Below are 141,996 nucleotides of genomic sequence, written 5' to 3' on the forward strand. Positions count from 1 at the left end.
GCAATAGCAAGGAAGGAAGGAAGGAAGGAAGAGGGAAGGAAGGAAGACTGGGGGAAAGACTGACTGACAGAAAGAGAGAGAGAGAGAAAGGAAGAAAGACAGAAAAAAACTGACTGACAGAAGGAGAGAGAGAGAGAAGGAAGAAAGACATGGGAAAGGACGAAAGAAAGAAAGAAAGAAAGAAAGAAAGAAAGAAAGAAAGAAAGAAAGAAAGAAAGAAAGAAAGAAAGAAAGAAAGAAAGAAAGAAAGAAAGAAAGAAAAAGAGGGAGGGAGGGAGGGGGAGAGCTGGGAACAATTATAGAAAAAAAGAAAAAAGAAAGAGAAAGGAAATAGGAAGGAAAAGGGAGGGAAAGAGTTAAAGAAAAGAGGGACAAAAGGAAGAAAGAGAAAAGAAAGGAAAAGAGATGGGAGCAACTCACCTTTAAAACTGCTCACTCTTGGATTGCGTGCCTCCACGCCTCCTTCTCCCTCCTTTCCCCACCTCTGGCAGGTCATTTTCATGCTGCACAAAGCCCTTTCTCCCCCCCCCCCCCACAATCGTCCGATCGCTCAGAAATCACCGCAGACCTCTTTCCATGCTGGGGCAAGCCGATGGCAACTCAAACAGACAGCAGTTGAAAAGGGTGCGTGGCTCCTCCCTCCTCGACACTTCCTGGGTGGGAAGGAAGTGCCGGGGAGGGGGAAGCCACGCACCCTTTTTGGCTGCGGTCTGTTTGAGCTGCCGCCGGCTTGTCCCAGTGTGGAATGAGCTCTGTGCCAATTTCCAAGCGATGGGGGGTGGGGAGGAAAGGCTTCGTGCAGCATGAAAATGACCTGTCAGAGGTGGGGAAGGGAGGGAGAAGGCGGTTCAGAGGCGCGTGACCCAGGGGAGAGAGGAGGCGCAATGCGGGGGAAGGTGGGGGGAGGGGCGGCCAGGGGACTGAAGACCCCGCGGACCAACGTTGGGGGCTCCGTGGACCGGTGCAGGGTCGTGACCCTGCCTTTGGGAAATACCAATATAACCAATCCAGAATACTCTTAAGATGTATTTTTAAGACTTTTAATACTTACGGTCATTGTTTTCAACTATATTTTTACTAGATTGATGTTTTCTTCTCTTTTATATGTATATTATACAATGCAGTTATGTAACAGCTTACCTTTCTTTTCCCTTCCACTTACCTCTTCTCCCCAACTTTTCTAAACTCTCTCTCTCGGCTTGACTTCGCGAACGAAGATTTAAGAAGGGTGCAATAGTCCACGTCTGCTGCAGGCTCGCTGGTGGCTGACAAGACCAATGCGGGACAGGCAGATCTGGCCACAGTGGCTGCAGGGAAAAGTCTGATTTGGGGTTGGTGCTGTAGCAGTGCGATTCTTCCTCAATCTCCTTTTGTCCTCAAGACCAGCTATGCGTGCGTTCTCAAAGGAAGAGACAGCCTGGTGGATGGTATGCCTCCATGCTTTGCGATCTGAGGAAAGGTCAGACCACTGGTGATGGTTGATGCGACAGGTGCCAAGGGATTTCTTCAAGGAGTCCTTGTACCTCTTCTTTGGTGCCCCTCTATTTCGGTGGCCGGTGGAAAGTTCGCCATGCAGAGCAATCTTGGGAAGGCGGTGGTTTTCCATCCTAGAAATATGCCCAGCCCAGCGCAGCTGCGTCTTCAACAGCAGTGCCTCGATGCTTGTAATCTCCGCCCTCATGAGGACTTCAGTGTTGGTCACAAAATCACCCCAGTGGATGTCGGTGGTGCTCCTGTTAGCTCTGAAGCCGCACTGGCTCTCTGGGAGGAGTTCTTCTGCAATGGTGGGCACCAGTCTGTTCAGGAGTATTCTGGCAAGGATTTTGCCTGCAATGGAGAGCAGGGTTATCCCCCGGTAGTTGGAGCAGTCTGACTTTTCCCCTTTGTTCTTGTGTAGAGTGATGATGATTGCATCACAAAAGTCCTGTGGTAGTTTGCCTTGTTCCCAGCAGGTGACAAGTACTTTGTGAAGTGTGCTATGTAGTACTGTGCCCCCATGCTTCCAGATCTCTGGTGGTATTCCATCAACTCCTGCTTCCTTCCCACTTTTCAGTTGCTTGATGGCTTTAACAGTCTCTTCTAGGGTGGGGATCTCATCCAACTCTGTTTTCACTGGTTGAAGTGGGGTGAGGTGGATTGCTGATACTTGAACTACGCGGTTGGCACTAAAGAGAACCTGAAAATACTCCGACCACTGGTTCAGTATGCATGCCTTGTCTGTGAGGAGCACTTGGCCGTCTGCACTACGCAAGGGACTCTGAGCCTGATATGATGGGCCATATACTGCCTTCAGGGCTTCGTAGAACCCTCTTAAATCACCAGTGTCTGCACACAGCTGGGTTCTCTCTGCAAGCTTGGTCCACCACTCGTTCTGAATGTCTCGAAGCTTGCGCTGGAGGTTGCTACGTGCAGCACGAAAGATTGCTTTTTTCACGGGACAGGAGGGCTGAGCAAGATGTGCTTGGTAGGCAGATCTCTTTTTCGCTAGTAATTCTTGCATCTCTTGATTGTTCTCGTCAAACCAGTCCTTGTTCTTCCTTGTGGAGAACCCGAGGACTTCTTCAGAGATCTGCAGGACGGTAGTTTTTAGGTGTTCCCAGAGTGCTTCTGGAGAAGGGTCTGTGGGGCAACTGGGGTCCTCAATTCTTGACTGGAGTTTTTCCTGGAAGGCAGCTTTAACTTTGGCTGACTGAAGGCTGCCAACCTGAAGCTTCCTCCGAGGGATACCTCCTCTCCTGGGTGTGGATTTAAAGTGAAGACAGAGATTGCAGTGTACAAGACAATGATCCGTATGACATTCCGCACTGGGCATTATTCGGGTGTGTAAGACATCTCGAAGGTCTCTCTGGCGCACCAGAATGTAGTCGATAAGGTGCCAGTGCTTGGACCGTGGGTGCATCCAGGTTGTCTTCAGGCTGTTCTTCTGCTGAAAGATAGTGTTGGTGATGGTGAGCTGGTGCTCCGTGCAGAATTCTAGCAGGAGGCGCCCGTTATCATTGCAGTTGCCAATGCAGTGTTTGCCAAGTACTCCTTTCCAGGCTTCCGAGTCTTTACCTACTCTGGCATTGAAGTCGCCAAGGATGATCACCTTGTCCTCTGTAGGGGTCTTCCGTACGAGGTTGCGTAGATCAGCATAGAACTTGTTCTTTTCTGCAGGATGTGCTTGAAGGGTTGGGGCATACACACTGAAGAGTGTTGCATGCTGCTTGTTTTGAAGTGGGAGGCGCATGGACATGATGCGATCTGAGTGATCTGTTGGCAGGTTTTTGAGTTTGGAGGCAATGGAGTTCCTGACCGTGAAGCCAACGCCAGAAAGGCAGCTCTCAGCCTTTGACTTACCCGACCAGTAGAGGTTATAGCCAGCACCATGTTCTTGAAGACTACCTTCCTCAGGGAAACGGACCTCACTGAGAGCTGCTATGTTAATATTCAACCTGAGAAGTTCGTGGGCAACTAGAGCAGAGCGTCGCTCAGGGCGACCACTGTCTACTGTGTCAAGTATGGTATTGATGTTCCAACACGCAAGCTTTAGTCTTTGCACACTTTGTGAGGCAGGTGCATGCTTTTTCTTTGTTGTTATTTTTCGACCGCAAGTAAGGATGCCCGTTGACCGTGGCTAGCTAACTGGGGTGAGGGAGACGAGCTTTGTTTAGGCCACCTTTTCTAGGCCCCTCTCCATGTGGAGCAAGCAGTGCTGTCCCTAGATAAGGCTGCTTGGTCGGTCAGGGTGCTGCCGAAAAATGCTTTTGTCTCCGGGTCAGCATCAGGCGATCAATACCCTGAACCACCTACATGCAGGATCGGGACTGCGGCTTCCAGTGGCATCTTCCACCTGCCGTTTCACCCCTTGCCCATCGCTGCAGGACTTGGTGTGTTGTGGGTTGTGGATGTGGATATGCCCTTCAGGCCTGCGCAGAGGAATTTTAAGGTGAAGCACAGTGTGCGCAGTACTGGCTCCACCCTTTCACCTTGGGGTCATCTGCCATGGCCCAGTTAGCCGGGACGCCGGCAGCGAGTCCTCCAGGTGGTAGGTGTTACATTAATGAGCTCTATCTGCCCGGGTTTGATGTTAGAGTTTTCCTTCTCTTGGCTGGCGAGGTTGGTGAGCCCAGCCTGCCCATCCGGTTATACCGCCGGACATTCGGTCGCACAATGACGTGGCAAACTCTGTGAAAACGGGGGGGGGGGGGGACCAGCGGGAAGGTGTTACCACGGATGCAGTAATGCAGGAGAGGCCATTGCAGTGACCATCTACCAGGCATAGCCAGACAGTGACCACGCGGCGTTCACTACACCGGGAAAGGAGAGGCTATGTACTGCGCATACACTTTCTCTGGGGGGGCAGGATACCCAAGAAGGAGCCCACCCCCCCCTTTCTAAACTAATACAAATATTTAAACACACACACAAATCTTCTGCATAGGCAGAATGATTAAATACATTTCTTAATGAAGAATGATTCAGCTATAGCGCCGAAAGTAACCACTTTCTATTCAGTATTATTGAATTTCCTTTCTTACTACACCCTCTGTCCCACATGATTTTTACATACATCAATTCCACTTTCTCTTTTATTCTGCAATCATCAGTCACTTATCTTTAAATTGTATTTATTCATCAAAAATATCAATGTAAAAATATCAAAAGGAAACATTTAAACAGACATGAGTGCCTACATCATTTAAGCATCATGTTCAAAATGCACAACTTATATCAATTTATATCTTCTTGACACTTGTGGTTTTTTTGTAGCAGGAACCCCTTTGCATATTAGGCTACACCCTCTGATGTAGCCAATCCTTCAAGAGCTTACAGGGCTCTTCTTATAGGACCTACTGTAAGCTGTTTGAGGACTGGCTACATTAGGCAGGTGTAGTCTAATATGCAAAAGAGTTCCTGCTACAAAAAAGCCCTGTTGACATTGTATGTTTGGCTTTATTGTCATAGTGAATTGTGGGGTAAATGATGAACAAGGCTGAAGCATGAAGAACTGTGTCATTTTTTAACTTGATGAATTGGAAAACAAGTGAAAATATGAACTTATTAATGATTTCTGTATTATACTGTACAGATTGCATCCCATTCAAGGACCCAGATGCATGGCTTTCATTCTACCTAAGGTATTTACCTGCCATGATGGTTGACTGAAGAAGTTACATTTCTTTCTCTCTATCATCTTTCTGTGTCCATTACAGAATAAATGCAGGGCATGCAAAGCATGTGCAACAGCATAGACAGCATTGTAGATACTGTAGCTGGGGCCTGTCATTCTCATTTCAAAAATGTCTTCAGGAAGGATCTCCAGCTTCTCCTCTCCAGTGCAGTTTTTACCAAATTCCTCCCCCAATAGTGATCCTGAGAAATGACAAAGGAATGCTTGTTCCCAGAAATCTCTGATGAAGCCATCTCCTTCAGTCCAAAGAGGCTTCCTGCTCTGAAGAAATTGCTGAAACCCTGGAAGTTGATTGGTGTGAACGGTGAAGGATATAGTACCATGAAGGATCTCTTTGTCCCAATTTCTTTGATAATAATAGGACACAAAATCCATCTGAATGGTCATAATATATACTTTCCCTCTAAGCTTTGCTGTTGTGAATTCTGTCTCTGAAAATTTTATAGACCATCTCATATATGAGATAGATTCACTATCTCCATAAAGGATAACTACATTGGCTCTACTCTCCATTACAACATCAAATTTTTTCAATCCATCTTGCATCATGGTAAAATAATAATCTATGGTTGTGACCTGTAGGATTTTTTCTATGAAGGCCACACAGATGCTATTCTGAGAAAACAGAGGAAACAGGGCTTGATGAAATCTTTCTCCACGTTCATCATTCACAACAACTAGTCCAATCCACGTCCACCTGAAATGCAGAATTAAGTAGAGAATCCCCTTGTATTGTGTGACTTCATTTGGTACCATCCGATAGACAGGAAGACTTGTTAATTTGTCAATCATTACTGAAGCAGAACCATAGGTGAGCTAAAGGAAATGAACATTAGGAGGGGAACATAAATTATTTATTTATTTATTATTAATTTCTATTCTGCCCAATCCCTCAGGCAGACTCAGGGCAGTTAACAATAAATTTTAACTAGTAACAATGGACAATTAGAAATTAACTATTTATTTAGACAATTAAAACAAAAAAAATAAAACTGAATGAGATTCATATGGATTTCAAAATACTTCTCTGGTTGGGGAAGAATCCATAATTTGCAGAGAAGTGAACACTTTCCAGTTGGGTAACTAGTAAAAAAAAGTTCTATGTGGCTCTTTATGGAGAATAAATGAAAATGGTTTCATTTCCTTGGAATATGAAAGGCATGATAAGGGTAGATGGATACATATGATGTAAAATATTATTTAAAAAAAATTATATAGAGGATCATTCAATCACGTAAGTATACAAAACAAGATGTAGAAGTTCATATTCTGCATACTCAGCCTACCTGTGGGATATTGTAGACAGCTAACACACTTGCTATGTAGAGGGAGGTTTCAGCTTCAAGTCCTCCAATGACTGCTATAGGATTGTTCTTGCTGTCACACTTGTAGTTGGGGAGAAATCTGCTCTTTGCTGAGAAAAGTTCTACTATGGCACGATAGGTCTCTCTTGCATTGAAGTAGCTGTTCCAGATGTGGAAACCCAAAGTGACATTGGGTAAGATCTGGAGGTTTTCATTGATTTCCTTCACAGCAAATGCCATGGCCAAGACATGTTGATAATGATTAGTCAGGACACTACAACAAGAATAAGATGTAGAAGTTCATATTCTGCATACTCAGCCTACCTGTGGGATATTGTAGACAGCTAACACACTTGCTATGTAGAGGGAGGTTTCAGCTTCAAGTCCAAGACATGTTGATAATGATTAGTCAGGACACTACAACAAGAATAAGCAAGGAACTAAGCAAAACTGATATAATATTAATTTTTTTGTGCTGCTCAATTATTCATGTTGGTAGAAATATTGTCTATGGAATTAGTGCAATAAATTGTTTCAAGCGATATTCAGAATCTAGCAGCTTCATCCCATTTCAAATTCAATCACTCTCTAATCTAGGGATTGTTTATGCATATCTCAGGTGTTTCTCTAATATTTTCATATCACTCAAGAGGGCCAGTGTTCTGAGATCTTGTAATGCAATTAAGCCTGTATGGCCCACTGAATCTGAACATTTAAAATAGGTGTGATGTCACAACCACTGCCCTTGAACTCTGAATTTGAATTATCAAGGATGTCTGGCCTATACAACAAGCCATCTAGCACTATGGAGAATGGGGATATGTATATCTAAATTCAAGCACTATATAGGATCTACTCAAATTCCATTATCATTCCCTCCTGCACAGTGGCTCTCTTTTGATAACTAGCAAGTTTTCTATTACAAAAGAACCTGAACACTATTAAGTTAGTGTTTTCCATACAGGGTAACAGTGTACAATCGTCAGTGTCCCTCACTTCCTAAAGAAGCCTGAAATGACCATAGGGCAGCTAGCAAATTAGAAGAGAAATCCAAATTAATCTACACTGCATTCCTTGAATTCAATGCAATATGAACAACTTGTCAGCTACTATCATGACATACACAGATGATATGTATAAGATGAAACATTCTCTCCTTACAAAGGCATGTTATATGCCATATAGTTGAACACTTTGCTAAAATCCATCATTTCTGAGATGACATAGATAAGAGAAGTAATTCCCCCAATGATGAGATCTCCTTCTTGATAATATTGGTGAAGACTTGAGAAAGGTTCGCTGATAGTGCATTTAGCATCATGGACTTTACACGTTGATGGATTCATCAGCGCTAGAACCGAGACCACGAGTGATATCATTCTGCAATCTGTTCATCCCAATAAAGATTTCTGTCCTCTCATGTGAATATTGACGCAATTGCAATTTGAAACAATCTGACTTGCATGAATATGATTCGACATGCCATATATCAAACTGAGAGAATCCTGTCTCTAGCCTTTCCACCAACATGGAATGTGAAAGGTTGTATTTCTAGTATAATCTGCAGGTCTCTCCACCCCCCACCCATGACAATTTAAATACCATGGGGATTCTGAGAACAAGTAATCATAAAAATATTGATAATTACAGAGAAGGTTTTGCGGGGTTTTTTGTAGAACTGCTGGGGGAAATAAACGTTTGTCAAAACACAAGTTGTGTCCCCAGAATCCAACTGGAATGAAATTCCAGAGATTTGTATTTCCTGTGGTGTGGGCTCATTTGGAGTACTGTGTACAATTCTGGTCACCACACATCAAGAAAGTACTTCTTCACCTGAAGGGTGGTTGACACATGGAATTCACTGCCACAGGAAGTGGTGGCAGCTACAAGCACAGACAGCTTCAAGGGAGGATTGGATCAACATATGGAACAGAGGTTCTTCAGTGACTATTAGCCACAGTGTATTCATGGAACTTTCTGTCTGGGGCAGTGATGCTCTGTATTCTTAGTGCTTGGGGGGGGAGGGGTCAACAGTGGGAGGGCTTCTAGTGTCCTGGCCCCAATGATGGACTTCCTGATGGCACTTGGTTTTTTTGGCCACTGTGTTTGTTTGTTTTTTGGGCCACTGTGTGACAGCGTGTTGAACTGGATGGACCATTGGCCTGATCCAACATGGCTTCTCTTATGTTCTTATGTTTTTGAGGCCTGCATTAACCCCAAACTAGATATATTTATTTCATGATTGGTTTTTCTAACCTATACTTATTTTAATGAATTTCCTCACATGTATTATAAAAAATGGTCAGGTTGCCTGGAGAATAATTAAAAGTTCACAATACCTCTAAGCAGATTAAGCCAGGATGGCTTTGAATATCTTTCTTGTATCAATTGGAACTATGATGTGTGTAGGTGCTGACCTGACCGGACCTTGATCGTAGAGAGAAATTGATTTCTCTGTTTCACCAGGGAAAAAGTAGCAGAATGAAACCCATCTTCCAGAGCTATCCAGATTGTACTCAAGCTGGGCTGCAAACAGTAGGAACAGAATGAGCTGCTGCCTGGCTGTACTTGAATGAAGTGCTGGTGATAGAATATGTGTATTTGCCTAGCAATCATATTCATCATGAAGTTCTCAGCACCCAAGTTCCATTAAGACATTTCCCCAGTAAGGATAGCACATGTTATGTGTTATCTCCAGCAATGTGATTGAAGAATGTCAGGATGCTGTATGGCAGGGGTGGCCAACGGTAGCTCTCCAGATGTTTTTTGCCTACAACTCCCATCAGCCCCAGCCAGCATCTTAATCTCTGGGAACTGTTACTCACCTGATGTGAGATGTAACTATCATTGCACCTAATCAGTGTCCCATATATAATTTCGAGTGGTGTTAAACAAAACTGTGCCCTAGCCCAAGATGGGTGAAATGGATTTTAATTTCAGCTCTCCCGGGGCAGAAAAGGAAAGTTAAATGAGAGAATGAATTACCATATATGAACCTGGCTGCAAGTCAAGCAACCCATGCAACCATTCCATCTCTAAACCATGCCATACTGCAGGGATGGCCAACGGTAGCTCTCCAAATGTTTTTTGCCTACAACTCCCATCAGCCCCAGCCATGCCTTTATCATTCTTATAAAGTTTTCCCCCAACTTTATTTTTTCCATTACTGCAAACATAAAGTCCCAGTTCAAATTATCAGAAGCTTTCTCTGCACCCGCAAAGAATAATGCTGTCAGGCAATAAGGTTTCAAAGCAACCAGACCTTGAAATGATACAAAGTTAGGCTTTATTTGATACTCCATATGCACCAGAATGAAGAAATTGGGACTGATACCATGTAACAGTGCAACGCATACTTAAGAGGGCTACATCAAAGATTTCTAAACAAAAGCCACAATTCTAAACATTGCTGAGCTGAGGTGTGAAGGTTCACACAGTCCCTCTCTCTTAGCTTATTCCTACGGTTTGTCTTCCTGGGATGGCCAAGAGGCTCGTCCCTGGAGGCACTTTATCTTTAAAGGGGAATTCTTGCTTTTGTTAGTATTAGAGGGAGAGAGGTTCACATCAAGCACTGGCAACAACCTACAACATTCTACTTTGATATGCAAGGTCTTTCTCTTGGTTAGTAACAGCGGTTCAATATGGCAGCTATTAAGCTAAGCATTTTATTTCAGGAAAAGTTACATTGCCTGACAAATGCAACCTCCTTTTCTGGATGTCTTTCATAATATTCTACAATATTTACAACAGTTCTAATATTGTCTCTTATTTGCCTTTTGGGGAGAAAAACCGCTTGGTCTTCCTTTAAGAAATTTATTAAATATTGTTTAAGCCATTGTGCCAGGATTCTTGTATAAATCACATTCGTGACATCTCTATCTTCCTTTGGAATCAACGAAATTACAGCTTCTTTCCATGTATTAGGTATTTTCCCATTTAATCTTATTGTATTCATTAGTTTTTGAAGTTTTGGTACTAATTCTTCTTTAAGAATTTTTAAAAATTTTGCCATATATCCATCTGGTCCAGGTGCCTTTCTGACTTTCATCGCATTAATTGCTGCTTCAATTTCCATTAATTCAATTGGATCATTCAAAACTTTCTCCATATATTCAGTTAAAAGTGCTATTTTGATCTTTTGCAAACACGCTTCAATCTCTTCTTTCCTTACTTTAACACCCTTAAATAATTTAGCATTATACTTTAAAAATTCTCTCTTTATTCCATCTTGATCTACCATTTCTTTTCCATCAGCCACAATTTTATTAATAATTTTACTTTCTCTCTTTTTATTCAATTGCCAGGCCAAATATTTCCCAGGTTTCTTTGCTCCCACAAAAGATTTCTGTTGTAATTTTTTCACATTCCATACCATTTACTTATTTAACAAGTGTCTCATTTGTGTTTGTAATATTCTAATCTCCCTTATAATTTTCTTTTTTCCTGGCCTTTTTCTTAATTCACCTTTTTTCTTATTTTCATTTTGAATTTCCAACATCTGTTTATCTTTTGCTCTCTTATCTTTGTTATTCAATGTTATTAATATTCCTCTCATTACTGCCTTGTAGGCATCCCATACCGTCTGAAATTCTATATCTTCTGTATCATTGAGTTGGAAGGAAGCTTTAGTTTCCTTTTCTAGAGATGACACTATTTCTTTATTTGTAGTAAATCTTCATTTAATCTCCATATTCTTGACTTTTTTAGACAATTTTGTAATCCACATTATTGTGTTATGATCAGCTCCTATTTTGGGTAAAATCTCTATCTTCTTTGTTATAAGTCCCAAATCTTTGGTACCCCACAACAAGTTTGAGAGGAGTGAAAAAATGAAATGAACTGAAACAGAAGGAACCAAATGTAATGTCTTAGTGATTGTTAAGGTGCAAGGAGCGGAACCAGGTACAAACATTTAGTAACCATAGCACAGGTGTAGTAGCCATTGTTAAAACACAGAAGCAGAAAAGAAATGACACGGTTGAACAAGCCATGGCAACAGTAAAGATTAATAGCAATAGAGACTAATAAGTAGCAAGTACACAGGCGTAATCAAGTAATAAATATTAACTGACACACCCCACCTCGGGGAAAGGTAAATTTAAATGCACATGCAATGCATGTAACGGGAGGGGTACATGTCAAGGAGGGGGTGAAGTAGGCGTGCCGGGTAGCCTGTACCCTCTAAGTACCTCAGCCTATGGGGAAAAGAGGAGGGACTCATCGGCCGGGAGTAAAGGATAAAAGGGCATATATGGAACTGATCAGGGAGCTCGTTGAAAAGCGACTCCCCTCTTTCTTGATATCAATAAAGATGTATAATTTAAAGGAGACTCCTGACTGACAGCTCTTTTTCTTTGCATCTCCTGGAGGGGCCAGGGGAGGCGGACAGATTGTCTCTAACAATTGGGGGCTCGTCCGGGATCACGTGACCTGTCGCCAGCCCACTGAGCGAACTCCAACTGGGAAGGTGCACCTCATGAGTATTTCATGACCCATTTGGTCTCTGTTGGCTGGGATTGGAGACAGCTCAAGACCCGTGACACTGTAGATCGCAGTCAGTTGGTGACACTCCAAGCAGGAGGGGCCTGCCAGAAAGATGAGCTCGCACAAACTTGGAGATCGGGACATCCCGTCTAGTTAAGGTAAGACTGCGGCAAATGGGGAATAGAAGTTCTCAGTTTAAAGAGGGTAACAGATCTGGGGAGGCTTAGGGAATCCCCCAGATACAGGCAGACAGACAGCTGTCTCGCTTTTTTTGTGTGGTCAGGGTATTATTCGGCCTCCCTTTGGTAGCTATGATGAAACAGTGAGACAGCTGTTAAACATTTATATTAATGAAAGGAGGCCTTGAAATGAGGAATCCAGTTATGTGGGGGCATGGATGCCTCAACCAGGATCACTGGTCTGCATGATGAAATTTAAAAGGGAAACCCAAAAAGAAATGGTTGCTTTTAGTGTGGCCACACCAAAGAGAACTCTCTTGGCTAAAGTCTGGATACCAGTCTCCAGGTGTAGCCAGGAGACATCCTGCGATTTCTCTAGATTGCAGCTGCATTCTTAAAGTATTCCAGGAACTTCAACCTGGACATGGTTATTGGGTGATCTTTGTCAGATAATCCTCTTGTAGTAAAGAAAGTATTTATAGTAATGAGTGTTGGGAAACAGAGAGGGGAGAGAACTGGTCAAACCCCTCCCCCCCACTCTGTTGGAATATTTTTTTTCCTTTTCCTTTCCTTTCTTTTCTCTTCTTTTGTTCTTGTTAGTATTTGGTATTTGTAAAGAAGTGACATATCTTTACACTTAGTGAAAAGTGTAAATTCTGCGTTGCATAAGTAAACTAATTTGGAAATGTTGTTGGAACATTATAAAGAAATACATTATAAAGAGAGTGTTGTCTATATAGTCAGAGATTAAAAGTGTTTGGAAGGTAGCAAAGTGTTAAAATAAAGTTTGCTTTCATGGTAGGAGTTTAGCAGGATAACTGTGGCATAGAAGGTTAAAATAGCTGAAAGTGTTAGGAAGGATTTCTTTCTTTTAAAGTGGTGATAAGAGTTAAGAGTGTATTTTGGTGTACATATTTTGAGTAGCTAAAACAGATTCAGTTGCTTTCCTTGTAAATTGTTTGGCAAAACCTTTTATAGACCGAACTTTGAGCCTTTCTCCTGCCAGGAGACTGGAATCCTCCAAGTCCTAGCCCCTCCTTTTGGAATGTTAGGAAACAATACAATATGTAGCTAAGATGGAGAAAGCAGGTTCTTTCTCCAAGGATTTTTTTCTTGCTGAACAGAGGTTTGCCTTAAAACAAAGCAGAGTTAAGTATTCAGAATGAATGTAAGATGAAAGTTTTTTTTAAGTTTTTATAAAGTAAAAGGACAGTTGTAGATAAATTATTTTTCCCCTAATGTTACTCTTTCAGAAGCCAGTTGTTTCCAGTTTTGTTAAGTTTTTAATTTTAAGCATTTACGGCTTTTAAACCTGGTTTTAATCAATGTTCTGTAAATAAACAAGGAAGTTGTTGAAGCACAATTAGTGGGAGAAGAAAGTGCAATGTTTATGTCATTGGTTATAAAGAACATAATGCTTTAACCCTAAAAGGGTGAGGGCCAATGTTCCCTTTAAGATGAGTTGGCATGGGCAGGCTCATGGATTTCTAGCCTTCAGCTCACACTTTTTGTAAAAGTAGTCCCAGAGTACAACTGCCAGTAGTTCACACATTTCATACAAGACTCGGCAGCTTAAAAGAAACATTGGTAGGGTTAAAATTATGCACTATTTAAAAATGCACTATTATATCAGAAGTTGTGGAATAAAAAGTGAGATATCTGAATTGGACCCCCAGAGGAAATAACATTCTCTTAAGCAGACTCAAAGTTTTAATGATGTGAATTTAGAGATTTCTAATCCAAAGGTAGGCAGGACAGATCTCTCCAGTCTTCTAGATGCAGTGGGGTGAGAATGGCAACCTTGTGTGCTGCCTAGAGAAATAACTTTTGCTGAGAAATACTTTTAATAGTAGTTTATAAGCAATAAAACAGAATAATTCTAGTTATGACAAAGTCCAGATTTCTAAAATGTAAAACTATATTGTTAAAACCATAGAATAAACATTGAGTTTAACTTTATGTTTGGAATCTGGAGACTTTTAAAGGACAAGGAAAGGAGGAACATGATAATGTAAAATTTACAAAACCTCCAGATCAAAAAGCTAACCAAATCTAAAAGATGTTCCTCTACTCCAGGGAAGTGCTGGTTCTTTCCAAGCAGTAGAGGAGAAAAGGTGCAACGATATAAAGGGAACAAGGGGGAACAAAAGGCAAGAATAATTAATTTGGGATGGTCTGGCCAAACCTGTACTTTATGTTTTCAAATATAAACTCTATTAAAGAGAAGGGGTAGTTTATTTAGGTTAATAAAACTCTTAAACATTCTGAGGGGAAAAAGAAAATGAAAATGCTAACCAGTAAAGGTGGGTGGGTGGGGAATTCAGATCCTGAATTTAGCAGGAGCTCACAGGAGAGCAGCTCCTGAACTTTTCTGATGGCACCACTTCTTCCTCCCCATCTAGCTACCTTGTCTATTGAAAAATAGGTGCAACTGCATAACAATCCCTGGATGAAATCCACCAAGTATTTTTTTTTTTTACAATACCCCTGATAAAATTAATATCAGAAGAATTAAGGATTGGTGAAGCAAAGGGAACAGTACAGTTAGTTATTATGTGTGTGCAGGTATTAGATTTAATTTTTGGATAAGGTTATAGAGAATAAGCTAACTAATGTGGCCGTTAAAAAAAAAAGCTAAAGAAGAAACAATAACAGGGTTTTGGGAAAAGTGGCATTATAAAGTTTAGTTAAACTTAAAGTATAATTTGTGTAGGAGACTGTAAAAGGAAAAACAGTGGCTCTCCAAGCCATTAATTAAATAAAGTGGTTGTATGAAGGGAAGTATCAGGGAGTTCAAGCCAAGATGGATGTAGGAAATTTGTGTGTTTAGGAAATTTTGAAATAAAACCTATATTGTGTGTGCGGTCTATAAAAGTGGATTGTACTGCCTTGAGGAGGAAGGCTATCAGTTACTCTACCTTGATATACCTACTTCTATTTATCAAAATGCTGCTAAAAAGTTTGCCTCAGTCAGGAATAACTGGCTGAGTTATTATGTGGATCAGCTACTGTCCGTGCTGTTTTCTTTCTTCAACAGAAAAGCCTTGTTGATGCGAACGCTGTCCCTACACCAACATGGACTGGGTGACTGGATTTTAGTCAAGACTGGAAAGGAAAGGCCGTTGTCTCAGCAATGGTTAGAACCTTGTCAGGTGACACTAACAACGTAAACAGCAGTTGGCACAGCAGAGAGTGGCTGGATGTATTACATGTGGTGAAAGAGGCTCCAGCAGCAGTGAATTACATGGCTGATAAATAAAATTGTTGAACGGTAGCATAAAATCACAAACAAATAACTTTTTAATTTAAGTTTTCTAAGTGTTAAATGGACTCTAAAAAGATTGCTTTATATAATTCATATTGTTTGATACATTATTAGAACCTTGGAGTAGGAGTAGGTTGCAAAAGGGAGATTGTGTAACACATATAAGGTTAAGGTTTACCAGAATGACAGGTGGCTGGATCCTATAATAATAATAATAATAATAATAATAATAATAATAATAATAATAATAATAATAATAATAATAATAATAATAATAATAAATTTTATTTGTACCCCGCCCTCCCCTGCCGAAGCAGGCTCAGGGCGGCTAACAATACGGTGCCCAATGGTGCACCAACAATAAAACAGTTACATTGGAAACATTAGATTAAACATTAAATTAACCTTAAAAGCCTGAATTAAAACAATTAACTAAAACATATTATAACGCTATCCTTGACACTCTTCTAGTTGATGCTGATGTCGAAGATTGTATCTGGTTTTACAAAAACTTCTGTTAATAATACTGATCTCTAAGGTCCAATGTCCTGGAACTGGAGAAAACACCTGGATCCGCCACGCCCATTATATGTTTCAGCAACATGGGAAAAGCTCTAGATTAATTTATGAGCAACCCACATCAGTAGCAATGCTGAATCTGCTACCTGGACTAATAAGTGAGCCCCCATTAGTAGTAGGGTCCTTACAAGAATTATCTCAACAATCAGAACGCGAAATATTGTTTGTCTCCCCCTCAAATATAGGAAAAACCAGATTAAGGTGGTTTAGATACAGCAAGTTGACCCCAGGCTTATGTTTCTGTTGCATTCATAGTGGATATGGAACTCTATAGTGCCAGGCTTCAACCAGGCACGAGAAAGAATGAGCAAGCTGAGTAACTACAGTGCTTGCACAGACTACTTCTGGTTGTCAAAACCAAGAAATCATACATGGGGGAACAAAACTCTCCTGTGGGGCAAGACAACTCTGTGAGATATTTTTTCTGACATACCAATGTTCCAGGCTGATTATTCAGGTAAAGGTAGTATATGTTCAGGGATGAAAATAAAAGATCCCAACCTGTGGTTTTTCTTTGATAAATGGGCCACTAATTATCACCCTGGGTAGAAGAGAGGGGCATGTGTTGGGATAGGATTCTTAACATTCCTGGTGCAGGTGTTGCCCAAGCATTCCCGGGTAAAAAGGGAAGATCACCTCGGTCCCCAAGGGGGACAGTTAGGAACAAATTGTAAAGATGCCATGGTCACCTCGAGGTTGGACTACTGCAATGCTCTCTACATGGGGCTGCCTTTGTGCCGAACCCGAAAGCTGCAGCTAGTGCAGAATGCCGCGGCCCGGCTGTTGTTAGGGCTCCCAAGAAGGGAGCACATCCGGCCGGGGCTCCGGGACCTGCACTGGCTGCCGATAGCTTACCGAGTCCGGTACAAGGTGCTGGTTATTACCTTTAAAGCCCTATATGGCCTAGGACCTGCCTACCTGAAGGACCGTCTCTCCCTGCATGTTCCCCAGAGAGTACTGAGATCGGGAACTCAAAATCTCCTAGATATCCCCGGGCCAAAGAAAGCCTGCTTAAAATCCACAAGGGACCGGGCCTTTTCTATTATGGCCCCCTCCTGGTGGAACCAGCTGCCGGAAGAGGTGAGGGCCCTGCGGGACCTCGCCCAGTTCCGCAGGGCCTGTAAGACAACCCTCTTCCGGCTGGCCTATGACTAGCTGGTACAAGAAACTGAGCATAGTTATACTGGATGTCTGCTGCACCCAATGTTTTAAATGTTTAAAATGGTTCAATGTTTTAAATGGTTTAATGTTTAAATTTAATGCTCTATGTTTAACGCCTATTTATGTCAGATTCCTGTGTTGTAAGCCACCCTGAGCCACTTGTTGGGAAGGGTGGGATAGAAGTCATTAAATAAATAAATAAATAAATAAATATGAAGTAATTGTGGGCCATCAGCTCTCAGATGATGCAGGCAGCCGCATAGGGGAAGGATTAATAACAGGTCTTTTAACATTAGGAGCCTATCCAGGAATAGCGGCACAAGAAAATCGTAGAAGCATAATAGGCCTGACCTGTAGACTAGAGAAAATGGTGAATGCGACAGGGAAGGTCATCAGGGAATTGCAAACTGAGATAGAAGAATTAAGTCAAATCCAGCTACAACATCGGATGGCCCTAGACTATTTGTTAGCACAGCAAGGAGTATTTTGTAAGGTAATAGGAACACAATGTCATGTACAGTTTCATGATTTAAACATAAGCATAGAAAGGCACCTACAAGAAATGCAAACTACTTTAAAGGAAAATTATGAAGGAATACAAAATCCCTCGAACTGGCTTACCTCCTGTTTACCAGGCTGGGGATGGCTCAAGAGCATATTGCAAATCGGTATAATCATAGTAGTAATCAGCATCATCTGATTGTTGTCGTCTACACTACTTACCTGTGTGCAGCAGTGCTTGCAAGTCAGCAATGACGCATACCAAGAAGGGACAAGCTCAGCTGATGGTTGCAAAGTCTGAGAATGTTTCAGCTCAGGTAAAAATAAAAGAGTAGGGATTGAGAGGAGTGAAATAATGAAATGAGCTGAAACAGAAGGAACCAAATGTAATGTCTTAGTGATTGTTAAGGTGCAAGGAGCGGAACCAGGTACAAACATTTAGTAACCATAGCACAGGTGTAGTAGCCATTGTTAAAACGCAGAAGCAGAAAAGAAATGAGACGGTTGAACAAGCCATGACAACAGTAAAGATTAATAGCAATAGAGACTAATAAGTAGCAAGTACACAGGCGTAATCAAGTAATAAATATTAACTGACACACCCCACCTCGGGGAAAGGTAAATTTAAATGCACATGAAATGCATGTAACGGGAGGGGTACATGTCAAGGAGGGGGTGAAGTAGGCGTGCCGGGTAGCCTGTACCCTCTAAGTACCTCAGCCTATGGGGAAAGGAGGAGGGACTCATCGGCCGGGAGTAAAGGATAAAAGGGCATGTATGGAACTGATCAGCGAGCTCGTTGAAAAGCGACTCCCCTCTTTCTTGATATCAATAAAGTTGTATACTTTAAAGGAGACTCCTGACTGACAGCTCTTTTTCTTTGCATCTCCTGGAGGGGCCAGGGGAGGCAGACAGATTGTCTCTAACAAGTTAATTCTAGAAAAAGAGTTCTATCTAGCTGAAAAAAAGGTATAGTCCCATACTTCCATTGACATGTACTTTTTCTGTCAGTTTTTTGTATGCACTCCTGTCAGTTAACATTTCAAATTGAATCACTCTTTAATCCAGAAATTCCCCCCTTGCATATTTCAGGTTATTCTCTAATATTTTAATATCCACCAAGAGAGTCAGTGCTCTGAGACTCTGTAATGTAGTTAACCCTCTATGTCCCATAGAAACCCAACAATTCTTTGGAGTAGGCATGGAATCACAACCAATACCCTTGAAATCCACAATGGAATTATCAAGGATTTCTCATTCATCCAATGTGCCATCTAGGAGTGTGGGGATGTGCATATCAGTGTTCCCTCTAAGCTGAGTTAGCGTGATCTAGTTTACAGATTTTTAGCTTTCAGCTCACACATTTCTTTCTTAGCTCAGGAAGAATGACCCCAGAGCACATTAATTTATGCAGTAGCTCACACCATTAATGCCAGTTGCTCACAACTTTACTGCCAGAAGCTCACAAAGCAGAATTTTTGCTCTCAAGACTCTGCAGCTTAGAGGGAACATTGGTGTATATCTAGTTTCAAGCACTATATTGGACCTACTCAAATTCCATTATCATTCTCAGCTGCACAGAAACTCTCTTTTAATAAGTAATAAGTTTTCTATTTTGAAAGAACCTGAACACCATTAAGTTAGTGTTTTCCATATAGGGTGACAATGGATAATGGTCAGGGTCCTTCTCTTCCCCAAAGAAGCATGGAATGGAAATAGGGCGGCTGGCAAACTAGGAGAGAAATCCAAATTAATCTACATTCCTATAATTCGATGCAGTATGAACAACTTGGCAGCTACTATCATGACATACACAGATAATATGTAGAAGGTGAAACAAACTCTCCTTACAAGGGCATGTTATATGCCATATAGTTGAACAGTTTGCTGAAATCTATCATTTCTGAAATGACATAGATAAGAGAAGTAATTCCCCCAATGATGAGATCTCCTTCTTGGTAATATTGGTGAAGACTTGAGAGGGGTTCACTGATGGTGCATTTAGTATCATGGACTTTACACGTTGATGGATTCATCAGCGCTAGAACCGAGACCACGAGTGATATCATTCTGCAATCAGTTCATCCCAATAAAGATCTCTGTCCTCTCATGCGAATAATGATGCAATTGCAATTTGAAATAATCTGACTTGCATGATCTCCTGAATATGATTGACATACCATAGATGTAACTGAGAGAATCCTGTTCGTCACTAGCCCTTCCATCAACATGGAATGTGAAAGGTTGTATTTCTAGAATAATCTGCAGGTTTTTTTCTCCCCTGATGACCATTTTAATATCATTGGGATTCTGACAATAAGTAATCACAAGAATATTGATATTTACAGAGACGTTTTCTGTAGAACTGCTGGGAAAAAATAAACGTCTGTCAAAACTTTTCTATTAATTGGACTTCTGGGTACAAGAGATATCCCCGGAATCCAAATGGAATGAAATGGAATGAAATTCCAGGGAATTGTAATTCTTGTTGTCTGCATGTACCCCAAACTAGATTAATTTTTTGCATGATTGTTTTTCTAGCCTAGACTTATTTTACTGGGTCTTCTTACATACATGCCTGGAGAATAATAAAGGTCATACCATCATACCAAACCTTTAATGGCATAATAGATTCAAATAAAAATACACAGAATATAAAAATTTAAAGGTTAATACTGCTAAGCAAGTTATACCAGGATGACTTCAAATATCTCTGTTGTATCAGTTGCAAACATGATGTGAGCAAGTTAATGTGCTGACCTGACCTTGACCATAAAGAGAAATTGCTTTCCCTGTTTCACCAGAGGGAAAGCAGCAGAATGAAACTCACCTTCCAGTGCTCTGCAGATTGTATGCAAGCTGGGCTGCAAACAGCAGGAATGGAATGAGCTGTTGCCTGGCTCTACTTGAATGAAGTGTTGGCGATGGAATATGTGTATTTGCCTAGCAATCATATTATGGACACAAGGTAAAGATGCCCTGGACAAATTCCCCCACACATTCAATGAGTTTTATTCTACCATCAACCTTACAATGAACGAATCTATGCAAGAAATTTTCTGGACACTACTGTGAGAATACAAAATGGACACATAGACACAACTTTATACCAGAAACCTACTGACTGACAAACATACATGTATGGCTCCAGCTACCAGTGCTTTTTTTTTTTAGCAGGAATGCACAGGAACACAGTTCTGGCTGGTTTGGTGTCAGGGTGTGTGGCCTAACATCATCATCATCATCATCATCATCATACAATTTTATTTATATCCCGCCCTCCCCACCAAGGCAGGCTCAGGGCGGCTAACAACATATCCATACAGTAATTATACAAAACTTTTAAAATCAACATTAGTCTTAAAAACCATTCTAGTTTACAATTAACAATAAATTGACAATAACAATAGGTGTTTCTGGTGCTATTCTGTCAGTTAGCATGATGGCAAAAGACACTAAGGCGAAAGTCACTTAGACGAATGCAGCAATCCAGCAATCCTTCAATCAGCAATCCGCAAAGGCCATCCTGAAAAGGATGGTCTTGCAGGCCCTGCGGAATTGGTCAAGGCTTCGCAGGGCCCGCAACTCTTCCGGGAGCTGGTTCCATAGGTGTGGAGCTACAATAGAAAAGGCCCGTGTGCAGGTGTTCTGCAGTTTCGCCTCCTTTGGCCCGGGGATGGCCAGCTTGTTCTTCCCTGCTGACCTCAGTGCTCTCTGAGGCTCGTATGGGGGAAGATGGTCCCTCAGGGAGGCAGGTCCTCGACCATATAGGGCTTTAAAGGTAATAACCAGCACTTTGTAGCAAACCCGGTATGTAACTGGCAGCCAGTGCAGTCCGCGCAGCCCTGGCTGTATGTGCTCCCACTTTGGGAGCCCTAATAACAGCCTGGCCACCACGTTCTGCAACAGCTGCAGCTTCCAGGTTTGGCACAGAGGCAGCCCCATGTAGAGGACATTACAGTTGTCCAGTCTTGAGGTGACTGTCACATGGATCACTGTTGCTAGGTTCCCGACGCTCTAGGAAAGGGGCCAACTGCCTTGCCCGCTTCAGATGAAAAAACGCCGACTTGGCAGTGGCTGCTATCTGGGCCTCCATTGATAATGAAGGCTCCAGTAGAACTCCCAGGCTCTTGACTTGGTGTGCCACTTTCAGTGGCACACCATCAAAAACCGAAAGAGGTATTTCCCTCCCCAGAGCGCCGCGGCCCATGCAAAGGACCTCTATCTTCGTCGGGTTCAACTTCAACCCACTCAGCCTAAGCCAATTTGCCACGGCTTGCAATGCCTGATCCAGATTCCCTGGGACACAGTCAGGTCGGCCATCCATTAGCAGATAGAGCTGGGTGTCATCTGCATATTGATGACACCCAAGCCCATACCTCCGGGCAATCTGGGTAAGGGGGCGCATGTAGATGTTAAATAACATCGGGGAGAGAACTGCTCCCTTAGGCACCCCACAGTCTAGTGTGTGCCTCTGGGACAGCTCACTCCCGATTGCCACCCTTTGTTCCCGTCCCTTGAGGAAGGAGGAAAGCCATTGTAAGGCCAGCCCCCTAACCCCTATGTCGGCGAGGCGGCGGGTCAGTAGCTGATGGTAGACCATATCGAACGCCACTGACAGATATAACAACATCAGCACCGCTACGCCACCTTGATCCAGATGCTGCTGGAGGTCATCTACCAAGGCGACCAGCACTGTCTCCGTCCCATGGCCCGGGCGGAAGCCAGACTGGCAAGGGTCCAGGATGGAAGCGTCATCCAGAAAACCCTGCAGCTGCAACGCCACTGCCCTCTCAATAATTTTACCTAAAAATGGTAAATTAGAGACCGGTCGGTAGTTTGCCAATTCGGCTGGGTCTGCTGTATGTTTTTTCAGGAGGGGATGGACCAAAACCTCTTTCAAGGGTGTTGGAAAGCACCCCTCCAAGAGAGATCTGTTTAAGATGTCCTGTAAAGGACATCTGAGCACCCTCTGGCAAGGTTTAATCAGCCAGGAGGGGCAAGGGTCCAAAATCACAAGTTGTTGGGTGTGCAGCAGAGAGAATTCCATCAACTTCCTCCAGGCTGAGTGGGTCGAAGTGACCCAGAACTAAACCAGGAGACAGGCACGGAGCCTCAAGTTCCTGTACTGTATCCAATGTGATGGGTAGGTCTTGGTGGAGCGACGTGATTTTATCTGCAAAATATTTCACAAAAGCCTCACAGTCTATCTCTAATTCTCTCACATTTGGTCTGCCTTGAGGCAGTGTAGTAAGATTTCCAATTATTCTAAACAATTGTGCCGGGCTCGAATTTGCAGATGCAATCTTGGCCGCAAAGTAATCTTTCTTTGCGGCCTTGACTGCCATCTCATAAGACCTCATAAACATTCTATAGGATGGTCTCATATGCTGCCACTGCCTCTCTAGTTGTCTGAGCCCTTGTTTCAGCTGACGTAGCTCCAAGGTGTACCATGGAGCCAGCCTCACACGAGGGCGCAGAGGACGTCGGGGTGCGATCTCATTGATAGCCCTGGATAGCCAGTTTTGCCAGGCCTCTACCAGGTCATCAAGGGAATCGCCAGGGGGCCAGGGATCCCTCAGAGCCATTTGGAACCATTCCAGCTCCATCAGGCTCCACGGGTGAGCCAAAATAGGCTCTCCGCCCATACAGGGTTGAGGTGGCGCTTCCATACGGGCCTTGAGGGCTAGGTGATCTGACCATGGTACCGCTTCTACTGCGATATCGTTCACCAAAATCCCGGACACAAAGATCAGATCTAACGTGTGCCCTGCCTGGTGCATGGGGGTCGTAACAAATTGAGAGAGTCCTAGTGTCGCCATGGAAGACACTAGACCCATCGCCTGAGTGGAAGCCGTGTCATCGGCATGGACGTTGAAATCACCCAGGACCATAAGCCCTGGGTACTCCAACGCCCAGCCCTCCACCGCCTCCATCAGGGATGGTAAGGTGCAAGCTGGTGCGTTAGGCGGACGGTACACCAGCCAGATCGCCAACCCCTCTCCAACATCCCACGCCAGACTGGCACATTCAATACCGTCGATTGTTGGGGCCGGGAGAGCCTGGAAGGAGTAACCCTCCCATATGAATAGCGCCACCCCTCCCCCCGCCCGCTAGTCTGCAATTGGTGAAAGACTGAGTAACCCGGGGGGGGGGTCATCTGAGAGAGAGCCACCGTCTCCCCATCTCACACCCAGATCTCAGTCACGCAAGCCAGGTCCACATCCTGCCGAAGCAGGAACTCCCTAAGGATTGAGGTCTTATTATTCATGGACCTGTCATTGCATAACACCAATGACGGAGACAGGCATTTCCTCTTGGCCCCGCTACCTGTCACCGTTGGGATGGGAAGTAGACTGGAAGGGGGCCGAGCACCATTTTGTCTCCTTCCCCTTCCCTTACACTTCTGTCTATTCCCACCATCATACCTTCCCCTCCCCAGGAACACTGGAATCCCCTGACCAAGCATCCACACCTATGCCCGGGATGGTCTTGCCGATATTAGGACGGCCTCACCCTCCCACCTAGATTATCTCAACTTAAAGCTTAGATTCACACCCCACCAGCCACTTCGGTCCCCCAATTGTCTGACTCACTACTTATATGCTCAAGGTTAATTAATTTGAAAGCCCACCCTAATGCTCCCTCTAATTGATTGGTCGAAAATTAATTAATTCATTCCCAGCATTATTATTATTATTCATTCCCAGCATTAACATGCAAATGAGTTCCTGCTGAGCTTTTTCTACAAAAAGCCCTATGTGAAACAATGGTAAAATCAGTGGGTGTGGCCTAATATGCAAATGAGTTTTTCTACAAAAAAGCCCTGCCAGCTACTATTCTAAACATACCAAACAATCCACTGTATACAGCAAGGCTCTATGCTACAGTCACATCTGTTCCAATCTTACACACAGGGATACCCACCTGAGTGATCTACAACAAAACCTTTTGGAACTGAAGTATTCATCTGAAGAAGTTAGGAAACAGATTAACAAAGAATGGCAGCCAGATAAAACCTGTTACAAGACAGGCCCAAAAAAGAAGATAATAGAACACCACTAGTGTCACATACAATACTCAAATCAATATAGTTCAATGCATCATCAATGACTTGCAACCTCTACTGGTCAATGGAGACAAATTACTATATTTATTGTTTCAATAGTTGGAGTGAGTTAAATCTTTACCAACTCTTCCAAAGACAGAGATTCACCGCTCAAAACAGGCAACACAATTTGATGCAGAGCATCAGAATTACCCACTAGCATCCATTTGTCTTATGTGGATTTGGCTGAACTGTGGCCTTCCATTTCTCTTTCATTAGCTCAGGTTCCAAATTTTCTAAACCATAATATAAACAAGGAAGTTTCTAAAGATGGAATTTTTGGATACTATACTGTGCAAAGAAGCCTGAGGAAAAGTACAGTTTTAAATTCTTCTTTGCAGATTTTAAGTGTAAATATACTTATGCCAATAAAGGTCTGTATGTGTTTGCATGTATATATGTATGTATCTATGTATGTATGTTAAGTGTAACTATAATAATTCACATTATTGCCTTTTTCTTCTTATCATATATTCCCTGTTGTTCAACTCAGGCCTCAGCATAATAATGAAACATTTTGGGATAAAGATGCAACCCAGAAGGCCAGCGCTGGAGGATAAGATGGAGAAGATCTCCACAGTCACCATGGATTTCCCTTTGGTGCTCAGGTAGGTAGGAACAAAAGAGATCCAAACACTGCAGAAGACCAAGAGACTGAATGTGATAAATTTGGCTTCATTAAAACTGTCAGGTAATTTCCTGGCCAAGAAAGCCACCACAAAGCTAACAATGGCCAGGAAGCCCATATAGCCCAGGACACAGTAAAACATGGTAACAGACCCCACATTGCATTCCAGGACAACTGCTTCAGCCTCTGAGTGCATGTCAACATCTGGAAATGGGGGGGAAGTGGCTAGCCATACAAAACAAAGAACTGCTTGGAACAAGGAACAGGAAATCACAATTGAATTACCCACTCCTTTCCCCACCCACTTCCTCAGGCTGCTTCCTGGTTGGATGCTAAGAAAAGCCACAACCACCATGACCGTTTTTGCCAGCACACAAGAAATGGCAACTGAGAAGACCATGCCAAAAATAACTTGCTGGAGGAGACAGGACACCAGTTGTGGTTGACCAATGAACAACAGAGCACAAAGGAAGCAAAGAAGGAGGCATATCAGGAGACAATAGGTGAGGTTCCTGTTGTTGGCTTTGACAATGGGGGTGCTGTGGTGCTTTATAAAGATTCCTTGCACCAAGAGAGTGATGAAAGAAAAGGAAAGGACAAAAGTCACTAAAATGATCCCCAAAAGTTCTTCATAGGACAAGAAAGTGATATCTTTGGGAATGCATTGATTTTGTTCCCTGTTTGAATAGTGGTCTTGTGCGCAAGTGATGCATTCATCTGAGTCTGTAAACCAAAGCGACAGGGAGAGAAGTTAGGTTAGGTTAGCTGCAGTATTATCCATATCCCATAATTGTTCTCATAACCCATAGTTTTAGAGGATCCATTGGTGGGTATCACATGATGATGATGATATTGGAATTATATCCCACCTTCCACTCCGAATCCCAGAGTCTCAGAGCAACTCACAATCTCCTTTATCTTCTTCCTTCACAACAGACACAACAGACACCCTGTGAGGTGGTTGGGGCTGAGAGGACTCTCACAGCAGCTGCCCTTTCAAGGACAACCTCTGCAAGAGCTATGGATGATCCAAGGTCATTCCAGCAGCTGCAAGTGGAGGAGCGGGGAATCAAACCCAGTTCTCCCAGATAAGAGTCCGTGCACTTAACCACTACATTAAACTAGAGAATCCCTCTCATTCAAAAATTGGGATTCAGCCTCTCTGCAAGGACTGCTGCACAGAACCGGTGCATTGAATGCACTACTGCCATGCAGCAGAGATGGGGCATGAACTTCCTGCATGTCAAACATCTGCCCACTGAACCACAGCCCCACAGAAGAAATTTTGTTGTTCAGTCGCACAGTCGACTCCGACTCTTTGCGACCCCATGGACAAAGTCATGCCAGGCCCTCCTGTCTTCCACCATCCTCCAAAGTCTGCTCAAATTCATGTTTGTCACATCAGTAACACTGTCCAGCCATCTCATCTTTTGCCCTCCCCTTCTTCTTTTGCCTTCTGTCTTTCCTAGCATCAGGATCTTCTCCAGGGAGTGCTCCCTACTCATTTGGTGGCCAAAGTATTTGAGCTTCAGCTTCAGCATCTGATCTTCCATGGAACAGTCTGGGTTGATTTCCCTCAACACTCCACTTGTTTGTCACTGAAACTGGGGCACTTGGGTTTTAAAAGAAGCTGATGAAAAAACAAGGCAACTCAAGGGGAACCTTGACTGAAATGGCAAGTGGCATGCAAATATCACCTCTAGTCTTGTTTTAAAAGCAAGTAACTTGGAAACCTGTCACTGCACTGTGCTTATTCTATGTTCTGGCATGGCACACATCTGAAGAAAGAAGCATTCCTATCTATGATAACAAACCTGAGAGACCAGTCACTGCAAAAATACACAAGACTCAAGAACTCCCAGGACTTCATAGAGATATCAGCTTCCTATCTAAGTAGGCATAGAAATTAATAACTAAGTTGTTTAGTCCTCAGCTTTTCACAGAAAACAGATTATGTTGGTCTTCAAGGTGCCACTGCAGTCAAACAGTTCTCAGGCATGTTATTAATCAGATAAGTATCTGTTCTGAATCCAAAATTGCAGCTTTTTTTTTTTTTTGCTCTTGTTTAATATGTTTATCCACTTCTAGCTGCAATTTACCACTCTGTCATTTTGGCATCTAGATTCTAATTGTGCTTCCTGGCAACATTTTATCTCTACAACACTCTTCTGAGTTAGGTCTGGCTGTGAATGGATGACTGGCTGAAGGTCGGCTAGCAGACGTCCCTGGCAGAGGAGGGGTAAGTATCAGGAGTTCCCTAGTCTTACTCCAGCATTCTAACTACTGCACCAGAACTGGAATATGCTAATCGGCGAGCTTGGGAGGATGTAAAGCCAAATCATTAAAGGAGGTTAGAAGTGAATTTATGTACAAATTGAAAAGCAAGGGGGCGAGCACACAACCCTGTCTGATACCCTTGTTCACTAAAATTGGTTGGGTTAAATGGCCTTGAGATGAGCATCTTATCCTGATGCCCGAGTTACTATAAAGGCTGACCATTAGCAACAACAGCCGTCTGTCAATAGACGAAGCTGCAAGCTTGTCCCATAACCTGGATCTGGGTATCAGATCAAAGGCAGCCTTAAAGTCGACAAAGGCTGCAAATAGTCTGGAGCCCTTTGTGGCCAAATATTTATCAACCAGCACCAAAGTCTGATCAAGGTGGGATCTTCCAGGGCAGAAGGCAGCCTGCACATCGGCAATAATGCCTTGAGAATCCATCCAGGCCATAAGTTTGTCCCTCAGATGTAAGGCATACAGTTTGCTAATAGCACTTAGCAAACTAATTGGCCTATAGTTCGAGGGGAGATCATGACCCCCTCTTTTGTAAATGGGCACAATAATCGCCCAGCCCCAATCGGCTGGCATGTTTGCTGTCTCATCGATATATGAGAAAAGGGAAGCCAACGTTGGAGCCCACCAATCCCGATGCTCTTTGAGTAGGTCAGACCTAATGTAATACCCCCAGGGGCTTTCCCACTTTTCACCCTCCCTAAAAGGGAGTTCACTTCCTCACAGGTGACAGGTTCCTAGGATGGAATGTCCTCTGTTAGCAACTTCGCTCGTAGGGTGGGGCAAGAGGGCTCTTCAGAGGCATATATCCTCTGAAAGTGTTCCACCCACTCTGCAGCAGTAATATGATTTGAAGCTCCTGAGGGGAAAACTTTCAATAGTGGGTTAATTGTATGCCAAAAAAGTGATGAATTGTTTGATTTTGCTGCATTAATCAGGGCCTCCCAGTTTCTCTTAATAAAAGTTTCTTTCTTATGTTGGGTAAGTTCCTTGAATTGTTTTTTTAGGACTTTTAACTGCGTATAGTGAGCCGGCAATTGCGATTCCCTTGCCAGAATCAAGCCAGCTGTAACCTGCCTCTTTAAGGACCTGCATTCTGAATCATACCACTCGTAAGAACGCCTTTTCAGAACTGTGTTATTATGCGTATAATAGGAGAGGGTAGGTTTTAGGGCAGCAGTTATATCGTTATAATGCGAAACAATGTGACCCTCCTTCTCCATTATCATTTTCCTGAGGCCCATCACCTGTTCACACCCCAAGAGACTCCTGATTTTAGTACTGACTCTGCTGGACCATTTTACACAGCCAGTCACAGGGCTTAAGTGGTCAGAAGGGTGATGGATCTCTCTAGACTTAAACGGCAAGGCAATTGAGACTTTGAGTGACAGCGGGACGTGGTCACTCTCAGATCTACTAATAACCCTAAAATCCACCACACCAGTTCACTTCTAACCTTTGAAAAGTGAAACCATGCTTAGGATTCGACCTGGAAAACTCTTACCCTTCTGATTGGAAATCTTCCTTTCTGGACATGGAATACAGTCATAACAGCAGAATGGCTCCCCCTCCTTCATTCTCTTCCAAAAACCTGGAAGGCAGCTTTCACTGCAGACTGAAAGGGGATGTGTCTAATGTATAAATGAGACAGGAAAACCATCAGTCAGTGATAAATCTAAAATGATATTCCGCACAGCTTTTTTCCCTTTTTCGAGCAGGAACTCACAGGAACGCAGTTCCGGCTGTCTTGGTGTCAAGGGATGTGGCCTAGCATGCAAATGAGTTCCTGCTGGAATGGGATGTTAGGGGGGCATGGCCTAATATGCAAATGAGTCCCTCCTGGGCTTTTTCTACAAAAAAGCCCAGAGTTTCCATTTGTTTCTCCAGATTATTAATGGTGAATAGCCTGGAACATTCACTTTTCATCTGTGGTATGGAGTGTGTTTCATTCTTTCACAACTGGGTGCTTTATGTTTTTTGTTGTTGTTCAGTCGCAGAGTTGAGTCTGACTCTTTGCAACCCCATGGACAAAGTCATGCCAGGCCCTCCTGTCTTCCGCCATCCTCCGAAGTCTGCTCAAATTTGTGTTAGTTACATCAGTAATGCTGTCCAGCCAACTCATCATTTGCCATCCCCTAGGCAATATAATAAAAAGTAGAGATATCACCCTGCCAACAAAAGTCCATATAGTCAAAGCAATGGTATTCCCAGTAGTAATGTATGGCTGTGAGAGTTGGACCATAAGGAAGGCCGAGTGCAGAAAAATAGATGCTTTCAAGTTGTGGTGCTGGAGAAGACTCTTGAGAATCCCTTGGACTGCAAGGAGATCAAATCAGTCAGTCCTAAGGGAAATCAACCCTGACTGTTCCCTGGAAGGTTAGATGCTGAAGCTGAAGCTCAAATACTCTGGTTTTATGTTTAGTCAGTCCTAAAAATACTGGTTTTTTTCAGATTTTGAAAATGATGGCTGGCATCCTCCATCCTTGCTCTTTTCCCACTCTGGATAATGTCCCCCCCACACACGGAAGACTAATATCTGGAGTTCAGCAGTAATCTCAGTGTAACTCTGGGCCTCACCTTGAGGTTTGTAAGAGAGTTAACAGGTCTGAGTATTTTACCATTTTAAAAAATGCGAACAGAGGGCACCTAACATCAGAGAGACACCTTGATCACTCTTCTGTTCAGATCACAATTTATTCATGTACTGTAAGCAGTACCCTCAAAACAAGAAAAACAACAACTTGCGTCCATCTTGGTTCTAAATCAGTGGTTTGAGGGTGCAGTTAGCTGGCTAAGGTAGAACAAACTGAAAGTTAATCCAGACAATGCTGGTTGGGAAAGCTGATATTCCAGAGGGACTGAATCCATTTGTCCTTATTGGAGTAATGTTGACTTTTTCAGAGCAGGTTAAGAGGTTGGGAGCTCATGGGCCCTGCCTTACTGTTTGAAGGTTGGAATGTTGGCCAAGAATGTCTTCTGCTGCCTCTGAAGGAGATTTTGTTTTTAGAGGGGAATAGTGTAACTATTATTGTATTAAGCCTGAAGCCAAGAAGTAAGGTAAGATATAAATGGGTTGGGTGCAGCTAAATTTTCCATACTACCTCAACCAGTTCATAAACATAGCTCCCTTTGACAGGTCCTGTGATCTCCAAGATCATCTTTGGTTAAGGGGGAAAGAGAGCATTTTGAGAGTTGTTTTTAAAAGGGGATAATACCTTATATCTAGCCCTGCCTGCTCTAAATTATCCCACAGTGGCTATCCCTTCCGTGATGGAACAGGACTGCTTTGACTTGCAGATCCTGATCTGCCCACCCCTCCTTGGAGTTGCCAAAGGGAGTTACTTCTTCCCTCCTCTATGGTAACTCACTGCAACCACCTGCTCTTTGGTTGGGGGGGGGGGTGTTCCTGTAGGAGAGACATGGCTTTTAGCTCCCCTTCTTTACCTAAGGCCACACCTCTTTGCCCTCCATTTCCCAGAGCCTGGTTACCATGGGAACCAAGTACAATGTTGGGGCTCCCCTGTAGAAAGAGCCACATGCACACAGACTGCTTTCCTCCCAAACTGGGTCCCCTCTTGCACTAGTGTGTCCAAGGTGTTGAGGGATCTAGGTGGTACAGAGACTGAGAACCAATCTCCAAAGACAAAAAAAGATTTATTGACAAAGAAAATATTTGCAGGTATACTTAAGCACAGCACTAGATCAGCAAACATATTTCAAAGGAAAATTGCTATAAACACAATCCCTATTCCTTGTTTGAGGCATACCCTAAGTGATACTAAAATATGGCAGGCAGTAATGAGCTTTAAAAGTTACAGAGTTCCTATCGGCGTTCTATTACCTGGCAGATGGCATGGTCAGCAAAAGATGACTGCTTGGTTGTAGACTAGGGATGTGCATTCGGTTCGGCCGAACCGAATATACAGCCGAATCAACACTGATTCGGCTGTATTTGGAATTGGCCGCAGCCGAATGCCAATGCCGCCTATTATGCAGCAGCCGTATACGGCTGTCAAAGCTGTCAAAGAAAAAAGGCGGGAATGGCTTTCTGCTGCCTCAAATGAGCTGCTTTCCCGCCTTTAGTGGCCTCTTCCCGCCTCTCCCAGCCTCCCTGGGATCAGGGAGGGGGGGAGGGGGAAGAGGAGCCTCAGCAGCCAATCCAAAGCATGCATTTGCAAAATGCATTGCAAATGCATGCTTTGCAGGGCTGTTGTGTAGCTGATGGCCCAGCCATCAGCTACATTGTTGTTATTTTTGATCTTTTGCTTACTTGGGTATCCAAGTAAGCACTGTTGTCTGGCCAATCAGAGAGCAGTGCTATTTTTTGAAATTGCTCTCTGTAGGGCCAGAGAACCTTTTTAAGGAGTCTTCCTGCTGGACTCCTCCATTGCTGTGTTGGTGTATGTGGGTTGGTGTGAGAGAGATTGTGCTGCTGCTGGTGGCTGCTGGCCCTTGGCTTCAGCTCCTGCCTGCTGCTCTCTCACTGCCTTACCAGAGATCTCCCTGGACTCAGAGAAGACAAGGTAAGACAGTTTTGGGGTTCTTGTTTTAGTTTTTGTTGGTAAAAGGACTAGAGTCCCTTTACTTGTCCAGATTTGGGTGGGTGAGTACTGGGTGGGTAGGGTAGCCTATTTGGGGTTGGGATTAGGTTCTGTTGGGGGTGGGGGCCTGGGGTGGGGTTTTTTTGCTAATTTGCCTATATCTTAATTTAGTGAGAGGACTTTTTAAAGTGCAGTGTCCTTTTACTTCTCCTGATTTGGGTGGCTTGGATTTCTTGGGGTTAGGGTGAAGGGGTTTTTTTTTTTGGGGGGGGGAGTTCCTGTATTATTAAAAGTTGATTTTTTTACTGTTTCATTGTTTGATTTGTTGCTGCTGTGTTGTGTTGCTTCTGTGTTACTTTTATCTTCAGGTTATTGGGGGAGGCTGCTGTTTGGCCTAATTTTCTTTGTTTAAAAGGCCACTTTTGTCCCCGTTTTCCTTCTGGTTTTAGGGGTGGGGGTGTTGTTGTTGACTGATTTGGCCTGAGTTTTCTTATTGGTGAAAGGCCACTTTTTAAAATCTTGAGTTGCTTTGCTTGTCACTTTTCCTGGCTTGGGGGTGTGTGGGGGGGTGTGTTGTTGACTGATTTGGCTTAATTTTTCTTATTGGTGAAAGGCCACTTTTTAAACACTTGAGTTGGTTTGCTTGGCCTTTTGTGATTCTGCTGGTTTTGTTTTGGTTTTTTAAAATTACCTCTGGTTGGTGTGGGGGTTGGCGAGGGTGTGTGTGGGCTGGGTCACTTTCTTGTTGTTATAGAGTGATTTTTGGAATCTGAGTGTGCTCTCAGTTTGGCTAGGGCCACTAAATAGGCTGCCCCACTAATAAGGGTGTTTTTAGGGATCGTGTTTTTTTGAAATTTAAAACAAAATTAATCCAGTTTAGGGCTTTATCTCCTTTCACAATTCAAGTAGGCCAGATAGGGGTGCTTTAAAAAGTCTTTAGGTTTCTCATAAAAGGCAGCGTGACTAATAGGCCACATCAGGCTCCCTTTTAAAGAGACTAGGGTTGCAGTGCATCTTGCTTTCAGCCACTGAAAGCTGGTGCATCCTTAGATTTTTATAGGGTAAACCACAGCTTCTCTCTAGTTATAGGGGACACCTGATTTCTAGTTTGCAAGGAAATCAGGTTTGTCCCAGGATCTAGTTAGGAGAAGTTTAACTAGGAGGATATAACAAGGATTGCCTTCATCTCAAGGTAGCCTTTTAAAAACTGCAGCCAGGTAGAGGCAGGATCACCTAGTCTCCTAAACTTTACCAGAGTACTACTACTCCAACCCAAAGAAGGACAGGTTAGGGACCAAAAAAACAAATAAACAAGCTTTGGTGGGAGGGTTTTTTAAAAAGAAGTCAGGGCACCTGTTGGTTCAGGGTACAGTGCAGTGAGTTAGGTTTGTAAAAAAACCCACTCTCAGTTCAGGTTCTGTGAGACTGGCCAAGGGTGACATGAGTGACAGGCAGCAGAAGAGGGGCCCTGGGGGCAAGGCCAAGGAGAAGACTAGAGGGGTGGAGGGGAGGGGGAGGACCCAGGTCTCCCCCCCACCTGTGCGTGGGGCCACTCCACAGCCGCTTTCCAGCACTCTGACCTCTGGCCGGAGTGTGATGAAGAAGAAGGCCCGCCTTGGGCCCTTCATCGATGCTGCTGCTGGGGCGCCCCCAGCAAAGGTGCCATTAGGTGCTGGCACTGCGCAGGGGTCTGCTGCTCGGGCAGTCACTCCTCCAGCTGATGTTGCTTTGCCTCAGCATCCGGAGGAGGGGCAGCAAGAGCAGCCCTCCTTGGAAATGAGCTTTGGGGACAGTTTTCTGTCCAAAACGATCACCCCAAGGAGGGTGGAGAGTGTCGTGCAGGAGCTGGAGAAGAAGCTGGTTGAGGAGGACCAGCCCCCTTTTTCCGTTCCTTCAGGCACCAGCAGACCTTCAGGGGATTGCCAGGAGGGGAGGCCACATGGGGTGGAGGGGGAAGAGATGGAGACACACGAGGTGCCTCCATTTCCGCCCACTTCCCCCCGGCGGCCATCCCCTCCTGCCACCCCGAGGCACGATGTGTCTCCCCCAGGCACCTCAAAGGAGGTGCCTCCGGACACCCAACCTGCCAGTCAGTTTGGGCATCCGTTCACCTCTGAAGTATGGAAGCATTTCCAACTTATGGAGGATCCATAAGTGCAAGCTGTGCAGGGCCCGGATCAGTCGTGGGCGGGACCCTGCCCACCTGACTCCGGGGGGGATGCGGAATCACCTGCGGAAGCACCACCCGGGGGTGCTTCTTAAGGGGGAGAAGCAGGCTGGTGCTGTGTTGTCCAAGCGGACAACAACACCACCCAGCCAGGGGGTCCGTCCCATGGCGACTACCCCCGCTCTCCAGGAGCGTTCCGTGGGAGAACAGGGATGCCAGGCATCTCTGCACCTCTGTGCCAAGAGGGGGAATCAGGCACCTCTGTGCCAAGAGGGGGAATCAGGCACGGCAGGAGGGTGATCGCCTGGCACCTTGCCAGGTCGGTCGCCCATGGGCTTCCGTTTTCAATTGTCGAGAATCCTGGGGTGCGGGGGTTGCTGGAGTACCTGGAGCCCTGGTACAAAATTCCTGCTAGAACCACCCTTAGCAGGACCATTGTGCCAGCTCTTTTCAGGGCGACCAGATCTGTGGTGAAGGAGCATTTGTCCCGTGCTGCCGGGGGGACTGTTCATTTCACCTCAGATATCTGGACCCCCAAACATGCGTTCGAGGGGTATCTCTCCCTGACTGTGCATTGGTGGCAACCCAGTGAGGTGCGGGGTGGTGGTGGCAGTAGTGACAGGCAGGGTCAGGGCCGCCGGGCCGGCTATCGCTGCGCCTTGCTGCACACCGAAGCAGTCGACGCGCCGCACATGGCGGACACTCTCAGAGCCATCCTCTCACAGCAGTTAGAGGGCTGGGTAGGCAGCGGGGACGTTGCCAAGGGCTTCGTGGTGACTGATGGTGGCTCAAACATCAAGGCGGCTGTCCAGCGTGCGGGCCTAAAACACCTTCCTTGCATGGCCCACCTTCTCCACCTCATGGTCAAGGACGCATTGGGGCAGACGAAAAACCAGGATCGTCTGTATCAAGCTGCGACCCATGAGTACCAACTTCTGCTCCAGAAATGTCGGTACATCACGGGTCACTTCTCACGCAGCAATACGGACTCGTATCGGCTGCGTGAGAAACAGACACAGACAGGCATGCCATGGCACCGCCTGTTTGGTGACGTCAGCACACGCTGGAACTCCACCTGCACCATGCTGGAGCGCATGGTGGAGCAGAGAGCAGCCCTGGATGCCTTTGTCTCTGAGACGAGGGTCTTTCGGGATGAGAACCGTCTCACCCAAGAGGATTGGGCGGTCATTTCTCAGACTGTGGACATTCTTGGGCCCTTCAAGACCTACACAGAAATGCTCTCGTCTGACACGGCGAGCATCGCACTGGTCGTCCCCATGGTCCAGATGGCCCGTGAGGACCTGGCCTCATTTCTAGTGCCAGCTCAAGGCCGTGCAGACGTTCTTCCAGTAGTGCGTGCCCTGGTTGTTAGGCTGCAGGTTGGGCTAGAGGCCCGCTTTCAGACTTTCACCCAGGATAAGGTCTACATGATGGTGACCATGTTAGACCCACGCCTTAAGGGCACACTCGCCGAGCGGGCCAACGAGCTCGATCGCTGGCGAGATGAGCTCTCCCAGAAGGTCGAGCGTTCCAGACTCAGGGGGGGCCCAGTGCCGATAGTTGAGGAGGAGGGGGGTGGAAGCAGCTCATCTGCGACTTCCGCTGCTGTTGTTCATCCCCAGCCTCCCCAGCTAGGCAGTGTTTCCCACCAGACTCACGCCACGAGGAGTGCTGAAGTGACATTCATCGGGCGGGTCGTTGGCCCCTCTAGGAGCGGTAGGGCACCGAGAGCAGAGACGGGTGCTGCGATGGTGAGGGACTATCGTTTTGAGCCCCTCGAGCCGCAGGAAGCGTCGCCTTTGGACTACTGTGTCACGAAGGAGGGGGTCTGGCCGGCCCTCTCCGCCGTGGCCAAGGCATTCCTCTCCTGCCCACCGACGAGCGTGCAGAGCGAGCGCGTCTTTTCGCATATGGGCGACATTATCTGCCCACATCAAAATCGCCTGCAACCCTGGACAGTTCAGCAGTTGATCGTCCTGAAGGTCAACTTGCCGATGTTCGGCTCCCCGGACATGGACTTTGAGATTGAATGAAGTGAGCACCTACTTGTGCCTGCATCATCTCTTGGCCCGCGCTTGGAAGATGGTTGTAAAATGCTCCTCCAATAAAAACTGACTAGAGTCCAAAGACAGCCCAAAAACTCACTCACAAATTGATTGGCAGTGCATCCCCCCCACCCCCCTCATCCCTCCCCAAACCAAAAGTGAATGCTGGTTTAAAAACTGCAAAACGATCCAAATTTCTCCAGTCCTCCACCCACACATGCCTAATAATACTGAAAGGGCCATTGCAGCCCCCAACTGTAACCGACAGCACCCACAGGCCCACCCAGGATAACCCACCCAGTTTTTTTTTTCAGGGGCAGGAGGAAGAAGAGGGAGGTGCCAGTGATGATGACAGGCAGCCAGCAGCCATACCAATGCTGAGGTCCCTCTAATGGGACAGTGATGCTGGTGTGTTACTGCTGAGCTGAGAGAGAAGGAATGGTTGCCTTCCTCTCACATAATCTGAGGCCCTCCCAGTGATCTTCCTCATTTGGGGTGCAATTCTGGCTCGCCTCCTCGTGGTGCACCCTGGGTAACGCGAAAGAGCCGGGACCAGCCAACCATCCATCACTCAAGGTAAGTCAAAATGCTTCTAGCTTTGTGTTACAGAATGATGTAGAGCTAGGTGTGCTGGTCCACCACTTCTCTTGTTTGAGACTAGAGTTGTGTTGTTTGGGGCAGGGAAGCTGGCACCTGGGTGAGAGACCCAGAAACAGCAGGCTTTTTGTTGTTGGCCAGCTCTCCCCGTGTTGTTTGGGGCAGGGCTGGAGAGCTGGCATCTGTAGATTATGTGTTCTGTGGCAGGGAAGCTGGCACCTGGATGAGAGACCCAGAAACAGCAGGCTTTTTGTTGTTGGCCAGCTCTCCCCGTGTTGTTTGGGGCAGGGCTGGAGAGCTGGCATCTGTAGATTGTGTGTTCTGTGGCAGGGAAGCTGGCACCTGGGTGAGAGACCCAGAAACAGCAGGCTTTTTGTTGTTGGCCAGCTCTCCCCGTGTTGTTTGGGGCAGGGCTGGAGAGCTGGCATCTGTAGATTGTGTGTTCGGTGGCAGGGAAGCTGGCACCTGGGTGAGAGACCCAGAAACAGCAGGCTTTTTGTTGTTGGCCAGCTCTCCCCGTGTTGTTTGGGGCAGGGCTGGAGAGATGGCATCTGTAGATTGTGTGTTCTGTGGCAGGGAAGCTGGCACCTGGGTGAGAGACCCAGAAACAGCAGGCTTTTTGTTGTTGGCCAGCTATCCCCGTGTTGTTTGGGGCAGGGCTGGAGAGATGGCATCTGGGTTTGCTGCAGCCAGGTCTGCAGACTCGAGCAGACCTCTTGAGCAGATTGTGTTTTGTGTGGCAGTGACGTTGGCAACTGGGTTTACATTGGTTCCAGGGGCCTGCGGGGTTCATAGAGTAGATAGAGGGATGTAGTGCATTTGGGTCCTATAGAGATTCTCTGGTGTGAAGTTAGGTTTGGCTTTGGGTGCCCCAGGAATTGGACCCCCGGTCCAATTTTTTTTGGCCTTGTGGGTTTTGTGTGGGACAGTGCCCTGAAGCTGCACAGCAGTTTGGGGGGCTCTCCTCAAAACCTCCTGCTCCCCAGAGCCACTTTTCCCATGACAATTGCAGTGAGGAAGTGGCTCTAATTGGTTTTTTCTCACCATTGGGAGCAGTGTTCCTTTTGGGGTGCCCACAGATGGGTGCTGTCTTTTGGGGCCAGGGGGTTGCGTGCTGGGGAGTCCCCTGAAGCTGCCCTGCAGATTTGGGGCCTCTCCCTAAAACCCCCCTCTTGCCAGAGCCACTTTTCCCACAGCAATTGTAGTGGAGGAAGTGGCTAATTGGGCTTTCCCCATCATTGTTGGCAATGGGCCTTTTGGGGAGCCCAAAGACAGGGACCCCCTGGCCCAATGTTTTTGGGACTTGGGGGGTTGGAGGGGAGAGTCCCCTGCAGGTCCCTTGCAAATTTGGGGGCTCTCCCTCAAACCCCCTACCCCCCAGTAGCCTCTAATTATGCCCTATGTTGCCATTGATTTCAATGGCCCATAGGGTATAATGATGGAATAGGGGCACCCTCTTTGGGTGCCCCTGGAATGGGATCCCCTGGCCCAATGTTTTTGGGACTTGGGGGATTGGAGGGGAGAGTCCCCTGCAGGTCCCCTGCAAATTTGGGGGCTGTCCCTCAAACCCCCTGCCCCCCAGTAGCCTCTAATTATGCCCTATGTTGCCATTGATTTCAATGGCCCATAGGGTATAATGATGGAATAGGGGCACCCTCTTTGGGTGCCCCTGGAATGGGATCCCCTGGCCCAATCTTTTTGGGACTTGGGGGTGTTGGAGGGGAGAGTCCCCTGCAGGTCCCCTACAAATTTGGGGGCTCTCCCTCAAACCCCCCCCTCCAGGTGGCTTCAAATATACCCTATTTGCCATTGATTTCAATGGCCCATAGGGTATAATAGGGCCGTATATTCGGAAATAGCCGCGCATTACCGTATATGCGGCTATTCCGAATACGGTATTCAGTAGTACACGGGGAATCCGAATTTTTTTTCCCTGTGTACTTCCGAATCCGTGTAATTCCGATTTTTTTTTTTTGCACATCCCTGTTGTAGACCAGAGCTCCAAGTTGTCCTCAGCACAGTATTCCAAGGAAGAGAGAGACTCTTCCCCTTGCAAGGAAGTCTTCTTAACCCTTTGTCTCCGTTCACTCTACATCCACTCCTCCAACCCCCTTGTCCCAGTCTACCCAAGGAGATAGATGCATCCTGGGAGCCCACCTGGAAAACATTCTAGGAAATATCCAGGAATCACCTAGAGACTTTCTAGCACCAAACTCTTATTTGGTCTTCCTACCAGATCCATCAGCATATGTATAGATGTAATCTAGCAGGCAAATTGTAATTTGTAATCCTTGTATTTTATGTTATGCTATGTGAGGCACCCTGAGCCTGCTTTGGCGGGGAGGGGAGGATTCAAATTAAATATTATTATTATTATTATTATTATTATTATTATTATTATTATTATTATTATTATTATTATTATTATTATTATTATTATTATTATTATTATTATTATTATTATTATTATTATTAAATGAACTATCCTCCTGCCACTTCCAGAGAGGGGAAAAAACCCATACTTTTAAAACTCAGATTGGGGAGGGGAAGGTTCTCCACACCTCTATCATTGGTTTTCAAAAGAGGCTTTGCAAGGCAATGAAGGACCATAGAGCATGTTAGCATAAATTCTGTTTTTTCAGTGGAAGTTTCCCCAGATTGTGTAGTCGTCTCCTACCTGGTTAAAGCAGCTGTTCCATGTGATCCTCTCTTCATTAATGGTAAGAATTTGGTCTACAGGAGCTTCTGGGTGAACTTCTCCAATTTTCACTTTAAAAAATGACTGATTTGGGAAAGCAAGCCAGTTGATAATATCATACTTTGTTGTGACTTTTCCACTGCTATCAAATGAAATGTTCTCCCCAGCACTGTTATTAAATAAGACACTTTTCAGAAAGTAGTGAAGCTAGATTGAACAGGGAAACACAATTTTAGTTTATCTCCTAATTGGGAAGCAATGTGCTGGTTAATATTTGCTTCTTAATAGAATTGCCTGAGATTTTTCTGTTTTATTCTTTAATATATGATTTTATTGTTCTTTTTACACACATTTAGATCTTCTTTTGTATGTATTAATTTCAAAAGGATGTTTGTTGCCCTCTATAAGTAGGGGAATTTCAAAGGAAATGTACCCTCAAGATTGGGTTCTTCCTGAAGAGCAAGCATTCTTGAACTTAGAATCATAGAATTATAAAATCATAGAGTTGGAAAGAACATCCAGGGCCATCTAGTCCAACCCCCTGCACAAAGCAGAAAATTCACAAGGACACACAGTGACCCCCTGTTCCATGTCCAGAAGATGACCCCCCCCCCAAAAAAAAAACCTTCTCAGGGAATTTATTAAATTTCATTACTGAATCCTTGTCAAGCCCTGAGATTCCCAATAATTAAGTCCTTTGTTTCTTTTCAAATAAACTTGTTTATTCAGGAATTCAAAGCTGCCCCACTAACTGAGTTAGTGGCAATACTGCGATACAAAAGGTTATATGCTTACTATATAGGATTACTAAAGGCACATCATTTGAATCTTGGATTCACAGATTAAAGCATCAAACTATCTTTCTACTACAAAAGCATTCTCACACTACACTGGGAAGAGATAAGAAACTTGTGAAGAGGGGAGTCAAACTTTCACATTTCCTGAGACACAACAGGCTTTCTCAGTATCATAAACATTCTGCTGCCAGGTGGTAATGCCTATATGTCCCCCAGGTTGTAAATAGTGGAGAATGGTCAGGCCTTGAGCTGTCTTCAGGCCTGCCAGAGATAGGTAAAATAATGGGGCTTGACGATCCTGAATACAGGAATCTAGAAGGGTCACATCTAAACAAGTAGTGAAATCCCAAACTGCTTTATGGTTTAAGGGAGAATGTAGGAATATAAAAACTCAGTTACGCTCTATTTATTGTAAATTCTGCAATTCTGCAGCCTCTTGCTTACAAGTGGCGTACCAGATACTTAAAAACCACTTACACCATCTTATAAGGACTAAAAGGTTGGCTTTTATTAATAAACAATGGGGACAACGTCTCAGTGTGATTATCCTGAATGATTCCAGGCAATTTTGGGCCGTAATCACTGGTACTACCCGTTCTGAGACTCCTTTTATATCAGTTATTTTCTCTAATACATGGTTCCAATATTTTTCTGATGTATTTCATGAGGATTTCTCTGGAATGGAATGCAATTGAGTTATTCCCCCCAGATGGTCTCCCAGAGTGGCCTACTGTTACCCCTGAGGAAATAACAACTCTTATAGATCAACTAAAATTAGGCAAAGCTCCTGGCCCAGATATGATCATTCCTGAGGTACTGAAAGCTGACCCAGAGTGGTGGGCCCCTCCGTTAGCTGCTCTTTTCACCCTGGTAAATAAGACCAGCCAGAAGATTGTCCTAGTCCAGGAAGAAAAGAAGATAGAAAGGGGATACTGAAGAAGCAGCCCTGAACGGTGGAAAAGACAGTCCACTTTTGCACTTCTGTTCACCTAAAGGATTAATGAGAAAATGCCACTCAAGAATGGGGTGATCGTTGCTGAAAACCAGACCCTACTCCTCATGAAATATAAGAACTCCTTGCTCAGCTGTTAACTTTTACCTAGATATTTAATTTCTCCCCTATGTTCTTCATATCTGTAATGTTCAGACTATATGGGCCATGGAAGCTAGGAATTTAGGGAAAGATATATTTGGAAAGCACAGCTTTACTTTTATGTTTAGGTTGCCAGCAGAAAAACTTATGGGATAACTGAACCAAGGAACTGAAGTCAGCTATAGCAAAACCTACTTAGCATAGAAGAACAGAAAAGTCAAGCTCACGTAACCCCAGATTCTTCCACAAGGTATCAGATTCCTTCATGATTGGAAATTAGACTTGCAAGGCAACTTCCCCACAGTGTTTAAATATGCTTCTGAGGGGAAGATGATCGAGATGCAGAGTTGAATGCAACCATTTTTTTCTGAAGTGGTCTTTCTGGATAATCTCCCATCCAAGTACTCAGCAGGGCCAACCCTGCAGAGCTTCTCTCCTACGTAATTATTGTATGTATAGGTCCCACTTTCTCTTTGATTCTGCATGCATCCACCACTTCTTTCCATATTGTTCTGTACCTCAGACTCAACAAAATATATCAAATGCATACAAGTGCTTACATCATTTGGTCATCATATTTGAAGTAGGCAATTTATGCCAAATGCACTCCTTATTGACACTCTGTTCTAACCTCATTGAGATAGTGAACTCTGAAAAAGGTTGAAGCATGAACAATTGGCATGTTTAGCTGAAAGGGTCCACAAAGAAGGGAAGAAATTGAATTCACAAACGGTTTCTGGAGAGATAGTATGCTGTACAGATTGCATCCTCTTCCAGTCTCCAGATGCATGGTTTTTGCTCTACTTAAAACATTTACCTCCCATGATGATTGACTGAAGAAGTTACATTTCTTTCTCTCTATCATCCTTCTGTGTCCATTACAGAATGAATGCAGGGCATGTAAAGCATGTGCAACAGCATAGACAGCATTGTAGATACTGTAGCTGGGACCTGTCATTCTCATCTCAAAAATGTCTTCAGGAAGGATCTCCAGCTTCTCCTCTCCAGTGCAGTTTTTACTGAACTCCTCCCCCAGCAGTGAACCTGAGAAATGACAGAGGAATGCCTGTTCCCAGAAATCCCTGATGAAGCCATCTCCTTCGGTCCAAAAAGGCTTTCTACTCTGAAGAAATTGCTGAAACCCTGGTGGCTGATTGGTGTGAACTGTGAAGGATATAGCACCATGAAGAATCTGTTTGTCCCACATTCTTTGATAATAATAAGACACAAAATCCATCTGAAGGGTCGTAATATACACTTTCCCTTTAAGCTTTGCTGTTGTGAATTCCATCTCTGACAATTGTATAGACCATCTAATGTATGTGACAGTGTCAAGGTCTCCATAAAGGACAAGTGCATTGGCTTTACTCTTCAATATAATATCATTTTTTTCCCATCCCTCTTGAATCATGGTAAAATAATAATCTATGGTTTTGGCCTTCATAATTTCTTCTATGAAGGCCACACAGATGCCATTTTGAGAGAACAGAGGAAACAGGGCTTGCTGAAATCTTTCTCCATGTTCATCAGCCACAACAATGAGCCCAATCCACGTCCATTTAAAATGCAGAATTAAGTGGAGAATCCCTTTGTACTGCTTGACTTCAATCGGGGTCATACTGTAGAAAGAAAAGCCTGGTGATTTCTCATTCATCACTGAAGCAGAGCCATAGGTGAGCTGAAGAAAATGAACAATGGGGTGAAAATATAAAGAATGAGATTGAATAGTTTTCAAAATACCTTTCCCTGTGTTAAAGAGTAGTTCATATTTTCCAGTGGAGTTGCTAGTAAAAATCAAATGACAGATCTAGGCTTCATGTTGTAGTTCTTTATGAAGGAGAAATGAAAATGGTTTCGTTTACCTGGAATGTTAAAGGCACAAAAGGGAGCTAGATGAATACATCTGATGAAGTGAGCTTCATTACTTTGAAATGTACCCTAATGAAGTTTGTGCTGTCATAAATGTAATTAAGACTATAGCAACAAAACAGAACAGAAGCACAGTGACAACTTTAAAATGATCACAGCTACCCATTTAGATGAACTGAAGTGATTTATCAAAATGGAAAAGCCCTATTCTGAATTTAAGACATGCATGTGTTTAGAACTAATTATTCTTCCTTTAGATACCCTGTTCTCTTAAATTCATTTGTTGTTTTTTTAAAAAACCTATGCATTATTTTCCATGGAGATACCCTGCATGGAGAATTATGCAATCATGTAAGTACCCAGCCTACCTGTGGAATATTGTAGAGAGCTAACACACTTGCTATGTAAAAGGAAGTTTCAGCTACAAGTCCTCCAATGACTGCTATAGGATTGTTCTTGCTGCCGCACTTGTAGTTAGGGAGAAGTCTGCTCTTTGTTGAGATAAGTTCTACTGTGGCATGATAGGTCTCTCTTGCATTGAAGTAGTTGTCCCGAATGTGGAAGCCCAAGGTGACATTGGGTAAGATCTGGAAGTTTTCATTGATTTCATTTACAGCAAATGCCATAGCCAAGACGTGTTGATAATGATTAGTCAGGACACTACAACAAGAATCACAAAGCAAATTAGCAAAATTGTTATATTATTGTGCCTCATGCTTAATTAGAAATATTGACTACGATTTCAGTACAATGGATTGGGTCAAGTTATAATGAGATTCCCTACATTTTGTTCCGTTTAAAACGCAATCCCTCTCTCATCCAGAAGTTGTTGTTTTGTTTTTTTCTATTTTAGGTGGTTCTCAAATCTTTCAACACCCCATTAGAACATGAATGCTTTGAGACTCTAATGTAATATGGGGAGATAATATTGAAGTTGGAGATAAATCTGTTCTTTGTAAAGAGAAATTTTATTTTAGTATGGTAAGTCTGTCTTGCGTTGTAACAGTTTTTACATATGTGGAGGTCCAAAATGACATTGAGAAAGATCCGATGGTTTTCATTTACTTTGTTCTCAGACAATACCATAGCCAAGAAATATCCAGGTGGGTGGCTGTGTTGATCTGAAGCAACAGAAAAAAGTTGGAGTCCAACTTTAAGACTGTCCACCTTTAAGACTGACAAAGTTTTATTCGAGGCATGAGTTTTGTGTGCATGCACACTTCTTCAGACAATGAAATGGAAATAGAAATAACAGCATGACATATAGAAGGTAGTTTTGCTGGTCTTAAAGTCGCCACCAGACTCTAACTTGGTTCCATAGCCAAGATATATTGATAATAATTAGTCCGTACACTACAACAAGAAGCAAAGAGCTTCTACAACAAGAAGCAAACTAAGTAAAGTTTACATCATATTATTGTCTATGATGCTTAATTAGTCTTATCTTATTTTTCTATGAAGGCCACACAGATGCCATTCTGATGGTTTAGTACAATGGTTTAGTTTAAGCAATAATCAGAATCTCTCAACTTCATCTCATTTGAAATTCAATCCTTTCTAATCTATATATTTTTTCTACGTATTTTAGGTGATTCTCTATTCTCATTATAGAGTCAGTGCTCTGACAATCTGTAATGTAATTAAGCTCTAATATTCCATGGAAACTGGGGGAGGCTTAAATAGATTATTTATTTGTATGTTTTCTTACAAACTTGTAAACTGTCCAAATTCATTAATACAATTAACAACTACATCATCATCATCAACAACAACAACAATTACCCTTGAACTGCTAATTGGAAACACCAAGGATTTCTATGCAGTCCAATGAGCAATCTAGCAGAGTGGGTTGGGTACAACCTTGATCCAAGTACTAATCCTAGTACTTGATCCAATCTGATCTGCTAAGATTCCAATATCATCCCTATCTTTCAATAAGTAATTAATTTTCTATTACAACATAACCTAAAAACCTACCCCCCCCCCAAAAAAAAACAACCACTTTTGCTTTCCATATAGGGTCACAGTGGACATCAGTCAACATCCATCTCTTCTCTAAAGAAACATGGGATGGAGATGGGGTGGCAAATGAAGTGAAGGAAGCAAACATCCTTACAAGGGCATATCATATGCCATATAATTGGGTGTTTTTTTGAAATCCATGGTTTCTGATGTAGCAGCAATAAGAGAACTAATTCCCCCAATGAAGAGATCTCCTTCTTCATGGTATTGAAAAGGACTTGAGAGGGGACCACTGATGGTGCATTGAGCATCATGAACCCGGCACAAGGATGGACATAGCACCATTTGAAGCAACACCATGAGTGATACCATTCTGCAATTGGTTCATCACAATAAAGATTTCTATCTTCTCATGCGACTACTGGAGTCATTGCAATATGAAGTGATCTGGCTTCCACGATCTCCTGCATTTGATTTCACATAGCATAGATCAAATTGATAGAACTCTGCCTTTCCAGAGCCCTTCCAGCAGCTTGCAATGTGAAAGGCTGTATTTCTTGTACAATTGTGTAGATCTTTTTCTGATGGTGGTTTAAACACCTTGGGGATTCTGACATGAAGTAGTCCCAAGAATATTGAGATAATTATAGAGGAGAAAATGACACTTTACCAAGTTGTCTTAGATCCGTTGGAAAAAATATGTTTCTCAAAACTTTTCTCTTTAATCAACTGTCAGGAACATGTGTTGTCCCCAGAATCCAACTGCGGTTTCCTGAGATTTGTGCTTCTCATGATCTGCATGCACTGAGAACTAGATTAATTTGTTTCAGGAGTATTTTTCCAGTCTATATGTACCTTATTTCCTGATATGCCTCAGAAAGATGGTCAAGTTGCTTGGGCTCATTTTGCAGCAGGAGCTCCTTTGCATATTAGGCCACATCCCAATGTAGCCAACTCTCCAAGAGCTTACAGTAGGCCCTGTAATAAGAGCCTTGTTTTATCAATATGAGACCAGTATCTGGGCAGTTTAGTCAACTGACCTGACCTTGACCTTAGAGATAGAGTCCTGTGCTGGGGGAGGGTGGCCTGGCCACCCACTTCTCCCTCATATACCTGGTAAAAAATAGACCCCTCCCCCCCAAAAAACTCACATGTCTTCTGGATTTTGGATGTTATTCTACAGACAGGCAATTAGAGTGGCCAAACTGTTTCTCTCTGCTCCCCCCCTCTCCACACATAGGAATTACTGGAAGAAAAGCACCAGGTGGCAAAACCACTAATGGAATATGGCACCCCAGTAGTCAGGAACAAATGATATTCTTGGTCTGCAATGGTGATCTGTCCAATGGTGTTTCCTGTTCATTCTGTCCCTTACCTAATCTCAGAAGTTCCAACAGCATGACCTCTGTTCAATGCTTCCTGCTGTCTCACATACATCCCAGCTGATTTGTGTGGGAATATGCTGCTGTGAAAAAGAGGAATGTGCCAGAAGGGCAGTGGTAGGGGCTTGTTCACCCTCTTGGGTGTCCTGGGGGCCTAGAATGTCAGGTGTGTCAGAAGGGCTCAAAGCAAAGCATTGAAGAAGAAGAAGAATTGCAGATTTATACCCCACCCTTCTCTCAGAATCAGAGACTCAGAATCTCCTATATCCTCTTCCCCCACAACAGACACCCCGTGAGGTGGATGGGGCTGAGAGGGCTCTCACAGCAGTTGCCCTTTCAAGGACAACCTCTGCAAGAGCTATGGCTGACCCAAGGCCATTCCAGCAGCTGCAAGTGGAGGAGTGGGGTATCAAACCCGGTTCTCCCAGATAAGAGTCCACACACTTAACCACTACATCAAACTGGCTCTGCAACATGATTTCAGACTGGAACACGAGTTCAGAGAGAAAGCAAAATGGTACTAGAAAGTGAATTGCTTTTCCAAGATGGAGTGCCTTGAGGTTCATGTAGCCTGGTCTGTAGTTGAATGGGTGGTCCTAGGATGAGTCTATACACAAGAGGAAACATACAATTCAGTCACAGAGCAACCACCCCACTCCAAGGGCAACAGAGGGTTGACTGTCCTTAATAACACTCTGGGTGGCAGGAAGCTCATCTGCCATTTGTCCTAGCCCCTGATGTTATGCCTCACCACTGAATCATCCAACTACACGTCAGCCTGCTCCCTGGCCCAGGAAACCGCAGTCAACCCCTCTTCCAAGAGGCATTGGTGGATGACCATGATGCAGAAGATGCCACAAATGGCAAAGACCTTGTAGACTGTCAGGTGCTGCATGGTCCTATGTCTTCTCCTATAGTGGAGGTAACAGAACCACATCTTTTGCTAGTCTTCAGGATAAGGCATCAACAAATAGAAGAGGAGAGTTTATCCATGGTTACCTGACATGGATGTAACAGTGCTCGCTTCGGCAGCACATATACTAAAATTGGGACATGGATGTAACAACAGCATTCAGGACTGTGGACCCCTGCCTGGAGCCCCCTCCCCAGCCCAGACTATTGACCCAGATGCCTTTTTTTGCCTTCTGACCCAGCACCCAACATGTGCTTGAGACTTGATGCCATGAAGATCTGAGAATCATGCACACTGCTCAGAAACTTGACCATGAGCAGTTCTGGTGGTGGCAAGTCACCTGAAAGTTGAGGCTGCAAAAGTGAGGCAATAGTGTTACACCTGGGGGCAATGAGGGCAATGAGGGTGCAGGAGATGCCATTCAAAAATTTTGAGAAGCCAGTGACCACAGCAAAACACATGCAAGTGGTTGCCAGCCAGTGTTCCCTCTAAACTGAGTTAGTGTGAGCTAACTCACTTTTTTTTAGCATTTGGCTCTCAAAGTTTTGTCTTAGCTCAGGAAGGATGGACCCAGAGTGAACTAATTTATGCAATAGCATGGCATCTAGGAAGCTGTGCAGGCAGCAGCTTACCAATCACTGGGACATCTCCAGGGCTTTGACCACTTGGAAGGATTCAGTGGCCAGAAATCTGAGGGAGAGCAGGGCCTTCTTCAAGACAGGGGACAGGAGCTTGGCTTTGGAGACCTGGCCTGAGCTCCTCACACATAATCAACAGCTCTCTCCTTTCTTCCTTTTTTTGGTTTAGACATATTTGTTTTCTTTGGAAGGCACAACTCAAGAGAAAACAAATCTAAACATGCAAAACTGGGATACCATCTTTTTCTCTCAGTCTCACCCAGTCATATTCCTTACTGCACAAAGTTTTTGCACATTCTACAGATCCTTGTATTATTACAGACTAGGAAATCCAACTTGCTCTGCTTTCCAACTATGTAGTATCCTTAGCTCAACATATTTTCTGATGCCTTTAATAAATATCAAAGGAAGAAGCAAAAGCAAGAGAGGTCATCTTTTATTGTTCAGCTGGAGGCAAAATTAGATTGATAACAAATGTCATACCCCATCCCTAACCCTCAACAGAGCCCTACAGCAGTTTACATCATTCTCTGGTCCTCCATTTCATCCTCACAATGATAACCCTGTAATGTAGTGAGGAGGATGAAGTGTGACTGGTGCAAATCACCTAGCAAGTGTCTGTGGCTGAGGCAGAATTCAAGCTGGAGTCTCCTGGATTCTAGTCAAGCTAAATAATACAGCATTCTGGCTGTGTTAGTTCAGTGAGGATCTTCACCCCCTTTGCTTTGTAAAGGATGGAATATGTTTCACCCTCCTTGTTTGTGCTGCCAGCCTCCTCAAAGGAGACCTAAAATTACTTATATTGGGTGATAACAGATGGACGTTTAGGGGCGGTTGGGAGGTGTTCCAGATTGGGCCAGCTCAAAAAGAACTGTCCCGAATCCTACACATGCTCCCCCGGAAGCCATCCCCATCCTGTCCATGGGGCAACATGGGCGCTGTCAGATGGCTGTAGCACACAATTCCCATAGCTTGATTTGTTTGTTCCCCCCCCCCCCAGTGTTTTATTAAAAAAACCCCAAAAAGCTGGATGCAGCTTGGGTTGGCTTGGTGGTTTCACACCACCAAAGTGCCTCGCTTGTGCCCCTCCGCTTCCAGACACTGAGGAGGTGACTTGCGTGCAGCTCAAAAAATTGCTATTACTTTGAAAGTGGTAGCTTTTTGAGCCGCTCTCAGGATGCTTGAGGATGGGGTGAGTACAGGATAAGGATGGGTGGCAGATGTTTGTGTTTGGAAGGATTTTAATAGTCAATTTTGGAGGCATCTCTGAGTCAGCCCAAAGAGCCAGTCTGTAATCACCCATTGTGTTCTTCTCATTTTATCCTCACAACCATATGAGGTTGGCATGGTTGAGAGTATGTGACTGACCCAAAATCAGCCAGGGTCCCCTTGTGACATGTGTGTGTGAGAGAGACCTAGATCTTGATCCTAGCCTGACATTCTAAACACTCTACTAGAAAGGTTCTCATAGAACAGTAAAGTTATTCAAGTCCTATTATTTCATTGCAGATGAAATGTTTTCCTGCCCAATTGTTTGTGCTGTCTGCACTTTCCTGCCCTCTTCTGAGCAAAGGTTTGATTTCTTTGGAAACGGCAGAGAGATTTTGCTGAGCTATTCTGTAATAGGATGGATCCCTCCTCTTTATTTATTTTATTTATTTTTTTTACACTACAGGTCCCATCAGCACTTTGAAGCTGATTGCTACTTGTGTGATCCCAAGTTCAGGTTTCTGATGTGTGATGCATGTCACAGACAACCTCAGCCTCCATTCCAGGTGGGGAGGGGGGGGGGTCTGCAGATAACCTGGCCCAAGATGTTCCAATTCTCTCATTTCTGGTATTCATTCTGAAATCTGTAGATATTTTTCAAATTTCTAACTTTCTTTTTTGATTAGCTATACCTATACAGATGAGCTATGCCTATACAGAAATCCTTTTCTTTCACTGGAATGGTGGTGGTGGGGGGGAATCTGACTATTATGTAGACCAGAATCTTACTTTCTCCTTCATTTGAGGCATTAATCCAAGCAACTGCAGCTGCTCCCATCATTATTCTGAAATTGATGATCAAGTTTGAGCCTTCTAGCTTTAAACCATGGTTTCTAAAGCAGAAAGCAGCTTGTGGTATGGTTTCTGGAATTACATGAGCTAGGATGTGTGGTGTTTGCTGCTGCATATCCTATAGCTATTCTGAAGTTATTGGACAATGTTCAGGTCCTAGCCTGTTTTCGGATGAGTTATGTATGCTCAAAGAAAAATGCATAAGAGTGAGGGTTTCTAGGAATTTCAAAGGCCATGATGTTATTTCCTTCATGTAACAGACTACAACTTCCAAGGTTATCCTGAAGCTGGCTTCCAGTTCTAAAACTCCAAGATACATTGATGACTTATGTGTGCTAAAGATCAACAGATGGACAGACAGAGAAAGAAACTTTTATGATATATTACAGTTGTAACCATAGTCATTTACATTATTGCATTTTTCTTCTTATCATATATTCCCTGTTGTTCAGCTCAGGATGCAGCAACATAATGTAACATTTGGGGGCAAAGATGCCACACAGAAGGCCAGCACTGGAGGCTAAGATGGAGAAGATCTCCACAGCCACTATGTATTTCCCCTTGGTGCTCAGGTAGGTGGGAACAAAAGAGATCCAAACACTGCAAAAGACCAAGACACTGAATGTGATAAATTTGGCTTCATTAAAACTGTCAGGTAACTTCCTGGACAAGAAAGCTACCACAAAGCTAACAATGGCCAGGAAGCCCATGTAGCCCAAGACACAGTAAAACATGGTGACAGACCCCACATTGCATTCCAGTACAACTGTTTCAGTCTCTGAGTGCATGTCAGCATCTGGAAATGGGGAAGAAGTGGCTAGCCACACAAAACAAAGGACTGCTTGGAAAAAGGAACAGGAAATCACAATTGAATTGCCCACTCTTTTCCCCACCCACTTCCTCAGGCTGCTTCCTGGTTGGATGCTTAGGAAAGCCAGAACCACCATGACAGTTTTTGCTAGCACACAAGAAATAGCTACTGAGAAAACCATGCCAAAAATGACTTGTTGGAAGAGACAGGACACCAGTTGTGGTTGACCAATGAAGAGCAGGGCACAAAGGAAGCAAAGGAGGAGAGAGATCAGGAGAGAATAGGTGAGATTCCTGTTGTTGGCTTTGACAATGGGGGTGCTGTGGTGTTTTATGAAGATTCCTAGCACCAAAAGAGTGATGAAAGAAAAGGAAAAGACAAAAGTCACTAAAGTGATCCCCAGTGGCTCTTCGTAAGACAAAAAAGTGATCACTTTGGGAATGCACTGGTTTTGTCCCAGGTTTGGATAATGATCTTGTCTGCATTGCGTACACTCATCCAAGTCTGTAAAACAGAGAGAGGGGGTTGAAAGAAGGAGGGACGGTGTTCCCCACATCCCTTCACTGTTCCTACATCCCATATCTCATACTTCAAGAGGACCCTTTGGTGGGTATCACAGCATTTGTATTTCATTCCACAACCAATTCTTATATGGAGGTCCTATGGAGGCTAGGTATAACAAGCTGGACATGTGCAACCTCTCAGACCGTCCAATGCTGGGTCTAAATAGTGATGTCTAACTGTGAAAGAACAACTGGCCAAAGGACATGCAGTAAAGTACAGGTTTACTGGTCTACCATTGCTCTACCTCACCAAACCTACGGTAAGTGGGCAGGGGCCTGGCACACTGAAAGCTATAAATACTCCTGATGCTGGCAATATTCCTTTAGGGCTCAGTTTCTGAAGGGAAAATGTTCTGCTCATGGTGTTTCACAGGCATGATCTACCATCACCTTTTAGATTCTTCCAGAGGTGCAGTGTCGTTTACTACACAGATGCTGGAGTAAGGTTTGCAAGACCAGTTCTGCCATGGGAAGCTCAATAGCTGATCTCCCCCAGTCTAATCAAGACACAGATGTGTTGTAAGCATAAGATACAGGAGGGGAGAATGATGTTGATAGGCTCTCTTACTGCCATTGGGGAGATCAGTGGGGTATACATATTTCAATCAATAATGGCAATATTATCTATGTTGCTTATGGTAAACAACAACAAACATGTATGGTTTCTCTGTCTTCTAAGCCATGCATGAGCACTTTGGTCATTTGCCCCCCCCCCCAGTCGGAATGAAGAGGCTGACACAGTGTTGGATGAAAACCGGGCCGCTTTATTAAACGTAACTTGAACGAGCTGGAATAGCGAGAGGTCTAGGCCTAACAGGACAAGCCCTGGGGTCAAACCCAGGACCCCGCCTTGTCTTGGGAGGGCGAGCCACCCTGCCCCCAGCATGAGCCGAATATCATCTGGCTGGTGCTGAGCAGCCAGACCCAAACTCCACCTCCACCTTGGCCGGCATCCAACCCACTGGAAGGATCTGCCCAGGTGAGGCTTTGTCGTGATCTGCACTCCCCACATTGAACCGTAAAGCCCATCTGCAGCTTGTACAGACCACCAGCACCAACTGGTGCAGAGCCATAGGTGCTCCCCTAAAATACTATAGCCAATACCTCATCTTGCCAAGCGACCAAACTTACAACTCCCCCCCCCGAACTTCTACACTAACCAGCAGTACAAGGTAGACAAAAAAAACAAAACAAATTCACTTATGCCAATCCAGTGAAAATGAAAAAAATTCCTACCTGGCCCCTAATAAGGCGACCGGTAAAAACCTGTACTGCATAGGGAGGGAGGGCGGGCTGAGAGCCAGAAAGAACTGTGTTGCTTGGGGCGGGGGCAGGGCTTTATAGCCCCGACACCATGCCCCCTCAGCTTCCCGCATTGACAGGGAGCCGAACGCCAGCCTTCCCTCCTTCCAGGAGGGCAAACCCAGCCCCCAGCCTAAAAGCGGCGTTGCCGTTCGGCTGGGAGGGGGCCGACTTTTCATGGTAAAATACTTCCTTTCCTCTCTTCAGTCTCTTTGTAGTTACCACTGATGTGGGGGGCATTGATATAATCAACAAAAGAGAGGAAGAATCAAGTAAAGCTTCAGTTAAAGTAATATTTTGAAAAGTATATGAGACACTACAAAAGAAAGATTGTTCTTTGTGCTCAGTCACCAGCAGTTCATAGCCCATCAATGTATGGTGCCAATTTGAATTTGTCAACCCTTAGCTGTGGCACAGTATCTCAAAGCATAGGAAATAAGATCATTGTTTTCATTATTTAGATAGTTTTTATTTATATATTTCATTTATAATCTGGGGGTTTCACCAATGGGCACCCAAAGCAACTTACATTAATTTCCTCTTTTGCATTTTATTCCTAGGTAAAGTGGTGCTGGTTTGGATATATGACTGGCCCATGGTCACCCAACAAGCTGTCATGGTTGAGTGGGGATTTGAACTTGGTCTTCCAAATCCTACTTCAAAATTCAAACCACCATACCAATGATATCTCTTCTATACTTGGAAAGGTGTAACTGTGGTATGACAAGTTATGGGACCAATATGTAACGGGAAAGACAATGGATAACCCTTTATTTGACAATGATACTGATCTGGCTATAGATCATGATTTACTTTTGGCCCTGGTTTTGGAATTCATTGGGGAAATCTCTTTTTTGCCTAGTAGAATGGATTATAGGCTATTTTCAATTTTTAATACCTAGCATATTATGTACTGTTTTTTTGTAAATTGTTTGTTATATGCATCCAATGATTTAAATTAGATCTTTGTATGTTAGATTTACATTTTTATTATTTACTCTCCCTATGCTCCCTTTGTATTGGATTAGAAATTGTATTGATTTTGACTTTTCATTGTGCTCCTGAACCGCTCTTATTTCTGCGGTTTTTTCCCTGTAACATCCTTTATGTATTCAATAAACCATCTTACAATTTAAAAAAAAGAAAAAAAGAAAGGTTCACCTTTGCTCAAGGCTGAACTAAAACTCTCTTACCCTTCTGACTAGAAATCTTCCCTTCTGGACAAAGTTTGCAGTCATAGCAGCAAAATTGCTCCCTTTCCTTCATTTGCTTCATCGAACCAGGATGGCAACTTTCACTGCAGACAGAAAGGGGCTGTGTCTAATGCATAAGTGAGGCAGAAAAACTTACTGTAAGCATTAGATCTACAATAGCGTTATGTTTATTCCTCCAAATTATTATTGATCAATGCCTCAGGACAATTGCTTCTACTCTGAAGTATATGTGTGTATGTGTTTGCTTCAATCAGTTTCTTAAGTTTAATTACTTCTCCTGAGCTGTTATAGATTATGGAAATGATAAAGGATTACAACCTCCATCCTTGATACGGTCCTAGTTTGGGTGGGCAGGATTGCCAGCTCTGAGTTTCAAAATTCCTAGAGAATTGAAGGGGTGATGCTTAGGGAGAATGAAGGGAGGGAGAGAACTTGGGGTGCATGATGCTATAGATCTGTCCTTGAAAACTGCCATTTTCCCAAGGAGAACCAATTCCTGGAATCTGAAGATTGGCTGTAATCTCAGTAGAACTCTCGGCCCCCTATTGAACGTGATTAACTCCATTTAAAGAATTGACATGTCTGACTGTCCTTTTTTAAAAATAACAATAAAAGTGCCCATGGGAAAGTTTTATGCCAGAGAGATATCTCATTCTTTTCCTCCAATCAGAACTTGGAGGAAAAGGTAATATAAGTACCCTTGTTCAAACAAACAAATAAATGAAACCTTTGGATTGGCTAAAGCTAGCTTTTTCCCCTCTCTGTCTCAATTTTTGCTACAGTCCATGCCCTCAGGCCCCACAACCTCCCACATTTGCTTAACAAAGGAGAGAAAAGATATTTAGATAGGAGAGGTGGAAGAAAAGAGATGTGGAAAACCCTTTTTTGCCATCTCTTTATTAACCCACATCCGTTATTCCTTCTGATATGTGGTATCAAATGATTGTTTTCACTCAACAGCATTTTTTTTTTAAAAAAAGCAATGAGGTACCAAAGTATATGTTAGTATAGCATACTTTCTGGTGGTAGTTTTCCCAGATTACCTTGTTAAACCAATTGTTCCATGTGATCCTCTCTTCATTAATGGTAAGCATTTGGTCTGCTGGAGCTTCTGGATGAATCTCCCCAATTTTCACTTTGAAAAAAGATCGATTTGGGAAAGCAAGCTGGTTGATAATATCATACCCTGTTGCAACTTTGCTGCCATCAAATGAAATTTTCTCCCCAGCACTGTTATTGAATGAGACACTTTTCAGGAAGTGATGAAGCTAGAGGAAATGGTAAACACAAGTGATGATCAGCTGTTCATTAGAAAGCACTGTGCACATTAGGAATTGCTTTGTCACACAGCTTTTTATAAAGAAGACCATTAGATGTCTGTGCTTGACATTTTTTTATGATTTTCCATTTTATTATTTTCAGACACATCCAGATTCCTCCTCCTCCTCAACCTCCTCTTCCTGTTGCTTTCAAGAAGAAATGCCTTTCCCAGCTGTGGGTTTTTGTTGCCACCATAATGGGAGGAAATTTGCAGGAATTCTATCCTAAACTTTGGGTTCTTTCTCAAAAGCAACAGTTTTTGAACCAGAGGGGAGCACAACAAGTAGCTGAGAGGCAGGGTGTTATGCAACCCCCATATTCAATACCACGAAAGAATAATTGGGTCTGCACAAAACATTCTTTTACAAGTAAATAGGTAAACAGGACAACTGGACAGATATGACTCATCTCCTAAGCCAAAAGAGCAGATTTTCCTGTGGGGACAGGAAAAGAAAGATGATCCAAAGGAGTGGCCAATGCAAAACATTTTGGAATCCCTGGACAATGAGGAAGAAGCTCTGTTACCACTTTGAAGTCTTTTCACGAGCTTTCCTCCTTGCTAGCTGCTATCCCATACTAGAACTCCAATCTCAATGGCAAGCATGATAATGTGGTAGTGAATGAATGGGGAAAAGATCAATTTGGGAAAGCAAGGCGATTGATAATATCATACCCTGTTGCTACTTCTCCACATCCATCAAATGAAATTTTCTCTCCAGCACTGCTATTGAATGAGACACTTCTCAAAAAGTGATGAAGCTAGATTGAAATGGGAAACACAAATGAAGATCAGCTGTTCATTAGTTTCCCATAGTGGGAAACTAAGACACTGGTTCATTCCTTAAACTTGCAGCTCCAAGCATTGTTGAGGGCAGGGAGCTGTCACCATTGCTGATGAAGTATAGGATGAAGGATGGGAGAGGTGGGTTTAAAAAGAAAAATCCAAAAGAATGTTATTGATGATTGAAGACATAAACAATATAATTAAAAAAAAAAACATCTTATGAGTAGATAGTACATAAAGAACAGAAACATCAGTTGAATGATCTAAGCAGACTACTATATTTGTTGCTAATCCCTCCAATTAAAGATCGAAGGCAATATTTAATAATTCTGTCAGGGAAAACACAGAAGTTTGACCAGAGAAAACAGAGACTCTTGAGAAATAGTAACAAAGAGCAATAAAACCACACACATTTCCTTTTGTGCAAATGTGCAACCTATGAGTGAACCCTTTCATTGGAAAGAAAATCCTGAACATTTTGCAACTGTTGTCAAGCACACCTGCTTCAGGACACTTCCAAGTATGTGAGCATCAAGATCATTCAATTAGTTCTCTTTTAAGAACCTCTTGAATTAAGCATTCTCAAGGAAGAGAGGATAAAGGTTTAACTAATAAAACAGAAGCTTTCCACCCTGAAGCTGCATTTTGTATAGGTCATTGCCTCCAATAGGTTGTGCTGGCAATTAAAAAGACAACTTAAAAACTGGGTTTACTTGATCTTATGTGTTGTGAATGGTTCTTGAAAGATATTTACTTGAATTAACCTAATGTGGGTGATTCTTGAAAAAGACTAACTGAAATGGAAGGACAACTGGATATCTGTAGGATCATGACATGAAGGAATTACTACTGGAGTGTGTTCACACAATACTAAATAATGCATTTTTGCAACTGGGACCAAGTTTGCACTGGACCTTTAATCCTGATTTAATTCTGTCCCCAAACTAATATTCTACACTAGAATCAGAGAAACGAACTTTATGATTCTACGATTTTAGGGTAAAATGTCAGCTGTGAGACAGAATTAAACCAGGATTAAAAGTCTAGTGTGAAATTTGGATTTTTACTGAATAAAGAATAGCAAAAATCCAGTTGTAGAATGCATTATGACATGTAGTGTGAACACACCCCTGGAGATTATTTTTGCAACCGGTTGAAAAACAGTAAGAAAAACTAAAGTATTGCTATAGACAATAAGTCTTGTTGCATACAAACATTTATTAAATAGGGAGTTGCCCCAAAAGACCGCCACAACCACGTTTAACTTTAAAAGGGGTAAATTCACTGAGATGAGGAGGCATGTGAGGAGGAAACTGAAAGGAAAGGTAAATACGGTCAAAACCCTTGGGGAAGCTTGGAGACTATTTAAAACTATAATCCTAGAAGCTCAGATAAAATACATACCACAAGTTCGGAAAGGCACAAACAGGCATAAGAAAAGGCCTGCATGGTTAACAAACAAAGTAATGGAAGCTGTAAAAGGTAAGAAGGACTCCTTTAAGCGGTGGAAAAGCAGTCCAAGTGAGATTAGTAAAAGGGAACACAGGCTGTGGCAAATCAAACGCAAGACTGTGATCAGGCAGGCAAAAAGGACTATAAGGAACATATTGCAAAAAACATAAAGACCAACAATAAAAATCTCTTCAAATATATTAGAAGCAGGAAACCAGCCAGGGAGGCAGTGGGCCCTTGGATGACCATGGGCTAAAAGGATTACTGAAGGAGGATAGGGAAATGGCTGAGAAGCTGAATGAATTTTTTGCCTCCGTCTTCACTGTGGAAAATGAGAACTTTTTGCCCGCCCCAGAATCACTAATTTTGGAAGGGGTGTTGAAAGACCTGAGTCAGATTGAGGTGACAAAAGAGGAGGTCCCACAACTGATGGACGAATTTAGAACTAATAAATCACCGGGTCCGGATGGCATACATCCGAGAGTTCTGAAAGAACTCAAAGTTGAATTTGTGGATCTTCTAACAAAAATCTATAATCTTTCATTGAAATCTGCCTCCGTTCCTGAGGACTGGAAGGTAGCAAATGTCACCCCCATTTTTTAAAAGGGTTCCAGAGGAGATCCGGGAAATTACAGGCCAGTCAGTCTGACTTCAATACTGGGAAAATTGGTAGAAAGCATTATCAAGGACAGAATGAGTAGGCACATTGATGAACACAGGTTATTGAGGAAGACTCAGCATGGGTTCTGTAAAGGAAGATCTTGCCTCACTAACCTGTTGCATTTCTTTGGGGGGTGAACAAACATGTGGACAAAGGAAACCTGATAGATGTTGTTTACCTTGACTTCCAGAAAGCTTTTGATAAAGTTCCTCATCAAAGGCTCCTTAGAAAGCTTGAGAGTCATGGAGTAAAAGGACAGGTTTTCTTGTGGATCAAAAACTGGCTGAGTAATAGGAAGCAGAGAGTGAGTATAAATGGCAGTCTTCGCAGTGGAGGACGGTAAGCAGTGGGGTGCCACAGGGCTCGGTACTGGGTCCCATGCTCTTTAACTTGTTCATAAATGATTTAGCATTGGGAGTGAGCAGTGAAGTGGCCAAGTTTGCGGATGACACTAAATTGTTCAGGGTGGTGAGAACCAGAGAGGATTGTGAAGAACTCCAAAGGGATCTGTTGAGGCTGGGTGAGTGGGCGTCAACGTGGCAGATGTGGTTCAATGTGGCCAAGTGCAAAGTAATGCACATTGTGGCCAAGAATCCTAGCTACAAATACAAGTTGATGGGATGTGAACTGGCAGAGACTGACCAAGAGAGAGATCTTTGGGTTGTAGTAGATAACTCACTGAAAATGCCAAGACTGTGCGTTTGCAATAAAAAAGGCCAACGCCATGTTGGGAATTATTAGGAAGGGAATTGAAAACAAATCAGCCAGTATCATAATGCCCCTGTATAAATCGATGGTGTGGTCTCATTTGGAGTACTGTGTGCAGTTCTGGTCGCCGCACCTCAAAAAGGATATTATAGCATTGGAGAAAGTCCAGAAAGGGGCAACTAGAATGATTAAAGGGCTGGAACACTTTCCCTATGAAGAAACTTTGAAATGCTTCGGACTCTTTAGCTTGGAGAAACGTCGACTGCGGGGTGACATGATAGAGGTTTACAAGATAATGCATGGGATGGAGAAAGTAGAGAAAGAAGTACTTTTCTCCCTTTCTCACAATATAAGAACTCGTGGGCATTCGATGAAATTGCTGAGCAGAGAGGTTAAAATGGATAAAAGTACGTACTTCTTCACCCAAAGGGTGATTAACATGTGGAATTCACTGCCACAAGAGGTGGTGGCGGCCACAAGCATAGCCACCTTCAAGAGGGGTTTAGATAAAAATATGGAGCAGAGGACTGGATGGGCCATTGGCCTGATCCAACATGGCTTCTCTTATGTTCTTATTAAACATGTGTTTGTAAGGATTTCTTTTATTTAAATATATATAGATATAGATATTATTATAGTAAACGGTGAAACAAGGCTGAAACTTGGAGAATTGTGACAGTTTAAGATGGATGGGAGAGGAAACAGTGTGATGAAGATGAATTCAGAAATCCTTTCTGAAGAGGTACTATGCAGTACAGATTGTATCTGCTTCTGTTTCCAGAGACGTGGTTTTGTTTCTACTAAAGATAGTTACCTGCAATGAGGATTGACTGAAAAGGTTATGTTTCTTTGTCTTCAGAATTCTTCTGTGTTGATAACCAGATGTATACAGGTCATGTAAAGCATGTGCTACAGCGTAGACAGCATTGTAGATACTGTAGCTAGTACCGGTCATACTCATTTCAAAAACATCACCTGGAAGGATCTCCATTTTCTCATCCCCAGTACAGTTTTCATGAAAATCATTCTGCCCATGTGACTCAGAGAATTCACAGAGGAATGCCTGTTCCCAGAATTCTCTGATGAAGCCATCTCCTTCAGTCCTAAGAGGTTTTCTGCTCTGAAGAAACTGATGGAATCCTGGTGGTTCATTTGTGTGAACTGCAAAGGACATCGCACCGTGAAAGATTGTGTTGTCCCAATCTCTTTGATAATTATAAGATGTAAAATCCATCTGAATTGTCATAATGTAAACTTTCCCTTTAGGGTTTGGCGTTGTGGATTCTTGCTCTGAAAATAGTATTGTGCATCTAAGAAATGAGATGGAACCAGCATCTCCAAAAAGAATAACTATATTAGCTGTACTCTTCATTACAATGTCATAATTTTGCAATTGATTTCGGATCGTGTCAGAAAAATCAGTTATCCTAGAAGTGTGGTGGATTTTTGCTATCACAGCTATGCAGATGCCATTCTGAGAAAACAGAGGAAGCATGGCTTGCTGAAATCTTTCTCCACGCTCATCGTCTTCAACCATGAGCCCAATCCATGTCCACCTGAAATGTAGCATAAGCTGCAGGATTCCCTTGTACTGCTGGGCTTCATTTGGGACCATCTGATAACTGGAAAGTTCTGAGAAGGTTTCATTAATAAATGGCGTAGAACTGTAGGCGAGCTAAAGGAAGTCAACAATGGGAAGGAAATGAAAATAGTGAGCGTGAAAAGTTTTCAAAATACTAATTGATGTGAGTGAATCTGTGATCTTTAATCTTCAATCAAGTGCATACTTTCCAGTTGGGTGGCTGGTTAAAAAAAAACTATGCTTCCCTTTTTTGGTCATTTATGGAGAAGACATGAAAACGTTTTCATTTGGTGGAAATGTGAAAGGCATGATGAAGAAATAGATGGATACATCTGATGACATGAGACCCATGATTACTGGTGAAAGCATATGCCGCAATAAAGGCTATTAGTCTGTAACTGCAAACTAAAACAAGAGCCTAGCAGCACCACAAAAACAGTCATAGCTAAACATTTAGATAAATTCAAGTGATCTTTTTGGAATGGGATGACCCTGGTTCTTCTTAAAGGCACAGGTGTAAGTTTAGCACCAATAATGCTTTGTGTAAAGATTTTTGGATGTTTCTCCCTATTCTGCTATTCGGTTTGTCAGTTCATTCTATGTTCAAAACGTTATTTTGTATGGAAGAGCATTCGGTCACATGACTATACAAAGTGTAATGTGCCAAATAACCCATTCAGACAACAGAATACACCGCCATAATTGGATTCATCATTATCCATTTGTAAATCAGACACTGGTACTGGATCTAAAATAATTCTGTCACATTGTAATAGCTGTTGCATGGGGAAGCATGTACAAAGGAGTGCTCTTTACTAGCATGTTGCAATGTATGCCCATTCCTGGGGAACGTACCGCAGACCAGGGTCAGATAGGCTTAGTAACTTCTATACTGGACTATTGCAGCAAGTCATGGGCTCTGACCTGGATAGCCAAGGCTAGCTTGGTCTCATCAGTTCTGAGAAGCCAAGCAGGGTCAGCCTTGACTAGCATTTGGAAGGGCAACTCCCAAGGAAAACCTACATCACGATGCGGAGGCAAGCAATGGCAAACTACCTCTGAAACACCTCTTGCCTTAAAAATCAAGCCTAACTCACCACCTAGTGAAGCATAATGCTAAAACAGCAAGAATGTCTGGTTGGCAGACACTCTTAGGGACTCCTGGCTATACTGCACGCAATGCCGAACAACAACAGCAACAAGCAACGTACCATACATGGGGATGTGGTGTTTTTTTAAAAATGTTAATAGGGGCTCACTACAGTGAACAAGAGTTAGACTGAGTCCAGTAGCATCTTCAAAAATAAGAAAATGTTCAGGGCATACACTTTCACATGTAAAATCTCCCTTCATCAGAACAAAGAACAGATTCCATTGCGTTGTATCAACTAGAAGATCTCCCAGTTTGTTTTCAGTCTAGTTTTAAAGCCCCAAACAATCTGAGTGAAAGTTAACCTGTTTCTCAAGGATGTATTCTTCCACAGCACTTTCTAATGTCCATCTGGTTGGCTGTTGCTGTCTGCCATGAATTTTGAAATTCTCTTTCTTTTGCTTTCATTATATGTAATACTTTGTTACTATAGTTGTACATGACTATGAAATCGTAGAAGCATAGAATCATAGAGTTGGAAGAGACCTCCAGGGTCATCTAGTCCAACCCCCTGCACAATGCAGGAAACACACAAATACCTCCCCCTAAATTCACAGGATCTTCATTGCTGTCAGATGGCCATCAAGCCTCTGTTTAAAAACCTCCAAGAAAGGAGAGCCCACCCACCTCCCGAGAAAGCCTGTTCCACTGAGGAATCGCTCTGTCAGGAAGTTCTTCCTCATTTTGAGCCAGAAACTCTTTTGATTTAATTTCAACCCACTGGTTCTGGTCCTACCTTCTGGGGTCACAGAAAGCAATTCCACACCATCCTCTATATGACAGCCCTTCAAGTACTTGAAGATGGTGATCATGTCCTGGCCAAAAAATTTAAGGAAAGGCAAAATACAAATACTCAAGAATAACTGAAAATATAAAGCATGGCAGAGAAGAATGTTTTGAATTTTAGCATCATGAGAGCCAGTTTGGTATAGTGGTTAAGTGTGCAGACTCTTATCTGGAAGAACCAGGTTTGATTCCCCACTTCTCCACATGCAGCTGCTGGAATGGCCTTGGGTTAGCCATAGCTCTCATAGGAGTTGTCCTTGAAAGGGAAGCTTCTGGAAGAGCCCTGTCAGCCCCACCCACCTTACAGGGTGTCTGTTGTGGAGGGAGAAGACATAGCAGATAAAGGAGATTGTAAGCCACTCTGAGTCTCTGATTCAGGGAGAAGGGCGGGGTATAAATCTGCAATTCTTCTTCTTCTTCTATTGTCTTATGGATAAATATTTTTAAAAACCGTGCATCAAAAAAGCATGGATCATTTAAAATATATGTTTTTCTTTATTTGGCTGTTCCATGAATAGATGAGATAATGTTTTTTTTAACACTGACAACACTTACATTAGGGCCCTGTGCGAGCTCAGACAGTTCCGCAGGGCCTGTAAGACGGCACTCTTCCACCAGGCATTTGTGAACTAGGCTGTTGGCCACTACAGTTTAAAGCAACATATGAACCAACAACAACACTCTGCTGTATAGCAGTTGAAGAGAGGAGAACTTAAGATCTGCTATGCAGAGGATTATAAAATTGGAAAATGTAAGATCATGGCACCGAAACATTTTTTTAATGTATTTTATGTTTATTTTTTACTCTATGTTTTATGGTTTTAATGCTGTACTACCATGTCGAATCATGCACATGCAGGTCTGTGTGAGCCGCCCTGAGCCCGCCTCGGCGGGGAGGGCAGAATATAAGTGGAATAAAATAAATATCTGTCAGAATAGCACCAAGATGTTAATTTTATTTTTTTTTACTGTTTTTAGAATTTTAATTAATTGTTACCTACTGTTAAAGTACTGTATCATTTGTTATATTGATTGATGTTGTTAGCCGCCCTGAGCCTGCCTCGGCGGGGAGGTATAATAATAATAATAAAAGGTATTATTATTATAAATAAATAAATACATTACTGTTCTTTCATATTCTGAATACTTAGCCTACCTGTGGAATGTTGTAGATGGATAACACAGTTGCTATGTAGAGAGAAGTTTTCGCTTGAACTCCTCCAACGACTGCTATCACATTGTTCTGGAAGTCACACTTGTAGTTGGGAATAAATCTGTTCTTTGCAGAGAGAAGTTGTATTGTAGCACGATAAGTATTCCAGTCAGTCATGTAATTATCACGTATGTGGAAGCCCAAGGTGACATTGGGCAAGAGTTGGAGGTTTTCATTGATTTCCTTCACAGCAAATGCCATGGCCAAGACATGCTGGTAATAACTAGTCCGTACACTGTGACAAGAAACATGAAGTAACTGAGCAACATTCTTGTACTGTTATTGTGCCTTGAGCTTAATTACTCACAGCTGATTTGAAATATTGTTTATGATATCAGTGCATTGAATTCATTTGAGCCATAGTCGGATTCCAGCCCATTTAAATTTTCACTCCTCTTTAATTCCAGATATTATTTCTGGGTATTTTAGGTGATCCTTTCATCTTTTAATATCACACTAGAGAGTCAATGCTTTGATGTTAATAGGTTCTAATGTCCACACAAACTGGCAATAATGTTTAAAATGTGTGGTTTCACAACTATCACTCTTGAGGTGCTAACTGGAAATACCAAGGATTTCTGTTCAACCCCATGAGCAATCCAGGAGTGTGTGGTTGGGTACAACCAAGATTCAACCACTGTGCCCAGACTACTGAGATGCCATGAGCATCTCTTCTGCTAATCAATAAGTCTGTGATTACAAAATACCTTGTTCCATAACTGAAGACTATTTAATTAGTGCTTTTCATTTGAAGTCAGAGTAGATAATAGAACCTCTTATTTCCAGAGAACCATGGAGTGGAAATGGGGGTTTTTACATTTAGAGAAAAGTTAAAAATTAATCCTTACATCCCTAGAATTCAATGCATTCTGAAGAGTTTGTCAATTACCAACATGATATGCATAGATGATAGGTATGGGAGAGGAGATTGTCCTTACTGGACCATATTGTATTCCACATAATTGGATAGTTTTATAAAACTCATCTCATCTGATGTAGTAGTGATAAGAGAACTAATTCCCCCAATGATGAGATATCCTTCTTGAAAATGTTTATGAAGGCTTGAGAGGGATTCACTGACTGTGCATTTAGCATCATGAGCCTTGCACGTGGATGGGTAGAACAGCACCAAAATGAAGACCACAATTGATACCATTTTGCAGTCAGTTCATCGCAATAATGATTTCAGTCTCTTCACATGACTGTTGGAGTCATTTCAGTTTGAAATCATCTAATTTGTATGATCTCCTGAATACAATAATGATAACCTTTCCTGGCCTAAATCTTACCACCAACTGTGAATGCGAACAGCTGTATTTCTAGTATAAGCCAGAGATGTTATTTTGGTCTAATGACTACTTGAAATGCCTTTGGGACTCTGACAAGTCACAAGAAAGTTGTTTATTACAGAGGAGATAATCACACAAGTTGTCAACAAAAGGGTTGGAAAAAAAATCTTTGTAAAAACTTTTCTTCTCTCTTTAGTGGGAGAGCTAGGCACAGGTGGTCTTGCTACTTGAGCAAGATAAAGAAAAACTCTGGGGAGGAGGGATTGTGCTCTCTGTACATACTTGGGATGGAAGTAGTTATCACTTCTTGGCCTTTTTGGCTCGGAATGCATTCTCTATCTCGACTTCCGGGGGAGGAAAATGTCGAGCTGAGCTGCTTCTCATAACGGGAGCAGGTTGGAGCTTCTGTTTGGGGTGGTGGAAGGCAATTTAATGCCTACTGCCTACTTTTCTCAGTTAGAGATTAGTCCAAGATGTGCACAGGAAACTTTGAGGAGATTTACCTTGACTAAAAGGGAGTCCCGGGGGGGCATTCTTTGAGGCTTTGAGGGGTCTCTGGGAAGAGTTGCATTTTCATCATCTGCAGAAGCTTTCAGAGTCATTTATTTGACATAAGCTCAACAGGATTCTAACCTTCTTGGACTTTGCTAAACAACTAAAGCTTTGAAAGACCGGTGAGAACTTGGATAATTGGAAGAGAAGGTATCTTTCATTCTGAAATTATTTACAGCTTAATGGAATAAATTTAAAAGGTGGGAAAGGAAAATCTAGAAAGTCTGGAAGCAGAGGGGAGGAAGAGATGAAATTTGGACTTTATAAATATAAAGGACAGTGTTAAAAGAGCTAAAAAGTGGAAAGGAATTTATTGTTTAGTCTACTTGCGGTTTTGAAAAAAGAGCACCGTTGTCACATCGTCACAGACCTGCAGCACATTCAAGCAAGACAGGAAGTACGTCAAGTATCAGGAGATCTCCTTACCAGTGTGAATGAGACTTCGTGGCAACAAAAGCAGGAAGTAGCGGAAGGAAAACCTACTCTAAGAATTTATTACCATTGAGAAACATCGGCGGCCATTGATGGAAGGTCAAAATAAAAACAATGTTTTTAAAGAATTTGGGACATTAAAAATTGTTGGAGTTAAATGAGAAGAGGGTAAGAAGATAAATACTATTGGTCATATTATTTGTGTGGGCCTTGGATGTTTTTAAAAGGGGAAAAAATTGTAGGGAGCAGTAAAAAGTTGCAGCTGCCATTTTGGAAGATTTAAAAACTTTAAAAATAAATATCTTGACTTTGGGAGCTCTGAGGACAGCGAAATTGGGCTTGTTGTGAAGGGCAAGTCTTACTCTTTTGAACCTGATAGCCCAATTGGAAATTGGTGAGGTCCAAATTTTTGCTGTTTTTTATATATCAGAACACAAGCAGCCCCGTACAAGGGCTACTTCATTGGAAAAAATGCAGGACCAGTTGGAGGCAATGGAGGCCAGAATGATGGAAGGGGTTAGAGAGATGATAAATGAATCGGGGGGGGGGAAATATTGCAGAGATTTAAAAAGTTATGGAAGATCTCAGAAAGGAAACTGAGGAAACATCTAAGAAAGTGCAGGAGGTAGAAGGCAGAATGAATGCATATGATTCCACCTTGTTGAAAATGCAAGAAAATCCATGACAATCCATGACTGCAAATTGATGGAGACTCAGATACGTCTGAGAGGAGTACCTGAAAAGGAGGATGGTGATTTAAAAGAATTTATAATAAAAATAATTGCAGAATTTTTAGAGGAAAACCCTGAAGAGACTAAAAACATGTATGATTATATGTATAGTGAACTCATTTTATGCCAAGAAAAATAACTTACCAAGAGATGTTGTCATAAGATTTATGACAAAGGAAATGGTGGGAAGAATCATGAACAAAAATTTTGAAAAGACATTGATAGTGGGAGGCAGTAGAGTGAGAATCATGAAGGAGCTGCCAAGGCAAGTGATAAATGATAGAAGAACATATAAAAAGTTGACAGAAAAATTGAGAGACAATGGAATGAGGTTTAGATGGATAATACCTGAAGGTTTGAGTTTTGAACTCCAGGGGGGAAAAAATCACAATTACAAATGCACAGGATAAGCGTAGATTTTTTGAAGAAAATAAAGAATTTGCACCATGATGGATTACAAATTATTGTCTTGGAATGTTAATGGACTAAATTCACCACAAAAAAGAAGGGCAACATTTCATTGGATTAAGAAACAAAACTGTAATATAATTTGTTTGCAAGAAATGCATATTAAACAAAAGGATTATAATTTTTTATGGAACAAACAATTGGGAGTGGAATTTTTTTCATTGGCTGAACAGAAGAAAAGGGAATGTTTTTTTATATTAAACAAGAATTGGAGCCAAAATTAGTGTTTAAAGATAAAGATGGAAGATTTGTAGCAGTAGAGACAATATTAAATGGAAAAAAACCCATTGTTATTGGGATTGTATGCGCCTAATGGCGCAAAGGATGCTTTTTTAAAAAAGACATTATACAACAGCTTGATGAACTGACTTATGACCAAGTTTTGTTAAGAACTCATTGGACAGGTCTGGAGGGAAAAAAAAATAATAGCAAAGAAGGAAAATTGCCAAAGTCTTTTTTTGAATTGGTCAAACAAGAAAATTTGGAAGATGCATGGAGGAAATTTAACCCTGGAGTTCGGGAATATACTTTTTTTTCTGCAAGACACAAAACTTTTTCCAGAATTGACATGTTGTGGGGCACTAAAGATTTAGGTCTTATAACAAGGAAAATAGAGATTTTACCCAAAATTTGGGCTGATCATAACCCAATAATGTGGATTACAAAATTGTCTAAGAAGTTGAGAAGATGGAGATTGAATGAAGTTTGCTACAGAATAAAGAAATAGTGATATACTTAGAAAATGAAACTAAAGCTTTCTTTCAAATGAATGACAAAGAGGATATAGAAATTCAGACAGTCTGGGATGCCTATAAAGCAGTAATGAGAGGAATATTTATTACTCTGAATAATAAAGATAAGAGAGTAAAAGAAAAACAGTTTTTGGACATTCAAAATGAAATAAAGAAAAAAGAAGGGGAGTTGAGAAAAAGGCTAGGGAAAAAGACACTTATAAGGGAAATTACAATATTATAACATAAAATAGATGAAGATATGTTAAAATGGAATAAACTTAATTTGTCACTGCTGGGTAGAATAGCTGCAATTAAAATGAATATTCTACCAAGAATAATGTATTTGTTTCAAACTATTCCCATTGTGAAAGATAGTAAACAATTTGATAAATGGCGAAGGGAAATTTCAGAATTTGTGTGGGCTGGGAAGAAACCAAGGATCAAAATGAAAATTTTGAGAGATCCAAAAGAGAGAGGTGGATTTCAACTACCGAATTTAAAATTATATCAGGGAGCAGTTTGTTTAGTGTGGATAAAAGAATGGATAACGCTGTTAAACAAAAAACTCTTAGTGCTGGAAGGTCACGGAAATAAATTTGGCTGGCACGCGTATTTGTATTATGGAAAAAAGAAGATGGACAGTTTTTTCTCTCACCATTACATAAGAAATAATTTGCTAAATACATTGATGCAATATAAGAAATATGGAGATGAGAGAAGACCGTTATGGATAGTGCCAGCTGAGGTAATAAAAATAACGGCTGAGATAGGTGTCATATAATCAATTATTAAAAATACAAAGTGGCAAAATAGAATTGAAAATTGCTGAAGAGTTGAATAATAAATATGATTGGTTCCAAATGCAACAAATAAAGAGCTTGGTGGATAATGATATCAAACCTGAAGGAATAAGAAAAGAACAAACAGAAATGGAAAAAGTTCTGCTTGGAGATAATGAAAACTTAATTTCAAAAATATATAAATTACTTTTAAAATGGTCTATGGAGGATGAAAGTGAAATCTCAAATGATTAAATGGGCAATTAATGTAAATAAAAAAAACAGGTGGAAACTTGGGAATACTTGTGGAGAATTCTATGAAGCTTTCGACGTGTCATAGTATTAAAGAGAACTTTTTAAAAATGATGTATAGATGGTATATGACTCCTAAAAAAATGGCAAAGATGAACAATAAGATGCCAGATAGATGTTGGAAATGTAAAAAAAATGAAGGTTCTTTCTACCATATGTGGTGGACTTGTGAAACAGCAAAAAAGTATTGGCAGATGATTCAGCAAGAAATTTCTAAGATCTTGGGATATGAATTTAAGAAAGTTGCAGAGACTTTTCTGTTGGGATTACAAATGGAAAAATTTCAAAAAGAAGATAGAATTGTAATTTGGTACTTGTTTTCATCTGCTAGGATATTATATGTGCAGTTGTGGAAGCAAGAAAAAATACCAGAGAAATGGGATTGGATTATAAAAGTTATTACATGGAGTGAAATGGACAAATTAACAAGTGTATTAAGAGACTATGATTTAGAAGTTTTTAAGACAGAGTGGAAAAAGTTTAGAAGATATGTAGAAAAAAAGTGGAAAATAAAAGGACATTGGACAATTTTTGATAATGATTAAGTTTTTTAAAAAAGAATATATATATATTTTGTTTTAATAGTTAAGGGTACCTTTAAATATTGAAGAAGATATTTGAAGAAGATATTGGATTTATATCCCGCCCTCCACTCCGAAGAGTCTCAGAGCGGCTCACAATCTCCTTTACTTTCCTCCCCCACAACAAACACCCTGTGAGGTGGGTGGGGCTGGAGAGGGCTCTCCCAGCAGCTGCCCTTTCAAGGACAACCTCTGCCAGAGCTATGGCTGACCCAAGGCCATTCCAGCAGGTGCAAGTGGAGGAGTGGGGAATCAAACCCGGTTCTCCCAGATAAGAGTCCACACACTTAACCACTACACCAAACTGGCTCTCCTAAATATTTGCATTTTAAGTAAATAACACCGGCAGGGGTCAAGTAACGGGGAGAGGGGTGGTAGAAAGTAATATATGGGGTAGCTAAAAGAAGTTATTAAGATGTAAGAAATAGATTTATTACCATATGTTACCAATAAAATTGCTTTAATCTGGAATGAATGCATTCTCTATCTTAACCCTCCTCAGTGTCTCATGCTCCACATCCTGTACATATTCAGTCCATAATTTTTTGTAGGAAGTACAGTATGAAACAAATTTGTGTTATCCTGTTCCTGCCACAATTGTTAATAACACACAGCACTAATAGCTTGATAACTATAGATGCATGAAGAACATGTCAGGGGTTTTATATTGATCCTCTTGTTAGGAAAATGTGAAGGCTGGGATAACAGAAGAAGAGCCAACGTAAGAGGGATTGACTCAATGACGGCAGCTGTACCTTCAGCTTGCAACACTTTGTCGAGGTATTATTTCATGGGATCAGCATCAACTGAAAGCAACTTTATGGTGCTTAACACAGAGACCTTATCAATCTTGGTGACCCTGACAGTAGTTTCAGACCAGGATTCCTGCCAAATCTGCAGGACCACTGTTATGCATTGGTTGTTTTGACTGCTGGTTTGTTATGTCTGTTAGTTGACCTTGAAGCATACTCCATTGCCCTCCAGGATCCTGATGTCTACATTCAGATTGGCAGTTCTTTTAGAACCAGCCAATCAGGTCATGAGACATTTCTCTCAAGAAATGAACATGAAGGATCCTGGAGAGACCAATAGGGTGGATAGCTGCCCCACATAAAGGGGCATGTTTAACTTGGGCCAAATGGATATGAGTGTTGTTGCCTGTTTGTGTTCAATTCTGCTCTTGTTCAATAAAGGTTCTGTAATCACCCATCATGTTCTTCTCATTTTATCCTCACAACAACCGTATGAGGTTGGCATAGTTGAGAGTATGTGACTGACCCAAAGGCAGCCAGGATCCTTTTGTGACATGGGTGTATGTGTGTGTGTCAGATCTTGCCCCCCCAGTCGGAATGAAGAGGCAGACACAAGTGTTGGGTTTTAAACCGGGCCGCTTTATTAACAATTAACCTGTAACTGGCAGGGGGGTGAAAGTACCGAACCAGACAAGCCCTGGGGTCAACACCTGGACCCCGCCTTGTCCAAAAGGGCGAGCCACCCTGCCCCCAGCACAAGCCCGCCATATTCGGGTTGTAGCTGAGCGGCCAGGCCTCCAGCCATCACCCACTGGGCTGGCATCAATCCCCATGGAAAGATCCACCCAGGTGAGGCTCCCTGTGATCTGCATCACCGCACTGAGCCGTTTAGCCCATCTACGGTTCCTGCAGACCACCGCACCAACGGTGCTAGGCCATAGGTGCTCCCCTGGAAAACCCTGTGGCCAAACCTCCTCCAGCCTGCGACCATAACAAATACCACTAACAAATCCTAACCTACTAGGCAGTGCAAGGTAGGCAAAAAACACCCCCACATGCGCCAATTGTGTGGAAGTGAAAAAATTCCTACCTGGCCCCTAATAAGGCGACCGGCATACGCCTGTACTGCCAAAAGGGAAGGGGGGGTGGGCAGAGAGCCAAAGGAACTGCGTGCTGAGGGGGCGGGAGCCAGGGCTTATAAAGCCCCGGCTCCGCGCCCCGGACAAACACCCGTATGTCGGGTGATGTCGCCCCTCCCTCCTTCCAGGGAGGCAAAGACGGCCCCCAGCCCAAGCGCCGGCAAGCCGGCTTGGCTGGGAAGGGGCCGAACCTTGCCCCCCCAGTCGGAATGAAGAGGCAGACACAAGTGTTGGGTTTTAAACCGGGCCGCTTTATTAACAATTAACCTGTAACTGGCAGGGGGGTGAAAGTACCGAACCAGACAAGCCCTGGGGTCAACACCTGGACCCCGCCTTGTCCAAAAGGGCGAGCCACCCTGCCCCCAGCACAAGCCCGCCATATTCGGGTTGTAGCTGAGCGGCCAGGCCTCCAGCCATCACCCACTGGGCTGGCATCAATCCCCATGGAAAGATCCACCCAGGTGAGGCTCCCTGTGATCTGCATCACCGCACTGAGCCGTTTAGCCCATCTACGGTTCCTGCAGACCACCGCACCAACGGTGCTAGGCCATAGGTGCTCCCCTGGAAAACCCTGTGGCCAAACCTCCTCCAGCCACCGCCAATGCCAAGCCTCTGCTTAGGCATTAGCGCCCCAACGGGTGGCCCAGAGCCAACCGCACCCCCTGCCGTAACTCGTCTAAAAAGGCCCGGTTACCCACCTCAGACAGATGAACGCCATCCGGCCGATACAGGTCGGCCTGCTCGACCCGTATGGCCGGATGGGGGAGAAAAATTCCCAATCCCCCCTCCATGGCTTTCTAAATGGCCCTATCGGCCTTACGCCTGCCGCGTTCAATTCCACCCGCTTGGAGAAATGGCCTGGCTCCACACCCTACGCGGCAGGATTGTCGACCCTGCCAAAATAACTCCAGGCCACCTCCGCTGAATTTCACGGAGGTCGGCCAAGCCTGCTGGGAGAGAGCCCAAGCCCTTCTCCATGGCTTTCATAGGGCCCTAATGGCCTTGCGCCTAGCGCGCTCCATACCACCAGGTGAAAGGGGGGGGGCACCTCCACTCTTGCATGCCGATCCAGCTGACCATACCAGGGCCAGCCGAGAGGACAAGCCCTGGGGTCACACCCTGACCCCGCCTTGTCCATAGGGTGAGCCACCCTGCCCCCAGCACAAACCCGCCAGATTCGGGTTGTTGCTGAGCGGCCAGGCCCCAAGCCATTCACCACCTGTGATAGCGTCAATCCCCCTCGGAAGGATACGCTCAGGTGAGGCTGTTCCGTGATCTGCAGTCCCCGCACTGAGCCGTGTAGCCCATCTACGGTTTATGCCGACCACCTGCACACATGGTGCTAGGCCATAGGGGCTCCCCTGAAACCGCCCAGGTGAATGCCGAGATGTGCGGAGAAGGTGCCCTCCTCTCTCCGCACTACAATGAGCGTGCTGGGTTGCCTGGACACCCTGCTGTGCGCAGATGAGAAAACGATCCTCTCACTATGAGCCACAGCACCTGAAAGATAGAAAATTGTCAGAACAGATAACAACCAGGAGGCGATGAAACCACCACCCTGCACAAATACCCCCTTGGTTACCAACGGGCGTACCTAGCACCAAAGGCTGTCGCCATCCACAGGCCAACCTTGTTGACATCCCTGGCCTGGGGCACCCGCCCCGTAGGGCGGTCTTAAACCGTACACCCACTCGCTAAAACATAGCGCCGAAAAAGGCCATCAACAAAGCCGATGAAGCAGAGCGGCCCTGGAAGGGGGGCTGCATAACCATGCCACGGAACCAGCCAACTAACATGCAGTTCCGCACTGTCGAATGCCCTCAACAAACCCAGGGGCTTCACTAATAAAGGCTCACGCCACCAGTTGGACCCGAATAGTCCTCAACCCCAAACCTCTCTTTCTGCAACACGCAGAAGTACATAAAATGAGCCGCCGAAAATGGCTAGTAATCCTGCAGCGCGCAGCAGCCCTCCAAAGTTCCCGGAATAGGGAAGCCACTCTACCATAAATCCTTTTAGTACTAAGTCCAAAACCAGCTGAATGACCTAACCAGGTTCAGCTTCCCAAGATACCAGAGGGCCAGTGGCATTTGCGCCAACCGCGAGTCCACTTCCGGGGCGAGCTGCCGAAAGCGCTCCATCTATTGGCAAGATAGAACGTCCTCCACCCCATTGCAGCCTCCGGGTACGTGCCCTGTCGGGAACCAAGTATTCCACCGGAAGTAAAACAGTGTAAATAACCTGAGTACATCACCAACCCGACCTAGAGGTCAAAGAGTTGATAACTTGTCATCGCCCGAGACAAGCACAAACTGGTTGGCGAGTAGCTCACCCCAAAGTCAAATGGCCGCTAGAATAGGGACAATTTCAAAAATTACCATATCCCTACTAAACCAGCTGCCCACGCCGGTGACCCCTAGCGTCCCAAATATGCTCCCAAGAGGCCCTACCGGGTGCACCACTTTGCATGCAAATTTAAGGTGACCAACCACCTGATGTAATTAGAGCAGCGACCCCTCGCGTTGCCCCCTCCAGGGCACAAACGGCCCCTAAGGTCAGCCACCTTATTCTCTGGTCACCGAAACGCCTGCTGGCGAATATCAAGCTCAATGCTTAAAATGTAAGCACCGTACTAGGCCTCTCAGCATTCTTGTATGCCAAAGGTCCCCCAGCCGAATGGCCAACACCTGAAAAGCATGTAAGAGCCAGGCCCATCACCTTACAACCGCTGGGCCGACCAAAAAAAGGCATCCCGATAGTACGCCGTGTTATTGAACCCGACCCTATCCTATAACGTCCCCTCGACCGAGGAGCTGAAGCGCTCAAATACAGAGCAGGAGACCGAACCCCCAACAGGAGGGTGCGATCCATGTAAAATTTTGCTCTTAAAACCAAACCCAAGAACTCGAGATCCTTGTGATGAACTGGCAAGAGGCAAAATGCCGACTTAATGTCGCATATTGCCATCGCAGCCCCAACACCACAACCCCACAGTAAATTTGACCGACTGGTCAAAGAGAGTGCATCGTACCGAACATAATTCCATAATTTACCAGCCCCCCTCCAGGGTATGACCGGTGAAAATTGAGGTGATATTCCCCTGGCGCTTTATTAGGCACCACCCCCAGGGGGGCTATGCACAATGTGGGCCTAGGCCCCTGAAAAGGGATCCAAAACCCCAAAGAAAACACCTCCGGCAGATACTGACCCTCCACTTTACATGGGAACTTTACATGGGAACTTAAGTAATAAGCAATTGGGTACCCCCAGTTGAATGGGGCCGGGCACCTTTTCCAGGGGGGGCTGCTGACTGCAGCCACAACCCCCGCCGGGGCGCCTACCCCCGGGCCTCGGCTTCGACCTGGTATAGGCGGAGAAGGCGTGCCCCCCCCCCCGTAAAGCGAACACTCGCACTTAAAATTGTAGGGTTTTCTGCCCTGCACACTAGGCCCAGCCTGGTGCTACACCAGGCCACGCCCCCTGCAGATGTGCATACTGCTGCCCCCCGGGGCAAAATGCTGGGGGGGGGACACCGTGGGAACAGCAAGTGTCCCTGCCGGGGCAGCCTGGTGACCCACCCTGTAAGCCCAAACCACCCAATGCGGCCCGGCACCCCACTGCTCAGCGAGAGTTCCGGACCGCCCAGTACTCCAAGCCCCACCCCCTGCCGCCAGGGCGGGGGATGGCATTTTAATAGGACCCCAGGGGCACCCATGTGTCTGCTGCAAAAGGAGCTTACCCCCAACACCAAGGGCGTTCAAGCCACAGCTGGGGTCCGCTGCACCTCACCTCCAAGCGCGTCGCCGCTCACCCGATCACCCGACAGACCCTCGTTCGGGCCATCCTCCCGGTCCGGTTCCACCTGAGGTTCGGGCCCAGGTGTGTCGCCCTGTAAAGAAGACAAGTGGGCCAGCACTTCCATCAAAAGTCAGCTACAATGAGCACCCAGAGGTGCGACGATGCCCCTCCCCGATGGGAGCACCCCGGCGACTCTTCTCTGCTCGCGGGCCTCAAACAGGCCCGTAGTGGCCCATCGGACCCACTTACCCTGCCCCGGCTCTCAGCAGGACCGGGCTGCGGGCCTGGCCCCCTGGCGGGCGGGCAGGCCGTTTGCCCTCAGACCCGCCCTGCACTTTCATGGGTGCCATCAGGACACCTCCAACCCGCAGACAGGCACGAAGCAGTACATGTGCGAAACCTAAACCGGCCGGTCCCAAGTTCCCCTGACCAGCCTAATTGACACAATAAGTGGAGGGGTGCCCAAAAGCTAATGCACCCTGCAGCCAACCACTCAACTAGGGGAGAGAAAATCAGGCCAGCCCCCAAGCAGCTCCAAGATAGGAAAAAGAAGATATTGGATTTATACCCCGCCCTCCACTCCGAAGAGTCTCAGAGCGGCTCACAATCTCCTTCATCTTTCTCCCCCACAACAGACACCCTGTGAGGTGGGTGGGGCTGGAGAGGGCTCTCACAGCAGCTGCCCCTCCAAGGACAACCTCCGCCAGAGCCATGGCTGGCACAAGGCCATGCTAGCAGGTGCAAGTGGAGGAGTGGGGAATCAAACCCGGTTCTCCCAGATAAGAAACAACACACTTAACCACTACACCAAACTGGCTCTCCCCAAACTGGGGAGATAGAAGGCTGAGTCAACCTCGAGCCAGCTACCTGCACCCCCGACTTCCGCCAGGGATCAACTCAGATGAACATATGCCCCTACGAACATATGAAGCTGCCTTCTACTGAATCCGGCCCTGAGTCCCTCCAAGTCGGCATTGTCCTCTCAGACTGGCAGCAACTCTCCAGGGTCTCAAGCCGAGGTTTTTAAACCTAATTTGCCTGGACCCTCTCTTGGGGATGCTGGGGATTGCACCTGGGACCTTCTGCTTCCTTAGCCACTGCTCTACCACTGAGCCACCGTCCACCCTGGTAAGATCCTGAGCAGAGCCTGGGCCTGCAATATTACAGCGTTAACCTCTTCCCCGCCATCAGCGGGCACAGTGTAAAAGGAGGGAGAGCGCTTGACTGCGCCGACCCTGAAACACGGCAACGTCCCTACCATATGGGAGCCACTGATCAACCTGGGAGGATGGGGGGGGGGGTGGATGAGGCAAGGCCGGGCCCATCAGGCACAATAGAATGAGGGGGGGGGGACCTTCCCAGAAGGGCACAGATTAAAGCCCCAAACCCCAGCTTACTAACACCACAGCTGCGTGATAGAGCCATAATGGCCAGCTGTCTACAAACTCCTTATATGCAACCAGTGAAGAAGGGCTCAGACTGACCGGCCAGAGAAGAAGGGGAGGGGGGGTAGGCAATTATCTGCGCCCACCAAAGTACCCACAAGCCCCAACTCCTAACCAAAAGAGCAGCTCAGTGCTTAATGACCCGAACTGGCTGAAGCCCCACTCCAACGGGCTCTAGCCCAATGAAAGGCAACTGCCCTGCAACTGATCCCCCGCTTGCGAACTACCCGCTAAGAGGGGGCCGCTGCGCGCTCCCTCGCTCTGAGGGAAAGCAAGAGTGGCCGCAGCACGCTGCCACCTAAATTGCCGCCCAGGATCGGCCCCACATGGCCAAGGGGCTGGGGAATCAAGGCCGCCGCGCTAGCTTTGCCCGCTCAGGCCTACCGGCCGCTAATCGCCAAAAACACAGTAACAAGCTGAGCCTCGCCAGCGCCAGTCAGCCGCCGCACGCGACCTCGCCGAGCGCACAGGAGCCGACGCTCGCGCTGCTGCAGTTCCCGCCACGCCGAGGTCCCTCTCCGATCGGGCCTCTCGGCGCCGCAACCGCACGTGGCTCTCCTTCAGAGAGCCAAAGGAACTGCGTGCTGAGGGGGCGGGAGCCAGGGCTTATAAAGCCCCGGCTCCGCGCCCCGGACAAACACCCGTATGTCGGGTGATGTCGCCCCTCCCTCCTTCCAAGGAGGCAAAGACGGCCCCCAGCCCAAGCGCCGGCAAGCCGGCTTGGCTGGGAAGGGGCCGAACCTTCTTGATCCTACCCTGACATTCTAAACACTCTGCTACAAAGGTCCACATAGAACAGTAAAGTTCTTCAAGTCCTATTATTTCATTGCCGAGGAAATGTTTTCCTGCCCAATTGTTTGTGCTGTCTGCACTTTCCTGCCCTCTTCTGTGTAAAGTTTTGATTTCTTAGGAAATGGAGAAATTTTGCAGATATATTCTGTAATAAGATGGACAACTCCTCTTTAATTCATTTTTTAAATAAAAATTTACAGGTTCCATCAGCACTGTGAAGCTGATTGCTACTTATGTGATCCCTAGCTTTAAGTTTCTGATGGGTGATGCATGTTACAGACAAGCTCAGCTTCCATTGCAGGTGGTGATGGGGTGTCCAGATAACCTGGCCCAAGATGTTCCAATTCTCTTCATTTCTGGTCATCATCCTGAAATCTTAGAATATTTTTCAAATTTCTAACTTTCTTTTTCAGTGAGCTATGCCTCGCACAAAACCCTTTTCTTCCACTGGACTGATGGGGAGGGATCTGACTATTACGTAGACCAGAATCCTACTTTCTCCTTTGTTTGAGACACTAATCCAAACAACTGCAGCTGCTTCCATCATTATTCTGAAACTAATTCTCAAGTTTGAGGCTTCTAAGCTTTAAAACATGGTTTCCAAAGCAGAAAGGAGCTTGTGGTAAGGTTTCTGGAATTACATGAGCTAGAATGTTTGGAGTTTGCTGCTGCATCTCCCATACCTATTCTGAAGTTCTTGGCTAATGTTCAGGTCCTAGCCCTTTTCTGGATGAGTTACGTGTCCCCTAGCAAGTCATAGTTTCCAAAGAAAAATGCGTCAGAGTGCGAGTTTCTAGAAATTTCATAGGCCATGATGTTGTTATTTCCTTCATGTAACAGACTACAACTTCCAAGGCTATCCTGAAGCTGGCTTCCAGTTCTAAAACTCCAAGATACATTGATGATTTATGTGTGCTAAAGATCAACAGATGGACAGACAGAGAAAGAAAATTTTATGATATATTACAGTTGTAACCATAGTCATTTACATTATTGCATTTTTCTTCTTATCATATATTCCCTGTTGTTTAGTTCAGGATGCAGCAACATAATGTAACATTTGGGGGCAAAAATGCAACCCAAAAGGCCAGCACTGGAGGATAAGATGGAGAAGATCTCCACAGCCGCCATATATTTCCCCTTGGTGCTCAGGTAGGTGGGAACAAAAGATATCCAAACGCTGCAAAAGACCAAGAGACTGAAAGTGATAAATTTGGCTTCATTAAAACTGTCAGGTAACTTCCTGGCCAAGAAAGCCACCACAAAGCTCACAATGGCCAGGAAGCCCATGTAGCCCAAGACACAATAAAACATTGTGATAGACCCCACATTGCATTCCAGTACAATTGTTTCAGTCTCTGAGTGCATGTCAGCATCTGGAAATGGGGAAGAAGTGGCCAGCCACACAAAACAAAGGACTGCTTGGAAAAAGGAACAGAAAATCACAATTGAATTGCCCACTCCTTTCCCCACCCACTTCCTCAGGCTGCTTCCTGGTTGGATGCTAAGGAAAGCTAGAACCACCGTGACAGTTTTTGCCAACACACAAGAAATAGCAGCTGAGAAAACCACGCCAAAAATGATTTGTTGAAGGAGACAGGACACCAGTTGTGGTTGACCAATGAAGAGAAGGGCACAAAGGAAGCAAAGGAGGAGGCAGATCAGGAGAGAATAGGTGAGGTTCCTGTTGTTGGCTTTGACAAGGGGGGTGCTGTGGTGCTTTATGAAGACTCCTAGTATGAAAAGAGTGATGAAAGAAAAGGAAATGACAAAAGTCACTAAAGAGATTCCCAGTGGCTCTTTGTAAGACAAAAAAATGATGGCTTTGGGAATGCACTGATTTTGTTCCAGATTTGGATAATGATCTTGTCTGCACTGGGTACACTCATCCAAGTCTGTAAAACAGAGAGAGGGGGTTGAAAGAAGGAGGGACAGTGTTCCTCACATCCCTTAACTATTGCCATATCATACTTGCCATCTCATATTGCCATCTCATACTTCAAGTGGACCCTTTGGTGGGTATCACAGCATCTGAATTTCACTCCACAACTAATTCTTTTATGCCTGTGGAGGTTAGGTTGAACAAGCTGGACATGTACAGCCTCTCAATCTGTCAAATGCTGGGTCTAAATAAAGATGGTTAACTGTGAAAGTAAAACTGGCCAAAGGACATGCAGTAAAATACAGGTGTAGTGGTCCACCAGTGCTCTATCTCACCAGCCCTACAGTAAGTGGGCAGGGGCCTGGCACACTGAAAGCTATAAATACTCTTGATGCTGGCAATATTCCTTAGAACCCAGTTTCTGAAGGGAGAACGTTCTGCTCATGGTGTTTCACAAGCATGATCTATCACCATCTTTTGGATTCTTCCAGAGGTGCAGTGTAGTTTACTACACAGATGCTGGAGTAAGGTTTTCAAGACCCATTCTGCCATAGAAGCTCAATAGCTGATCTCCCCCAGTCTAATCAAGACACAGATGTGTTGTAAGTATAAGATACAGGAGGGGAGAATGATGTTGATAGGCTCTCTTACTGCCATTGGGGAGATCAGTGCGGTATACATATTTCAGTCAATAATGCCAGTATCGTCTATGCTTACTTATGGTAAACAACAACAAGCATGCATGTCTTCTAAGATCCTTGCATGAGTGCTTTGGTTATTTTTCATGGTAAAATACTTCGTTTCCTCTCTTCATCTCTCTTTGTAGTTACCACTGATGGGGGAGGGCATTGATATAACCGACAAAAGAGAGGAAGAATAGGTAAAGTTTCAGTCAAGGCAATATTTTGAAAAGTATGAGAGACACTACAAAACAAAGAGTTTTTCTTCATGCTCAATCACCAGCAGTTCATACCCCATCAATGTATGGTGCCAATTTGAATTTGTCAACCCTTAGCTGTGGCACAATATCTCAAAGCAAAGTGTGATAGATTCAGGAATGTAGCCTGAGAAGCTGGAGAACAGGCTTGCAGTGATTGGCTGAGACTCTAGCATAGCAACAGAAAAGTAGCGAAATGAGGTGACTTGAACTCCTCAGAAGTTGTTAGTTCTGGTTTGAGAGTCTTCAAGAGAAGTTTTCAGAGAGAGATTCTGAAGTGAAGACTGTGGGCTTAGGCCGGTCAGTTGTGAGAGCAATTGTACAAAGAGCTGAGAACAGCCAGTGCGCTGAGTTCCTCTGAGAGACATAGCTGGGCTTAGCTTCTGTCTGAGAGAGAGTATGAAGCCAGAAGGGGGAGGTGGGGAAACCAGGCCCCTTCTGTGAAGGAAACTGTCTGAGGGAGATTTTTCCAGCGCATCAGGCAGTCTCCTGTGTACAAACTGAGATCACACAAATGCACAGAAGTTAGGACTGAATTCTGGTGGTCAGCAAGGTTACCCAAGACTGAGACCAGAAAACTAGTGTCAAGCCCCGAGATTCCCAATAATGAAGTCCTTTTTCCCCTTTCAAATAGATTTGTTCATTTTGGAGTTCAAAGGTGCTACAAGGAACATGCTCCTTGAAAATACTGAGATACCAGGGGTACATTTATTTCCTCTTTTTCCATTTTATTCCTAGGTAAAAGTGCTGGTTTGGGATGTGTGACTGGCCAATGGTCACCCAACAAGCTGTCATGGGTATTTGAATTTGGTCTTCCAAATCCTACTTCAGAACTCAAACCACCATACCAATGATATCTCTTCTATACTTGGAAAGGTGTAACTGTGATACGATAAGTATGTAAAGTAATTGGACCGCTATGTAATGTATATAATTGGACCAGTATGTATTGGGAAAGACAATGGATAACCCTTTCTTCAATAATTATACCATAATTATACTATAGATTATGATTGACTTTTGGCCCCGGTTTTGGAATTCTTTTGGAAAATCTCTTGTTTGCCTAATAGAATGGATTATAGGCTATCTTCAATTCTTAATACATAGCATATTATGTACTTTTTTTGTAAATTGTTCGTTGTATGCACCCAATAGTCTAAATTAGATCTTTGTATGTTAGATTTATATTTTCATTATTTACTTTCCCTATGCTCTCTTTGTACTGGATTAGAACTTGTATTGATTTTGTCTTTTCATTTTGCTCCTGAACCCCTCTTATTTCTGCAGGTTTTTTCCCCTGTAACATCCTTTATGTATTGAATAAACCATCTTACAATTTAAAAAAGAAAAAAAGAAAGGTGTGCCTTTGCTCAAGGCTGAACTACAATTCTCTTACCCTTCTGACTAGAAATCTTCCCTTCTGGACAAGGATTGCAGTCATAGCAGCAAAATTGTTCCCCTTCCTTCATTTGCTTCCTTGAACCAGGATGGCAACTTTCACTACAGACAGAAAGGGGCTGCGTCTAATGTATAAGTGAGGCACAAAAACTTATCGTAAGCATTAAATATACAATAGCGCTATGTTTGTTTCTCCAAAGTATAATTGGTCAATGCCCCAGTAGAACTCTAGGCCTCCTATTGAACAAGATCAACCATATTTAAAGAGTTAATATGTCTGACTATCCTTTTTAAACATAAATAAAACATAAAAGTGCTCATGGGAAAGTTTTATGCAAAAGAGACATTTCATTCTTTTCTTCCAATTGAAATTTGTTCACTTAATATAAGTACCCTTGCTAAAACAAACAAACAAACAAACAAATAACTGAAACCTTTGGTTGGCTGAAGCTAGCTTTTTTCCCCCTCTGTCTCACCCAATTGTTACTACAGTCCCTGCTCCCAGGTCCCACGACCTCTCACATTTGCTTAACAAGGGAGAGAAAAGATATTTAGATATTTAGGAGAGGTGGAAGAAAAGAGATGTGGAAAACCCTTTCTTGCCGTCTCTTTATTAACCCACAGCCAATATTTCTTCTGTTATGTGGTATCAAATGATTGTTTGCCCTCAATATTATTCTCTTTTAAAAAGCAATGAGGTACCAAAGTCTATGTTAGAATAACATATTTTCTGGTGGTAGTTTTCCCAGATTACCTTGTTAAACCAATTGTTCCATGTGATCCTCTCTTCATTAATGGTAAGCATTTGGTCTGCTGGAGCTTCTGGATGAACCTCCCCAATTTTCACATTGAAAAATGATCGATTTGGGAAAGCAAGCTGGTTGATAATATCATACCCTGTTGCAACTTCTCTGCTACCATCAAATGAAATTTTCTCCCCAGCACTGTTGTTAAATGAGATACTTTTCAGAAAATGATGAAGCTAGATTGAAATGGGAAACAAATTGACGATCAGCTGTTAATTAGAAAGCACTGTGCACATTAGGAATTGCTTTGTCAAACAGCTTTTTAAAAGAAGACCATTAGAAGCCTGTGTTTGATATTTTTATGATTTTCCATTTTATCTTTAGATACATGATTTTATTATAATTCTCAGACACATCCAGATTCCTTCTCCTCCTCTTTTTCCTATTCTCTTCCTCCTCTCCCACCTTCTCTTCATCCACCTCCACCTCCTTCTCATCTTGCTTTCAAGAAGCAATTTCTTTCCCAGCTGTAACTTTTTGTTGCTACCACAATGGGAGAAAATTTGCAGGAATTCTACCCTCAACTTTGGGTTCTTTCTCAAGAACAACTATTTTTGAACTAGAGGGGAGCTCCACAAGTAGCTGAGAGTCAGAGTGTTATGCAACCCCCATATGTAATACCATGAAAGAATAATTGGATCTGCACAAAGCAGGACAACTGGACATGTATGACTCATCTCCTAGCAGCAAAGGGGAACATCTTCCTCTGGGGACAGAAGAAGAAAGATGACCACAAGGAGTGACCAATGCAAAAAAAAAAAATGAAATCTGTGGACGAGGAAGAAGCCCTATTACCACTCTGAAGTCTCTTAGCCAGCTTTCCTCCTTACTAGAAGCTATCTCACACTAGAACTCTAATCTCAATTGAAACCATTATCATCTAGTAGTGAATGGAGGTGAGAAACCCCACAGTGGGAAACTAAGATACTGGTTCATTTCTTAAACTTGCAACTTCAAGCATTGTTGAGGGCAGGGAGCTGTCACCATTGGTACTGAAGAATAGGATGGAGGATAGGAGAGGTTTTTTATTATTAAAAACATATACATTGTAAGTAGACTAACCAGACTAGTAAATTTGTTGCTAAACTCCTCACTTAAAGATCAAAGACAATATTGAATAATTTTGTCAGGGGAAACACAGGAGAAGTTTGGCCAGAGAAGACAAAGGGCATTTTCCCACTGACCTTACTCCGGAGCGACGTCCCTCTTCACTGCGCAGCATCTGTGTGGATTTTGCACCAACTGCTCCGCAGAACCCGGAAGAGCCGCAAAGTCCCATGGCTTTTGCATCGCAAATGTAAACTGGTTTTTGGCGGTGTACATTTGCGACGCAAAAGGTTGGGAACTTCCTGGTTCCTCAGAGCAGCCTTGGAGCAGTTGGTGGGAAATTCCCGCAGACGCTGCACGGTGAAGAGGGACGTCGCTCCGAGGTAAGCTCAGTGGGAAAACAGCCAAAGACTACTGTGAAACAGTCACAAAGGAGCAATAAAAAAACAGATCTTTTCCTTTTGTGCAAATGTGCAACCTATGAGTGAACCCTTTAGCTTGAAATAAATGTCTGAGCCTTTTGTAAGTGTTGTCAAGCACACCTCGTCAGGACACTTCCAAGTATTCAGTATCAAGATCATTCAATTAACTATCTGAAAAAGAACCACTTGGATTAAGTATTCTCAAGGAAGAGAGGATAAAGTTTAAATCAACATAGAAGATTTCCATCCTGAAGTTGCATTCTGTGCAGGCTATTGTCTGCAATAGATTGTGCTGGGAATTAAAGAGAGACAACTTAAACATTTGGATTGACTTGAATTTACCTGTTGTGAATGGTTCTTGAAAGAGATTTACTTTAATTTACCTAATGTGGACAATTCTTGAAAAAGACTGACTGAAATGGAAGGGCAAATGGCTATCTTGTAGGATCATGACACAAAGGAATTACTACTGGGATGTGTTTACACTACACTAAAGAATGAATTTTTGCAACTGGATTTTTACTGTGTAAGAATAGCAAAAATCCATTTGCAGAACACATTATTTAGTGTAGTGTGAACACACCCCTGAAGAATGTTTTTGCAACTGGTTGAAGTACAGTAAGAAAAAGGAGAATATTGCTTTACACTATTAGTCGCTGTATACCAACATTTCTTAAACATGGTAATTAGAACTGTGGAGTATTTATATGTGTTTGTAAGGAATTCTTAGATTTATATACGTATTTAAACATATTTATAGTAAATGGTGGAACAAATATCGAACTAGGCTGAAAGAAATAGAAAGAAAACCTGGCAACAGAAGCCTGGCAAAGAAAACCTGGCAAAGGAAAAAAAAATCTTGCAAAGTGATGAAGATGTGACAATCTGAGATGGATGGGAGAAGAAACAAAGTGATGAAGATGAATTCAGAAATCCTTTCTGGAGAGGTACTATGCAGCACAAATTGCATCTGCTTCTGTTGTCAGGTTTCCTTCTATTGAAGATAGTTACCTGCCATGAGGATTGACTGAAAAAGTTATATTTCTTTGTCTTCAGCATTATTCTGTGTCCATATGGAGATGAATACAGGTTATGTAAAGCATGTGCTACAGCATAGACAGCATTATAGATTGCGTAGCTGGTACCAGTCATACTCATTTCAAAAGCATTGCCCGGAAGACTCTCCATTTTCTCTTCCCCATTGCAATTTTTATGAAAATCCTTCTGAGTCAGTGAATCAGAGAACTCACAGTGGAATGCCTGTTCCCAGAAGTCTCTAATGAAGCCATCTCCTTCAGTCCTAAGAGGTTTTCTGCTCTGAAGAAACTGATGGAATCCTGGAGGTTCATTTGTGTGAACCATGAAGGATATTGCACCATGAAGGATCATGCTGCCCCAATCTCTTTGATAATAATAAGATGTAAAATCCATCTGAATGGTCATAATGTAAACTTTCCCTTTAGGCTTCGCTGTAGTGGATTTTTGCATTGAAATAGTTATTGTCCATCTAAGAAATGAGACAGAACCAGTGTCTCCAAAAAGAACAACTGTATTAGCTGTACTCTTCATTACCATGTCATAATTTTTCAGTTGATTTTGGATCATGTCAAAATAATCAGTTATCCTAGAGGTGTGATGGATTTTTGCTATGACGGCAACACAGATGCCATTCTGAGAAAACAGAGGAAGCATGGCTTGCTGAAATCTTTCTCCATGTTCATCATCCACAACAATGAGCCCAATCCACATCCATCTGAAATGCAGCATTAACTGCAGAATCCCCTTGTACTGCTGGACTTCATTTGGGACCATCTGATAAATGGAAAGTCCTGAGAAGGTTTCATTAATCAATGGTATAGTACTGTAGGCGAGCTAAAGGAAGTCAACATTGGGAAGGAAATGAAAAGAACAAGAGTGAAAAGTTTCCAAAATATTAATTGAAAAGTTTTCAAAATATTAATTGATGTGAGTGAATCTGTGATCTTCAATTAAGTTCATGCTTTCCAGTTGGGTCACGGGCAAAAAAGAAGAAAAGAACGATTATGCTTCCTTTTTTGTCATTTATGGAGAACATGTGAAAATGGTTTCATTTGCTGGGTATGTGAAAGGCATGAAGAAGAACTAGATGCATATATCTGATGACATGAGATCAATTACTCATGAAAGCATATGCCACAATAAAGGTTATTAGTCTGTAGCTGCAAACTAAAATAGGAGCCTAGTGCGGCAGCTTAAACTGTCACAGCTTTACATCTGCATCAATTCAAGTAATCTTTTTGGAATGGGAAGACCTTGGGTCTGCTTCAAGGCACAAGTGTGTGTTTAGCAACACCGAGTCTTTAATGATTTTTGGATGTTCCACCCTCTTCATCTATTCAATTCGTCAGTTCTGTCTATGCTCAGGACATTATTTTGTATGGACAGGCATTGAGTCACCATACAAAATATATGTCAGTTAGCTCTTTCAGACATAGAATTACTTGCGTTCATCATCATCCTTTCCGAAACCAGACATTGATATTGAATCTAAAATAACTCTTGTCACATTGTAATAGCTGTTGCATGGGGAAGCATGTACAAAGGAGCGCTCTTTACCAGCACGTTGCCACACGTACCTATTTCTGGGGAAGGGACATCTGACCAGAGTCAGATAGGCTTGGCAACATCTGTAGTGGACTACCGCAACATGCCACAGGCTCTGACCTGGATAGCCCAGGCTAGCTTGATCTCATCTGTTCTCAGAAGCTAAGCAGGGTCAGCCTTGGCTAGTATTTGGAAGGGCAACTTCCAAGGAATGCTTAGGTCTTGATGTGGAGGCAAGCAATGACAAGCTACCTCTGAAACACCTCTTGCCTTAAAAAAAAAAAAGTCTAGTTCCCTACCTAGTGATGCATAATGCTAAAAGAGCAAGAATGTCTGGTTGGCAGACGCTCTTAGTGACTCCTGGCTATACTATACACAATGCCAAACAACAACAACAACAATAAATAACATGCCATACATGGGGATGTGTTTTTTTTTAGAATGTTAATAGGAATGCCCCATGGTGCAGAGTGGTAAACTGCAGTACTGCCGTCCAAGCTATGCTCATGACCTGATTTTGATTTCTGGCAGAAGCTGGGTTCAGGTAGCTGGCTCAAGGTTGATTCAGCCTTCCATCCTTCCAAGCTCAATAAAATGAGTACCCAGCTTGCTGGGGGGAAAGAGTAGATGACTGGGGAAGGCAATGGCAAACCACCCCGTAAAAAGTCTGCCAAAAAAACATTTCAATGTGATGTCACCCCATGAGTCAGTAATTACTTGGTGCTTGCACAGGGAACTACTTTTACCTTTTATTTGGGGAATCACCACAGTGAACAAAAGCAAGACTGAATCCAATAGCACCTTCAAGATTAAGAAGATTTTGCTGTCAATGGAACAGATTCTGCTGCCTTGTATCATCTATAAGAGCCAGTTTTAATCACTTAAAGCCCTGAACAATGTGTTTATTTATTTAATTTATATCCCGCCCTCCTCGCCAAAGCAGGCTCAGGGCGGCTCACAACATAAAATCACTACAAACAGTTAAAACAATATATATTATAAATTACACATTTTATAAAATTACTCATTCTGTAATTAAAACAATCAAAATTAGTTCGGTGCTAAAACTCTTGATGTTATGCGTTTTCAGTGGCAATGGTATCCTTCAGTTTTCTACAATATAGGTTCAATGTCAGTTGGAGGCCAGCTAGAAGAGAGCGGTTTTGCAGGCCTTGCAAAACTGGGCAAGGTTTCGCAAGACCCTCACTTCTTCCGGCAGTTGATTCCACCAGTGGGGGTCTGCGATCGAGAAGGTCTTTTCTCTGGTGACTTTTAAATTGGCCTCCTTCGGCCCAGGGATTTTGGGATCCAGATCAGAGTACCATCTAGGGAACATATGGAGAGAGATGGTCCCTAAGGTAGGCAGGTCCTAGGCCATATAGGGCTTTAAAGGTACCTTGTAATGAATCTGGTATACTATTGGCAGCCAGTGTAGTTCCTGCAGCCCCAGCTGTATGTGTTCCCACCTGGGAAGCCCCAATTAGCAGCCTGGCCACCGTGTTCTGCACTAGCTGTAGTTTCCGGGTTCGGCACAGGTGCAGCCCCAAGTAGAGGGCATTATAGTAGTCCAACCTTGAGGTGACCATTGCATGGATCACTGTTGCCAGGTCGCCGTGCTCCAGGAAAGGGACCAACTGCCTCACCAGCCTAAGATGATAAAAAGCGGATTTAGCAGTGTCTGCTATCTGGGCCTCCATTGTCAGGGCAGACTCCAGCTGCACCCCAAGCTCTTGACCTTGTGCACCATTTTCAGAGGCGCACCATCAAATGCTGGTAAAGGGATTTCCCTGCCCAGACCGCCACGACTCAGGCAAAGGACCTCTGTCTTTGCTGGGTTAAACTTCAATCGACTCAGCCTGAGCCATCCTGCCACAGCTTGCAATGCCAAATCCAGATTTTCTGGGACACAGTCAAGCCAGCTGTCCATCAGTAGATAGAGCTGGGTGTCATCAGCATATTGGTGGCAACTCAACCCATACCTCCGGGCAATCTGGGCATGGGGGCACATGTAGATGTTAAACAACATTGGGGAGAGCACCACCCCCTGTGGCACCCCACAATTGAGCGGGTGCCTCCGGGACTGTTCTCCCCCAATCACCACCCTTTTCCCCCAGCCGTCTAGGAAAGAGGAAAGCCATTGCAGGGCCAACCCCTGAATCCCAGCGTCGGTGAGGCAGTGGGTCAGTAACCGATGGTCGACCGTATTGAACGCAGCCGATAGGTCTAATGACATCAGTACCGCCAAGCTGCCTCAATTCAGATGCCTTTGAGTGCAAGTTAAACTTGTTTTTCAAGTAAGTATTCCTTCGCAGCACTCTCTAATGTCCATCTGATTAGCTATTGCTATTTGCCATGAATTTTGGAACTCCCTTTCCCATGTTCTCATTATATGTGATATTCTGTTGCTATTTTTCTACATTGTATGGAAAGGCAGCATACAAATACTGAAAAATAGCTGAAAATATAAAGCATGGACAGAGACTTGAAGAATGTTTTGAATTTTGGCAGTGCTATATTTTCATGTGGATAAATATTTTTAAAAGGCACATATCACAAAGGTATGGATAATCTAGAATATCCGCTTTTCTTTACTTGGCTGTTCCATGAATAGATGAGATAATGCTGTTTTATAACAATGACAACATTTACATTGGAATTCTTTCATATTCTGAATACCTAGCCTACCTGTGGAATGTTGTAGATGGATAGCACAGTTGCTATGTAGACAGAAGTTCTCGCCTGAGCTCCTCCAACAACTGCTATCAGATTGTTCTGGAAGTCACACTTGTAGTTGGGAATAAATTTGGTCTTTGCAGAGAGAAGCTGTATTGTAGCATGATAGGTATCTCGGTCATTCATGTAATTATCACGGATGTGGAAGCCCAAGGTGATATTGGGCAAGAGCTGGAGGTTTTCGTTGATTTCCTTCACCGCAAATGCCATGGCCAAGGCATGTTGGTAATAACTAGTCCGTACACTGTAACAAGAAACATGAAGAAACTGAGCAACATTCTTGTACTGTCATTTTGCCTCAAGCTTAATTATTCACAGCTGACTTGAAATATTGATCATGGTATCAGTTAATTGAATTTACTTGAGCCATAGTCAGATTCCAGCGCATTTAAATTTCCACTCCTCTTTAATTCCACATACTGTTTCTGGGTATTTTTGATGATCCTTTCATCTTTTAATATCCCACTAGAGATGTTATTAGGCTGTAATGTCCATGGAAACTGGGGTGAAGGTTTAAAATGTGTGGTTTCACAACCACCACCTTTGAAGTACTAACTGGAAATACCAAGGATTTCTGTTAAATCCCATGAGCAATCCAAGAGTGTGTGGTTGGGTACAACCTAGATTCAACCACTGTGCCCAACCTACTAAGATTCCAAGAGTATTCCTTCTGCTAATCAATAAATCTGTGATTACAAAACATCTATCTATCTATCTATCTATCTATCTATCTATCTATCTATCTATCTATCTATCTATCTATCTATCTATCTATCTATCTATCTATCTATCATCTATCTATCTATCTATCTATCTATCTATCTATCTATCTATCTATCTATCTATCTATCTATCTATCTATCTATCATCTATCTATCTATCTATCTATCTATCTATCTATCTATCTATCTATCTATCTATCTATCCCTAGAATTCAATGCATTCTGAAGAGTTTGTCAATTATTAACATGATATGCATAGATAATAGGTATGGGAGGGGAAAACATCCTTACATAGCCATATCATATGCCACATAACTGGATCGCTTTGTAAAAGACAACTCATCTGCTGTAGTAGCCATGAGAGAACTAATTCCCCCAATGATGAGATCTCCTTCTTGAAAATGTTTATGAAGGCTTGAGAGGGGTTCACTGATTGTGCATTTAGCATCATAAACCTTGCACGTGGATGGGTAGAACAGCACCAAAATGAACACTACAATTGATACCATTTTGCAGTCAATTCATTTCAATAATGATTTCAGTCTCTTCACATGGCTGTTGGAGTCATTCCAGTTTGAAACCATCTGACTTGTGTGATCTTCTGAAAACAATAATGATAACCCTATCTGTCCTTAACCTTACCACCAACTGTGAATGCCAACAGCTGTATTTCTAGTATAATCCAGAGATGTTATTTTGGTCTAATGACTACTTGAAATGCCTTTGGGACTCTGTCAAGCAGTAGTCACAACAAAGTTAATTACAGAGGAGGTCATCACACAATAGAATAGTTGGGGGAAAACACATATTTATCAAAACTTTTCTTCTCTCTTTAGTGGGAGAGCTAGACACAGATGGTCTTGCTACCTGAGCAAGGAAAAAAAAACTCTGGGAAGGAGGGATTATGAGACTCTGAGATTCGGAGTGGAGGGCGGGATCTAAATCCAATATCATCATCATTATCTTCTTCTTCCTCCTCTGATAGAACACGTGGATGTTCATATGATAAAATCAAAACTATTGGACATATGATTATGGAGTGAGTTATATTTAATGAGTTGCAGGCTAATTTAGTCACCCCTTTACTTAAAAATACAAAATTGCTACATAGGTGAGCCCAGGTGTCCTGTCTCAGTGTAACTCTCTCAGTGTAACCTACTAAGATTCCATGAGTATTCCTTCTGCTAATCAATAAGTCTGTGATTGCAAAACAACTAGTTCCATAGCTGAAGACTATTCAGTTAGTTCTTTCCATATGAGGTCAGAGTAGACAATAGAATCTCTCATTTCCAGAGAACCCGGTGTCCTGTGTCAGTGTAACTCTCTCAGTGGCAAAATTCATGGGCACAATAATTAAATATAAGAGAAATAATACTGCTTCCTTTCTTCTTTGTTACTCATTGGCAAACCTGCAAAGATAAGATGTCTCCTCCAGCAAGCAGCTTTTGGCATTATCTTCTCAGTGTCTGTTTCTTGTGTATTGGCCAAGAGTCTCAGAGTGGCTCACAATCTCCTTTATCTTCCTCCCCCACAATAGACACTCTGTGAGGTGGGTGGGGCTGAAAGGACTCTCACAGCAGCTGCCCTTTCAAGGACAACCTCTGCCAGAGCTATGGCTGACCCATATGGCTGAGTGGGGAATCAAACCCTGTTCTCCCAGATAAGAGTCTGCACACTTACAACACAATCAAGAGAGGGGGTGCGGAAAGTCTTTTGGGAGCAGACGAGTCGCTACATGGGCACAGGAAGGGTTTGAGCTGGCGTACGACCGGTGCTGCTACAGTGGGAGGGAGTAACATGGGTGGGGGGCCGCCTGAGCGCCGCTCCACTCGAGGGCAGCGGCACCTGAGGGCTGCACCCGAGTGTGGGTGGAAGTGAGGCGGAGCGTGGCATTCAGGCAGAGGAGGGAGTGGAGTTAGGGGCGTGTCCAGGCTTAAGTGGCTTTCTGAACAGTTTGACCCATGACACGCCCCTCCCAACTTTACGCCTGCAAAAATGGTGGCGTGCCCCATAGACACTTGTTGAAACCAAAAACAAAGCTCAACTCCACTGCTGTGGAAGCTCACAAACCCCTTAGGGAGTGGCATGATTGCCTTGCCAATCCCCTCATGCCTTGAACTGACGAGCCCCCTCCTCAGCACCCAATCGCGGTCTCCCCCCTCATAGAAATACTTCCACTCTTGCCTCGCACAATTCAATTGTTAGGGACAGGAGCGGGAAGATCTGCCAGCGAGTTCCTGGCCATACAGACTTAGAGTGAGAGACAGGCAGGAACGTTGGTGACGGTTTTGCACCTCGCGGTTGCTTTGACAGTATCTTTGACTTGCGAGGGGGAGAGAGAGGTCTCTCCCCTAACGCTATTGCTCTTGTTTCCAGGTCTCCTCAGGTTCTGGGCTTCTGGAGGCCCTGCATGCGAGGACTGTCGCCCATGGCTGGGTAAGTTCCACTGTCGCCCCCCCAGCCTCTTCCTCCCCTCGCTCTTGACTGCTCGCTATGCGAGCGTCTCTGGCATTTGAATCAGGTAGTGGGCTCCGGCTGGGGGTATTTGCTGACCTCACTCCCCTGTGCTGTTGCCTGCTCCCTTCCCTTGGTCTGCCCTCTGCCGCATTCCCAACCCCTGGCAGTGCACGGGGTGTGTATGTATGGCAGCTGTCCCATTGCAGAGAGGTGGGTCAGAGACTGTCCCTTTAAGAGAGCGCCTGGCTGAAATGCAGCCCGCTCTTCCAGCCACTGCCCCTGCAGGTGCTCTTGATCTCTATCTCCGTTTTGCAGGTGGAACTCCAACACAGAGGCTTCCGCGTATGTCACTCCACTGCCTTCCACTCCCTCAGCTGTTTCTGCTCGCCACTTGGAATGGAGCCCTGCCCATGGCGAGACTGCCCAGCGCACGCCAAGGAGACTGTTGCACTCTTTTCCAGAAAAATAAAGTCTGAGGTGTCCTCTCTGTTGTCTCTCCTGCTTGGCATCTGCTGCACATTCCCTGGGCAACCCCTGCCCCCATCAGTGATCTCTCCAAGGGAAGTCCTGGGAGGGTGGGCAGACTTGGGGTTTTTTTGGGAGGACGGTCTATGAGCCGCCACGCTGCCCCCTGCATGGCTGGACAGGGGAGGGGAGTGCTGCCCTACAGCTTGCCCGGGCTGATAGCCTACCCAACCCCACAGGGCTGTTGTGTGCAGGGCACTAAGAGGGGGCTGATGAAGTGGACTCAGAGTTCTGCAGCTGATGCACTTGCACTCTGAGTTCCGTGGCCCCTGGGAGAGGTGTTCCATGCACATGGCAGGGGGCGTCAGGGCAACACAGGGGGGCGGATGTCTGCTGCTGGGCTGCTCACTCCCAGACACACATTCCAGCAGCTGTCTATGACAGCAAACTCCTGCACTTGGTACTTCTTGCTTGTCTGCCTGCCATTGGCAGTGTCTCAGACAGTGGGAGGGTGTGAGGGGATTGACGGCTTCTCTGGGGTCCTGTATGGCCCTGTCTCACCCCCCCCCCGCCTTGCCACCAAGCTAGGCTTCTCGTGAGTGCATGCCCAGCCTCACTCTTGTTCCCTCCCTGTGTTTGTGGGACGTCTCTCCTTTGCCTGTGATGGTCTGCCCATCATTTGCTCCATTTTCTGTTTGAGGGAGGGTTGGGGATGGCTATCAGCCTCTCTGGGGCCATCTTTCCCCATTCCTGACTGTCATGAGCCACAGCACATGCGCCAGGACTGGTCAATGTGGGGTGGGATGGACTGACCCTCCCCTCTGGCTGCCTCCGCCTCCCTTTTGCCTCTGCCAGTGGCATTGCCATGGCGACCGTCTCCCTCATGGCAAGCTATGCCTCTCCCTTCCCCATGCTCCAATGTGCCGAAGTCCTCAGGAAATCTATTAGCGGTGCAGCAGCTAAGCCGCGTTCAGCCGCCCCTTATGTCTGGATTGGGCTGCCCACCACTACTCCAAACTGGCTCTATTATATCTGCACTCCAAAACATCCGAGGGAAGAGTGTTCATTCTTGCCATCGTTAAAGCTTTTTTTTTTTTAGTTTTGGAACTGTCAATTGATTAAAAAAAATATTTTGACTGTTGCATTGGGAGAGAAATTTCCAAATGGAGTGATGAACATATCCTGTGTGCTCTAAAAGACATATTTGTAACATCCAGCTTCCTTACATACTTTTTTTTGTCTTACAGTGCCTTTAATTTTAGAATTTTTAATCATATCATGTTACTCGTAGGCATTTCATTTCTTTAACAGCAGCTGGTCCCATTGGATGCAATGTTTATTTGCCTGGATGGTGAATCTGTTCCCTTGGCATTAAAGTTATGTAATACTAAGTTTATAAACCAATTCCTGTACATTGTGGAAATTTAGATTCAGGCCACTTCTGAAAAAACGGATTCCATCCAATATGACTTTTTTCTGACATTTATGCACTACTCCCAGATGTGACTTGGGCATACGAGAGCAGAACTAAGCAAATTATCTATGGAAGGCAAGGCTTGGATTATAAAGCATTTCTCTTCAAAGTAAAAGTTCTAAAATCTGATAGAGGATCTACTCTACTTGGGCTCTTCCAGGCAGTTTAAGACAGGCCAGGTTTCTTCTGGTTTGGCCTTAAGTTGGCAAGCAGCCTGAGACATCAATGAATGGGAGGAGTGATCAAAACAACCCAAAAACTGCACTATGGTTGAGAGGTTGTGACTGACCCAAAGTCCGCTGGGATCGTTTTGTGACATGGGAGGGGTGAGACTTATATCATCATGATCCTCACCTGACATTTTAAACACTAGGATACAAAAGTCCTCATAGAACAGTGAAGTTGTTCAACTCCTATTGTTTTATCTCAGATAATATATTTTCCTGCCTTTTATTTGTGCTGTCAGCACTTTCCTGCCCTCTTGTGAGCAAAGTTTTTTTTAAATTTCTTTAGAAATAGCAGAGAGATTTTGCAGAGATATTCCATAATAGGATGAACCACCACTCTTTATTTTATTTTATTTTTTGCACTTCAAGTCCCATGAACTGATTTGTATAATCTCGAACTTTTGCTTTTGATGGGTAATATATGCTACAGACAACCTCAGCTTCCATTCCAGGGATCAAGGGGATCTGCAGATAACCTGTCTCAAGATGTACCAATCCCCTTTATTTCTGGCCATTATTCTGAAGTTTGTGTCAATTGCTTCAAATGTCTATATATATATATTTGGTAATATATAAATATATTTGGTGAGCTATGCCCCCCCCCCTCCCAGAAACCTTTTTCCTCCGCTGAAATTGAGGGGAAGGAGAGAATCTGACTTATGTATTTAGGCTGGAATGCATCTTTTACCCTTTGTTTGGGGCACTAATTCAACCCAACAACAGCTCCAATCATTATTCTAAAACTGATGAGCAAGTTTGAGGCTTCTAGCTTTAAATCAAGGTTTCCAAAGGAGGTTAGGATACAGTTTGTGGAGATTACATGAGCCTTTATGTTTGCTACGGCATCTCCTATAGCCACTTGGAAGCTATTGGCCAATTTTTTATGTCGTTGTCTTTCTCCGGATAAGTTAGGAATTTCATGGGCCAGGGTATTCTAAATTCCTTTATGTCGGGAAGTTCAACTTCTAAAGCTATCCTGAAGCTGGCTACCAATTTTGAAATTCCAAGATATATATTTTGATAAGTTATGAATGCTAAAGAGGGACAGATGATTAGACCAAAAACAGAACAATTTATGACAGACTACACCATAGTAATTTACATTATTGCCTATTTCTTCTTATCATATATTCCCTTTTGTTCAGCTCAGGCTGCAGAAGAATAATATAACACTTGGGGGCAAAGATGCAACCCAGAAAGCCAGCGCTGGAGGCTAAGATGGAGAAGATCTCCAGGGCCATCATGGATTTTCCCTTGGTGCTCAGGTAAGTGGGAACAAAAGAGATCCAAACGCTGCAAAAGACCAAGAGACTGAAAGTGATGAATTTGGCTTCATTAAAACTGTCAGGAAGATTCCTAGCCAAGAAAGCCACCACAAAGCTAACAATGGCCAGAAAGCCCATGTAGCCCAAGACACAGTAAAATAGGGTGACAGACCCCACATTGCATTCCAGTACAACTGCTTCAGTCTCTGAGTGCATGTCAACATCCGGAAATGGGGAAGAAGTGGCCAGCCACACAAAACAAAGGACTGCTTGGAAAAAGGAACAGGAAATCACAATTGAATTGCCCACTCCTTTCCCCACCCACTTCCTCAGGTTGCTTCCTGGTTGGACACTTAGGAAAGCCAGAACCACCATGACAGTTTTTGCCAGCACACAAGAAATGGCAACTGAAAAGACCATGCCAAAAATGACTTGTTGGAGGAGACAGGACACCAGTTGTGGTTGACCAATGAAGAGCAGAGCACAAAGAAAGCAAAGGAGGAGGCAGATCAGGAGGCAATAGGTGAGGTTCCTGTTGTTGGCTTTGACAACGGGGGTGCTGTGGTACTTTATAAAGATTCCTAGCACAAAAAGAGTGATGGAAGAAAAGGAAATGATAAAAGTCACTAAAGTGATCCCCAGTGGCTCTTCATAAGACAAAAAAAAGACGGCTTTGGGAATGCACTGGTTTCGTCCCATGTTTGGATAATGATCTTGTTGGCACTGGATACACTCATCCAAGTCTGTAAAACAGAGAGAGGGGATTAAGAGAAGGAGGGACAGCTTCAGTGTTGTCCACATCCCATATCTGTTCCCATATCTCATTCTTCAAGAGGATACTTTGGTGAGTATCACAGCATTTGTATTTCACTCCACAACCAATCCTTATATGTAGGACCTATGGGAGCTAGTTTGAACAAGCTGGACATGTGCAATAAGATTTCTTTGTTTTACTCCCCTATCAAAATACTTCACTACTGTTGCAGAGATTTTATTCAATTGTGGGATTTTCTTTCTTCAAAAAGAAAGATTTCTTTAAATCTCTCAGAATTTCAAAAAATGCATCTAAATAAAGAGGTGGTTTACTGTGAAAGAACAACTGGCCAAAGGATGTGCTGTTTAGCTAGGAGAAACGTTGACTGAGGGGTGATATGATAGATGTTTACAAGATTATGCATGGGGCAGAGAAGGTAGAGAAAGCAGTACTTTTCTCCCTTTCTCACAATATGAGAACTCATGGACATTCAATGAGATTGCTGAGCAGTCAGATTAGAACAGATAAAAGGAAGTACTTCTTCACAGATTAATAAATGGAATTCACTCCCACAGAAGGTGGTGGCAGCTGCAAGCATAGAAAGCTTCAAGAGGGGATTGGCTAAACATATGGGGCAGAGATCCATCAGTGGCTATTAGCCACAGTGTATGGTTAGGAATCTCTGTCTGGGGCAGTGATGCTCTGTATTCTTGGTGCTTGGGGGGCACAATGGGAGGGCTTCTAGTGTCCTGGCCCTACTGATGGACTTCCTGATGGCACTTGGGGGTTTTTGGCCACTTGTGTGACACAGAGTAAGAACATAAGTGAAGTCATGTTGGATCAGGCCAATGGCCCATCCAGTCCAATACTGTCACACAGTGGCCAACCCCTCCCCCCCCCAAGTGCCATAAGGAGGTTCACAAGTGAGGCTAGAAGCCCTTCTACTTTGCCCCACCCCATAAGCACCAAAAATACAGAGCATCACTGCCCCAGACAGTTCCAATAATATGCTGTGGCTAATAGCCACTGATGGACCTCTGCTCCATATTTTTATCCAAACCCCTCTTAAAGCTGGCTATGCTTGTAGCCACCACCACCTCCCGTGGCAGTGAATTCCACATGTTAATCACCCTTTGGGTGAAGAAGTACCTCCTTTTATCCGTTCTAACCCGACTGCTCAGCAATTTCATTGAATGCCCACGAGTTCTTGTATTGTGAGAAAGGGGCAAAAGTACTTCTTTTTCTACTTTCTCCATCTCATGCATAATCTTGTAAACCTCTATCATGTCACCCCACGGTCGATGTTTCTCCGAGCTAAAGAGCCCCAAGCATTTTAATCTTTCTTCATAGGGAAAGTGTTCCAAACCTTTAATCATTCTAGTTGCCCTTTTCTGGACTTTTTCCAATGCTATAATATCCTTTTTGAGGTGCGGTGACCAGAATTGTACACAGTATTCCAAATGTTGGACTGGATGGGCCATTGGCTTGATCCAACATGACTTCTCTTATGTTCGAGTATAGCAGGGGAGTACTGGTCTACCAGTGCTCTACCACATCAAGCCTGCAGTATACACATTTCAATCAATAATGCCAATATTAACTATCCTTACTTATGGTAAACAACAACACATAAGCTTGCTTAATCTATCTTCTAAGATCCTTGAATGAGCGCTTTGGTCATTTTGCATGGTAAAAGACTTCCTTTTCTCTCTTCTCTCTCTTTAAAGTTTCCATTTATATGCGAGGGGCATTGATGCAACCAACAGAACAGAGGAAGAATCAAGTAAAGATTTAGTTAAAGCAATATTTTGAAAAAAATTATGGGACACTACAAAACAAAGATTTATTTTTGTGCTCAGTCACCAGCAGTTTATACCCCATCAGTGTATACTGCCAATTAGGATTTGTCACCCCAAGCATAGGAAATAAGATAACTGTGTTAATTAATTTTTATAGCTTTTAATTAATTTATATATCTCAATTATAATATGGCATTCCCTCTAATGGGCACCCAAAGCAACCTACATTAATTTCATCTTTTCTGTTTTATTCCCAGGTAAAATAGTCCTGGTCTGGAATGTGTGACTGGCCCATGGTCACCCAACAAGGTCATAGAATCATAGAGTTGTAAGGGACCTCCAGGGTCATCTAGTCCAACCTCCTGCACAATGCAGGAAATTCACAAATACTGCCGCCCCCCTAAATCAACAGGATCTGCATTGCTGTCAGATGGCCATCCAGCCTCTGTTTAAAAACCTCCAAAGAAGGAGAGCCTACCACCTCCCAAGGAAGCCTGTTCAACTGAGGAACCATTCTGTCAGGAATTTCTTCCTAATATTGAGCCAGTGTCATAAGAGAGTGGGGATTTGAACTTGGATATTCCATATCCTATTTCAAAACTTGAAGCACCATACCAATGATATCCCTTCTATGCTTGGAAAGGTGTAACTTTGCTCAGGATTGGACAACAAATCTCTTACCCTTCTGACTAGAAATCTTCCCTTCTGGACATGGTGTGCAGTCATAGCAGCAAAATGGCTCCCCCTCTATAATTTGCTTTCTAGAACCTGGATGGCAACTTTCACTGCAGTCAGAAAGGGGCTGTGTCTAATGTACAAGTGAGACAGAAAAAATTTACCATCAGTATTGGAACTACAATAACATTATGTTTGTTCCTCCAAATTATTAATGGTCAATACCCCAGGAATTCAGAGCAAGAGGGTTCAGTTATCAGAGACTGTTCAATAAAACATTGATTCTACTGTAAGCTATGAGCCTTGAGTCTGTGTTAGTACTTATTGAAATTGGGTTCCAGTTTGACAGCCTGATAACTGAAGATCAGTATTGAAACATCTTGATATCTAGAGGGGATATTTTATGAAGACTGTAAGGACTTCCTGGTCCTTCCTATTTGAAAGGAATTCAGAACTTGCCATGGACTGCATTATGAACTTTAGTCACTGAAGGAAAGAATTGTTGAAGACTACTAATCCCCCGTATTGGTAACTGTGAGAGCAAATGATTTGTCATACACTGAAAACTGGAAAAAGAATTGGAAAAGATTTTTTTGAGGGATTGTATACACTGGTATATATAATATTATAATAAGATTGAAGCAATCGCATTATTTTTCAGCAGTACTGTTTGTAGTAATGTATGAGTGAGGCAGGGAAAAATGTACCATCGGTATTGGATCTACAATATCATTGGTTGTTCCTCCAAATTATTAATGAACAATACCCCAAAACATTTAGTTTTCCACTGAAGCATGTGTGTGTGCTTCATTCACCACCAAATCCCTTATGTTCCATTACTTTTGCTGTGCTGTTACACATGATGGAAATGATGAAGGATTACATCCTGCCATCTTTGATCTGTTCCCAATTTGGGTAGGCAGGATTTCCAGCTCTGGATAATTTCTGGAGAATTGAAGGGGTGGTGCCTATGGAAGATGAAGTGAGGGAGAGAACTTGGACTGCATGACACTATAGATTTGTCCTTGGAAACTACCATTTCCTCCAGGGGAACTGATCCCTGTCATCTGGAGATTGGTTGTAATCTCAGTAAAACTCAAAGTCCTGTATCGATGGTGATTACCCCTATTTAAAGTGTTGGTATCTCTGACTGTCCTTCTGTTGTTGTTTTTTTAAAGTGCATATGGAAGAATGTTTTGTTAGAGAGACATCTCAATCATTCTTTTGTTCCAATCAGAACTTGTTCAATTAAGATGACAAGTACTCTTGTTAAAACAAACAAACAAATAAAACCTTTGGATTGGCTGAAGCAAGCTTTTTTCTGTCACACCCAATTCTTACTACAGTTCCCTGCCGCAGGTCCCACAACCTCCCACATTTGCTTAACAAGGGGGGGGGGAAGACATTTAGAGAGGAGAAGTGGAAGAAAAGACATGTGGAAAACCCTTTCTTGTTCTCTTTATTAACCAGCAGCCATTATTCCTTTTTGTTATGTGGTATGAATTGATTGCTTGCACTGAACATCATTATTTTTTAAAAAGCAATTGAGGTACCAGAGTACGTGTTAGTCTAACATACTTTTTAGTGGCAGTTTTCCCAGATTACCTTGTTAAACCAACTGTTCCATGTGATCCTCTCTTCATTAATGGTAAGCATTCGGTCTGCTGGAGCTTCTGGATGAATCTCCCCAATTTTCACGTTGAAAAAAGATTGATTTGGGAAAGCAAGCCGGTTGATAATATCATACCTTGTTGCAACTTCTCCACTGGCATCAAATGAAATTTTCTCCCCAGCACTGTTATTAAATGAGACACTTTTCAGAAAGTGGTGAAGCTAGATTGAAAGGGAAACACAAATGAAAATCAACTGTTCATTAGAAAGCACTGTGCACATTAGGAATTTGTCATACAGGGTTTTTTTTTAAAGACCATTTTTAAAAAGATCATCTGTGCCTGACATTTTTATGATTTTTCATTTTATTTTTAGATACATGATTTTATTATAGTTTTTTTAGATACCTTCTTCTTCTTCTTGTCTTGCTTTCAAGGGAAAACGCCTTTCCTAGCTGTAGTTTTTTTTTGTTGGCACCACACTAGGAGAAAATTTGCAGGAATTCTATGTTCAACTTTGAGTTCTTTCCCAAGAGCAAAGATTTTTGAACCAGAGGGGATCTCAAGAAGTAGCTGAGAGGCAGGGCGTTATTGATCACACATATTCAATATCATGAGAAAATTATGTCAAATAATAATTTTAGAGAAATGCCTTACATCTCAAATGTACATCAAAGTTGACAATAATAGGGTCTGTACAAGCTTAGAGGCTATAAAACATCTTTTATGAGTGAATAGGTAAATAACAGGATAACTGGATGGGTATGACCGAAAGAGGACTGAAAGAGCACCGAAAGAGCTGATCTTCCTCTGGGGACAGGCAAAGAAAGATGACCACAAGGAGTGACCATGGCCAGTACAAAAAGTTATGAAACCTCTGGACAATGAAGACAAAGCTGCTTACCACTCTGAACTCTTTTAGCCGGCTTTCCTCTTTGCTAGAAGCTATCTCACACTAGAACTACAATCTCAATGGCAGCCATGATTATGTGGTAGTGAACAAAGGGGAGAAACCCTACAGTGGGAAAATAAGATCCAGATCATTTCTTAAATTTGCAACTCCAAGGGCGTTTTCGCACTGACCTTAATCGGTAGCGACGCCCCTCTTCAGCGCGCAGGATCTGCCCGGATTTCGCACCAATTGCCGCGGAGCACCCAGAAGAGCCGGAAAGTCCCGCGGCTTTTGCGGCGCAAATGGAAACTGCCAAAACCCAGTTCCGGCTGAAGAGGGGCATCACTGCCGATTAAGGTCAGTGTGAAAACGCCCCAAGAGTTGCGGAGGGCAGGGAGCTGTTGCCATTGGTGATGAAGGATAGAAGTGTTTTTTTTTAATTCCAGAATAATTTTATTGATGATTGAAGACATACAATATAAGTATTAAGAATAGATAGTACATGAAGAATTGAAACATCAGTTTAATGTTCTAACCAGATGACTAAATTAAAGAGATACTAGGTGCTATAAAATATCTGACAATAAATAAATAGTCTAAGGATATAATTAGAATTCTTGGCATTGGTTATATAGTCAGAATGAATGATACAACCTTGCACCTTCCCAAGCCTAGAAGAGAGAACAAAGAAAGGGCAGAGGACATTGGAGAAGACTAATGAAAATAAGATTAGAATGAGAGGAATTGTTGGTAAGTCATGTTGTGTGGCAATATATCATCAGCTGTGTATTCAAAGAAGTTATACAATTTTACAGAAAAAGAAGTAGTTATTGGATATATTTCAGATGAAGAAGGTTGGGAGTTATGTGTTATTACTTCAGTCATGAAAAGGTTAAGATGAAGTTACTGTATGTTAATCTTAGCTAGTTAGCTGAGGATCAATTAGATGTTGAGTAGAGTAGAGTCCACAGTGCAAACCAGCCAAGAATATGAAAAAAGTCTCTTTTACTTATATGGCAAGGACTGTCAATCAACAAGAAGGCCAACAAGAGACCCTACAATCAAAAGGGAGGCAGGTGTGGCAGTGGTAACAGCTTCTTTAACTAGGGGTGGTGTTTCCATGTGAGTACAGAAACTAACACGAAGGAACACACCAGAACCTCCTAAAAACACTGCACCCTAGAACGCCAGGCTTGCCAAGGCAAAACAGAGAAAGCGACCTAAATAGAGAAACTGGTTCACTGAACCAACACTATTGCCAAATGATTCTGAGTCCCCCCATCCCATTCTATCTCTTCCTGATTCTTTGAATTATTCTAAAGTCAAATAGCAAGCCTTTATTGGCATAAAACAGATTTAGCAGAAAAATAGCAATATAAATAATATAAAATCCTAGATTATAAAGTAACATAGGGAGCTAAAATACATAAAATAAGTAAAATATATATGAGTCGAGTTTAGCCAAATTAAATAATTAAAACAAATAAAATGTGGTCATTCCAGAACCATTCTCTGTCGTATTTCCATGGCCTGTTGGAGAAATCTAGCCACCATTAAAGTTGCCTCAGTGCAAGTGTCATTTAAAAGTTTGTGGACTTTGCCTGAATCAGCACAGCCCAACATATCTGCTAAGATATCTTTCAAGTATATACAACGAATATCATCATAAAGAGGACAGTTCAGTAGTACATGGTAAATAGTTTCAATACACTTGGAATTACATAGACAGTGTCTATTAGAGTACTCAATCCTGTTAAATCTACCAAATAGGATAGCAGATGGTAATGCATTACATCTCATTAACGAGAACGCATGCCGTTGCTGTGGAGCTTGCAGAGAGGAGAAATATGACGCTAATTTCCCTACTGAGAGAGGAAGTTCAAAATTCAATGGGGAGCAGGACTTGTTGGCCAGGCTATGTAACGTTTGCATTTCAATATCTAGAATTTTGAACTTAAGTTTCAAAAAAGCTTCTTTTTTTTAATTCTAAAGTCCAAAGCTCCTTTACCTGATGGCTTAGAATACTGTCCAAAGCTCAGGCTTTGACAACAGAGCAAGCATCCAGCCCTTCTTCAATAGTTTGAATGGATTATGTTTGATAATGTCCTTCCCAGTTCCCTTCCTGCCCTGCTATGGAATTTATGGTATGTTCTTTGTGATGGGAAGGCTGAATTTGGAGGCTGGCCCTTTAAGGGCATCCGTGTAGAAGGGAAAGGGGATTTAAGCTTGCAGGTGGAGGCATAAAGGGATGGCTGTGGGTGAGAGAGGACAAAAGGTGAATGAGCTGTACAGGAAAGAGACACAAATAAAGAAAGCACTTGCAGCAGAAACTGGCTCCCAACTGCGTTTCCGTGTCACATTCTTTCTCACAGGTAATCACTTTACGTTTGCAGTAATTATGCTAGCTGTTTGTCTAGATCTAAATTTCCTTCCTTTATGCCAGGCTATTGAGATAACTATTAACTTTCCACTGATACTCAGCTATCCCCATATAACCCATATCCTACACCCATTGGCAACATCCTTCCTTTTGCCTAGCACCTGGGAAAACTCAAACATTACTTTTGCTAAGACCTCCTAAACCCATCTTGTCATTGTCATGTAAGCTCACTCAGGTTAACATACCTCCAGGATACATTTTGAGGTACAAATACACCCAGTCTTGTCCATGCACAGTGTGTCTTGTTGGGCATCCAGAAAGCAGCACCCCTGGTGCATATCAGGTTTTTGTACATGGTTAGCGCTGATCATTCTCCATATACCGCCTTCACCCAACCATTAGGTTCATCCACTCTCTCTGAGACTGGTAACGTGTCACCTATACTTCCCTTCCCCTTCTGTCTCACCCGTTAGCTACTCTAATTCTGATGTCTTGTGTGTATATGAACAATCTGTGTTTATAATTAGATTCTATTTTTTTCCTATAATAAAATCTACTTTATTCCATAATTGGCCTGCTTATTGTCTCAAATAAAAGGTCTATCAGGAAAAGAATATCCGTAAACATTGAGAACAGATCCTGTTCCCACCTCTTGCTAAAAGCTCTTCCTTTGCTACTAATCCCCTCACTTAAAGATCAAAGGCAATATTTAATAATTCTGTCAGGGGTAACACAGGAGCTTGGCCAGAGAAGACAGAGACTATTGTGAGACAATCACAAACAAGCAATCAAACCATAGAAGTTTTCCTTTTGTGCAAATGTGCAATTTATGAGTGAGCTCTTCAGCTAGAAAGAAATGTCTGAAACTTTTCACCTGTTGTCAAGCACACCTCATTCAGGACACTTCCAAGTATATCAGCATCAAGATCATTCAATTAAATCTCTTTAAAGAACCTCTTGGATTAAGCCTTCTCAAGGAAGAGAGGATAACATTTAAATCATAACACAGAAGATTTCCATCTTGAAGTGGCATTTTGTACAGGCTGTTGTCCACAATGGATTGTGCTGGCAAATAAGAAGAGACAACGTAAAAGTTAGGATTGATTTGAATTTAACTGTTGTGAATGGTTCTTGAAAGAGATTTATTTGAAATTTCCTAGTGTGGGCAATTCTTGAAATAGACTGACTGAAATGGAAGGACAACAGGCTGGCTGTAGGATCATGATAAAATGAATTACTACTGGGGTGAGTTCACACCATGCTAAATAATGTGTTTTGCAACTGGAGTTTTACTCCATTAGAATGCTGTAAGAACAGCAAAATCCAGTTGCAGGACACAGCAAATATCCAGTCACAGAACACACCTCTGGATAATCTTTTTTGCAATGGGTTGAAATACAACAAAAAAAGGACAACATTTCTATAGACCAGGGATGTCAAACATACAGTCTGGGTGGCAGATCAGGTCCCTGGAGGACTCCTATCAGGCCCATGAGCAACTCACTGTTGCCTGCTTCCTTCTCCCTCTCTTGCTTCTTTCTGCATCACAGCTTGCTTTGCCAGGTTTGTTCAATCAAGCTACAGAGCAAAGTCTCTATTTTCTCCATTGGCTGACCAACACATGAAGTAGCTTATGTACAAAAGCTTGCAGTGGCCAGCCATTTCCTGTTTTCCTCTGCATCTTAGGCTCAAAGCATTGACCATGAGATTTCTGTAATGAATGTCAGTAAATCAAAAGTAGATTTGCAACTTACAGATACACACCTGAACAACACCTGAACAGCATACCCAGGTTTGCTATACCACAGTACCTCTAAATTTTGATGCAGTATTTCAGAACAAGAGTGGTCAGTTACCAGAGACTGTTCAATAAACAAAAAACAGAGGGAAGGACTGAATGGTCCGATAACGATGCATGAAATTGAAGAAGTCTGGAGCAATTTGAAGAAAAACAAAGCAGCAGGTCCAGACGGTATTCCAGCGGAATATTATATCACGTTCAAAGAGACCTTAATTAGTCATTTTAAAAATGTTCTTGAAGAAGTCTGGGCTAAAGCAGATATTCTGGATTCCTGGAAGCTGGCAAATATAACACTCATCCCGAAAACATCTCAAGGGTTAGTTGAGGTCAGGAATTACAAGCCAATCTCTTTACTTAATGTTGACTATAAAATCTACTCAGCTATTTTGGCCAATAGACTAAAAAAGGTATTAACCAAGCTAATACATACAGATCAAACTGGGTTTTTGCCAAAACGGCACATGAGTTCCAAACTTAAGAACAATATTAAATGTTTTAGAGCACTATGAAATTAGTGGGAAGAAACAATTGGCACTATTTTTTTTGGACGCGGAGAAGGCTTTCGATAATTTGAACTGGAATTTTATGTTTTGTCAGTTACAAACGATGAATTTCGGAGTTAATTTTATTCAGAACGTGAAAGCCATTTATAAAGACCAAAAAGCCAAAGTGATAGTGAACGGAGACTTATCAGATGAAATACAGTTAAGAAAAGGCACTAGACAGGGCTGCCCGTTGTCTCCGTTACTTTTTGTGTTATCTTTAGAAATTTTACTGGAGTCCATAAGAAATAACACCAAAATTAAAGGTCTAGAGGTTAGAGATCAAAAATACAAAGTGTTGGCATATACCGATGATGTAGTTCTAATTATACAAGATCCAATAGACTCAATCGAGGAAGTTGTAAAAGAGCTAAATGAATATGGGCAAGTCACTGGTCTAAAGGTAAATTATAAAAAATCCAAAGTCATAACTAAAAACATCTCTACTCAGGATGCACAGGTTATTGAAAAAAAATCAGGTTTTCAGAGGGAAACTAAGGTAAGATACCTGGGGATAGTGCTTAGTAATAAATGCAGTAACATTTATGAGCTCAATTATGAGCCGCTTTTAAAAGAACTCGAAGCCAAGCTAAAGAAATGGCGTAACTTGCAACTATCTTTCATGGGTAGAATTGCTCTGACTAAAATGTATATCCTACCTAAGGTATTATTTTTATTTCAAATGGTCAACATCGCAGCCAGAAAATTTTTTATTGTTAAGTTAGAGAAACTGATTAGATCCTTTATCTGGTTAGATAAGAAACCAGGAATTAAATGGAAAATTTTAATGGATTCGAAGGAAAACGGAGGTTTAGGTCTACCAGATTGGGAAAACTATCACTTGGCATGTGGTGTGGTCTGGCTGCGAGATTGGATAGGCCTTGAAAACAAAAGAATATTAACCTTGGAAGGTTTCGACCTCCAAAATGGGTGGCACCATAACCTATGGTATGCAGACAGAGCACAGAAATACTTTGTCAACCATTTGGTACGTAAGGGGATCTACAATGTTTGGCAGAAACTTAAAAAGAAAATATATAATAAAGTTCCGAGATGGTTATCACCTAGTGAGGCTGCAATTCAACCACAATTAAGGGATTATTCAATGTTAGTCAGATACCAGGACCTACTGGATGGAAAGGATAGAATATATGGGAAAGAAGAATTGGAGGCAAAAGGTATAAAGTTAGACTGGTGGACCATGACCCTAGTATTGGCCAAATTTAATAAGGATAAACTGATTGGGTTTACCAACACCAAATTTGATTTTGATAAAATTTTAGTAAATAAGGTGGATAAAGTTATTAAGAAAACTTATAATTATATAATGCAGATGAAATTGGAGGATGAAGTCGTTAAAGATGTGATGCTGAAGTGGTCCAAGAACTTGACGGAAAATGTTGATCTGGAAACATGGTCTCGCTTTTGGAAATTGAACGATAAAATCGTTAAGCTGTATAATTTTAGAGAAAACTTTTTAAAGTTATTTCATAGATGGCACATCACCACTGTTCAATTAAATAAGATTAAGGTGTCTACTCCCCCAAACTGTTGGAAATGTGGGACAAAGGTTGGTTCATTCTTCCACCTATGGTGGACTTGCAAATTGGCAAAGAAATTTTGGGTTAAAGTTTATGAGATGCTGAAAGCGATGCTAAATATAAACTGGCAGTTTAAACCCGCAATTATGTTATTGTCTTTAGTAAGGAAGGAGGTTCCACAGGAGGATGAATATCTGACAATATATGTGTTAACAGCAGCTAGAATTGTTTATGCCAAGCATTGGAAACAAAAAGAAACTCCTGAATTAGAGGAGGTGGTAGATAAAACACTGCAAGCCGCAGAGATGGATATTTTATCGAATATGTTAAAAGGGATTCCCAAAGTTGAAGCAATTAAAAAATGGGAAAAGTTTTATAGTTGGTTAAAAAAAAGGTGCAAGGTAAAAGACAATTAAAGGTAAAAAGAAATGTTAGTGTTACCATTTATAAAGAAAAAATGTCGTTAAGATGGATGTTCGATTACGGTTTGACACCACGTTCTACCCCATTTGGGTAATTCGGGGATAGATTATATTTTAGAGGATATTATTGTTTATGTGGAAGGCAAATCTATCTGTATGCGAAATGTTAGAGTTATACTGTTTTGTAAATTATTTTTGGTGTTGTAATAAACTTTTGATTTATTTTAAAAAAATAAACAAAATATTGCAAAAGTGCTAATGTTTTAAACTTGTTTTATTTAAATATTTTTATTTTATTTTTTTAAAAATCCTTTAATTGTATTTGTCTGTGTCCGTTATAAAATTTATAGCTCTGCTACCTGGCAATGTATTTTATAACATACATGGCCCAGCCCAAGAAGGTCTCATTTTTGTCTGATCCGGCCCTCATAACAAATGGCACCGTTGCTCTAGACAATAAGTCTTGCTACATGCAAACATTTATTACACATCGTGGTTAGAATGAAACACTATTTATATGTCTTTGTAAAGATTTCTTAGATTTGTATATGTATTTAAGTATGTTTATAGTAAATGGTGGAAGAAATGTTGAACAAAGCTGAAGCTTGGAGAATTGCAACCATCTAAGATGGATGGGAGAAGAAACAAAGTTATGAAGCTGAATTCAGAAATCCTTTCTGGAGAGGTACCATGCAGTACAGATTATATTTGCTTCTGTTGCCAGAGACATGGGTTTTTTCCTACTGAAGGTAGATACCTGCCATGAAGATTGACTGAAGACGTTATATTTTTTTCTCTTCAGCATTCTTCTGTGTCCATAAGGAGATGAATACAGGTCATGTAAAGCATGTGCTACAGCATAGACAGCATTATAGATAGTGTAGCTAGTACCAGTCATACTCATTTCAAAAACATCACCTGGGAGGCTCTCCATTTTCTCATCCCCAGTGCAGTTTTTCTTAAAATCCTTCTGCCTCAGTGAATCGGAGAACTCACAGAGGAATGCCTGTTCCCAGAATTCTCTGATGAAGCCATCTCCTTTAGTCTTAAGAGGTTTTCTGCTCTGAAGAAACGGATGGAATCCTGGTGGTTCATTTGTGTGAACTGTGAAGGATACTGCACCATGAAAGACTGTGTTGTCCCAATCTCTTTGAAAATAATAAGATGTAAAATCCATCTGAATGGTCATAATATAAACTTTCCCTTTAGGCATTGCTGTTGTAGATCCTTGCGCTGAACCTCTTATTGTCCATCTCAGAAATGTGATAGAACCAGTGTCTCCAAAAAGAACAACTGTATTAGCTTTACTCTCCATTAGAATGTCATAATTTTCCAATACATTTTGCATTATGTCAAAATAATCAGCTATGCTAGAGACGTGGCAGATTTTTTCTATGAAGGCCGTGCAGATGCCATGCTGAGAAAATAGAGGAATCAGAGCTTGCTGAAATCTTTCTCCACGTTCATCATCAACAACAACGAGCCAAATCCATTTCCACCTGAAATGCAGCATTAACTGCAGGATTCCCTTGTACTGCTGGGCTTCATTTGGGACCATCTGATAAATGGAAATTCCTGAGAACGTTTCATTTATTAATGATGTAGAACCATAGGCAAGCTAAAGGAAGTCAACATTGGGGAGGAGATGTAAAGAATGAGAGTGAAAAGTTTTCAGTTAAGTGCATACTTTCCAGTTGAGTTAAAAAAACCCACAACAAACCTATGCTTCCCTTTTTTGGTCATTCATGGAGAAGATAAGAAAAAAGATTTAATTTGCTGGAAATGTGACAGTCATGAAGAAGAACTAGATGGATACATCTGATGACATGAGATCAATTACTCATGAAAGCATATGTCATAATAAAGGTTATTAGTCAGTAACTGAAAACTAAAACAGGAGTCTAGTGTGGCAGCTTAAAAACGGTCACAGCTTCACATCTGGATCAAGTCAAGGAATCTTTTTGGAATGGGAAGAGCTTGGTTCTGCTTCAACCCACAGGTGTGTGTTTAGCAACAGTGAGTCTTTCTTTAATCATTTTTTGGATATTTCACCCTATTCGTCTATTCAGTTTGTCAGTTCTATGTTCAGGGCAATATTTTGTATGGAAGACCATTTAGTCACATAAACATACAAAAGCGAATAAATCGAATAAAATGAAAATGTGACGCGCCAATTAGCTCTTTCAGACAGAGAATTACTGGCATTTGTCATCATCCTTTCTTAAATCAGACATTGATATTGAATCTAAAATAATCCCATTGCAGAGTAATAGTTGTTGCATGGGTAATTATGTAGAAATGTGTGCCTTTTACCAGCATGTTACCGCATGTATCCATTCCTATGAAGCTACATCTGACCAGAGTCAGATAGGTTGGGCAACTTCTGTACTGGACTATTGCAACGTGTCACGGGTCCTGACCTGGATGGCCCAAGCTAGACCAATCTCATCAGATCTCAGAAGCTAAGCAGAGTTAGCCTTGGCTCATATTTGGAAGGGCAACTTCCACAGAATACTGGGATCATGATGCAGAGGCAGGCAATGGCAAACTATCTCTGAAATATATGTAGCCTTAAAAACAAATCTAGCTCACCATCCACTGATGCATAATTTTAAAAGACCAAGAAAATAGGTTGCCAGACACTGATAGGATCTCCTGGCTATACTGCACACAATATATCATCATCATCATCAACAACAACAACAACATGTCATACATGGGGCTGAATTTGTTTAGGATGTTAATAGGAACTATCTACAGTGAACAAGAGCTAGACTGAGTCCAGTAGTACCTTAAAGATTAATAAGATTTTCAGTTTATACACTTACAAATGTAAAATCTCCTTTCTTCAGACAAAAGAACAGATTCAGCTGCCTTGCATTAGCTATAAGATCTGCCAGTTGGTTTACAGTCTACATTTAATCATGTTAAGCCCCAAACAATTTGGATGCAGGTTAACCTGTTCCTCAAGGATGTATTTCTTCAGGGCACTCTGTAATGTCCATACATCTGGTTGGCTATCACTGTCTGTCATGGATTTTGGAACTCCCTTCCCAATATTTTCATCGTATGTAATATTCCGTTACTATATTTCTACGTTGTTATGAAACGCCTTTTTATGGAAAGGCAGCACATAAATACAAAAGAATAACAAAAATATAAAACATGGACACACTGAAGAATGTTTTGAATTTTGGCATCACTATATTCTCATGACGTAGATAAATATTTTTAAAAGCTATACATCATGAAGTTATGGATTATTTAAAAGACAAATGTTTTTCTTCACTTGGCCATGAATAGATAAAATACATTGTTGTATTACACTGTCAACACTTTCATTAGAGTCTTTTCACATTCTGAATACCGGGTGTACCTGTGGAATGTTGTAGATGGATAACACAGTTGCTATGTAGAGAGAAGTTTTTGCTTCAGCTCCTCCAACGACTGCTATCAGATTGTTCTGGAAGTCACACTTGTAGTTGGGAATAAATCTGTTCTTTGTAGAGAGAAGTTTTATTGTAGCGTGATAGGTCTCTTGTTCATGCATGTAATTGTCACGGATGTGGAAGCCCAAGGTGACATTGGGCAAGAGCTGGGGGTTTTCATTGATTTCCTTCACCGCAAATGCCATGGCCAAGACATGTTGGTAATGACTAGTCCGTACACTGAACAGGAAACATGAAGTAACTGAACAACATTCTTGCAATATCATTGTGCTTCAGGCTTAATTACTAATGTCTGACTTGAAATATTAATAACGGTATCAGTACACTGACTTTCTTTGAGCCATAGTCAGATTCCAGCCCATTTAAATTGTACCCCTCTCTAATTCCAGATACTCATTCTCTGTATTTTATATTTTAATATCCCACTAGTGAGTCAGTGCTGTGATGTTATTATGCTTTAATGCCCGCTGAAACAGGAAAAAATGTTTAAAATGTGTGGTTTTACAATCACCACCCTTGAGGTGCTAATTGGAAATTCCAAGGATTTCTATTCAATTCCATGAGCAATCCAGGATTGTGTGGTTGTGTTCAATCTAGATGCAACCACTCAGGGGTGGAATTCTGGCAGGAGCTCCTTTGCATAATAAGTCACACACCCCTGATGTAGCCAACGCTCCAAGAGCTTTCAAGGCTCTTTTTTGTAAGCTCTTAGAGGATTGGCTACATCAGGGGGTGTGGTCTAATATGCAAAGGAGCTCCTGCTAGAACTCCACCCCTGGAACCACTGTGCCCAACCTACTAAGATTCCATGAGCTTCTCTTATACTAAGCAATAAGTTTGTGATTACAAGACACCATGTTCCATAGCTGAAGACTACGCAGTTAGTGCTTTCCCTATGGGGTCAGATTAGATAACAGAATCTCTCGTTTCCAGGGAACCATGGAATGGAAATGATAAGTTGCAAATTAAGAGAAAAGTTATAAATAACTCTTTACATTCCTAGAATTCAATGCAATATGAAGAGCATGTCAGTATTTAGGTGATATGCACACATGCACAGATATTAACAGATATGCACAGGGGAAAATATTCTTACAAAGCCGTATCATATGCCGTGTAATTGGATAGCACTGTAAAATTCATAATATCTGACGCAGTAGATATAAAAGAACTTATTCCCCCAATGATCAGATTTCCTTCTTGAAAATGTTTAGGAAGACTTGAGAGTGGTTCACTGACTGTGCATTTAGCATCATGAACCTTGCACATGGATGGATATAACAGCACCAAAACAAACACCACAATTGATTCCATTTTGCAATCGGTTTATTGCACCAATGATTTCAGTCTCTTCACATTTTATTGGAGTCATTCCACTTTGGAACCATCGGACTTACATGACCACCAGAATACAATTTCACATAGTATAACTATCATAACTCTATCTGTCCCTAGCCTTCCCACCAACTGTGGATGCCAACAACTGTATTTGTAACTTAGAGACGCTGTTTTTCTCTAATGACCGTCGAAATGCCTTTGAGACTCTGACAAGAAGAAGTCACAAGAAAGTTGATAATTACAGAGGAGATAATCACACATGTTGTCAATAGAACATTTGGGGAAAACATCTTTGTCAAATTACAGCAAAACTTTTCTTCTGTCTTTAGTGGGGCAGCTAACCACAGGTGGTCGTGCTGCCTGAGCAAGAAGAAGCACTGGAGCGGGGGAATCATGCTGTCCATACATACTTGGGATAGAAGTAGTTACAGCTTCTCCACTTCCTATAATTATTCAGTCCTTAATTTTTTGTTGCTGTTGACTAAAAAGCATGAAGCTGATTCCCCCAAAGAAGGATTCTGTTATCCTATTCCTGCCACAGTAGTTAAAAGTGCACAGCACCAAAAGCTTGATAGCTTATGGATGCCTGAAGAGCATGATAACTATGGATGCTGGGGTTTTATATTGATCCCCTTCAGGGCTTTTTTTTTTTGAAGCAGAAACTCCTTTACGTATTAGGGCACAAACCCCTGATATAGCCAGTCCTCCAAGAGCTTAGAATAAAAGCCCTGCAAACTCTTGGTGGATTGGTTACATCAGAGGTGTGTGACCTAATATGCAAATGAGTTCCTGCTAAAAAAAACCAGTGATCACCTTGCTAGGAAAATCTGAAGGGTGGAATAAAGGAGGAAGAGCCAACATGAGAGGGATTTACTCATTCATGACAGCCGCACCTTCCATTTGCAACACCGGAGTGAAGTTGTTATTAATCATACTTTTGGGAGGTATGAATTCACGGCATCAACATAAAGTGGAAGCAACATTGTGGCGTATAACACACACACCTTATAGATATTAGTGACCCAGACTGTGGCCTCAGACCAGGGTTCCTTCCAAATGTACAGGAAAACCTTCCTACGTTCCTCCTTGGCCACTCTAGTACAGGTACAGCTAGCCCCTCCCTCACCATCATTTTATAGCAGTCTCGTAATGTACATTCCATTATGTGCCACACACTCCTGCTTCATTTGTCTCTATCCCAATATTCTTGTCAGTTCATTCTCCCCATCCTTGTTCAGAGGTGGCAGGCATCTATCCATTAGATCGGTTGGCCTCCCCTACTGCACTATCCTACTGAGCTGATTTGCTGCACTGTCCTGCTATACCATCTTATCATATTGTTCTGCCAGACTATTCTGTTGTATTGAATATTGTAATTGGCTTTTTTATTATTATGCTGCTGTGATTTTATTGTGATTTTATTATTTATGTTGTTCTATGCCCTGAACCCCTACGGGGGAATGGGCGGAATATAAATAAACATATTATCATCGTCATCATCATCTGCACAGAGAGCCAGTTTGGTGTAGTGGTTAAGTGCATAGACTCTAAATTGGAAGAAATAGTTTTGATTCCCTACTCCTTTGCATAAGCAGTTCTTGGAAGAATTCTTTCATCCCCACCAACCTCACAGGGTGTCTGTTGTGGGGAAGGAAAGGGAAAGGAGATTGTCAACTGCTCTAAGACTCCGAGTGAAGGGTGGGGTATAAATCCAATCTCGTCTTCTCTTCTTCTCTCAATTTCCCTTTACAACACCAGTCCTGTCTTTTCTTCTCAATCCTCTCACTCCCTGATTTGACTATCTGAAGGCCTCTCTGAAATGAAGTGTGGCAACTCATGAGCATCCTGTTAGGCCTTCTTGTGACAGCTCTGGTGAGTTCACCACAGCTGCACTCACTGTGTCACTCTTGCACAGTTCTCCACAACCAGCTCTTCAGCTGCATCTCTTTCTCTGACTCCAGAAGCCTCCCCCCTGCTTCCCCCAAAGCCAGCCCTTAAACTTTCCAGCTGACCAGCTGGCCTCAGCATTTCCTACAACAACCAAATGAAAAGGAAGGGGAACACAGCAGTGAAATGCCTAAGGAACAACTACAGAGAAACTGTATTCAATATCGCGACAAGTTCATGCAAATAATATTTATACAATATCAACATAACAAGCAAATGACAAGTATCAAAAATCCAAAAGGCTCATTTATAAACAATGTCCTTGATATGTGGCAGAAAAACTTCTTCCAAGGTATTTTGCTGGCAATATTCCCAAATTCTATGTAATCTGATGTATTGAAGCCTCCTGAAATATACAACATGATTTGCGGATGTCTTAGCGCGTATCAGAGCATAGCCCTTCGTCTGGCAGTCTTATTCCACTTAAGGATAATTGGTCTAGTTATTGGTCTAAATATTCGCACTCATGCAAGAAAATTTTTCTTTTTGGGATCCTGATTAATACCTTCTCACAGCCATGCAGCTTCGCAAAATTCAAACTCAGGAGGCTTCCCTCTTGCATGAGTGTGAATTTTGAGGGAGATTTTACATTTGAAAGAGTATACTCTGAAAATCTTCTTAATCTTGAAGGTGCTACAGAACTCGGTCTAGCTCCTGTTCACTGTAGTGAGCTGAGTCCCTATTAAAAGGTAAAGGTAATCCCCTACGCAAGCACCAAATCATCACTGACCCGTGGGGTAACATCACATCATGATATTTTCTTGGCAGACTTTTTATGGGGTGGTTTGCCATTGTCTTCCCCAGTCAACTACCCTTTACCCGCAGCAAGCTGGGGACTCATTTTACCAACCTCAGAAGGATGGAAGGCTGAGTCAACCTTGAGCTGGCTACCTGAACCCAGCTTTCGCTGGGATCAAACTCAGGTCGTGAGTAGAGCTTGGAGTGCAGTACTGCAGCTTACCACTCTGTGTCATGGAACTCTTCAGTCTTTGACAAGCAGCAGATTAATCATAGCTAATAATTACAGGGACAATGATAATAACATTTTCCAATATGAGTAGCAAGGTTCTTTACAAAGTAGCCAAAAATTTCAGCTGGCCTCACCTAAAGGAAGATAGGATGACAATAAGCCACAAAGGGATATTGGCCAAATAAGACAGAAACCTGGACAAACTTGGGACAGAATTACTCTTGAAAAATTGTGACTCTTTCATGGATTTTCAAGATCCCTACCCTCCACCGTCAGATATACATTAAGTCTCATTTTATACTAGCAAACAATGTGATTTTAAACTCTGTATAATTTTATGAAATGTTGTTAGCCGCCCTGAGCCCGCCTCAGCGGGGAGGGCGGGATATAAATAAAATTTTATTATTATTATTATTACAATTGAGAGTAGGTGAGAAATATGACAAATATGGTTCTTATCCTATCTTACAGATAGTTCTTATGGCAATAGATAGATAGATAGATAGATAGATAGATAGATAGATAGATAGATAGATAGATAGATAGTACACAAAGAGCAGAAACATCAGTCTAATTCTAACTGGACTAGTAAATCTGTTGCTAATCCCCCCACTTAAAGATCAAAGGTAATGTTTAATATTTCTGTCAGGGGTAACACAGGAGAAGTTTGGCCAGAGAAGACAAAGACTATTGTGAAACAGTCACAAGGGAGCAATAAAACCACATTCGTTTTGTTTTGTGCAAATGCGCAACCTATGAGTCAACCTTTTAGCTGGAAAGCAATGTCTGAATATTTTGCACCTGTTGTCAAGCACACCCCCTTCAGAACACTTCCAAGTATATGAGCATCAAGATCATTGAATTAAATGTTTTTCAAGAACTTTGTGGATTAAACATTCTCTAGGAAGAGAGGGTAAAGGTTTAAATCATAAAACAGAAGATTTCCATCCTGACGTTTCATTTTGTAGAGGCTATTGTCTGCAATAGATTGTGCTGGCAGGTAATAAGAGACAACTTAAACATTGGGCTTGACTTGAACTTACCTGTTGTGAATGGTTTTTGAAAGAGGTTTACTTGAATTTACCTAGTGTGGGTGATTCTTGAAAAAGACTGACTGAAATGGAAGGGCCACTGGATATCTGTAGGATCATGACACAAATGAATTATTACTGGTGTGTTCACACTACACTAAATAATGCATTTTGCAACTGGATTTTTACAGTGTAAGAAAAGCAAATATCCAGTTGCAGAACACATTATGACATGTAGTGTGAACACACCCCTGAAGATTCTTTTTACAATGGGTTGAGGTACAATAAGATAAAGGACAATATTGCTATAGACAATAAGTCTTGCTGAATACAAACATTTATTAAACATAGTGGTTAGAACTGAACAGTATTTATATGTGTTTGTAAGGCTTTCTTAGATTTATATACGTATTTAGATACGTTTACAGTAAATGGTGGAACAAATATTGAACACTGCTGAAACTTGGAGAATTATGACAATTTAAGATGGATGAGAGAGGGAACAATATGATGAAGATGAATTCAGAAATCCTTTCTGGAGAGGTACTATGCAGTACAGATTGTATCTGCTTTTGTTGACAGAGACATGGCTTTCTCTTTACCAAAGATAGTTACCTGCCATGAGGATTGACTGAAGGGGTTATATTTCTTCGTCTTCTGCATACTTCTGTGTACATAGCCAGATAAATACAAGTCAAGTAAAGCATGTGCTACAGCATAGACAGCATTATAGATACTGTAGCTAGTATCAGTCATATTCATTTCAAAAACATCGCCCAGAAAGCTCTCCATTTTCTCTTCCCCAGTACAATTTTTATGAAAATCCTTCTGCCCCTGAGACTCAGAGAATTCACAGAGGAACGCCTGTTCCCAGAAGTCTCTGATGAAGCCATCTCCTTCAGTCCAAAGAGGTTTTCTGCTCTGAAGAAACTGATGAAATTCTGGTGATTCATTTGTGTGAATTGTGAAGGACATTGCACCATGAAAGATTGTATTATCCCAATTTCTTTGATAATAAAAAGATGTAAAATTCATCTGAATGGTCATAATGTAAACTTTCCCTTTAGGTTTTGCTGATGTGGATCCCTGCACTGAAATGGTTATTGTCCATCTCAGAAATGAGACAGAACCAGTGTCTCCAAAAAGAACAACTGTAGTAGCTTTACTTTCCATGAAAATGTCATAATTTTCCAATTGATTTTGGATCGTGTCAAAATAATCAGTTATCCTAGAGGTGTGGCGGATTTTTGCTATGACGGCCATGCAGATGCCATTCTGGGAAAACAGAGGAAGCATGGCTTGCTGAAATCTTTCTCCACCATCATCCTCAACCATGAGTCCAATCCATGTCCACCTGAAATGCAGAATTAACTGTAGGAACCCCTTGTACTGTTGGGCTTCATTTGGGACCATCTGATAAACAGGAATTCCTGAGTTGTCATTCATTAATGACATAGAGCTGTAGGCGAGCTAAAGGAAGTCAACTACTATATGGTATGCCATTATGGATTGGTGCGTTTGATTATTCCTTGGAACGCATCCAAGCCAAATTTCTTCATAAAATTTTGGGAATGCCATGTTGTGTGCCTTATGCAGCCCTATGCCTAGAATCAGGGCAGGTCCCACTTGAAACTAGGGCATGGCTCTTAACTGTTAAATATTGGTTGCGAATACACTATAACTTCGATCCTTCCAGTCTTATCTTTCAAATGCCCTCAGAATCTAGTTACTCTAATTGGCTAGACTCCATCGAGAAAAAGATTTTCACTGTTGGTTTATCCTTAGAGTCATTATCCATGCTCTCACAAACAGAGGCATTTCATATGATTAAAGTCAGAATTCTGGATATTGAATTACAAAATCTCCACAGCGCCGCTAATAAAACTTATTCTCCCGTGAGTCTAGGGCTCTCGTTTGATGTTGGCCATATGGCTTCCTATCTCTATTCTCTGCAAAGTCCTCAACAGCATAGGGCCTTTTCATTGGCAAGATTTGATGTTATGCCATCAGCAGTTTTATATGGTAGATATCACAACATACCCTACCCGGCCAGACTATGTCCATGTAAGTCTGGATCTATTGAAACCATTTCACATATTCTCCTGTATTGTCCTTTTTATCTAAGTATTCGTGGTCGATTTTTGGATCCTATTCTTTTAAATAAGATGGGTCTGGCTGATCCAGATAAGGTCCAGTTTCTTTTGAAGGATGTTACTCCTGACATAACTGAAACACTGCCTTATTTCTGTACTGGGCCAAAATGATTCATCAAGACAAGGAACAGTTTTGTTGTCCCAGTTAACTGTGATCTTATGTAAATGTACTTTAATCCTGATGTCCAGTATTTTAACCTATTTTCTGTTTTTCAACCCATTGTTCTTTTAACCTGTTTTTACATGCCATTAAAGGTTGATTGATTGATTGAACTAAGCCTAAGGAAGCATAAAATGGCATTAAAATAAAGATTTACAGCTTTAATTTGCACAAGGAGAAGCAAAACTGAAGCAGGGATATTTAAACCAAAACTGAAAGCTTATCCAACTCCCAACATGCATGAACATTAATCAGACTTCAGAATAGATTGTCTTTGGGGAATAATGAAAGAAGGGAAACAAATTTCCTTCACATGTAAGCTAACACTATTAAATAAAAGTTACAGTGAATAAATAAAAAAGTCAACATTGGGAAGGAAATGAAAAAGAGCGAGAGTGAAATGTTTACAAAAGAGCAATTGGTGTAAGTGAATCTGTGATCTTCAATTAAGTGTATATTTCCAGTTGAGTTGCTGGTAAAAGAAAGAAAAAAGACTATGTGTGAGCTAGCTCACAATTTTTTAGCTTCCAGCTCATACATTTTTGTCTCAGATCAGATCAGAAAAAAATGCCCTAGAGCAGGGGTGGCCAACGGTAGCTCTCCAGATGTTTTTTGCCTACAACTCCCATCAGCCCTAGCCATCAGTCATGCTGGCTGGGGCTGATGGGAGTTGTAGGCAAAAAACATCTGGAGAGCTACCATTGGCCACCCCTGCCCTAGAGCAAACTAATTTATACAGTAGCTCACAACTTTAATGCCAGTAGCTCACAACTTTAATGCCAGTGGCTCACAAAGTTGAATTTTTGCTCATAAGACCCCACAGCTTAGAGGGAACATTGGATGCAAGTTAACTTGTTTCTCAAGGATGTATTCCTCCAGGGCACTCTCTAATGCCCATCTAGTTGGCTATTGCATCTAGTTGGCTATGGCCATGAGTTTTTGAATTCCCTTTCCCTTGCTTTCATTATATGTAGAAGATGAAGATATTAGATTTATATCCTGCTGTATACTCAGAGTGGTCACAATCTCCTTTTACCTCCCCCCCCCCCCACCACCCTCACAACAAACACCCTGTGAGCAACGTTCCCTCTAAGCTGCAGCCCCTTGTGAGCAAAAATTCTACTTTGTGAGCTGCTGGCATTAAAGTTATGAGCTACTGCATAAATTAGCATGATCTGGGGTCATCCTTCCTGAGCTAAGGCAAAAATGTGTGAGCTGGAGGCTAAAAATCTGTGAGCTAGCTCACACTAACTCAGCTTAGAGGGAACTCTGCCTGTGAGGAAGGTAGGGCTGAGAAAGCTTTTACAGCAGCTGCCCTTTCAAGGACAACTATGAAAGCTAGGCTGACCCAAGGCCATTCCAGTAGGTGCCAGTGGAGGAGTGGGGAATCAAACCCAGTTCTCCCAGATAAGTGTCCGCACACTTAACTACTACACCAAACTGGCTCTCTGTTACTATATTTCTTCATTATTAGGAAATGTCCTGGTCAAACATTTTATGGAAAGGCACCATACAAATACTGAACAATAACTGAAAATATAAAGCATGGCAGAGAAGAACGTATTGAATTTTGGCATCACTTTATTGCCATGTGGATACATATATTTAAAAAGCCATATATCTTGAAAGTATGGATCATTTAGAATATGTTTTTCTTTACTTGGCGGTACTGTGAATAGATGAGATAATGCTTTATAATACTGACAGCACTCACATTAGAGTCCTTTCATAGTCAAAATGCCTAGCCTACATATGGAATGATGTAGACAGATAACACAGTTGCTATGTAGAAAGAAGTTTTCGCTTCAGCTCCTCCAACAACTGCTATCAGATTGTTCTGGAAGTTGCACTTGTAGTTGGGAATAAATCTGTTCTTTGCAGAGAGAACTTTTATTGCAGCATGATAGCTATCTTGTTCAGTCATGTAATTATCATGGATGTGGCAGCCAAGGTGACATTGGGCAAGAGCTGGAAGTTTTCACTGATTTCCTTCACAGCAAATGCCATGGCCAAGATATGTTGGTAATAACTAGTCCGTAAACTGTAACGAGAAACATGAAGTAACTGAGCAACATTCTTGTACTGTCATTTTGCCTCAAGCTTAATTACTCATATTCAATTCAATAACCTTTATTGGCATTATATTGAACATGTCTAAGAACCAATCCATCCATCGAATGGCAATTTGCAAATACATTAAGCGCCTTCTAGATGCTAAATATGAAAATTTTGCAACAGTTTCAATTACAGATTGGTTTCGAGTTGACAATTACTCATAGCTGACTTGAAATATTGATTATGCTATCAGTACATTGAATTTATTTGAGCCATAGTCAGATTCCAGCCCATTTAAATTTTCACTCCTCTTTAATTCCAGATATTATTCCTGGGTATTTTAAATGATCTTTTCATTTATTAATATCCCACTAGATAGACAGTGCTTTGATGTTATTAGGCTCATGTGCACAGAAACTGGGGGAAATGTTTAAAATGTGTGATTTCACAACTACCCTTAAGGTGCTAACTGAAAATACCAAGGATTTCTATTCAATCTCATGAGTAGTCCAGGAGTGTGTGGGTGGGTACAATCTAGATTCAACCACTGTGCCCAACCTACTAAGATTTCATGAGCATTCCTTCTGCTAAGCAATAAGTCTGTGATTACAAAACACCTTGCCCCATAGCTGAAGACTATTCAGTTAGTGTTTTTCATATGAAGTCAGAGTAGATAATAGAACCTCTTATTTCCAGAGAAACATGGAGTGGAAATGGGGTTTTTCACATTAAGAGAAAAGTTAAAAATTAAAACTTTTCTTCTCTCTTAAGTGAGGCAGCTAGGCAAAGGTGGTCTTGCTGCCTGAGGGGGGTGGGAAACACTGCGGGGGGGATCATACTGTCTGTACATACTTGGGACAGAAGTAGTTATCACTTCTCGGCCTTTTGGCCGGGTATGCATTCTCCGTCTAGCCCTCATTAGTGCCTCATGCTCAACTTCCTATACCTATTCAGTCCCTAATTTTTTGCAGGCAGTACAGTACAAAACAAATCCCTGCTTTCCTGTTCCTGCCATGGTGGTTAAAAATACACAGCACCAATACCTTAATATGTATAAATGCATGCAGAATATGTCAGGGGTTTTATATTGAACCTCTTAGTAGAAAAATTTGAAGGCCAGAATAAAAAAAGAGCCAACATGAGAAGATTGACTCAATGAAGGCAGCCATACCTTCAGCTTGCAACACTTTTGGGAGGAATTTATTCATGGGGTCAACATAAATTGAAAACAACTTTATGGTGCATAACACACACATTAGTGAACCTGACAGTGACTTCAGATGAGGATTCCTGCCAAATCCGGGTTCTTTACAGTATATCTGAAAATTACAGCTGGTCTCTCCAGTAAAAGGGTAATGGTAGTCTCATGTGCAAGTACCAGTAATTTCCGACTCTAGGATGACATTGCTTTTCATGGCAGGATTTTTATGGGGTGGTTTGCCATTGCCTCCCCCAGTCATCTACACTTTCCCCTCAGCAAGCTGGATACTCGTTTTACCGGCCTTGGAAGGATGGAAGTCAACCTGGAGCCAGCTACCTGAACTAGCTTCCACCAGGATTGAACTCAGGTCATGAGTAGGGATGTGCAAAAAAAAAAAAAAAATTCGGAATTACACGGATTCGGAAGTATACGGGGGAAAAAAATTCGGATTCCCCATATACTACTGAATACCGTATTTGGAATAGCCGCATATACGGTAATGCACGGCTATTTCCGAATATACGGCCCTATTATACCCTATGGGCCTTTGAAATCAATGGCAAATAGGGTATAATTGAAGCCGTTTGGAGGGGAGGGGGTTTGAGGGAGAGCCCCCAAATTTGTAGGGGACCTGCAGGGGACTCTCCCCTCCAACCCCCCCAAGTCCCAAAAAGATTAGGCCAGGGGATCCCATTCCAGGGGCACCCAAAGAGGGTGCCCCTATTCCATCATTATACCCTATGGGCCATTTAAATCAATGGCAACATAGGGCATAATTAGAGGCTACTGAAGGGCAGGGGGTTTGAGGGAGAGCCCCCAAATTTTCAGGGGACCTGCAGGTGACTCTCCCCTCCAACCCCCCCAGGTCCCAAAAAGATTGGGCCAGGGGGTCCCTGTTTTTGGGCTCCCCAAAAGGCCCATTGCTAACAATGATGGGGAAAGCCCAATTAGCCACTTCCTCACTGTAATTGTCGTGGGAAAAGTGGCTCTGGGGGAGCAGGGGGTTTTGAGGAGAGCCCCCCAAACTGCTGTGCAGCTTCAGGGCACTGTTCCACACAAAACCCACAAGGCCAAAAAAAATTGGACCAAGGGGTCCAATTCCTGGGGCACCCAAAGCCAAACCTAACCACATCAGAGAATCTCTATAGGACCCAAATGCACTACATCCCTCTATCTACTCTATGAACCCTGCAGGCCTGGAAGCAATATAAACCCAGTTGCCAACGTCACTGCCACACAAAACACAATCTGCTCAAGGCCTGCTCTGCAGACCTGGCTGCAGCAAACCCAGATGCCAGCTCTCCAGCCCTGCCCCAAACAACACGGGGAGAGCTGGCCAACCACAACAAACCTGCTGGTTCTGGGTCTCTCACCCAGGTGCCAGCCTCCCTGCCACAGAACACACAATCTACAGATGCCAGCTCTCCAGCCCTGCCCCAAACAACACGGAGAGAGCTGGCCAAGCACAACAAACCTGCTGGTTCTGGGTCTCTCACCCAGGTGCTAGCTTCCCTGCCACAGAACACACAATCTACAGATGCCAGCTCTCCAGCCCTGCCCCAAACAACATGGGGAGAGCTGGCCAACCACAACAAACCTGCTGGTTCTGGGTCTCTCACCCAGGTGCCAGCTTCCCTGCCACAGAACACACAATGTACTCTATAAAAACAAGAAAGTGACCCAGCCCACACACACCCTCACCAACCCCCACACCAACCAGAGGTAATTTAAAAAAACCAAAACAAAACCAGCAGAATCACAAAAGGCCAAGTGTTAAAAAAGTGGCCTTTTCACCAACAAGAAAGCTCAGGCCAAATCAGTCAACAACACCCCCCCCCCCCAATAACCTGAAGAGAAAAGTAACACAGCAGCAACACAACACAGCAGCAACAAATCAAACACTGAAACAGTAAAAAACTCAACTTTTAACAATACAGGAACTTTCCTCGCCGCCCCCCCCCCAAAAAAAAAAAAACCCTTCAAGAAATCCCAACCTAACCCCAAGAAATCCAAGCCACCCAAATCAGGAGAAGTAAAAGGACACTGCACTTTTAAAAGTCCTCTCACTAAATTAAGATATGGGCAAATTAGCAAACCCCCACCCCACCCCAGGCCCCCACCCCCAGCAGAACCTAACCCCAACCCCAAATAGGCTACCCTACCCACCCAGTACTCACCCACCCAAATCTGGACAAGTAAAGGGACGCTAGTCCTTTTACCAACAAAAACTAAAGGAAGAACCCCAAAACTGTCTTACCTTGTCTTCTCTGAGTCCAGGGAAGTAAGGCTGAGTGAGAGAGCAGCAGGCAGTAGCAGGCTGAAGCCAAGGGACAGCCACCAGCAGCAGCACAATTTCTCTCACACACACCAAGCCACACACCAACACAGCAATGGAGAAGTCCAGCAGGAAGACTCCTTAAGCAAAAGATCAAAATAACAACAATGTAGCTGATGGCTGGGCCATCAGCTACACAAAAGCCCTGCAAAGCATGCATTTGCAATGCATTTTGCAAATGCATGCTTTGGATTGGCTGCTGGGGCTCCTCTTCCCCCTCCCCCCTCCCTAATCCCAGGGAGGCTATGGAAGAGGCGGGAAGAGGCCACTAAAGGCGGGAAAGCAGCTCCTTTGAGGCTGCAGAAGCCATTCCCGCCTTTTGCTTTGACAGCTTTGACAGCCGTATACTTCCGAATAGCTATTCGGAAGCATATGGCGAGACGTATTCGGCTGCCGCATAATAGGCGGCAATGGGAATCGGCTACAGCCGATTCCGAATACACTGATTCGGCTGTATATTCGGTTTGGCCGAACCGAATGCACATCCCTAGTCATGAGCAGAGCTTAGGATTACAGAACTGCAGCTTTACCACTCTGCACCACGGGCTCTGTTATTATGTCATTATTTTGGATGACAATAAGCTACAAATGGATACTGGTCAAACAAGTCAGAAATCTGGGCAACTTATCCATGGCTTCACAAATGTTCAAAATTCCTCCCCCTATGTCATATATATGTTAAGTCTCAGTTTATACTGGCAAACTCTTGGAGGGTGGGGGAGAGAGAGAAATCCCTGGCAAATATGATTCCTATATTTGCTATAATGGTGAAATGTGCAGTCTCAAGCCAAGACCCCATTAGGATTCCCATCTTATTTTGGACTTAGGTGTTTCAAGAGGCACACCCTCCACATTAAAGCCTAAGTGGGGAGCTAGGCAAAGGTGGTCTTGCTGCCTGAGGGAGGGCGAACACTGGGGGGTGAAATGTGCAGCCTCAAGCCAAGACCCCATTAGGATTCTCATCTTATTTTGGACTTAGGTGTTTCAAGAGGTACACCCTCCCCTTTAAAGCCTAAGGGGAGCTAAAACTTGAAGAGTCTCATAAAGGTACCTGGGTATACCCATGAAAATTCAGGAATGAGGTCGGGTGTAGTGGCATTACAAACTGATTAAATGCAATCTCCACTGGTTCAGGATTCTTATTATTAAGACTTACCCAAACTTTTGCGTCAATGCAGATTTGGCTCCCCTCAACTTAATCAAAATATATTAATCATGTTGCCACACCTGGGCTTTTTGTGCGCATGTAGATTTGGCTCACAATAGCTTCACCAAGGTATTTTCCCCAGTTCTTTCCCACCCAAGTTTGACAGCAACTAACTTTAAACCAACCCATGAGATTCAAACTTCACATCTTGGGCCACTCAGGCTCCTGGGGAAGTGGGTTGTCATATTCAGCTGTGTGATGCTTCCCCATAAAAAGACCATCCCAGGTTAGTGAAAAGTGTGCCAGCTTTTCCCACCACCTGAATACACCTGCAACTGTTTTGCAGACTCCCCCTTCAATTATTTTTGTTTCAACATGAAACACATAGCTGCGTGAAATGTGTCCTCTGTCGTAATTGGGATGAAGAGGCAGGTCTCTTTGTGGTTGAGCAGGAATTCTCTGGGCTTCTTTTGAGTTTCAAGCAGCAATTTTCTGGGTCCATCTCACAGTGCCTGGGAGATAGTCCTCTCTTTTTTTCAACCTCCTTGTGTTTAGATTTTTTAAAAAAAGTTTAAGACAGGTTTTAAATTGGAAAGCAGCTTGAGACATCAATAAATGGGAGAAGTTATCCAAATAACCGTATAAACAGGGCTTTTTTTTTTTTTTTTAGCAGGAACACACAGTAAAGCAGTTTCAACTGGCTTGGCATCATGGGGTGTGGCCTAATATACAAATGGGTTTCTGTTGTGCTTTTTCTACAAAAGAGCCCTCTGTGAAACAATGGTGATGTCAGAGGTGTGGCATTACATGCAAATGAGTTCCTGCTGGCTTTCTCTACAAAAAAGAACCCTGCATGTAAGGTTGGTATGATTGAGAGGTTGTGATTGACCCAAAGTCTGCCAGGATCCTTTTGTGACATGGGTGGTAGTGATGGGGTGAGACCTAGATCTTCATAATCCCAGAATGACATTCTAAACATTATGCTGCAACAGACCTCATAGAATGGTGAAGTTGTTTGAGTCCTATTGTTTCTTCACAGAGGAATTTCCTGCCCCTTGTTTGTGCATTCTGCAGTGTCCTTTCCTGTTGGGATCAAAGTTTTCATTTTTTTGGGAAATAGCAGAGAAATTCTGTAGAGATTTTGTGTCAGGATGGACCACTCCTCTTTAATTTTTTCCACTGTAAATCCCACCAGCATTCTGAAGCTGATTGCAACTTGTGTAATCCCTAACTTTAGTTTCTGATTGGTAATACATGCCACAGACAACCTCAGTTTCCATTCCAGGGGTGGGGGAGTGTTTGCAGGTAGCCTGACAAAATGTGTGGCCAGTTTTCAAAGTCTAGCTTTCTTTTTGGATGAGCTATGTCTCCCAAAGAACCCCTTATCTTCAAATGAAATAGTGGGGAGGAATCTGACTATTATATAGGTTAGAACATAATTTTTCCCTTTCTTTTGGGCACTAATACACCTCAGGTGAAGCTCTAGACATTATTCTAAAACTGATGATTAATTTTAAGTCTGCTAGCTTTATATTACAGCTTCCAAAGCCGTTGTAACTATAGTAATATACATTATTATCCTTTTCTTCTTCTCAGATGTTCTCTTTTGTTCAACTCAGGCCGCAGCAAAATAATGTAACATTTGGGGGCAAAGATGCAGCCCAGAAGGCCAGCGCTGGAGGCTAAGATGGAGAAGATCTCCACAGCTACCATGGATTTCCCCTTGATGCTCAAGTAGGTGGGAACAAAAGATATCCAAACGCTACAAAAGACCAACAGACTGAACGTGATAAATTTGGCTTCGTTAAAACTGTCAGGTAACTTCCTGGCCAAGAAAGCTACCACAAAGCTCACAATGGCCAGGAAGCCCATGTAGCCCAGAACACAGTAAAACATGGTGACAGACCCTACATTGCATTCCAGGACAACTGCTTCAGCCTCTGAGTGCATGTCAACATCTGGAAATGGTGGAGAAATGGCCAGCCATGCAAAACAAAGGGCTGCTTGGAAAAAGGAACAGAAAGTCATAATAGAATTTCCCATTCTTTTCCCCACCCAGTTCTTCAGACTGCTTCCTGGTTGGATGCTTAAGAAAGCCAGAACCACCATGGCAGTTTTTGCCAGCACGCAAGAAATGGCAACTGAGAAGACCATGGCAAAAATGACTTGTTGGAGGAGACAGGACACCAGTTGTGGTTGACCAATGAAAAGCAAAGCACAAAGGAAGCAAAGGAGGAGGCAGATCAGAAGGCAATAGGTGAGGTTCCTATTATTGGCTTTGGCAATGGGGCTGCTGTGGTGCTTTATAAAGATTCCTAGCACCAAAAGAGTGATGAAAGAAAAGGAAAAGACAAAAGTCACCAAAGTGATCCCCAGTGGCTCTTCATAAGACAAAAAAGCTACATCTTTGGGAATGCATTGGTTTTGTCCCACATTTGGATAATGATCTGGTCTGCATTGGGTACAGTCATCCAAATCTGTAAAACAGAGACAAAAGGAGGGACAGTTTCAGTGTTCTCTAAATCCCTTATCTATTTCCATATCTCATACTTCAAGAGGATATTTTGGTGTGTATCACAGCATCTGTATTTCACTCCACAACTTATTCTAATATATATGATCTGTGAGGGCTAGGTTGAACAAGTTGGGCACACGCAAGAAGATTTTTTTGTTTTACTCTCCTATTGAAATACTTCACTACTGTAGCAAAAAATGTATTCAGTTGCGGGATTTTCTTTATTTAAAATGTGCCCATCTGTCAGAATGTCAAATATCAGGTAGCAGGTCCAGTAGAAAGATGATAAACTGTGAAAGAACAACTGGCCAAATGTCATGCAATAATATAGACTGTACTGGTCTACCAGCAACCTACTGCACAAAACGTATAATAGTGGGTTTACTACACTGGTTTACTAAAAGCTATCAATGCTTCTGATGCTGGCAATATCCCCCCAGAACTCAGTTTCTGAAGTGAGAAAGTTCTGCTCATGTCATGGTGTTTCCATGGCATCTACCACCACCTTGGGACTTCCTCTGGAGATGCTGTGTCACTTAGTACGTAGAGCACTATAGCAAGGTTTGCGAGACCCATTCTGCCATGGAAGCTCGCTAGCTGACCTTAAGCTCTCTGTCTCTCAGTCTAACCAAGATACAGGTTCGTTGTGAAATAGAAGAGAGGAGAATAGAAGAGATGTTGATAGGCTCTCTTACTTCCACTGGGGAGGTCATTGGAGTATATATAGTTCTGTCAATAATACCAATATTGGCGATGCATACTTATACTAAGTTACAACAAACATACATGATTTCCCCGAGTTCTAAGATCCTTGCCTGACTGCTTTGGTCATTATCCATGGTAAAAGCCATCTATTCCTCTCTTCAGTCTCTTTGAAGTTACCATTAATATGCATGTTTGAAGTTATTACTCTGAATTCTCTTAGCCATCTTTCCTCCTTACTAGAAGCTATATTGCACTAGAACTCTGTCTCAGTGGCAGCCAAGACAAAGTGATAGTGAACCAAGGGGAGAAAACTCCACTGTGGGAACCTAAGATATGGGATCATTTCTTAAACTTGCAGTTCCAAGAGTTGTGGAGGGGCAGACAGCTGTTCCTGTTGGTGATAGGGAATAGGGTTGGAGGATAGGAGAGGTTGGGGTTTTTTAAGTGTTATCACTTCAGTTGATGCATTGATGTAACCAACAGGACAGAGGGAGAATCAGGCAAAAGCTCAGTCAAAGCTATATTTTGAAAAGTATATGGGACACTACAAAACACATATTTATGTGTGTGTGTCATCACCAGCAATTCATATACCATCAGTGTATATTGCCAGTTAGAATTTGTCTCCCTTAGTTATGTTATGATATATCGAACACAGGAAATAAAAACATCCTTTTAATTAATTTTGTAGTTTTGAATTAATTTCTATATTTTGATTTTAACCTTCCTTTCTCTCCAAAGCAATTTACATTAATTTGTTTATTTCCATTTTAATCCCATGCAAAGCAATGGTGGTCTGGAATGTGTGACTAGTTCAACAGACTGCCATGGGAGGATGAGGATTTCAACCTGGATCATACAAATTTTACTACAAAACTCAACCCACCACACCAATGAGATCCTTTCTACTCTTGGAAAAATACAACTTTGCTCAGGATTGGACTACAAATGTCTTACCTTTCTGATTAGAAATCTTCCCTTCTGGACATTGTTTGCAATCATAGCAGCAAAATTGCTTCCCTTCAATCATTTGCTTCCTAGAACCTGGAAGGCAACTTTCACTGCAGACAGAAAGGGGCTGCGTCTAATGTATAAATGAAGCAGGGAAAAAATCTTACTGAAAATATTGGATCTAAAATAATATTTTGTTTGTTCCGCCAAATTATTAATGGTGAATCCCCCAGGACATATGCTTCTCCTCTGAAGTGTTTTTTTGTGTGTGTATGTGCTTGCTTCATTCACCACCAAATCCCTCATGTTCAATCATTTCTGCTGGGCTGTTATACATTATGGAAATGATGGAGTACATCCTCCGTCCTTGATATGGTCCCAACTTGGATGGGCAGGGTTGCCAGCTCTTGGTTTTAAAATTCCTGGAGAACTGAAGGGTTGGTGCCTAGGGAGGATGAAGTGTGGGAAAGAACTTGGGGTAGATGATGCTATAGATCTGCCATCAGAAACTTGTGTGTTCTCCAGAAGAACTGATCCCTGCAAACTAGGCTTCCCAACCCTCCCGCTCTGGCGGGGGAAGCCAGGATTTCCACCCTCTTCCCCCGCTCCCCCAAAAAACGGAAGCGGGGGGAGGGGGGGAAATGGCGGGTGCCCCATCCCAGAGCGGGCGACGCTGCCGCGCTGCTGCCGCTCCCTCCCTCCCCGCAGCTGCTCCTCCGAGATGGGCCCAGGCTGAGCCCATCTCGGAGGAGCAGCCAAACCAGAGAAGGGGAGGGTGGAGGCGGGGCAGGAGCATGGCAAGCCGCAAATCCGGGCCCTTCTAGGACCCGGACTCGTGGCTCGCCACGCTCCTGGCCCGCCTCCACCCCCCCATTCCAACCCAGAGGCAGAGCGGAGTGCGCAACGCCACCGCGACACCCCCCCCCCCCCCGCAGCTGCTCCTCCGAGATGGGCCAAGGCTGAGCCCATCTCGGAGGAGCAGCCACGGCAGCGCAGCGACGCTCCCCGGTGCCGTTCCCCCCCTCCCCCTAGCTCCACCCCAGTGTCTCCTGGCTCCACCCCCAACGTCTCCTGGCTCCACCCCCAAAGTCCCCAGATATTTTAAAAATGGGACTTGGCAACCCTACCACAAACTGGAGATTGGTTGTAATCTCAAGAGAACCCTATTTAAAAAGTTGACATGTGTGACTTCTGTTCTTCTTTTTTTAAGTTCACATTGGGAAGTGTTAAGGCAGAGAGACATCTCAGACATTCTTCTGTTCCAATCACAACTTGTTTTAACATCACAACTTTATTTAACATAACAAGTACTCATGAGAAAGAAAGAAAGAACGAAAGAAAGAATGAAAGAAAGAGAAAGAAAGAAAGAAAGAAAGAAAGAAAGAAAGAAAGAAAGAAAGAAAGAAAGAAAGAAAGAAAGAAAGAAAGAAAGAAAGAAAGAAAGAAAGAAAGAAAGAAAGAAAGAAAGAAAGAAAGAAAGAAAGAAGCAAACAAACCAATAAAACGTTAGGGTTGGCTGAAGTTTTGTTTTTATTCCCCTATATCTCACTTTTATGTTTTAAATTATAGCTTTCTCAAATTACCTTCTTAAACCATCTGTTCCAGGTGATCCTGTCTTCATTAATGGTAAGCATTTGGTTTGCAGGAGCTTCTGGATGAACCTCTCCAATTTTCACTTTAAAAAAAGATCGATTTGGGAAAGCAAGCCAGTTCATAATATCAAACCCTGCTGTGACTTCTCCACTGGTATCAAATGAAATTGTCACCCCAGCACTGTTATTAAATGACATGCTTCTCAGAAAGCCATGAAGCTAGATTGAAAAAGGAAACACAAATGAGGATCAGCTGTTCATTGACAATCACTGTACATGTTAATATTTTATTTATTGATTGATTTGATCTATATCCTGCCCTCCCCACCAAAGGCAGGCTCAGGGCGGCTCACAAATTAAAGGTCACACAGTCACATTAGTGTGACCAATTAAAATAAAACAACAATAAATTTATAAAACATAAAAAAACCAATTTCTGTAACAACTATGTGTGCTAGTATCATGGTTTCAGACAGCGATCAAGTTCTCATGGTGGTTAACCATTCTAAGAGGTCCTAGGATCACCATAGCGTGATGATGTTGACTGTTGGTAATGTTTTTATGGGCCGATCCCATTGCTGCAGGTGTTGTTACCATGAAAATGCATGGCGGAAGAGTGCCATTTTGCAGGCCCTGTGGAACTGTGTAAGCTCTCACAGAGGCCTGACCTCCTCCAGCAACTCATTCCACCAGGTAGGGGCAGCAATGGAAAAGGTCCTGGCTCTCGTTGATTTGAGCCTCACTTCTATGAGTAACTGTTTAACTTCTCTTAGTAACTACTTAATAATACAACTTATTTTTAAAAGACTATTAAATAACTTGTGTCCATGCCTGAGACTTTTTATGATTTTCCATTTTTTTTTTTTTGGATATATAATGTTATTATTAGAGTTATTAAACGCATCCAGATTTTCTCCTTTTTTTGTATGTCTTACTTTCAAAAGGAAATGGCTTTCCCAGCTGTAGCTTTTTGTTGCCACCACAATGGGAGGACATTGGCAGGAATTCTACCCACAACATTTCCCCCCACCTTAAGAACAAAGAAATTTTTTTTATCTTGGGAGGAGCTCAAAAATTAGATGAGAAGTAGGGTGATATGCAACCCCCATATTCAACACCATGAGTTAATAATCGCAAATAATAATGTTAGAGAAATGCCTTACATCTCAGAATTTACATCAAAGTTGGGTCTGCACAAACTTAAAGACTAAAATGCAAAACATAAACAACAGGACAACTGGATGGGCATGACTCATCTCCCAGCACCAGTTTTTGCTCTATCTATAATTATTCTAATTTGGTTCGTTAATTTTCCAGTCAAAGCCATCTGCTATAACTCAGTATTAAAGAAGAACAATACTCGATATAGAAAATAATTCTCAATGTAATCCACAAAATGCTAGTGCTTGTAAACAATTCAGTGGTACAGATAGATAACCATCCTATGCACGACACAGCTACTGTCTAAAAAAACCATATAATATAATTACTGTAGTCCAACGTATGAATAAAGAACCAGTCAAATTTCATTTTGGAAGTACCCTTCTTCAAAAAAATCATCTTCAACGGACTCATAGGTTTAGTAGAGTTGAAGTGCCATAACGCTGGAAACATTGGATCAGCTGGTGGGTCTTTCTGCTTCACAGGGATGGCTGATGACTGGCGAGATGGAGGAGGAGGATGTTACCAACCCAGGTGAGAATGATGCCTCAGTCATGGAGGAGGAGGACAGCACTCCGGCCTCAGGACCTGGACCTAGCAGAGCTCGTGGAGGTGCCCCGGTGGTGGTGGCAGTGTCATCTTCAGACGAGGTTGGTAAGTCCGACACACTGCAGCACAGCGAGTATTGGCACTGGGGCCTCCAGGCCCCGGCTTTCATGGGCCCATCAGCTCTGTCAGGGTTGGCTTTGGGGCCACAAGGGTGGAGCAGTAGAGGGACGGTATCAGCCAAGCTGGTGGGGTAAGCAGTGGTTTCCCCACCAGCCTTGAGTAGCTTTGGGGCTTGGGGCCCATGGCAAGGGTCTGTAGCAGCAACCTCCCAGGGGGCTGGGGTTCGTTGCCCTGAAGCCACCTGGTGCCCATTTCATGGGGACAGGCATGGCCCTCCCAGCAGTGGGGGCCCTGGCGTTTCCACCCGGGCTTGTATGGAGCCATACCTTTTCCACATTGACCCTTTGGGGACACGGCTATGCCTCTTGGTAACGACCTTACTGCCAACACTAGAGAGAAAATTCTGTGAGGGTGAATATGTGGACGTGTTTTTTCTTCTTTATTGTGAGCTGGAAAAGGAGAAGGAGGAACTGGACGAAAAAGATAAAGAAAAATTTAAGCGCAGGAAAAATTTAAGCGCAGGAAAGTTTAGATGACCTGGGCCAACTGGCTGCCAGGTTTTTTCATATACGCAGGCATAATAGTGCGGGCTCAGTCTTTACGGGCTGCCCTGCTGTTTCAGTACTGCGACATAATCTATAAGGCTTACACGGACTTCTTGGGGGCTGCTTGGCTGCAATACAATGATTTCCGCATGAGGGCGGCTCTCAACCCGAGTATTCCCAGGGATCAGATTAACCAGCAGCTGTGGCTGCAATTAATGTCTCCAGGAAAGCCCAATGCGAGGGACCAGTCAGATAGCGGTCACCTGGTCAGCAAACAGGCGAATGCCCCTGGACCCCGCCAGATGGCGGGTCAGTCAGTTCAAACCCGACTGTTTTGCTGGGAGTATACTTCCCAAGGTGTTTGCTCAAGGAAGGCAGGCAAATACAAGCACGAGTGCCCACTGTGTGGTGGAGCCCATGGCTTTTCAGCATGCAAAAGTCCAAGCCGAAGGGTGCTGCTAGGTGGTCAGGTGGGGCCACCCAGCATGCTGCAAAAGGGGCCCAGTCCCATCCAACTGAAGGTACTTAGGCAGCTTCCTTTGGGATACCGAAGACTGGCCGACCAGACGTATTTATTGGAGGGCTTTATGGCTGCTTTTTGAATCCCTTTTCAGGGCCCAAGGGGCCTGGTTATGGCCTCTATTTTACGTTCCGTATTGAGTATGGGACAAGATAGCTAAGAAGTGTACAAAGGGCTGAGTTCTTGGCACCTTCATGTCTCCACCAGTTCCAAATTTTAGGATATCCCCAGTGGGGGTGGTGCCAAAGAAGGCGGCTGGCTAATTTCGCCTTATCCACCACCTGTCCTACCCTCAGGGGGGTTCCGTAAACTACACTATTCCTGACTAGCTGTGTACAGTGCGGTACGCCATGTTCGACCAAGCGATCAAGGTAGTCCGTCATTGCGGAGTGGGAGCGGAGATGGCAAAATGCGACATCAAGTCAGCAGTTCACCTTCTTCTGGTAAATCCTGAGAACTTTGAGCTGCTAGGGTTTACATTTGAAGAGGAGTATTATATATACTGGGCCATTCCGATGGGATGTTCCATAACCTGTTCTGCCTTCGAGTGCTTTAGCATGTTTTTGGAGTGGGCCCTTAGGTACAGGGTGCGGTCGGTAGACAGGATTCATTATATTGATGACTGCTTGTTCGCTGGGACAGTGGGGATTGGACAGTGCGCCTACATTTTGGTGGCATTTGTCTGTTTGGCAGGAGAACTTGGGGTTCCCCTAGCTCAGGAGAAGATGGAGGGCCCCTCCTCTGTCCTAACCTTCCTCGGTATCGAGCTAGACACGCTACAGCAGGCTTCATGGCTGCCGATGCAGAAGATGCTGGACCTTAAAACCAGGTTACCAGATGTACTTTTGTTGACACTGGTGCACGTAGCTGTGGTCCCAGGAGTGGTTGTACAGTGGCATTTGCCAGAATTTGGCCTTTTTGGAGTTTTTTCACATTGTAGTAGCAGTACAAGTTTGGGGGGATGAGCTTGCCAACCAATCCATACATTTCTGGCGTGACAACATGGCTGTTGTTCATATGATCAATACCCTTTCCTCCAAATTCGAGCTGGTGATGCACCTGGTTAGGGCATTCACACGGCAATGTCTGCGATTGAACTTGCTTTTCCTTGTGAAGTACGTGCCCGGGGTAAATAATTGGGTGGCGGATGCTCTGTCTCGTTGACAGATGGAGAGGTTCTGACAACTCGCCCCAGAAGCTGACACCCTGCTGGTAAGAATGCCACCCAAATTGTGGAAGCATGGCGTGCCGAGGCCGACAGGGCAGTTCAGTTAGCCCTGGTTCTCAGCACTCAGCGTTCTTATGGCTGGGCTGCAGCTCAATTTTTTTGCAAGCAGTTACCTGAGACATGGCCCATCCCGGTGCCACAGCTCATGCAATATTCTGTGCAGCTGAGAATGCAAGGCTTGCAGGTGAAGTCGATTTGCGGCCATCTAGCTGTCCTGGTGTTCATTAGCAAGGTCTGAAATTTTCCTGATACTTCGAGCTATTTTTGCCTGCACAAGATGTTGGAGGAGTGGAGGCGCAAGCAGGGCCCTTGGGCCAACCCGAGGCAACCCATCTCCCCAGCAATCCTGAAGGGTCTGTACTAAGTCTGGCATGATGTGTGTAGTTCTAACTTCGAGGCTCTGTTATTCCATGCTGCCGCCTCACTGTATTCTTTGGTGCCCTGTGAGTTAGCAAACTAGTTTTTCATTCTCGGAGAAACCAGTCCTCCAGGGCCCTGAGGCGATATTAAGTTGGAAGGGGTCAGGTTACACTTGGGATTCACCAATCTAAGACCAACCAGAGAGGTTTGGGGTCCACGGTTACCTTGGGCCCCTGTGACCAGCATGACCTCTGCCCAGTCTGGGCACTTAGACAGTATGTGGAGGCCAGGGGTGACGAACCTGGGATGTTTTTCCATCACAGCGACGGCTCACCCCTGACCAAGGACCAATTCTGGAGAGTCACCACCAGAGCGCTCCTTAGACTGGGATTAATTGGGTCAAGTTTGGCACCCACTCTTTCCGGATTGGAGAAGCTTCTATGGTGGCAGCCATGGGCTATCCTGGCCTGGCTATTCAGCAGGTCGGGCACTGGAGCTCCTCAGCATATAGGTCCTATGTGAGCCCCTTGGGTGACCCATGAGTTTTCTTGCCTTTTGGCACTGCTACCCCGTTGGGCCATTTTGGTTACATGTTTTGACTGTTTTTCTCCTTTCAGATGCTGTGTCTTGGCTGGAGAGATGGCACATCCTCATTACCAGGCACAATATGATATTCTGGGCTACCCATCAGGCCCAGAGAACCCCAGTCGGGTAGCAGCTCGGGCTCACTGAGTGGACGATGGTGGTCCGGGTTGCTGCTCCTCCTTTTTCAGGGGAGAATCTGCCCTCTGCTGCACATCTTAGTGATACATCTTGGTGGGAACGACTTGGGGTTTGTGAAAGGGAAGGCCCTTTCGCTGCAGGCGATCCATGACCTGAAGGTTATTCGACAGGTGACCAGGAGTCTGAATCATTTGGTCAGCCATTCTACCTCGCAGGGTCTGGCATACTGCCTGGGACCTGCGGGTCTGGAGAGGCCAGACGCAAGGCCAATAGGGCCATGCACAATGCTGTGGAGAGCAGGCTGGGCACCTTTCTGCCGCATCCCAGTATACGGGTACAGTGGGCATATCTGTACAGAGCTTGCGGCGTCTACCTGTCTCTAGGGGGTAACAGGGCCTTTATTGAAGATCTGTGGCTGGGGCTTTGGGTGGCTCTGGGCCACCCGGTGGGTGCTCGTGCCTAAGCTGAGGCTTAGCACTAGTGTTGGCAGGAGTTATAGGGGATATGTTAATATTTGGTGAGCACACCGGGTCCACCCCCGTTTGAGGTTTGGTGGTGGGCCTGGCCAGCACCTGTGCTTTATGGCTATTTAATGGGGGGGGGGGGCACACAGTGATAGCCCTCCCTTGGAAAGGCTCCTTCTGGGTAAGCAAGGCCTGGTGGGGAGGGCAAGTATGACCATATCAGGCCAGGCCGGAGCCATATGCAAAGGCTCACACATGGGGCTGGGTGGCTTGCCTATATGCTGGACAAGGTAGGGGCATTTTCCCCAGGCTTGTCTGGTTTTAGTTCAGCCCCATGCCGGTTAATAAAGTTCAATAAAGTGGCCTTGTTTATTACCCCATCAACCTGTGTCTGTTTCTTTATTCTGACTGGGGGTGCAATAAGTGTTCTCAAGGAGAAGAGGATAAAGGTTTAAATTATTACACGGGAGATTTGCATTTCAAAATTGCATTTTCCACAGGCTGCAGTCTGTAATAGATTGTGATTTATATTTACATTTAATACAGGCTGAAGATCGCACTTGATTGCCCTGGCAATTAAAAAGAGATAACTTAAACATTGAGCTTGACTTGAACTTACCTGGTGTGAACTTACCTTGACAGAGATTTACTTAACTTTACCTGGTGGAGTGCTTCTTGAAAACGAATGACTGAAACGGAAGAACAACTGACTATCTGTAGGCTTGTGACACCAAGGAATTTCTACTAGAGAGTCTTTTTGTAGTACAAAAGGGTTGTAGTACAAAAAGAAAAAGGACAACATTGCTAGAGAATATAAGTCTTGCTGCATACCAACATTTATTTCTCATGGTGGTTAGGACCGAACAGTATTTATATGTGTCTGTTAGGATTTCTTAGACTTGCATATGTATGTTTATAGTAGATGGTGGAGCAAATGGTGAACAAGGCTGAAGCTTGAAAAATTGTGACATTCTAAGTTTGAGGGAAGATGGGAAATAAGTGATGAAGATAAATCAAGAAATTCTAAGCAGTTCAAACTGCATCTGCTTCTGTTGCCAGAGACATGATTTTCTATAATATTTACCTGCCATGAGGGTGGACGGAAGAGGTTATATTTCTTCTTCTTCAGCATTCGACTGTGTCCATAAGGAGATGAATACAGGTCATGTAAAGCATGTGCTACAGCATAGAGAGCATTATAGATACTGTAGCTGGTACCAGTCATACTCATTTCAAAAACATCACCTGGGAGGCTCTCCATTTTCTCATCCCCAGTGCAATTTTTCTTAAAATCCTTCTGCCTCAGTGAATCGGAGAACTCACAGAGGAATGCCTGTTCCCAGAATTCTCTGATGAAGCCATCTCCTTTAGTCCTAAGAGGTTTTCTGCTCTGAAGAAACTGATGGAATCCTGGTAGTTCATTTGTGTGAACCGTGAAGGACATTGCACCATGAAAGATCGTGTTGTCCCAATCTCTTTGATAATAGTAAGACGTAAAATCCATCTGAATGGCCAAAATGTAAACTTTCCCTTTAGGTTTTGCTGTTGTGTATTCTTGCTCTGAAAATTTTACTGCCCATCTCAAAAACGAGATTGAACCAGTGTCTCCAAAAAAAAAAACTGCATTAGCCTTACTCTCCATTAAAATGTCAAAATTTCTCCATGCATCTTTCATCATGTCAAAAAAATAACTTATCATAGAGACCTGGTGGATTTTTTCAATGAAGGCCAAGCAGATGCCATTCTGTGAAAACAGAGGAAGCATGGCTTGCTGAAATCTTTCTCCACGTTCATCATCCACAACAACGAGCCCAATCCATGTCCACCTGAAATGCACAATTAACTGCAGGATCCCCTTGTTCTGCTGGGCTTCATTTGGGAGCATCCGATAAATGAAAAGTCCTGAGAAAGTTTCATTCATTAATGAAGAAGAACTGTAGGTGAGCTAAAGAAAGTCAACATTGGGAAGGAAATGAAAAGAGTGAGATTGAAAAGTTTTCAAAATGCTAATTGATGTAAGTGCATTTATGATTTTCAAAAAGTGCATACTTCCCAGGTTAGTCATTGCTTAAAAAAATAGACTATGCTTATGGAGAAGAATGGGTTAATTTGCTGAGAATGTGAAAGGCATGAAGAACTAGATGCATACAACTGATGACATGAGATCAATTACTCACAAAAGCGTTTGCTGTAATAAAGGTTATTAGTCTGTAGCAGCAAAATAAAACATATTCTGCTATTCAGTTTGTCAATTCATTCTATGTTCAGGACATTATTGCGCATGGAAGAATGTTCAATTACATGAGTATACATAATGTAATCTGCCAAAGAATTCCATTGGATAATAATAGCTGTTGCATGGGGAAGCATGTTCAAACAGTGCTCTTTATCAGCATGTTGCCACATGTGCCCATTCCTGGAGAAGGTATACATGACCAGAGTCAGAAAGACTTGACAACATCCATACTGGACTTCCTATGGGCTCTGACCTGGATAGCCCAGGCTAGCCTGATATCAGATTTCAGAAACTTAGCTGGGTCAACCTTGGCTTGTATTTGGAAGGATGACCTCCAAGGAATACTGGGGTTCTGGGCAGAGGAAGTCAATGGCAAGTCACTTCTGTAACATCTCTTGTCTTAAAAGCAAGCCTAGCTTACCACCTGGTGATGCATCATGCTAGAAGAGCAAGAACTTCTGGCTTCCAGACACTCTTATGAACTCCTGGCTATACGATACACAATGCCAGAAGAAGATGATGATAATGATGATGATGAAAGGCATCATGCCATACATGGCTGCATTGTTCAGAACGTTAACCGGTGATCACTATGGTGATCAAGAGGTAGATTGAATCCAGTAGCACCTTCAAGGTTAAGAAGATTACAGGGTATACTCTGTCAAGTGGAAAAGCTGACTTCATCAACAAAAGAACAGATTCAGCTGCCTTGTATCAACAATGAGATCTTCCAAATTATTTACAGTCTAATTTTAATCATCTAAAATCCTGAACTTATTTGATGCAAGTTAAGAACATATCCCTCCAGGATAATCTCAAATGAGAAATCTGCCTCCGTCCCTTGAATTCATTGAAATCTGCCTCCGTTCCTGAGGACTGGAAGGTAGCAAATGTCACCCCCATCTTTAAAAAGGGTTCCAGAGGAGATCCGGGAAATAAAAGGCCAGTCAGTCTGACTTCAATACCGGGAAAGTTGGTAGAAACCATTATCAAGGACAGAATGAGTAGGCACATTGATGAACACGGGTTATTGAGGAAGACTCAGCATGGGTTCTGCAAGGGAAGATCTTGCCTCACTAACCTGTTACATTTCTTTGAGGGGGTGAACAAACATGTGGACAAAGGAGACCTGATAGATGTTGTTTACCTTGACTTCCAGAAAGCTTTTGATAAAGTTCCTCATCAAAGACTCCTTAGAAAGCTTGAGAGTCATGGAGTAAAAGGACAGGTCCTCTTGTGGATCAAAAACTGGCTGAGTAATATAGGAAGCAGAGAGTGAGTATAAATGGGCAGTCTTCGCAGTGGAGGACGGTAAGCAGTGGGGTGCCGCAGGGCTCGTTACTGGGTCCCATGCTCTTTAACTTGTTCATAAATGATTTAGAGTTGGGAGTGAGCAGTGAAGTGGCCAAGTTTGCAGATGACACTAAATTGTTCAGGGTGGTGAGAACCAGAGAGGATTGTGAGGAACTCCAAAGGGATCTGTTGAGGCTGGGTGAGTGGGCGTCAACGTGGCAGATGAGGTTCAATGTGGCCAAGTGCAAAGTAATGCACATTGGGGCCAAGAATCCCAGCTACAAATACAAGTTGATGGGGTGTGAACTGGCAGAGACTGACCAGTCGTGGTAGATAACTCACTGAAAATGTCAAGACGGTGTGCGTTTGCAATAAAAAAGGCCAATGCCATGCTGGAAATTATTAGGAAGGGAATTGAAAACAAATCAGCCAGTATCATAATGCCCCTGTATAAATCGATGGTGCGGTCTCATTTGGAGTACTGTGTGCAGTTCTGGTCGCCGCACCTCAAAAAGGATATTATAGCATTGAAGAAAGTCCAGAGAAGGGCAACTAGAATGATTAAAGGGCTGGAGCACTTTCCCTATGAAGAAAGGTTGAAACGCTTGGTACTCTTTAGCTTGGAGA

General features: G+C 43.1%; 6 protein-coding genes across 6 annotated transcripts in view; all 6 read right to left on the reverse strand.

Annotated features, from left to right (window-relative positions):
* The window catches only part of LOC132583135 (vomeronasal type-2 receptor 26-like), a 12,951-nt gene extending 5,095 nt beyond the window's left edge, over nucleotides 1-7,856 (reverse strand). The window contains exons 1-2 of the mRNA XM_060254807.1: nucleotides 7,639-7,856; nucleotides 6,460-6,751 (exon numbers count right to left, since the gene is read on the reverse strand). Coding sequence (XP_060110790.1) covers nucleotides 6,460-6,751; nucleotides 7,639-7,856 — 510 coding nt within the window. The remainder of the gene's footprint in view (nucleotides 1-6,459; nucleotides 6,752-7,638) is intronic.
* Nucleotides 7,857-25,200: 17,344 nt separating this feature from the next.
* On the reverse strand, nucleotides 25,201-47,720 carry LOC132583136 (vomeronasal type-2 receptor 26-like). The gene is made up of 6 exons (XM_060254808.1): nucleotides 47,596-47,720; nucleotides 43,850-44,141; nucleotides 42,244-42,300; nucleotides 39,702-39,929; nucleotides 29,179-29,305; nucleotides 25,201-26,105 (listed from the first exon to the last, which is right to left on the reverse strand). The coding sequence occupies exons 1-6, from the start codon at nucleotides 47,718-47,720 to the stop codon at nucleotides 25,201-25,203; spliced, it is 1,734 nt and encodes a 577-aa protein (XP_060110791.1).
* A 3,127-nt stretch (nucleotides 47,721-50,847) lies between these two features.
* Nucleotides 50,848-78,600, reverse strand: LOC132583137 (vomeronasal type-2 receptor 26-like). Its single transcript, XM_060254809.1, has 7 exons — nucleotides 78,527-78,600; nucleotides 77,380-77,553; nucleotides 63,927-64,218; nucleotides 60,628-60,927; nucleotides 55,371-55,595; nucleotides 54,307-54,433; nucleotides 50,848-51,752 (listed from the first exon to the last, which is right to left on the reverse strand). Exons 1-7 carry the CDS (start codon nucleotides 78,598-78,600, stop codon nucleotides 50,848-50,850), a joined length of 2,097 nt encoding a protein of 698 aa, XP_060110792.1.
* A 177-nt stretch (nucleotides 78,601-78,777) lies between these two features.
* LOC132583138 (vomeronasal type-2 receptor 26-like) lies at nucleotides 78,778-92,329 on the reverse strand. Its single transcript, XM_060254810.1, has 6 exons — nucleotides 91,998-92,329; nucleotides 89,548-89,839; nucleotides 85,852-86,091; nucleotides 82,759-82,986; nucleotides 82,003-82,129; nucleotides 78,778-79,682 (listed from the first exon to the last, which is right to left on the reverse strand). The coding sequence occupies exons 1-6, from the start codon at nucleotides 92,327-92,329 to the stop codon at nucleotides 78,778-78,780; spliced, it is 2,124 nt and encodes a 707-aa protein (XP_060110793.1).
* Nucleotides 92,330-96,043: 3,714 nt separating this feature from the next.
* On the reverse strand, nucleotides 96,044-112,255 carry LOC132583139 (vomeronasal type-2 receptor 26-like). The gene is made up of 4 exons (XM_060254811.1): nucleotides 111,998-112,255; nucleotides 101,039-101,266; nucleotides 99,440-99,566; nucleotides 96,044-96,948 (listed from the first exon to the last, which is right to left on the reverse strand). Exons 1-4 carry the CDS (start codon nucleotides 112,253-112,255, stop codon nucleotides 96,044-96,046), a joined length of 1,518 nt encoding a protein of 505 aa, XP_060110794.1.
* Nucleotides 112,256-127,982: 15,727 nt separating this feature from the next.
* Nucleotides 127,983-132,746, reverse strand: LOC132583140 (vomeronasal type-2 receptor 26-like). The gene is made up of 4 exons (XM_060254813.1): nucleotides 132,696-132,746; nucleotides 132,162-132,389; nucleotides 130,585-130,711; nucleotides 127,983-128,884 (listed from the first exon to the last, which is right to left on the reverse strand). The coding sequence occupies exons 1-4, from the start codon at nucleotides 132,744-132,746 to the stop codon at nucleotides 127,983-127,985; spliced, it is 1,308 nt and encodes a 435-aa protein (XP_060110796.1).
* Nucleotides 132,747-141,996: the final 9,250 nt, after the last annotated feature.

The sequence above is a fragment of the Heteronotia binoei genome, chromosome 15, assembly GCF_032191835.1.
Source record: "Heteronotia binoei isolate CCM8104 ecotype False Entrance Well chromosome 15, APGP_CSIRO_Hbin_v1, whole genome shotgun sequence".
In the NCBI taxonomy this organism is placed as follows: Eukaryota; Metazoa; Chordata; class Lepidosauria; order Squamata; family Gekkonidae; genus Heteronotia; species Heteronotia binoei.

Bases quoted from the DNA above. Each gene is read 5' to 3' on its own strand.
- LOC132583137 (XM_060254809.1), bottom strand. From the start codon at position 78,600: ATGGCCTATGAAATTTCTAGAAACTCGCACTCTGACGCATTTTTCTTT. The intron at 77,554-78,526 runs GTAACTCATCCA...GGCTCTCTGAAG, and splicing joins TATGACTTGCTAGGGGACAC to GAGAGCCACGTGCGGTTGCG. The intron at 54,434-55,370 runs GTAATCTGGGAA...CTTATGCATTAG, and splicing joins GGAACAATTGGTTTAACAAG to ACACAGCCCCTTTCTGTCTG.
- LOC132583136 (XM_060254808.1), bottom strand. From the start codon at position 47,720: ATGCAGCACCTGACAGTCTACAAGGTCTTTGCCATTTGTGGCATCTTC. The intron at 44,142-47,595 runs GTAGTTGGATGA...TTCTTGTTGTAG, and splicing joins GCCAGGGAGCAGGCTGACGT to TGTCCTGACTAATCATTATC. The intron at 29,306-39,701 runs GTAGGAGACGAC...TTTATACATTAG, and splicing joins GGAACAGCTGCTTTAACCAG to ACACATCCCCTTTCAGTCTG.
- LOC132583139 (XM_060254811.1), bottom strand. From the start codon at position 112,255: ATGGCATTTGCGGTGAAGGAAATCAATGAAAACCCCCAGCTCTTGCCC. The intron at 101,267-111,997 runs GTACACCCGGTA...CTTTCAATCTAG, and splicing joins CCATCTACAACATTCCACAG to CTTCACCACTTTCTGAAAAG. The intron at 99,567-101,038 runs GTAATCTGGGAA...CTTGTACATTAG, and splicing joins GGAACAGTTGGTTTAACAAG to ACACAGCCCCTTTCTGACTG.
- LOC132583140 (XM_060254813.1), bottom strand. From the start codon at position 132,746: ATGGGATCGGCCCATAAAAACATTACCAACAGTCAACATCATCACGCT. The intron at 132,390-132,695 runs GTGATCCTAGGA...TTTTCAATCTAG, and splicing joins GTCAACATCATCACGCTATG to CTTCATGGCTTTCTGAGAAG. The intron at 130,712-132,161 runs GTAATTTGAGAA...TTTATACATTAG, and splicing joins GGAACAGATGGTTTAAGAAG to ACGCAGCCCCTTTCTGTCTG.
- LOC132583138 (XM_060254810.1), bottom strand. From the start codon at position 92,329: ATGGGGCACGCCACCATTTTTGCAGGCGTAAAGTTGGGAGGGGCGTGT. The intron at 86,092-89,547 runs GTAGGCTAGGTA...TCCATTTATCAG, and splicing joins CCATCTACAACATTCCACAG to ATGGTCCCAAATGAAGTCCA. The intron at 82,130-82,758 runs GTAATCTGGGAA...CTTATACATTAG, and splicing joins GGAACAATTGGTTTAACAAG to ACGCAGCCCCTTTCTGTCTG.